At 49.1% G+C, this 135,359-nt stretch overlaps 2 protein-coding genes across 4 annotated transcripts; one reads left to right on the plus strand and one right to left on the minus strand.

The window, feature by feature from the left end:
• Positions 1-30,474: 30,474 nt before the first annotated feature.
• On the minus strand, positions 30,475-46,385 carry SPRING1 (SREBF pathway regulator in golgi 1). Of its 3 annotated transcripts, none has more exons than XM_047088326.1 (5): positions 46,192-46,385; positions 37,481-37,637; positions 33,571-33,722; positions 32,861-32,974; positions 30,475-30,965 (listed from the first exon to the last, which is right to left on the minus strand). In XM_047088326.1, exons 1-5 carry the CDS (start codon positions 46,303-46,305, stop codon positions 30,882-30,884), a joined length of 621 nt encoding a protein of 206 aa, XP_046944282.1. In that variant the 5' UTR covers positions 46,306-46,385; the 3' UTR covers positions 30,475-30,881. The 3 variants fall into 3 exon arrangements, with proteins under 3 accessions (XP_046944282.1, XP_046944283.1, XP_046944284.1); XM_047088327.1 differs by having other exon boundaries at positions 46,128-46,323; XM_047088328.1 differs by lacking the exon at positions 37,481-37,637 and having other exon boundaries at positions 46,128-46,385.
• Positions 46,386-48,432: 2,047 nt separating this feature from the next.
• RNFT2 (ring finger protein, transmembrane 2) lies at positions 48,433-117,303 on the plus strand. Its single transcript, XM_047088281.1, has 10 exons — positions 48,433-48,535; positions 49,076-49,134; positions 54,075-54,553; positions 54,948-55,024; positions 58,840-58,940; positions 62,534-62,687; positions 102,134-102,283; positions 103,588-103,653; positions 103,782-103,883; positions 114,861-117,303. Exons 1-10 carry the CDS (start codon positions 48,512-48,514, stop codon positions 114,993-114,995), a joined length of 1,347 nt encoding a protein of 448 aa, XP_046944237.1. The 5' UTR covers positions 48,433-48,511; the 3' UTR covers positions 114,996-117,303.
• The last annotated feature ends 18,056 nt before the right edge of the window (positions 117,304-135,359 follow it).

Below are 135,359 nucleotides of genomic sequence, written 5' to 3' on the forward strand. Positions count from 1 at the left end.
GACTTTATTCCAAACGAACCAGCAGCGAATCCCCCCGTCCGTTTTGTGTAGGTACCTGCTTCAACTTGACAGAGACCTTCCCATTCCAAGCCCATCATTATTTTCCCAAATGTTGGAGATTTGGGGATGGCAATGAATAATAATTGGGGGGATACAAGAACCCCACTCAGAAAAAAATGTTTAGAAAGCTTCCTTTCGTCATACTACAAGTTAAAAAAAAAAGAGAGAGAGATGCCTTGGTGGTTCAGTCGGTTTAAGAGTCCAACTTCAGCTCTGGTCATGATCTCATGATTCGTGAGTTCGAGCCCCACGTTGGGGTCTGTGCTGACAGCTCCGAGCCTGGAGCCTGCTTCGGATTCTGTGTCTCCCTCTCTCTCTGCCCCTCCCCTGTTCGCATGCTCTCTCTCTCTCTCTCTCTCTCAAAAGCAAATATTTAAAAATTAAAACAACAACAACAACTGTGTCCCACAAGGAGATACACTGTAATTCTTTTTTTTTCAATAATTTTTAAAGTTTTTACTTATTTCTTTTGAGAGAGACAGAGTGTAAGCTGGGGGGGGGTGGGGAGAGAAGGCGAGAGAGAATCCCAAGCAGTCTCTGCAGAATGCACGGTGCCCGACGCAGGGTTCAAACTCATGGAACCACGAGATCATGGCCTGAGCCGAGATCCAAGAGTCAGATGTTTAACTGACTGAGCCAGCCAGGTGCCCCTATAGACTGTAATTCTTACAACCTAAATTACAGAAGTTACAGGCTGGACACGTCTGAGACACAGCAACAGTATCAAGAGGCGGCTGATAGCTTCAACTTTCCACCCATAGCACTTTTCGGGGTTTGTCAAGTGCAATAACATCCACTTTTCCCTTTACTCTAGAAACCTCTTGAAACAGCGCACGGAGGTAGGTATTGTGGTCACAGACAGGGACAGTGTGGCTCAGAAAGGTGAAGGAGTGAGCTGAAGGTCCCAAAGTCACACGCGCCCAATCAGCAGCATAGCAGGGGTCAGAATTAGTTCGTTGCGTACAGCAGGACAATTAGCAAATATGTGCTGGGGCCTGGGAGAGGCACTAGCAACGTGGAGACAAATCAGATATGCTTCTCTGCCTGTGGGGACAGGGGCTCTGTGCTTGGCTCACCCCCCTGCCTCCAGGTGCCCCCAGCTGGCTGCTCTGGGTCCAGCCGGCTGTGGGAGTGGCCCTCCCTTCGAGAACTGTCCCTACCAGGGCCCTCCCTCCTGCTAGTGGCTGCCCCAGCACAGTGAAGCCTGGGCACCAAGGAGTCTAAACAGGTTTCCCTGAAAGCCAAAAAATTAAGCTGGACCCCTCTATCACTCCTTATACAAAAATAAATTCTAAATGGATTAATGTTCAGTTTAAAAATTAAAGCCATAAAAAGGCCAGGGAGGAAAAAAAAATGGTCATTAAAAATATATATAATCATGGAGAGGAAAAGGCAAACACAAAACCCAAAAGCCATAAAGAAAAGATTAATACATCCAACTACACAGAAATTAAAATCTCCTGTATGGTGAAAAACCGTACAAATGCAAACAATAAACTGGAAGAATATCTGTAACACATTTCTTTAGTGTTCAAAGGGCTCTTATACATCTCTAGAAAAAAGACCAAGCCAAAATACAACATGTACAAAGGACGCGAAAAACCAGTTCATAAAAGAAATATAAGCGGCCAATAAACACATGAGAAAAGAAAAATGTGCTCATGATGTATGTGAATTAAAGCGAGCCAATTTTTCAGCCGTCAGACTGGCCAAAATGAAACAGGTTGACGATGTCCGAAACGGGTGAGCGTGTGGGGTCGGCACTTTCACGCACTCTTGGGGAGAGCAAACTGGTCAGCAACAGCCAGTGAGATCTCAAGGATGCACACCCGGGGACTGGCAAGGCCACTTCCAGCCATTTATTCTACAGAGACGTCTTGCCCTAGCACACTCCACAACGTGCATGCAAGGATGCTGCAGCTACAGCAGCATTTGTAGGAGATCAGACACGACCAAATATTTACCAGCAGGCAAAGGACGAAGTAACTGAAATTACGTATTCTCCAGCCACGTAAAAGAAGTAAGAAGTCTGCAGGTGCTCATCTGAAGAGACCTCCAGCGTATGCAAAAAACAAACAAACAAACAACGAAAAACAAGCAATACCCAGAACATCGTCTGACTAGACCTGAACGCCGCGGCACCTCCCTCTCCTGCCTTATTCCAGCTCTGGTCCCAGGTCAGGGATAACTCACTCACTCAATGACCTTGGGTAAGTCACTCAGTCTCTCTGTGCCTCAGTTTCCTCCCCAGAGAATGGAGACCATAACAGCGCCCCTAGCATAAGATGCAATGGGATAATGCACGGAAAGCACTTAAAAGAACTCACGGTACCTGGTAAACACTATCTAAATATTGGGCTTTTAAAAAATATTATCACAAAAGAAAAGAGCAAGAAGGAGAACAGTGTTAGATAGCATGCTATATAGCTGCTGTCCTTCAGGGAAAGAAAAGTAACATATGTAAGTTTTAGTGTGCATGTGCATAAAATATCTGTGCCTGAACGCAAGAAAACGGTGACTTTAGAAGGTAGCAGAGAGGCTGGGGGCAGGAGTGGGAGAGAGAAAAGCCCTTCTGAACGTTGAACCATTTTACATATATACATATATAGCACAAAATCTCAGGAAAGCTGTACAAGAAATTGTTACCAGTGGTTACACCTGGGAGTGAGGAGTTAGAAGACTTTTGCTCTCATTTCTGCCTTCATACCACTTAATTTTTTTTTAATGTTTATTTTTGAGAGAGAGAGTGTGTGAGCAGGCGAGGGGCACAGAGAGAGAGAGAGAGAGAGAGAGAGAGACAGAGACAGAGACAGAGACAGAGACAGAGAGAGAATGAATCCGAAGCTGGCTCCAGGCTCCGAGCTGTCAGCACAGAGCCCAAACCGGGGCTCGAACTCACAAACCACGAGATCATGACCTGGGATGAAGTCAAGACACGTAACCGACTGAGCCACCCAGGAGCCCTTCATGCCATTTAATTTTTTTACACTTAGATGCCTGTGTGAGCTTTATAGCAAAACAACAGGAAGCATACCCTAGCTAAAAAAGATAAAGAAAAGAAAAAGGCTTCCTGTCCACCTCCCGTGTGAGGCTCATCTTCCCCAATAATCTGTTCTTTTTCCAGCCGTACTGGAAGCTGGGCCAGAAGCGGGGTGGGCGGCCCTTGAATCCGACGGGCAGTCGTGGTTCCGGGTTGCAGTCCGGCACTGGGTGTTCCTCCAATCCATCTCCCATGGGTAATGGAATCAATGTCCACTTAAAAAACCTCTGCCTACAGGAGAGAGTCCAAACTCTGTAGCACAGCACGCAAAGTCCTTTGCGGTCCCCACACCTCTGCAGCTTCATCCTGTACGCCAGAGTCATACCAAGCAGTGCGCTGCCGGGGGAAAGTGGGCAGGTGGGGGTGGGGAGGAGACAGGCGGACCTGAGGGGAAATCTCAGTTCGCCACTCGTTAGTTGGCCTTGACCTTGGCCAAGCAATGCAGCATCTCCCAGCATCATCTGAGAAGCAGGGATAATACCAAGCTAGCACTTGCAGGATGTTGGAGAATTCAATGAGCTGATGGGCTTTAGAGCAGTCAGCATACAGGCATATAGAATTATCCAACGATGCTGTTTGATGGCTCCAGCAACTTGTCACGTCTTGTGGTCTAGGCAGAAGCTCTTCCTTCTGCCCCATAAGCTCCTTCCTCCTCTTCTGCCTGGCAAATGTCTCGTGAAGCCTTTCCTGACTCCCTCTTTGCATTCCCGTAATGTTAATTCACTTGCCCGTGGGGACACCACTTTGCGCTATAATCATGTTACAAGAGGGCACGCGTGGTGTCTTATTTATCACTTGCTACAGATCCAGGCAGACTAGGTGCTCAGTAAATGGTTTTTGAACAAATACACTTGCTCGCCGACCCTCAGTGAACCTCTGGGCACAAACTTTATCGTGTTCATTTACAGAAGGGGGTTAACTGAGAAAAAAGAAAATATGCTTCCAATTCAAGGAAGCAGAAGAGGGCTGCAGTCAGCAACCAGAGGCTGGTCTTTTGTCTACAAGAAAGTCACACAGACCTTTGCCACTGGCTTCATAATGCTTTGCCATTTCTCACTGAGGAGACTTGCCTTTAATGCGTACCTGTTTGCATACAATGTAACCCCTGGGCACAATAATGCTGCCTTCTCTTTCAAATGAAATGTTTATGATGAAATGGAGAGGCAACAGGAACCATTTTGCTTTCCAATTACCGATGCACTAAGGCACCAGCACCTGAGAAATATCAACCTTGTTCTCTTCCTGTCTGCGACCCCGGAAAATGTCAGAACAGATGTTTCCAAATTGTGTATGAAAAAAACCCACAAACCATCGATAAAGGGCTCACTGCCCAGCCCCCGTGTGCCTGGCGTCAGCCTGGAGTGCGATTTGATGGCGGTGGAGGGAAGCCCTTCAACGAGGGGTCCACGTGGGAACAGCACTTCACTGTGTCCGGAACAGCCCAAAGGGCAGAAAGGGGAGGGAGGGGGACGCAGGGCCCTGAGCCTGCCTCGGAGGGAGGGAGGGAGGCTGGCATGGCTGGATCTGGGCCCACGCCTGTCAAACAGTGGGAGAATGGAGGAGCGTGGGGAGGAAGGAAGAAAGGGAAGGCACAGGACAAGAAGGAAGCTGCGTTTACTTAGCAGCTCCCATGTGCCTAGTGCTGTGCTGAGGGCTTTTGTGTATATGATGTCGTTTCATCCCGACATCCACTGTGGGAGGTGGGTGTTCCCATTTTGCAGATGAAACTGAGTCCAGAGAGGGACACACGTGCAGATGCGCAGCAAGTGGCAGTCGGAATTCCACCCAGCTCTGTGGGGGCCTCAAACCCAGCCGTTTCGACATCAACCCCAGCAGCAGACAAGGTGAAGCAGGACTTCACCCTAGGCAAGGAGGGGGCACTCTTCGGCTGTTCATGCATGCCTCTGCCCAGCAGCGCTAGCCTTCCTGCAGGCCCAAGAAAAGCCATATCTGAAGGCAGGAGGAGGCGGTGCTGCCCCCTAGTGTCGGGCGGAACACACACACACACACACACACACACACACACACACACACCCTCCCTGTCTCAGGGCAGCTCTTCCCCTTGCAAGCTGCCTTAGATATCCATGCGGCATTAATCAGCATTTCAACTTCCTAATAACAGAGAGGCACTCTGTCATTCACCCTGTCTCAAAATGCTGGGGGTGGCCCTGGCCCAGCGGTGCACATAAAGAGGCCAAGTGTGGATGTGCCCAGGGAAGTCCTTATATGTCCTGGGTTCTCAGAATTAGTGCAACTAGATTCCAGAGCCCTCTTTTTCTTTTTTAAAAAAATATGATGATCAACTTTATTAGAGCAGAAGCTCTGATCCCAAGCACATCTGTGCAGCAACACAGCATGCTGGGAAGGCCAACACTGCCCCCACCCCATCTTTAAAGACAGAATGACTCACCCACATAGCAGGGCAGGAGCTCCGTGTTTGCTTGGGGCAGGGGTGGGGGGGGGGGCGGCTTTCTCTGGTGGGGAAAAACCAAAGTTTATGTATAATTGATGCAAGATGTCATTTTTTGGATCAGATAAAAGATTTTCTGGTCTTCATCCTGCTAAAGAGACTTTCTATAAATTTCTTTTTATAGAATAAGTGCACAGTAATCAGAAAAGAATCCCACTCCAGATAAGCCCATGCTTTACCACAGAATCTTGGGCTTCCTCCTCTCCCTCAACAAGGGATGGATCCCACCTTCAGGACACTCTGAACGCTCTGCAACTTTCTGGAAATTTCCCTGACCCTTGTTTGCCGCGGTTCCTCCTACCTGTAAAATGGAGCCATCATGCTAGGTACCACTCCTGAAGAGATTTCCAGGAAGTTTTAGGCTCTTAAGGGAAGCTTCCAAATATCCTGGACTTGGGATTCTCATTACAATAGCCTGTCTCACCTTCAAAGCACACCAGCATTAACTAGATCTGCCTAATTACACTGCAGAGCAATGGCTTGCATTTATGCTGCCTGCACGTGACGGAAATTGGGGTGGTCATTTGTCAAAAACGTTCCTGCGCCCGAGAGATAGATACATAAACTTGCAGTCTTTTCTGATTATCGGTGAAGGTTTTGTGTGTGTGATGTGTGTTTCAAAGGTCTAAATACCGGGTGCGTGACAAAAGAATGGTTCCTCTTTGCAATATGCCAGCTGTCATGGGTTTCTAGGCAAGATATTATCTCTGATAAATAGATATGGACAATAGATAATGTCTATATTAATATCACTAAAACGTGGTCCTCTCCTGCAGCTCACCCGAGACGAGGACAACAGTGTATAAAGAGGCAGATGCCAGACAAGAGACTTTTTTCTCGTGACAGTCTGAGCTCCCCTGCCGCAATTAACTTTTTCTCCCCTCCTTCTCCTCCTTCATCTCATGCAATGTGGTTCAGAAAAAGGGGGCCTGCATTTTCCTCCTGCTGATGGAAGTTGATTAGCAGTCAGGTGGAGTGATGCTCAGGGGACAACACAGCGGATTAATTAAATCACTTCTACTGGCTAAGTGGTGACACTTTGATTTATAGCAGAACTCACTCAACCAGACAGCAGCTTTTCTTGCGTGCCGAAGGAAGGGGGCCAAAGTGGCCACTGGTTGGAGGCCGAGGGGGCTTTGCAAACTTTAAAGACAAGCATCCTAGTCATTAAAGCAGAGGCCCCCCGCTGGGCTCCTCTCTCTGGGGTGGGAAGGCCCGCAGGCTCGGGAGAGGAACCCGAGAGAAGGGAGCAGCTGAGACAGGCCCCTACGCTGACAAGGAGCCAGAGGACCCGGTTCAGAACACACAGAACTCTATTACACCCCTGCACAAAAGCGGCCTTGAAATGGGTTGGCCCGATTTTCCAATTTTCTCCGGGCCTGTTGGTTTTGTTGTTTTTTGTTTTTTAAGTCACCTCTACGCCCAACGCCCAGCGTGGGGCTTGAACTCACGCTCCTGAGATCAAGAGTCTCACACTCCACTGACTGGGCCAGCCAGGCACCCCCACCCCGACCCGAGTCGGTTTTCACTGAACTGTTCCTTGGTATCACACCCTGGCTCACCCTCAAGAAACAGCCCCGTGACGGTCCTGTCAAACGGACTCGGGTGTTTGTGACTCTTTTCCATTACTGCACGGCGTCTTCTCAATGAGGAGCCCGCAGACCAAAATGCACGCAAGAGCTGCGCTTCTGGTGGCACGTTTTATGTGATGAGGTGGCTACACCTGTGGCGAATCCTATTTCGCTCTTTGCTTTGGCTGCTGAGCAGCTCAGAGCTGACCGTGCAGCCCAAACCGCATGCTCTCACACACGCCCCGGGTATGAACTCCTTATGGACATCTCTCCCAACTCTGCTTCATCTGGACAACTCCCGTTTCTCTGATCCTGAAATGTTTTGGTGGGGGTGGGGAGGTGGGGAGAGCGGTCTCCAATTCCCTTAGGGACGAGGATAAACAGGATGGCGGTCAAAACCCTGGATCGTAGAACATATTGAGCAAGTTCTGGTTCTCTGATAGCCTGTTCAGAGTAGGGTGCTTGTTAAGATACAAGTTCCCGAATCCCACTCCAGACCTTCTGAACCAAAAGAGCTCAAGACCGGGCCCGGCAATTTGCATTTTTAATAGATTCGCCTGAGCAATCCCAGAGCTCACCAACATTTGACAACCATCGTTTGTAGAGTCAGACAGCCCCAAAACCCAACCTCGGTTCCACTAATTAATAGCACATTAGGAGACGCGACGTTCCTCACCTCCCCAGGCTTCCTTTCTCTCAACTCGAAGACGGCGCTGGTGAGAAGGAAGCTAGATGTCGGTCCGTAGGTAAACACCTGACATGGCTAACTGGCAACCTGTAAGATTTAATACGTGGCAGACAGCCCGGATGTCCGCGTAAACGTGGTGTGGTGTAGACGTACGATGGGGTGCCGTTCGGCCTTACAGGGGAAGGACGTTCTGACGCAAGCTACAGCACGGATGAACCTTGAGGACAGCATGCCGGGTGAAAGAGACCAGACGCTGAAGGACAAAGACCGGATGATTCCAACTGCGTGAGGTACCCAGAGTCATCAAATCCACAGAGACGGGAAGTGAAACGGTACGTGCCCAGGGCTGCAGGACACGGGGAGTCATGTTTCATGGGGACACAGTTTGGGAAGATGACAAGTTCTGGAGATGGATGATGGTGACGACTGCGCAACACTGTGAGTGTGCTTAGTGCCGCTGCTCGTCTAAAAATGGCTAAGATGGTCAATTTTATGTTGAGCGTATTCTACCGCAATAAAACATAAAAATTAAATGAAAATAAAAACCACCGCCACCTCTCACTTGCTCTCTCTCTCTCTCTCAAAAATAAATATGGTATTAAAAAATTAAAAATAAAATAGTTTTGGGGTGCCTGGGTGACTCAGTCGGTTGAGTGCCTGGCTCTTGATTTTGGCTCAGGTCATGATCTCGCGGTTCATGGGTTCGAGCCCTGGGTCAGGCTCTGTGCGGATGGTGCAGAGCCTGCTTGGGATTCTCTCTCTCTCTTCCTCCCTCCCTCTCTGTTCTTCCCCTGCTTGTGCTCGCGCGTGCTCTCTCAAAACAAATAAATAAACTTAAAAAAAAAACACACAAAAAACACCACCACCACCAAATGGAATTAACGTGGGACACCCCAGCCCCTTTCCCACTCGGCCCTCAACGTCCTCCAGAGTCCATTTAGAACAGAGTGTGTGCCAAGGGAGGAGGGAGACAGAAATGACAGGAACTGGCCCTCTCCCGGTTCCTTCCTAACTCAGGAGTCCGAAAACTCCCCGTGGCGCCACAGAACGCTTATCCCAACTGTGAAGGAAGCTGACGGAACATCAAATATTAAAAGGGTAGAGCAACCGGCATAGTTTTCCATATAAATGACTCTATGAACATATATGAAGATTGCTTTTAAAATTCAAATATAATTATTTTTTAAAAGGCATCCTGTGCGCACCGTCTCTCTCCCCACGCTGACACTTCTGGGCTGTTGTCATGCTCCAGTGAGGTGCCTGCTGGCAGCCAGCCCAAAGCACTTTGTAACATGCCCTCCAGATCCTAAGTGAAAACTGATCAAAGAATTGGCAGCAGCAAAGACATGACTGAAATCAGCTCTCAAAGGGGTGGGGCTGGGCTATTGTCCCTCTTTGTGGGAACAGCTGCTTAACGGGGAATTGGAGCGGCGTGATTATAATATGCATACGGACTGCTCTGTTAACAGAAGCCGGCTTAAAGTACTCCAGGGGCCTCCACCTTGCGTTTTGGCAAAGGGCTCTGCGAGGATGCTGTGTCAAACCTTTTTGAAAATGTCTCCTTGACACGCAGGGTGAGTAAGGGCGCCTGTGAATCTCATTACAGCCCCACACCTCCCTCTGCCGTTCTGCTCCCTTTTCTTGGCTGCCGAGAGGGAGCTCCACGAGGGTCATCCTGCCCCCAGATCAATCAGGACAGAGGCAACGCATGCAAGGTGAGCGGCCGGCTACCTGCGTGGACCCGGGAGCCGGCCCCTGAGCCCTTCGGGGAAGGACCATCTGATCGTCTGCAGGTGTGCAGACCCCCCAGGGGTGAGTGCAGTGTTCCCCCAAGTCCTGATGAATGATACCACACCCCTGAGCAATCAGTCCTCACTGTGCCTGCATGGCACTGGCAGTCCCCGAGTGGAAAAGGAAACCGAAACAGGCTGTCCCGGCGCTGGGGGCCAGGAGGAGCCCCGTGGACACACCTGACCTCTGGCTCCCTAGCCCAGGGCAGGAGAGTGAACCGCCCCGGCCTCAGAGGCAGCGCCGGGCCCTGGCCCGTTCCTTATCAGGCATGATCCTTCACCAGTGGAGGAAACTGCTCATCAGGAAGATTAAAGCAATTTCACAGAGGTCTCCTAGCCAGAAGGTGGCGAGCCTGGGACCCGCCAGTCTGCCTCACTCCCCGGCCTTTTGTTTTGTGGGTGGGTTTTGTGTTTAACTGTACCCACCCACAGGAAACGGATGTGTTCCTTTTTCTAGGGGGAGAAGCTGGCTGCTCCCTAAGCCCAGCCCTGCCCCAGTTCAGGACGATTTCGCTGCCTCCTCTGTCGGCTGGCAGCTAAAAGGCCCCCTGGCCTCCATCTCTAGTGACTGTGAGTAGACACGCAGGGAGAGGGGGAGGAGGGAACAGTTTTAAAAATGAATATATGCATGTGTCTCTCCTGCTAATCACCGGAATGCATTTTCAGGAGAGGTGAGCAGAGGGGATTAGCTGCAGGACTCCCATTAATGCTAACTTTATTTCAGTAATGAGGTGCCAAGGCATGGAACAATCACGGGGGCTAATACGGTGTAATCACAGTGATGAGATGCGCGTGCTGGGAAGGGAGGGAGAGGGGGTGAGAGTCAGGACGCCTGACACGGTGGAGGCAGCAGGAGCCAAAGGCAGGAGGCAGGTGAGTCAGGCCAGGGGCTGAGCCGGCGAAATGGGAACCCAGATAACGGGGGAATAACTACTCCTCGTGATCACGGACCGCGGCCAGGCCAGGAGCGCTGTTCATTTCATTTCAATCCTCACAACGAAACAGAGAGGTAGGTATTACCCCCACTGGACAGATCAGCAAACTGAGTTTTAGGAAAGGTAACTTGCCCAAAGTCGTGCAGCTAGGGGAGGGACCTGTCTGAAGTCAGATTTCTCCTCATCACTGCGCTTGACCGTGAGTGCTCCACCTCCACCGGGGACAGAGGGCGGGGAGGGGGGGTAATGTGCAAACACCAGGGGCTATATAGGCAGCACGGGAGAGAAACAGCTGTGCGCATGCGCCCAGCCCATCGCACTGTGTGCGCCTGCGTTCCTGGGGCTCTGCACGCTACGTCACGGCTGCCCCTTCGGAGGTCTGAGTAACACGGGAGAGGGGAATGAACTTGACCATCTTCATCGACCAGGTTCTAGATACCACTTGCAGCCACAAACGAAAGCTAGAGTGTTCTCTGAATCTCCAGACCTCCCCACCCTTCAGTTGGCAAATGCTTACAGGTCCGGGGTGACTCGCTCTTAACAGAGCTTTGTGTCTCTGCAACTGTGCTTTGCAAGCTCATGTGGGCACCTGCGGAAAACAGGTAAGCACGGAACTCGGGAGGGCCCTGGGGCTGCCCTTTACCAAGACCCCTGGCCGAGGTTTCCAGAAGGTCTCTCTGTGCTTTAAAGATGCTTTTGCAGGCATCCAAGGCACAGAATTTCCATGTCTATGGCCAGCAAAACACACTCTGTAGGTCCAGTCTTGCCCAAAATCCATGAGGCCATTTGCCCCACTGGTTGTTTAGAAGGAGAAAGTTCAGAACATTCAACACATTTATTAAGTACCCACTGTGCACCAAGCTCTATTCTAGGCCCTGGAAATACAGCAGGGGACAAATCAAAATCTCAGCTTTCATAAAGCTTGCCTTCCAGTGAAGAAGACAAATAGACTGGATGTCTTACCAGAGAGTGTGGTGAAGAAAAATAAAGCAGGAGGAGGAGAGCGGTGGTTCTCAACCAGGACGATGTTGCCCCTCAGAGGACACTGGCAATGTCTGGAGACATTTTACATTGTCGCAGTTGGGTGGGTGGGGTCTGTGCCACTGTGATCTGGGGCGGGGGGGGGGGGGATGCTGCTGCACATCCCCCAACGCCCAGGACAGGCCCCACCACAGTTGTCCCGCCCCAAATGTCAGTAATGCCGAGGCTGAGGACCCCTGACCCAGAGAGGACAGGTGTGCTCTTCAAGGTTGGGTCGGGGAAGGCCTCTAGAGAGGGACATCTGAGCAGAGAGCTGGGACGGCGAAGGACGTCTGTGGGCAGAGGGGACAGGTGCAGAGGCGAGGCAGGCACTCAGCGCACACCTAAGGTCGAGCAGGAGTTCCACCTAAGTGCCACGGTGCCGGGGGGTTCCCAGCAGGACCATGAGATCTCCCACTGACACTTCCGATGACTCCCTCTGGCCGCTGGGTGGAGAACAGTCTGTGGGGCGCCAAGGGGAGCAGGGCACCAGAGGGAGGCTAGTCACACAAGCGTGTCTATTCAAGACGCAGGGGCTTGAACGAGAGTAGGAGGGGCTGGACGGCAAGAAGTGGTCAGTTCACAACATGCGGTCAAGGTAGGGCTGCCTTTGGGATCTGCTAATGGTTGACATGAGGGTGTGAGACACAGGGAAGAGGCAGGAGTGGCTTGTGGAGCCACTTTCCATTAGGGCCCTGCTCCAAGCGTCTCCCTGAAAAACAGGACTCCTAGCCCTCCCCTTAACCCAGGGCTTCTCCATGAGGGGCAATTATCCCCTCAGGGGACATTAGGCCGTGTCTGGAGACAGTTTTTGGTCATCACCATGGGGAATGACGGCTGCTACCAGCATCTAGTGGGTAGAGGCCAGGGATGCTGGTCAGCATCCTACAAGGCACCGGACGGCCCTCTCCCCCCACAACACACGTACACAGAACCATCTGATCCCAAAAGTCAACAGTGCAGAGGCTGGGGACCCCTGCCCTAAGCCCCACCCCCCCCCGGCTGCCTCCTCTTGCACGGGTGGCCCCCCCCCCCCAGTTTGGCAAGGACTTCATCAGAGCCTGGAGCTTCCAAATCCATGCACGTCGGAGGCTAAGGTCCATAGTACCTACATCTCACTTGCTTCTGACGGTGACACAGGTCGGGTGCTGCTGCTGTGGCCGCTGCCACACGTGAAACAGGAATGTTGGAGAGCACATTCATTACCCAGCTGTTAAGAGCATGCACACGTCTCTCCTGGACTGGGGTACCTGAGAGCCAGCCCTGCTCTGTGATTGAGTGACTGCCAGCCGCCTCCTCTCTGTAACCTTGACGCACCAGGGCAGGGCCTCTGGGGCACAAGCCAAAAAATCCAAAAGGCAACGTCGGCCGCAACACATGGATGGGTTAATTTGTTTCAAGTCCCCGTCGCCACTGAGCTCTCTTAGGGAAAAAAGAAAAAAAAAAACAACAAAAAAACCCAAAATCTCCATTTACGGGGTTTAATATCCCAGCTGCTAGGAACCAGATTAGGCAGAAGGAAGAAAATGTGACGTCGATGCAGAGATCCATTTATACTCAGTTATGTTTGCCGAAAAACCAGTTTTTGATCTGCAGGTTATTCTTGCTGGCTTGGACCTCGAGCAACAAAATATCACACTTCCAGGTGGGATCTTTAAGGAAAGCTAATTAGGATTCTTGGCACCTTGTAGCACGAAACATTTTACAATTTTCTTCAAAGCAATTTGCCAACATTAGCTAATTAAAACGCCCAGCCTTCCGTTGAGGGACAATGGGAAGACAGCAGAATCTTCATTTCTCAGCATCTGCTGTAGGTTTAAAACTCCAAATTCCTGTTGCTTCCACTCGGTTGAGGTCCTTCTCTCTGAAGGTGGCCTTTCATGGTATTTAGCAACATTTCCGGGAGCACGGAGGAAAACATTCCAGCTTTTCTAGCACTTCATCTCTAAAATAAGAGACAACACTCAGAAAGGAGTTGGAGCAATGAAGGTGGTTCGGTGAGCCAGAGGTCAGCAACCTAAGGCCCGCAGGCTGAATCCGGCCCTCTACCTGTGTCTTTAAATAAAGTTTTATTGTAACACAGCCATGCACACTGGTGTATATACTGTCTATTGCAACAACAGAGTTTAAGCAGTTGCAACAGAGATCATACAACCTCCAAGGCTGAAAATACTTACTCTCTGGTCCTTTATGGAAGAAGCCACCTCTTCACATCTGCCAAACCACGCTCATCCACCATGATGGTGCCTCTGTCCGTCCCCAGGTGTCTACACCATCAGTGGGACTTCCGTTGAAGTCCTCGACTCAGCACTCTCGGCCAAAACACAAGAACTAGCAAACCCACATAGGGAAGAAAACCTTGCGCACACTTCCACAGCAGACTCAGGGGCAGGGTTCAGCAGTGCCGTGCACATGTTGTCAGTAAAAGGTGGCTGAGGGCCCGAGAAAAAGCAGACTACCTTCATTTTAAGCCACTTCAGGCCTAACACCACTGCATCACGGTTTGAGGGGCCGTGTGGAAGAAGAGACCACGCAGGGGCTGGGGCTGGATTCCACTCCTCCCGTAACCTCATTACAGTTACGAGCATCAGCCCCCAGATGAAGGCCTTTGAGTAAGTTTGACAGTAGAAAAATTGTTAGGTTTGTTTGCTTATTTTGAGAGAGAAAGAGAAAGCATGAGAGGGGCAGGAGCAGAGACAGGGAGAGAGAGAGTCGCAAGCAGGCTCTGCAGTGTCGGCACACGGAGCCTGACGTGGGGCTCGAGCCGGTGAGATCATGACCTGAGCCGAAATCAAGAGCCGGATGCTTAACAGCCAGAGCCACCCAGGCGTCCCGAGCAAAGTTATCTTTTAAAAAGGGAACCTGAATTTACTTCTCAGTGTAAAAGTGAGAATCTGGAAATGTCAAAACCCAACAGAGTCCTTCTCCCTCTTTTTTTCATTTTCCTAAGAACGGCAGGATGAGTCCTCCCCCTGCAATTTATCCCAAACATTTCTCTCTCCCCAGTCCCTGCGACCCAGTGTGAAAATTCCGTGCTCCGAATTCATTCCCCTCTGCTGGGGACCCCCCTGGGGGAGGCCTCTCTCAAATGCAGGTGTTTGAGGAGGCGCAGGTGTGCGGGGCTCTCCAGCTCACCCAGAGGCCTAGCAAAGGGGGAGCACAGCAGTCACCAGCAGGGTCAATTTCATCTGGGTCCTGAGGTGTCTGAGGGCAGGACCACTGTGACTTGTTGGTCTGGGGATGGCAGAGATGCTTCTAGAAGCCCCCTGACAGTCCCCCCTCCGGCCTCGCTGGCACATTTGCCTTTATCCAACATATTGCCTATGTGGAGTAGCTTGAAGGGTCCTTATTCATCAGGACAGAGTTGTTTTAACAGGGCGTGCGGGAAAAGCTCTGATGCTCGCCACACTCCCAGCACTGCCCTTGTTCTAAGGCCACTCTGCAAATCGGTCCCTTGAGGAATGAGCCGGTGACGGTGGAGCTGGGGGCAGCCAGCAGCGAACACAAGTGCCCCTGCACCACCATTTCGGAATAAGGTAGAAGACGATGCACGTGGCCCACAAACCCATAAATTGCCATTTTTTTAGGATCGGGAACTTGCAGGGTAGGATGGAGGCGACTCTAACGGACATCTAAGGTAGAAAGGGCACCGACGTGAGGAAACCACAGACTCCACGCTTTTAGCTCAGTCCAAAACCCTCATTTCACATTCTGAGTCCATTCGGCCACACTGCCCGCTAGAAGCTTCTGAAGGCAAAAGGACTTCGTTGAAAGCCCTTTCACTAGCCTGAAAGCCACAGAATCCTAACAGCTCAGGGCTGGGAGATGGAAAAGATTATTTGTTGAACATAGCGTGTGCAAGAAAGTTTACATACATGGTCAATATAATCCACCCCCCCCCCAAAAAAAAAAAAAAACCTATACGGAGAGCATTATGTCTCTTTTGCAGGGAAGGAAATCAAGCTTCAGAGTGACTAAATATTCATGTAAAATGATGCTACTAGACAGGGGCAGAACTGGGGTTTAAGCCCGGGTCCACCTGGTGAGCCCAGCTCTCCAGACTGGATTTTACTTCCTCTGTGAGGATCCCAAGTACAATCCCCTAACCTCCTCACACACCAGCCCTTTGCTAATCTTTATTGTGCATATTTTAAAAAGTTATATTGAGATATTATTAATATGTTATAAAATGCAACCCGATTTCAAATGGTATTTTTTTTTTTTTTTTTTTAGTTTCTTTTATTTTTGAGACAGAGAGAGAGAGTGAGTGAGTGTACAAGTAGGGGTAGGAGCAGAAAGGAGGAGACCAAGGACCCAAAGAAGGCTCCACGTTGCCAGTGTTGATCCCAACATGGGGCTTGAACGCACAAACTGAGATCACGATCTGAGCTGAAGTCGGACACTTAACCGACGGAGCCACCTAGGCGCCCCTCGAGCGGTATTCTTAGTGTGTTCCGAGTTGTGCCAACATCCCCAAAATCCACTTGAGAGTATCGTCATCACCCCAAAAGAAACCCCCTACCCCTTAGCAGTCCCTCCTCATCTTTCCCCTTCCCCTCAGCCCCTGGCAACCATGAAGAATCTGCCTTTGATCTCTACAGGTTTGCTTACTCTGGACATCTCATATAAACGGAGGTGTACAACATGTGGCCTTTTTGTGGCTGGCTACTTTCCCTTAGCATCATCCATATTTTTCCAGGTTCATCCACATTGTAGCAGATGTCAGTGCTTTGTTCCTTTTGGGGGCTGACTAATATTCCGTTGTAGGATGTACCACATTTTGTTTATCCATTTATTACTGATGGGCACTCGGGCGGCTTCCACTTCCTGGCTGTTGTGAGTGGTGTTGATGTGAATATTCGTGTACAAACTTTTCTGCACATTTTTTGACAAGTCACATTTTTATACTCCTTTTATTGAAGGGTGAAATGAATTAGAAACACATGCTCTTGGGGTGCCTGGGTGGCTCGATTGGTGAAGCACCCGACTCTTGGGTTTCAGCTCAGCTCACAATCTCATGGTGAGTCTGAGACCCACGTTGGGCTCCATGCTGACAGTGCAGAGCCTGCCTGAGATTCTCTCTCTCTCCCTCTCTCTGCCCCTCCCCTGCTGCTCTCTCTCTCAAAATAAATAAATAAACAAAAAACACGTATTCTCTCATTGAACAACATCATAAATACTTATTGAAATAACTGCAGCATTTAGGACAGAAGCAGCAGCTAGGTGTGGTGAAAAGAAGGTGGCTCACAAGTTGGGATGCAGACGTTGTTTTTTTTTTCATTCGTTCAATAAATACTTATTAAAATAGAGTATAAGACATTATGCTAGGTACTGATGATTTCACATCCTGGCTGTTCTATCATTCATTAAAAAAATAAAATCAGGTTGTTGCCCATGCTGTTCTAGAAAACATACAAAGGTCAGTTCTTTTTTTATTTTTTTTTTAATTTTTTTTAACGTTTATTTTTATTCTTTGAGAGACAGAGAGAGACAGAGAGAGACAGAGAAAGAGGGAGACACAGAATCTGAAGCAGGCTCCAGGCTCTGAGCTGTCAGCACACAGCCCTCAAAGGTCAGTTCTTTATTTTCACAGGGCCTCATTGTTCTCATCAGCAAAGTGGGCACAGTCTACCCTGGAAGAGCTGGCAGCAAGTAGCAGGTATAATGACACACCTGGATGGATTCTGGAGCATTAGAGACCCGGCAAACACAATGATAACGTTACCCTTCGGGCACAACAAATGCCTCCTACTCATCTCCCTTCCCTCACCTGTGGTACAGTACTTCCTAGTTGATGACGTTTTTCACGCCCCAGGTAGCGCCCATGGAACAAGAACCACCCAGGCTTCCTTGTCTTGTAGAAAACAGATTTTGTTTAGTAAAGGATTTCATATTTAAACACTACCCCCAAAGGTGGGAAGAGCTTCAAAGCAACAGGAGTAGGCCCGAATGGAAAGAGTTGGCAGGTAGTCCTTGACAATGTGCTCTAAGTGCTATCTTCCTGTTCCTGGCGCCGCACTTTCCCACCTCTGCCAGCAGATGGCGACATGTCCTGCAAGGTTGTGTTAGTTGTGACTTTTGGCCATGAAATGACAGGGCAGAGGACACGCTTAGGTATGCTGCCTGGAGATTTGAGCACCTCCCCAGCCACTATGCAGAGGTCTGAGCACAGCCGAACACATTGGTGGGGGAGAAAAAGCATGTGGAACAATGAAGTGTTTATAAAGGCTACAGGAGGGGCACCTGAGTGGCTCAGGTGGTTAAGTGCCGACTTTGGCTGAGGCCACGATCTCACAGTTCGTGAGTTCAAGCCCCTTGTATGGCTCTGTGCTGACAGCTCAGAGCTGAAGCCTGCTTCAGATTCTGTGTCTCCCTCTCTCTCTCTCTCTGCCCCTACCATGCTCATGCTCTGTCTCTCTCTCAAAAATAAAAAATAAACGTTAAAAAAAATTTTTTTTAAAAAAAGGTTATAAGATGGGACAAAATGACTATGGTCTAACTGCAGCTATCCACCAGTGGGGGAGGGGGAATCATTTAAAACAAATGCCTTAATGCAAGTTAGAATCAAATAATTATCCCCTTATGTGACCCATTCCAAGGAGTATGATCACACATTAAAAAGCAAGTGGTGGGGCGCCTGGGTGGCGCAGTCGGTTAAGCGTCCGACTTCAGCCAGGTCACGATCTCGCGGTCCGTGAGTTCGAGCCCCGCGTCGGGCTCTGGGCTGATGGCTTGGAGCCTGGAGCCTGTTTCCGATTCTGTGTCTCCCTCTCTCTCTGCCCCTCCCCCGTTCATGCTCTGTCTCTCTCTGTCCCCCAAAAAATAAATAAACGTTGAAAAAGAAAAAAAAAAAAAAAAAAAAATTTTAAAAAGCAAGTGGTATTAGACAGGACACCAAAAACAAAGTACAAAAGTAACAAAGTAACAAACAAAGTAACAAAAGTTAAATTGAACTGCATCAAAATCAAACCTTTATGCTTCCAAGAACACCATCAAGAAAGTGAAATGACAAGCCACAGAATGAGAAAAATATTTGCAAATCATGTATCTGATAAGGGACTGACATCAAAACTGTATGTAAAGAACTCCATCAACTCAACACTAAAAAGACAACCCAACTTAAAAATGGGAGGATGAGGACAGGCCTCTCTCCAAAGAGGACATACAAATGTACAACATCATTGGCCACCAGGGATACGCAAGTCAAAACCACAGCGGGATTCCACGTTACAAACACAGGATGGCCATAATCAGTAAGATGGACAATACCGAATGCTGGAGAGGATGTGGAGACACGGAAATCCTCGTACACTGCAAGTGGGAACGCAAAATGGTACAACTCTCTTGGAAAACAATCTGGCAGTTTCTCAAAAGGTGAAACGCAGAGCTCCCAAATGACCCGGAAATTCCAGTCCTTGGGATACACCCAAGGGAACTGAAGACATATGTCCACACGAAGCTTACACATGAATGTTCATAGCAGCATTACTCCTGAGGGCCAAAAAGTGGAGACCACCCACGTGTCCATCAACTGAAGAGTGCACAAACAAATGTGCATTTGTTTTCTACACAAAAGAACATTATCTAGCAACAGTAAAGAAGTTGATGCATGCTACAACGTGGGTAAACTGAAAATATGCTGAGTGAGAGAAGCTAGTTACAAAAGACCACATATTGCATGATTCTATTTATATGGAACCTCTAAAATGGGTCAATGCATAGAGGCAGAAACTAGATGAATTGTTGCCAGACACTGGGGGGAGAAAGAATGGGGAGTGACTACTAATAGGCATGGGGTTTCTTTTGGGGGGGGGTCACAAAAGTGTCTAAAATGAACTGTGATGGGTGCATAACTGCGAATATAATAAAATCATTGAACTGTATATACACTTTAAAGGGGTGGATTGTATGGTGAGTATACCCTGATAACATTGTTACAAAAAAAATAATGACATAGTAGACTCACATAGAAAACCACTTCCATTATGTTGATAAATGAAAAAACAAAAATAGTCACAGGGCTGCTGGGTTGTACAGCCCAGGGGTGGGGGTGGGGCGCAACATTCTCTTTGTTACCATGGGAATGGTGCCCCCCCCCCCCCGCCAGGAGTTGTGAAATGAAACGTGGGGCCCCACCCATCTTCACGGATCCTGGCTATCTATTCCACAGCCAGCCCGGCACACACACCACTTCCTGTGCTTGGTGATCTCCCAACTCCTACTTCAAAGCCCCATTCGAGGGCCTTCATTTGGTTACAAAATGATAAAACAGGATCCAAATTTTCTTTTTTGTGAAATATATTAATATATAAGTGTGTGTATATGAAAATAGACACATACCCAGAGTGGTGATCTATAGATAAAAGAATCATGAGAGCTTTTAATCTTTTTCACACCTCCCTAATTTTCTATAATGCAGTGTATTACTTTGTAATTAGAAAAAATTACAAATATTAGGAAAAAAAAGTATGTATGTATAAACATGTCATTTTACTAAGTCTGCCCTCTCAGCCTCACCCACACAGCAATACTTCCTCTATCCTCACATTTATGATCCCATATGGCAGGTAGTGACATAACTGCCTATCTCTCACAACACACCATATTTCCTGGAAGCAGAGACCATTTCTAATTCATCGTTCTGTCCAACATCCAAATATGCCTGGTTTTGGTATGCTCACTACACACAGTATAGATCTAAGTATCAGTCAGTATCCTCTGTCAAAAGCCTGTACAAAAATTTCATTTTAGACTTTGCATTGAGGAAATGCTTTGTGTTTATGTCATTAATACTTTGCATTAACATGAGGGAGTATTTCTCTTTTTGCTCTTGCTGCCAGGAAACTCAATTGCATCACCTGTATTGTTCAACTGCATGTCTGCATTCTATTTTAAAGTTGTTCTAGGGGCGCCTGGGTGGCTCAGTCGGTTGAGCATCTGACTTCGGCTCAGGTCATGATCTCGTGGTCTGTGAGTTCGAGCCCCGCATCGAGCTCTGTGCTGACGGCTCAGAGCCTGGAGCCTGCTTCGGATTCTGTGTCTCCCTCTCTCTCTGACCCTCCCCCACTCATGCTCTGTCTCTCTCTCTCTGTCAAAAATAAATAAAACATTAAAAAAAAAATTAAAAGTAAATAAATAAATAAAGTTGTTCTTGGGGTGCCTGGGTGGCTCAGTCGGTTGGGCGTCCGACTTCGGCTCGGGTCATGGTCTCGCGGTCTGTGAGTTCGAGCCCCACGTTGGGCTCTGGGCTGACAGCTCGGAGCCTGGAGCCTGCTTCATATTCTGGGTCTCCCTCTCTCTGCCCTCTCCCGCTCATGCTGTCTCTCTCTGTCTCTCAAAAATAAACACTAAAAAAAAAAAAAAAAAAGTTGTTCTAATTTTATTTCTATTTTACTAATCAGTATTATATATAAACATGTATTTTCTCAAATCCTTTTAGAAAGTAATCAAGCTATGCAAGTGTAGGTCTATGAATGAAGTAGGAATAAACATGTGGTGCCTGTGCCATTCAAGCATAAAAATGCAAGTGACACTTTGTCTTAAGGGTAAATCAATACCTAACAATGCTCAGATACCACATTCCCCAAACCAGAGGCTCGGGATCCACTCAATTTTGCATTTCAGAAGGTCATCTTCCACTCCTGTGTGCTCCCCAGCATCTAGCCCAGAGCTAGGCACACAGCAGGCGTCGTTAAATACCTGCAGAATGAATGGCTGGGGCTGGTAGTGTGGTGCCAGTCCCATTCAAGGGGTGACAGGTTTAACCCAGGCCTTCTCCGCTCGGCACCAGAGGATCCGGGGGCCAGCTAACCGTCTGTGGAGGGGGGCTGTCCTGTGCGCCGTAGGACGTCGAACAGCCTTCCTGGCCTCTAGGAGATGCCGGTAGTGACTCCACATACACACTGGTGACCATCGAAAACGTCCGCAGACACTGGCAATGTCTCCTAGGGCGTAAAATCCCCTTCTGGTTAGACACTGCTGGTTTCAACCAACCTCTGCAGGTCCTGGCAACCAGCGCCTACAATCCTAGAGGGCTGGGGCCAGAAGGCTCCTTGTGCATGACCGTGTGCCCCACTCACAGATGGGCCAACAGGCCCAGAAGGGAGGAGACACGCGGAGCCAGAACGACTCCAGCGGTGCAGCCGTGTCTTCCCCTGCCCGTGCTGTCCTTTGGCTCAGGCTGCTGTCGGCAGGCTTGGCTTCTCCTGTGGTCCTTCACCTTGGCTCGCAGACGGCCGCCTGCTTGCACCACTGGTGTCTCTCTCTTCTTGTAAGGACACCAGTGCTGTCAGATTACAACCACCCTAACGGCCTCATTTTCACTCAGTCACCTCTTTGAAGGCCTCATCTCCTCCCAGGTACAAGGGCTTCGGACTTAGGCATATGAATTTGGTGGGGAGATACAATGCAGCCCATTACAAGGACTCTGCCTGGTGGATAGTAAGACACAGCCCTCTCACTAGTACGGAAAGGGTTAAGTTCCCCTTCTAGTACAGTCTTCAAAAGCCCTTTCCGGCAGGGACCAGCAGCGAAAAGGTGAAACATTTTGCTTAAATCAAGGATGATCCAATCCTGGGGCCAGAGTGCAAATGTGAGAGCGAATGCCAACCGGTCCTCCTCCGGCACCTGCCCCCTGCCTTTCGTGCTCAGAGCCCCGTGCGGCGTTTACTCCATCACAGGGGCTAAAACAAGAAAGGTCTGGGTTCGGTCTTGGTCGTTTAAAACAAGACAGTGTGTCCCTATGCAAAGTATTTAATCTTCGGGCCCGTTTCCTTAAAACGGGAATGAAAAGACCGACCTCCCTCCCTCATAGGAGTGGTTGTTAGGATTAAATAGGCCTCTAGCACCAGAAATGATTAGAAGAGGGTTGCTGTTATCACCGTCTGCCAAGGTCGTGTGCTGCCCACTCAGCCTGCACGCACCTTTTGGAGATCTCAAGCGTGCATGTGGCTGCAGCGTCCCACGGCATGGCCTGAGGAAGCTCACCTGTGCATCCAAGACTTCCTCTACAGAACGGGGAGAAAGAGCACCTGCCTCAGAAGACGGATGCAGAACGGGGCACTGGGAGCGTTTCCAAGGCGCTGTCCTCTCCTGGGTAAGGACGGTTAAGAGACCTCTCTCCTTCTCCTCTCGGTGAACGGGGAGGAAAAAGAAAGTGGGCAGCATGGGCACCAGAGGCAGATCAGAGGCTGCTCTCCCGGGTGTCCGTGCACAAAATCAACAGCCCCGATGTGTCCTCAGCAGCAGCGGGCTCCCCGTCGATAGAAACCACTTCATTGTTTCAAGGAGAGGGAGACCACGCGGGCTCCAGGCCCTCGGTCGCTTGACTAGCGGTGTGCTGGGACAGAAAACCTATGGAATTGGTGCCACCAAGTGGCACAGAGAGCAATTGTTGGTGTCTGTGCCACCAGCACCTCGTTCTCTCCTCTCCATCCCTCTTCCTTCCACCTCTCCATCCTCTCTCCCCCTCTGCCCTTGAAATGGCGCCCACGAGCACCGTTTAACCAGGCAGCTGTCCTTGGGGGTCTGCGAAGGCTGCAGACGAGAGACAGGGCTTTGAGATCTCATCTGACTTAACTCCACAGTTCCTCCCTGCGCTAAATCAGGTCAATGAGCTTATTTGTGTCGAATAAATGAGCCCAGCCGACTGCTGAGCTGCTGCAAGACTATTTATCTCGGGCTTCCAAGCTGGCACTTAGCAGGCCACAGGCAAAGCAAGGACAGGCACACGTGTCAGGGACTGAGCTCCGAGGGCATCCCCGAATTCTGCCCGGTGCAGACCTCCCAGGAGAAATGGAGTCCAGCACACGAGGAGAGCGAGCACGGCAGATCCCAGCTTCAAACAGTGCCCGCCGGAAGGCTCCATGGAGCACATGGGAGTATCTTTAAAAGCAGAGGTCCCCCGTGCCCTCAGAAACCATCACACTGCCGGACACTTGTCAAAGCAGAGCTGGAGCTTCGGGGGACACTTGGGCTGCCCTGAGCTCAGATCATCCTTCCTCCACACCAGATGTCCAGTAAGACGATCCACACATCTTTACCCAAACTTTTCGCATAGCTTCCCCTTCCTTTCTGCATCTGAATGGCCTGCGTATGAGGAGATCTGGCGGGCTCGTCCCCGTCCTTCTCTCAGCTCGCAAGGGGAAGCCTGGGCCAGGATCCGTCCCCGGCAGGCTTCGTGCAGGTCCGCTCTGGACAAGCTGAACCGCCTACCACTTACTTGCACACAACAAAAAGCCACCCCATGGAAAGAGCCATCCCCGTGTGCAACTCTGAAAGGGCTTTCGAAGCCTCTAACCTGGCTTTATTTCAGAGGCCGGATCATAGAAGCAAAAACATGCACTTTCCTACTCTACAATTAGCTATAATTGCGTTACATCAATCTAACAGGGACTGTTTATTTTTAAATATTATCTACAGGATTCTACTTGATTGGCATACTAACATAAAATAACATGTTTATGTACAAAATACAGGCAAAACTTACATCGAAAATGACATGGTTATCTTTGGGGCCTAGGAGTCTAGTTTGGCACAGTTTAATTTCAGTGTAGTTTCCTATACTGTAAGGTTTCTACTTTGTAATCACAAAAAGAAATGAAAGGAAAACCTTTTACCGAGGAACGACTACACAAGCCCTTCTTCGGAATTCCAAGATGCTCTGGGTAACTCAGGTTAAGCACACCTGAATAACTTAGCACCATACTCAGGCACAGCCGCGTATACAGCTCTGTGATTCCCTGCCAAAAGGCAGCTGTTTCTTATGATGGAAAACACAACAGCTGTTTTCACAGGTGCAGAGCAGCAATCCATGAGAAGCTGGTCCCAGCAGAGAAGAATACAGTGTCTATTTAACATTCGAGGAGGAAGAGGCAGAAAGCGGTGAGCCCCGGTTGACATCTTCGCGAGAGAAGGGGGAAGGAAGCCCTGCTTTCAGGAAAACGGGTCTCCGATGGCTGGTCCGCTTGCCCTGTGAGGATCAGAGCCCAGGAACCAGAGGCTGGGAGGCACGAGTTCCGGTCTTGCTTTCACACACGGCGGCATCTCTGGCTGGTCCCAAACAGAATTTCCCATCTGCGCGATACCTTAGCCATGACCCTCATTTCACCAATGAGGAAAGCAACGCCGGAAAACATTACTTTACTCCCAGTCTTTAATGCCTGCACGTTTGTCAATAAAATTAGGCGGCCACCCACGCACCTCATACCGCTGGTGTTCTACTTACACACCCCAGCGCCCTTAGTAACAGTGGGGTGTGGCCGACATAGTCTGAAACCCCAAATTTCACTGAGAGCCAATGCAACCGTTTCTTACTCAAACTTTTGATGTCGTGACAACCCGGACGGCAAGCCAGAGCTTGCCTGCTCCACCTTGCGTAAAAAGTCAACAAACTGGGGCACCTGGGTGGCTCAGTCGGTTGAGCATCTGACTTCGGCTCAGGTCACGATCCCACGGTTCATGAGTTCGAGCCCCACATCGGGCTTGCTGCTGTCAGCCTGTCCGCGTACTGCCTGCTTCGGATCCTCTGTCCTCCTCTCTCCACCCTTCCCCGACCTGCGCTCTCCCAAAAATAAATATTAAAAAACAAAAAAACAAAGTCAACAAATTAGAAAAGTCCAAAGCCGAAGGAACTATTCTCCGTCTCAAAAACGTTTGTTTCTTTATTATAATATTAAAGGCTGGCCTTTCATTTTTAGAAAGTCCAGCAGCTCAGCTCTATCACTGGATAGGAATCAAGCCGCAGGCACAAAATAACGGACAGTTGTCCCCACTCAGCATACCGCCAGCCCCGATCCCTCCTGGTGCCTGTGAACGTGGACTGACCGAGGAACTTCGCAGATGCGTGACTGCGCAGGAACAGGGAGACCAGCACCCACGACCGCTCCGGCACCCTGATAACAAACCACGCGGGACAAATCCAAGCAGAAGGGCCTCGAAGGCAATGTGCCCACAAGCCACGCGGTCGGGAAAGCACTCGTGTAGGAAAGAACCCTCATGATCCACTGGCAAAAAAAGCGTTACTATATCCTTGTGCGGCACCTTCTTATAGCAGAGCAAACGGAATCTGCAGCGGCATCTCCCAACTCCCTCCACCCCCCCCCCAGTCACCCCTCACAAGGAGCTGCTGGGGGCGGGGGGACCTGGAGAACAAAGCTGTCATGTTGGGGAGGGGACTGTTTGTGAACCTGCAGGCCATCCCACAGCGGAGCGTCTGCTCTGGGATCACACTAGTGTGCTAAGGACATCATGGCAGAGTAATAATGCTGTTCGTGGAGGCAGCACTGGGCTGGGAGAGACCAGGGAGGGAAGTAGCAGGTCCCCTGGGATTCCAGGGTAATTTAATCAGCGGCGCTTTAGCACGGCTGAAAGCAAGGGCAGGGAAATAATAAAGTCAGCTCCAAGCTCCTGGTAGCTTCTCTGTTCCACCTAAGGGGGAAAAGTGACCTGAGGGTAGGGCCTCCACCTACGCCCCGCTGACATCTGGAGCCAGGTAACCGTGTCACGGGGCCCACCTGGGCGCGGCAGGATGTTTAGCAGCGTCCTGGCCTCCACCCACGAGAGGCACCATCCTCCCCCAGGTGTGACAAAAATGTCTCCAGACCTTGCCAAAGGTCCTTTTGGGGACAGAAGTGCCCCCGCCATTGCTGTCCTAGGTCAACTGGAAAAGTTAGCCCTCACTTAAAAATGCTAAGAAAAAGAAAGAAAAGTTGGGGCACCTGGGTGGCTCAGTTACGCATCTGACTTCGGCTCAGGTCACAATCTAGCGGTTTGTGAGTTCGAGCCCCACATCAAGCTCTGTGCTGACAGCTTCAAGCCTGGAGCCTGCTTCAGATCCTGTGTCTCCCTCTCTCACTGCCCCTCTCCCATTCGCGCTCTGTCTCTCTCTCAAAAATAAACATTAAAAACAAATTTTTTAAAAGCTAAGAAAGAAAAGTTGGCCAAGGTCAGGGACAGTTCACTACATTTGAAGAATGGCCAATTAGTACATGGAAGAGTTAAGGTCAGTAGCAATTAAATAAATACAAATTAGAACACTGACATCCATCAGCAGAGTTAAATGATAACGTGAGGGTCTCAGGGGCATGGCAAAAAAAAAAAAAAAAAGACACTCCCACAATTTTTAGGTCACAGTAAAAACTGGTGAAAATAGTTATCAGATGAATATACAAACACGCATTTAAAAGTGCTATTATCGGGGCGCCTGGGTGGCGCAGTCGGTTAAGCATCCGACTTCAGCCAGGTCACGATCTCGCGGTCCGTGAGTTCGAGCCCCGCGTCGGGCTCTGGGCTGATGGCTCAGAGCCTGGAGCCTGTTTCCGATTCTGTGTCTCCCTCTCTCTCTGCCCCTCCCCCGTTCATGCTCTGTCTCTCTCTGTCCCAAAAATAAATAAACGTTGAAAAAAAAAATAAAAAAAAAATAAAAGTGCTATTATCAATGCATTGTTTGTAGCAGCCAAAAAACAAATGTTAATAAGCTAAGTGTCCTCAGCAGGGGGTTAATAACATTATTGTAATCCACAAAATTGACACCATGTGGTCATTACAATTATTACAGGCCTGTATGTTCACATAGGAGGATGTCCATTACAGGACTGTCTTCAAGAGGAAAACGGGCGCCTGTTTCTGCCTGAAAAGTCATGGGAGAAGAGAAAAAAGACTGGGGCTGATCTCTGGGTCATGGGATTTTCGGTGACTGTTAATTTCATCTTTACATATTTCTGAGTTATCTGAAGTTCTTCATCGTGAGCATGAGTTCTTTTAAAACTAGTAATAAAAATAATGCCAGGAATTCTGTAATCGCCACCCTTCCACCTGAGGGGCCCACGGCCCCCCTGCGTTGTGACTACCTGACACTGTTCCCCTGCTGGGCTGCAGACGGCGGACTTTGTGCTGAGCACTAGGCTTCACTCGCGCGGATACCTCACACGGGTGACCCCACTTTCCAGATGAAGGGCCTGGGACTCGGGAGAGGAGACCACCCAGAGCTACCAATCAGCAAGCAGTCACTAACCAAGAGACAGAGTTCTCTCCCGCCCGCGAGGGAGCCGCCAGCACCACAGTAAGCAACATCTCGGCACGTGTACAATTTATCTGCAAATCCCAACGCCAGGAAAAGCCTTGCTGGGGATCCTGCAGGTGGCGCCGCCCGAGCCCACAGTCCTCTGCAGCCACACCAACCGAGGCACTTCCCGGAGGCCCACAGTCCGCCTTCGGGAGCATATGGACAGCTGACGTCCAGGCTCTAAAACCCCATCCCCCGCTTTCCAAGAGGTGCCGAGCTCCCGCCGCGATGCGATGCCAGCCCCACGTTGCCAGGTCTAGGGCTGCCCGGAGGCCCCGGCCTCGTGGAGGCAGCTCACCGCTCCTTCGTATCTGCCTGCCTCGGCACCTGACACACTCTGCTGTTTGTTTCCCTGTTGGGACAGATCTTTGCACTCCAGCAACAAACAGCACAATTAAGATTCAGAACTGGGGGAAATGCTTTAAATTGTCCTCCTACCTTTAGCCCCAAACACTCATCATTTAGAAACTTTTAATTTTTGAATTTTTTTTAATGTTTATTTTTGAGAGAGAGGGAGAGAGAGAGAGTGGGGGGGAGGGGCAGAGAGACAGAGACAGAATCCGAAGCAGGCTCCAGGCTCTGAGCTGTCAGCACGGAGCCCAATGCGGGGCTCAAACCCACAAGCAGTGAGATCGTGACTTGAGCCGAAGTCGGATGCTCAACCAACTGAGCCACCCAGGCACCCCGTAACTTTTTTTTTTAACTAAAGGTATTTTTGTCCCTTCTTTCAGGTTTCCCTAAAATCCCAGCATGTGTCATGTGCTTTGCTAAACTCTAGGCATGCAGAACTAAGGTGAGGTCCCTGATTCTAGAAACCCTCAGTCAAGGAAAAACAAACCACAGCGTGCAGAGCAGGGAGAGGTTCTGGGCTGGAAGGCTGGGGAGGCCGAACAATGTCCCAAGTCCTTCAACGACTTCATTATGTAGTCTGCAGTGTTGTGAGTTTCCAAACCAGTGAACTTAAGTTAAACAAACAAACAAACAAAACATATTCCAGGGCCAAATGGAAATGACCTTCAAATTACTGACCCAATTTGGCTACTGAGGCCCCCCTCTCCTCTCTTTTGACCTGGACAATGGAAATCTACACTCTCAAGGGGGGGACCGGTGGGGGGATGATCATGGCAGAGCTGGCGGTGGAGCTGGCGAGAGGCGATAGCGGACCTGAAGCCAGAGATGAAGTCCTTGTTCTCGTTCTGTGGTTAAATCTCAGTAGGGACTCTGGGAAGTCGCTTCGCTTCTTTTTCCTCGTCTGTGGGGTGGGAATACACGCGAGCTTAACTCTCTCACACAGCTGTAGGTACTGTTTGTGAAAGCACTGAAAACACAGAACGTGCTCCTCGGTATTTCAAGCACGAAGTAAAGAGGCGTGGGTTGGTCCTCGGTACGCGCTGTTTTCACATTAAGTCTACGTTACCCTGCTCAGAAGTTCAAATAAGCTCCAAGGAGAGACTGACACCAGTGACAACCACGTAAGACAGACTCCCACACCAGACTGAGTCACCAAAAAGAATGAGATGGTAAAACACCCAGACATGCACCTTTCTCTCACAGACGAAGTTTGATTTAGCACCGTGAATACACACAGAATCCAGAAAGTCCAATGCAAATTAAATAGATTTTCTGGGGAAAAAAAACATTAAAAACCAATTGCCAGACAGTTCGCCCCCTGAGAAAGCTTATTTAGGGGGACAAACCACTTTGGGAAGATAAATATAAGATGTAACAGGAAGTTAAGGGAAATTTTAACTGCTACATACTGCAGAAACACACTGGAAGGCAAACATGGTCCAAAGAAAAAGCCATGCTTGGGAAAAAAAAAAAAAAAAATATATATATATATATATATATATATATATGTACATATACCTATGTACATATATATATATATATATATATATATATACACACATATATCTCAAAAGTGGATTGTAGAACTAATGCCCTGCTCCAAGGTCAACAACTTGAACAACCAAAAAATGAAAAATACCTTGCCCAAGTGAGGGGCTCCAGGAAAGATCTGTGCGTTAATGTCTCCTGAGAGCAAAGAGCCATACTATTTGAGGGGCAGGATGTCTTTGAGGACCAAAGATCTGAGACCTTGAGCTTGAGAGAATCAGTGTCACATGAGAAATCCTGGGGGGTGCCTCGAGCATGTGGACGCACAGCCGCATGTCCAGCATTCACGGACTCGTCCCACTGAGGACAGGAGTAAGTCTCTTACAGAACCTTGACAGAAACCTGGGCTTTCTTCTTCCTTGCAAATCAGAAGGAAAGTGAAGGTCTGAACCTGTTATGTGTCCCGAAGCTGACAGCAATGAGGATGACTCTCACAGCCAGTTGCTAGATGTGTCTCCACGTAGCAATCACCTTGAGACCGGGCTTCCACGACAGGAGAGGAGAGGAGAGGAGGCCGCGGTGACGTCCTGAGGCTCCCAGCGTGCCACGGCTGAGCAGAGTATAATCATTTCAACGGCAGCATGGGAAACGAGAACAAAATCCTCCAGAACAACAAGCCCGAACTTCTGGTCGTAACAGTGCTCACAGAGAGGTAAATGAGCATATTCAAATACCACTACGAGAAAACCTGAGGGCACCCGATGCCCCCTGCTAGGAACATGGTACGGAGCGGGAATGGAATAGTATCTTTTGAGTTATTGGCAATTTTACATGTCAGGATACGGTGTTCAGAGCCCACACCCGAAGATGCTGTGAAAACAAAACCAAAAATAACTACCTTGAGAGATCACGCGCTTTCAGGGGGGCGAAACACTTCATGTGGGTGAAGGGATGACTTAGCTCATGAAACTCAAGAACACAAGAAAACGACAACAACAACAATTTCCTTGAATATATTCAACTATCAAGGCAAGGCATCCTCCCCTATCAAACATCATCACCTTCCCACTACTCCAAAGAAATGCAATAAATAACTTTACAGTGAAGGGTTCCATGAGTCTACCATGGCAGAGGTGTCCCCGAGTGCCCACGCCTCCACGAGCTCGCCCGTAGTCTGCTCCTGAACGTGACTTGCTGGCGTTTCCAAGCTGCTTTACAGAACAGTTTCACGGGTTAAAGCCCAGTGGAGAGTGAGGCCAAAAGTACAACACAAGAAGTGGTCAAAGCCAAGGTCAAAGCATGAAGACCCTCTTCTTCCAAGCGGACTAGAGAACACTGGAGTGTGGCTTCGGGCCACAAGTTCTTCGGCGGTGCCTGGTCGCCCATGGGTCGTCTTCCGTGCCCGTCACGCAGGGAAGAGCTCAGGAGGGCTCTCTCCGTAGCAATACTTGGCTATGGGGTCCCTATAGGTGTTCTCGTGTTGCACGCTCTGTTGGCAAAAGGGAAGATAAGAGCGCCATGAGAGAGAGCAGAGTTTCACATTTCTCCCTCGCGGAACAGTGGAGATCAGAGCAGGACTGCGGGCAGTCACCCCCTGCAGGAGCCTGGACGAGGCCATCTCCAAATGCCACCAAAAGGCTCCAAGGCACTTGTCTGAAACAAAGGTGGAAGCTCAACACAGAATGCCAACGAAGAGCATGAAAATGGGCAGAACATCACTATGTGACTGTTTCTTTTTACGTCAACAGTGAGGGGTTTTTTTTTTGCTGTTTTGGTTTTTTTCTTTTTAAACAGCCTAGCTATGACCTGGGCAATTCAAGGCAATCATTTTTTTTGCAAATGATTTTAAGTTAGATTAAGATCCAGTGGGTGCTTTGCTCCTGACTTCTGTGCTCCAAAGAAATGCAGTTCCTGGTCCTGAGCCCTGCAGAGACGAAGGAGATACCACCTCACGTGGCTCTCATGAAGGTTTATGTACCTCGAGGTCTGGCACATGAGCCCAGCCCCACAATACCACATAAGCCTCATCTGGCTAAGCAAACGGAGAGTGTGACTTAAGAGACCATCATCCCCGATGGCTAATTTTCCAGCAATTTGTTTTCATACAAGCAACTTGAGTTGTTGGCTAGTCTGGAGTTCACTAATTAGCCCAAAACCAATGTTTAGCAGCTAAATTGTAAGTATTAATCCAATTTATAGACATGCAGCAAATCTCTTTTTTGGGATACTGCAATCAACCAGCAACCAGGATCTCTCTCTTTGCAATAAAAAGATAGTTAGAAAAGTCAGCATCTTCCCTTAAGACTGGAAATAGCGTCTGGGTTTTATCGGTTAAGGAAAGAAAATATTCCGCCTTTTCTACCACTTCTCAGAATGAGAGAGAATCTGAATCAAAATGAGTCATGTGTTCAGCCTTCCTCCACATTTCCTTCAAAGCCCATTCAAGTGGAAAGCTCTTCCAGCAAAACAAGACCATCAGGAATTTCTTCATGTTTTCCAATGCTCGTTATAATCCCTGAAATATTTACCCGGTGATTCTGAGTGCTCTGAGAGCAGACCAGAGACGGACAAAGTGGCATAAAATCAAAAGGTGGTCTACAGAAATCTGCCAAGGGTACGAGAGTCGCAGAGAATGACAAGTCTATCTCAGACGAAGCCAGCAGTCTTGGAGACGCCAAGGACACAAACCAGAAGAAGCGTGCTTGCAATACACGTCTGCTGATCTTACGACCCGAGCCCCGACAACACCCGACCACACAAGCTGACAGCCAAGGCTGCAGAGCGATGCAAAGGCACAGACGTGCAGACACTTGCCGCGGCAGGTGCAGCGCCGAGTGGCCAAAGAGCAAAGCATTTACTGACAGCATGCTAGTAAGTACCGAGAGCTCGACAACCCGCAGATTGATTCGTGTATTTTTAAGTGCCCACCTGCCCTGCCCCTCAAATCCTAAGATAAACCACAACTCTGTCCCAGAACAAATTACTACTTCCTCTGAACAAGTGGTTGCTGGAAAGCCTTAGTCACATTTCAGTCAAAGACGCGGGGAGAGAACTGCTCTCAGGAACCGGACTGCGAGGACTCTACCCAGACTTAAAAATAATTTTAAGCTCCCACTTGAAGTGCAGACATGCCAATCAGATAGGGGAGATGCAAGCTGATTAGACCTTGATTTAATATAAGTATTTTACTTCCCTAATGTGTGCAACCTCCTGTTGACATTCTAAATACTATCACTGCTCCAAACAAAGCTCGACGCCGCTTCGCTTAAATCTCTTCTCCATTATTACTCTGCCAAGAGGCCTCCGCTGCGTATTCTCGAGTTTTCTTCTAAACCCTGACTCCCACTCGCCCATCCCCCAGCTAGAGGCATCACAGCTTCTGACCTGGGATGAGGTTCTGCACTTGGCCAAACACAATTCAAAGTGATCTTCGACGGCCATGAAGAGGTTCTGGAATGCCACAGCTGCCCGGTTGAGGAAGCGCTCCAGGAGAAGTTGCTATGGAAACAAAAGTTAGTACCTGTAATAAATTCCAGACTCAGCAGCACAAGGTAACCTTGGATATTTCTCCTGAACTAAGAGACTGCTGATATGGAAGGGGGGTGGGGAGGGAGACAGCAAGCTCAAACGCACACGCGCCCCATACCCTATGCGTCAGGTATCTGATGAGCAATACAGCAGCCCATCCTGCAAAACTAACTGGGAACCTCCTTTCACTGTCAACCTTCCTTCACAGCAGCAATTTCTGACATGTCAAAGTTCCCTCCTCAGTGCTTTTTTGTTTTTTTAATGCTTATTTATTTTGAGAGCGAGCCCACAAGGGCGGGGCAGAGAGAGAGAGAGAAAGAGAAAGAGACATCCCAAGCAGGCTCCGCGCTGTCAGCACGGAGCCCAGTGCGGGGCTCCATCCCACAAACCGCGAGATGGCGACTTGAGCTGAAATCAAGAGTCGGATGCTTAACCGACTGAGATCCCCAGGTGCCCCTCTCAGTTCTACCTTCAGAACAGCTTCACGTGGAGACGTCAGTGCTGATCATGAAGTCTCATCCTAAACAGAGAGAGGAGGGGACGTGGAGGGGAGCGGCTCCGCGTACCTTGCTGGGCTGCAGGCAGCAGGACACGCAGTACTCGTAAGCGCTGCAGCAGCCGTTGGGCAGGCAGCCGTCACAGCGGTACTGCTTCGCGCCGGGGACGTTGACGTTACAGCAGCCGTTCACCAGCAAATCCTTCCTTTCACAAATGTACCCTGGAAGTCAGAGACTCACCTGAGTATAAAGCCGGCAGTTCTCGCACCTCGCTACCGGGGTGACCACAATGAGGGTACTGCGCGCAGAGAACGCAGAGACAGAACGTGGAGTCTGGAGCGTCCCAGGCACCAAAGGGCCAGGAGTCAGACACAAGGGGACCAGAGCTTTCTACGTGCGGCGTTTACAGGCAGCATGGACTCCCACGTTGTAAGCAGGCTATACATTCTAACACACCTAAAGCGACCTTTCGGTCTGCTGTCATGTGTTTGATTTAATCACCACATCAAGTCACACCTAACCAACGTAAGCTACTCTCTCACCTGTGATTGAAGAAAAATGGCATTGTTTTTAGAAAAGGAAAAAAAAAAAGAAAATAGAAAAAAACCAAGGCATTCATTCCTGAAAGTCGGAGCCGTCTGGATTAAAAAACCAACCAACTAACCCTCCCCCTTTACAAATATATTTTATTTTATTTTTTTTAATTTTTTTTTTTCAACGTTTATTCATTTTTGGGACAGAGAGAGACAGAGCATGAACGGGGGAGGGGCAGAGAGAGAGGGAGACACAGCATCGGAAACAGGCTCCAGGCTCCGAGCCATCAGCCCAGAGCCCGCCGCGGGGCTCGAACTCACGGACCGCGAGATCGTGACCTGGCTGAAGTCGGACGCTTAACCGACTGCACCACCCAGGCGCCCCTACAAATATATTTTAAATGCCTGGCATTTATTTACTTAGTAGTTTGGAAGATTTTTTTTAAAACGTAGTCCTACCTAATCTTCATAAATTGATTCAGGCTGTTTGTAAGTATACAGGCCTGGGACTCAACTAGCCCTCAACATTAGGGAATACAAGTTCTCTACCACCCAAGGGAGAAAAATCCTAATTCCCTCCACTCCTCATAAATCCCATCATCTGTACACTCCCTCCACCCCAATCAAACCCATCCTCAACTTGAAGGAAAGAATCTCCTTACAAAAACCAATTTATTGTTCAGAGCTGCTAAACAGACATTTCTCTACAACCTTCTGGGAGTGGGACAGAAAAATGTAAGAATAAGTGCACGAGGGACACCACATGGCCCTTGGGAAACTCCCAGGTGTGTGCAACCAGCCCACAGGTCTCCACCCGGGCCCACAGGTGCCCACAGGTGTGGAGCAGCTGTCGCTAGCGTCATTCCATTCCAAATGCCCCAGCTTCTTAATCCTCAGACAATGAGACTCGGTGAAGCACAAGGTCGTTTTCTGAAACTACTCTGGAAAACACAGTCTGCGCGGGAGCAGGAGGCACCAGCAAAATAACAATGGAAGAGACTCAGAGGACCCGCACTTAACACCTGGAAAACTGGAGCCTGGAAAGAACCAGACCCCAGTTACCTGAGAACTAGGAACTTTGCGTTGCTGTTTCTGACTATGCCATTCTGTCTTCCATGTTGAAAGAAGACTTGAACGCCATAGGAAATGTTTCTGGGATTCCCAACTATTCTTACTCATTTTCTCCACTGGGATTATAAACAAACACAAGTCCAAACAGGCCAGCGTGTTTCTCAAAATTCTGCCCCAAATAACTACCCTCCAACCTTATTACCTCTGTGTCAGGAAGACGTAAAATATAATGTAACCTAAACTCCACTTGTGAAAACTATCTTTCTGCCCTTTTCTCTCTCCTGTATTGTGTCAGCACCACTGCGTGCCTTTTGCGCCCCAGTGCCAGCTGCAGGTAGTTAGCCTTGAAACCACAGGTCCTCCTGACGGCTGGTAAAATAAAGCTAATCAAGATTTCTCCTTTTGCATCGTAAATCTATTCATGCAAATGTTGTTTCCAACAAAGAGTCCAGTAAGATCACAACCTCAGAGTGTGTTGCTATTGACTGAGAAATTAACTCCTAACCCTGGCAAAGCTTGCCATTCTAATTGGTTGTCTTATTTAATAACTGTTACCCTGGAAATATTTGCGGTGGCACCTGCTTGCTGAAAGACATAAATTCCTCCAAGTTTTCTTTGTACTGTTTATTGCTTCTCACAGTCGTAAAGGTACAATAAAAACTATGGCTCCTGGATTTTTATTGATTGATTCTTGGAACTTTTTACTTTAAGAAATCTGAGAGTCTTTGTCTCCCACGAATTAATCAGAGGGAAATTATTCGTTTGTTAGCTACAACAAAAAACGGCTGTCACTCACAACCTAATGTTAACTAGGAGACCCAGGGGGTTAAGACTTCATGTTTTCTCACTGGGTGTCATACAAACAAAACAGTCTCCAAGCAAAAAAGGACTGGACTCTAAGTTCAGTCCTGGCCCGGGGTCTGCCCACTGACTGGCTCTATCACCTTACGGAAGTAAATTGCCTTTGCCAAATTTTAAGAAACAAAACAGAACACAAAAAGAAGCTATCTGCGGTATTATTTGCCTTCTCAGTGTGATCTTAGAGGTGGAGGCTGACACTGGCCATCACTGCTGGAGCATCAGTGCATTTTTGTGCAAAACTGTCCAGCTCTTCCACCGTAGGTGGGTGGTTTGCCTCTGATCCCTTCCTTCAATTCCAAATAACCTCATCTGGTCTGATACCTTTGAGATCTTTTCGTCAAGGTTTTATTTATGTATTTTCTATTTTGCTGGGAACACAAACTTTTTTGAAGAAACAATAAATGCACGGCCATTGTCATGTTAAAGACTGCGCATCTGCATTTTGGTCGGTCAGTGTGTATAGAGGAGTTTTCTAATTCAAGGTCGCCTGGGTCAATTTCGCTACTGCCAGAGTCACAACCCACTTGTGCTCAGGTTCTTTGAAATAAGAGCACAAGTTACTCTTGCAAACAAACCAACCGCATAATCTCCAAACCACCAACTGAAAAGAGAAAAAAGAAATCTGTAGAACTAGCAGGGAACTCTGAAAAGCTGTTTGTGAATAGTTGACATTAAGGAAAAATGTTACTTTTTTGATGTAATCATGGTATCCTGATCATGGTTTACAAGAGTCCTTGCCCTTGTAGGCAAGTTCCTTAGCCCCTTGGTGCCTGTGTCTTCACCTATTAAGTAACAAGAACAATGCCCACACCTCACAGGACTGCTGCAAAAATCAGATGAAATATTCAAAGAGAGGTTTTAGCCCAGTGCCCGACATGCAGTTAAGAGCTCACTTAATGCAGGTTGCACATTCATGAGAGACCCTCTTTGGGAAGACTGGGCCAGCCTTCGTGTAGTGAGCCCTCGAGCAGTGGTCTAATCCAACTACCTCGACGGCACAGGAATCGCCTTTCTTATAGACTAAAAGGAGGCAAGAAAACTGTGGGAGGAAACCCCCAGACAGACAGGCAGCCATTTTCACTGTAAGAGTAACACATTTGGAATATGTTTATAATTCACGTGAGATCACCCAGTTAGTCAATGAGCACATTTCCGAAGTGCCAGAACCATGGGGATAGTATGTAGGTCACCAAGGAGGAATGCTGGTTACCCTGTAGAGTTCACCATTCAGAGAAGAGAACACTGGCAAGATCTGAATACCCTGGGGCCAGGACGAGACCGGCAGGAAGCAGCCTAGGGACTGGTGCAGGGTCCAATGCTTCAGAGACAGAATTATCAGGACCAAACTTCTCTGACAGTGAGGGGGATTATGAATGATGAGTAAGGTATGAGACACAGAGATGTGAGAAATGCTGGAAATGAGCAGGAAGGGACAAGGCTCTGTATAAAACCCAAGCGATGGACTCCCACTGGAATCCATCGCTGGCTGCAGAGAGGACGGGAGCCAGCCCTACCTAGCTCGTCCGTGATGAGGTGCTTCCCTTGAATGGAGTTCCGGCACTGGTTGCCAGGCCGACTGCTGTTGCCCAGGTGAAACTGCACTTTCCACGGAATGGGCTGGTCGTGGTCTTGAACCTGGAGGAGATTCCGATCTCTCACTGCCCTCTCCTCCTACAGAGACGACAAACAGAAAGGTTAAAGTACCGTTTCTTGCATTTCTGCCAATTTTTCATACAAACTACAATAACAAGACAGAAACAATATAAAAAAGCTTGCCCAACAGGAACCGTCACCCCCACCCCCATATGAGCAAAGTCTGAGCCAAAGTCATAATATAAAAAGCAAAATAAACCTGTAGGAAAAGTAGTAAAATAAGGCTATGCTTCAAAACTGGCATAATTACATTAACGGCCCCTGGATTACATGCACATTGTAAACATGTACGAAAGTGTTAATTCCATGCAAAACTTTGGAGGGAAAAAGTCTTAAACCTTAAATGATTTGCCATCGATAAAATAATTTATTTTTATATCAAAACACATTGTGGAATAAAAGGTAAAATGTGAATACACTTTTAAAATAGAAGAGGAGACTTCACAAAATTTTGCAATGGTCATTTCAGACAATACCTGGACTCATCTGGAGCACAAGGTCACTTCCATTACGAGTACTTCAGTGGTAAACTCAGGGGATACTGAATTGGGAGGTTGGTTTTAGGGGCAAGAAGAAGCATGTCAACTCGCAAATTTCTCCTATGAAAAAACAGTGAGTATGCAACCCTTACAACATACCTTTCTTTACATGAGACATCCTTGCCAGCCAGCCCTTTACCTACATGTGCAAAGGGACTTGCTGCTCTACAGGCAAGCCCCTGCACCTTCTCTCCTAGCCTCCAAGCTGCAGCCGAGCTTTCAAAACTGCTTTTCCTATACTATTACAGAAACTAAGGGGAAGGCACCTGAGTACCAGAAGACAAGCCAAGCATGAGATAGCCATCTTCTGAATCCTTTAACCTGCTGTTGGAAAACAAAACAATTATATAAGACTCTCTCCCAAAGGCTTTTTATATACTTTAAACATTCTACCATTTTAATAGAATTCTGTGGCTTTTACCATTAATGATCTATCACGTGTCACCAGCAAAAGGGACTAACCTTGAAAGTTTGATGGCAAATGATACATACTTTAAAACAATGGAACAGATTTTTATAGTTACTGAGATTTCTTTAGGAAAGCAATCTGGAAAAAGCTATTAATATTTAAAATAAACACATCCACAGGGGCACCTTGGTGGCTCAGTCGATTAAGTGTCTAACTTCAGCTCAGATCATGGTCTCACAGCTTGTGAGTTCCAGCCCCACGTTGGGCTCTATGCTGACAGCTCAGAGCCTGGAACCTGCTTCGGAGTCTGTGTCTCCCTCTCTCTCTGCCCCTCCACAACTTGTGCATGTGCTCTCTCTTTCTCTCTCAAAAATAAACATTAAAAAAAATTTTTAAAAAGGGGTGCCTGGGTGGCTCAGTCAGTTAAGCGTCTGACTTCGGCTCAGGTCATCATCTCACAGCTTGTGGGTTCGAGCCCCACATTGGGCTCTATGCTGACAGCTCAGAGCCTGGAGCCTGTCTTGGAGTCTGTGTCTCCCTCTCTCTCTCTCTCTCTCTGCCCCTCCCCTGCTCACACTGTCTCTCTCTCTCAAAAAATAAACATTAAAAAATTTTTTTAATTAAAAAAAATAATACACATCCACACACACTCCTTTGGCACAGCAAGCACATTTAAAAAAAATTTTTTTTAACGTTTATTTTTGAGACAGAGAGACAGAGCATGAACGGGGGAGGGTCAGAGAGAGAGAGGGAGACACAGAATCCGAAACAAGCTCCAGGCTCTGAGCTGTCAGCAGAGAGCCCGACACGGGGCTCGAACTCACAGACCGTGAGATCATGGCCTGAGCTGAAGTCGGACACTTAACTGACTGGGCCACCCAGGCGCCCCATAAACACATTTTTGAGCTTCTCCTATAGAAAGTACCACCGTGTAAGGATGCACCAGGATGTTTACTACAGCATCGTTTACATGGTAGGAAAAACCTAGAAACCCAACAGAGAAATGACTGAAAAACACTGGCATAGCTATGGCCACTACAAACAACCCAGATGTGAATGATATATATTTATCTAGAGTAAGTTCTTAAATCTGAACTTGCACATTAAATTATACAGGGTCTTTAAAACAGATTCTGATTCCTGAGCCCAACTTCAGACTGAGTAAAAATCTCTGTGACCGGGACCTAGGAATCAGTATTGTTAAACCACCCAGCTGATTTTAATACAGAGACCACTGTGTGTAGACCACTGGATGCCCACAATATATTATTAAGTGATACCAGCAAGTTACAAAAGAACATGCATATTATCACACACTATAACAATTATAACAACATACACATACAAGTTTGTAAGAGCTGAGATAACAGTATGGAAAGATATGCTACAGACGTGGAAGGGACAGAGGTGATTGTTAACACCTTTGGTCATCTTTGGGATATCTTCACTTTAAAATAAAATGATAGAAGCATAATTACCATTAATATGAGAAGACACTGAGGGATCTACACGAACTCTGTATTATCCTTGAAACTTTTCTCTATATCTGTAATTGCTCCAAAATAAAAATTTTACTTTAAAAAAGCGTGATTACCAACATTAAAGACAAAAACTGCCCACAATCCCACTGCTTAAACAAAGCTGTATCAATATGTATACATTGACTTCTAGCCTGTGACCCTGGCGTTTATACTACAAAGTAGGAGGCTTTGCACTCAACTCTTCTTGACACTAACTGGATGGTAAGCCATCCAAGTACCTACATTATCTTGACAAGAACATCTTCAAGGCTATATAATAACCTATCATGTTCCCATGCCATAATTCAGTAAACACATCTTCTACAGAATAACACCTTTGTTATCAGAGGTAGCATTGCAATAAAGTTTGTTTATTCTCTTCAATAACTTGTAGTAATGATTATCAAAACCAGTTAATGCTATATGCGCCAAATAACTTCCCCAAAGCTATATATACCATTTGTAACATCACCAGCATTTACATAACAGTGTTTGCAGTTTTACCACCACTGCACCAGTACTGGATTTTGTTCTTTAATTTACTAAGTGTACAACAGTCACACTTAGTGGCTTTAATTTCTATTCTGCCTCTCCCTTTTGTTTCATTTATAGGCAAAAACTGGCACTGGCAGGAACAGGATGGGTTATATATAAACAACATCTATACTCCTTGGTTGGTGCAAGAAGAGGGGCTAAGTGCAGAAGCCTTGGGAATATGGGGCAAATTACTTAGCTACATACAGTTTAACTACCTGGACATTTATATTCCTCTGCTCTGCTGGGACCCTATCAGTTAACTGCATAGTCAAGCTAGGTCCAATCGAAACTGAGCTTCGAATGCTGCCCTAGATAAATTAATAGCCATTTAGACTAGTAAGCAGCTGGTCAAAGTACACTGGATCTCACAAGATTAAAAGTACTCCTAACATTACTCTCAAACTATCCTGTTAGTCTTCCCGAAAGAAAACAAGTATTCACAGCCAAGTGCATCCCAGAAGGACCTCTTCCACATAACTACACTCCTGGTAAACAGGAAGGCAATTCTTCCAGCACTTGAACTTGTTTTCAAACATGAATATTTAAGACCTTGCCAAAAAGACTGGGTAAGAGTTGTATGATCAAAAAAAAAAAAAAAAAAAAAAAGGCTGTACAAGAGATAGCGTAACACATGGTGACTTATGTAATGAATTAACACATTCATTTTTCTGAGGGTCCAGTCTCAGCAAGCATGGGGGGGGAGGGGCACTGAAGGGATCCCTTCCATGGTTTTAAGCCCCTACCAAACTGATCTACCCTACTAGGTTGTCTCAATTCCAGGGCCTGTATATATACACACACGTGCATGCACCTGTGTGTGTGTGTGTGTGTTCCCCCCGCAAAGGTAACAAGTCCTTACAATGCATTAAGGATATACAGACAAAGGCAGTCAGGCTCTCTACTCTCAAGGAGTCCCCAGAGCAGTCGATAAAGAAGCATGCACAGAAATCAGTGCAATTAACCACAATGGATGTCCACACAAGGGTACGCTAGGGTACAAAGAAAAGAGCAGGAACAAAAAAGAGCAAAACAAAATAACATCTGAACTTTCTTCATAAATTATAAGGAGTTACTGTAATGCTTTTATTACTAACATATGTTACTTAGCCTGACTTGAAAAGGAGTACTTCAATAACTGTCCTATTTTTCAGAGGTTATCATAATGGTCAAATGAGATAAATGTCCCATGGTTGATGAAATTACAGGTCACTGTTTTCCTCCTCTACCCTGGGCAGTACTTGACAAACTTTCTGGAAAATATTTATATCTTGATAATCAGTGAACAACAAAACAAAAACAGATTAGCAGCTCTTAGGATGTATGACACTTCAGAAGTATCGAACTTACACTCTTAGTCTACCGCAACTTACATACTTAATTACGTTAAAGCTAAAGATGTTAACATATTTTCAAAGAGTTATGCACACAGCCCGGGACTTTCAGGAACTGCTCTACTGGAACATTAGGAGAACATTTATTTACATAAGAGGACCTCTAAGGATCCTTCCATCTCAGCTCAAATGCCCCACAGGGTTAGGCCCACCTTGTTGCTCTACCACAACATCTTGTCTTTTTTCTCTTCCTATCATAAGCCTGCAACATTTCTGGTCATTTGCCATTTCTGCTCCCTTATTCCCTGGCAGAATACAGGCTCTCGGAGAATAAGACCTTGTCTGCTTTGTGCCTTACCACCCCGCCCTCCATCTTCATCACCTAGCAGACAGCACCTAGAGCACAGCTGGGGTTCACTGAACATTTGTTAAACACACCCAAGTCACTCGGCACCCAATCCTCTCCCCCAATGGCATTCCCACCATTGTCACTAATTTCTCCTGAGCTCCCATCTCTATCGCTACAATTTAAACTATCCCCCAAAGCATTAATTAACGTGAAAACCACAGAAAAGAGGAATTCAAAGCAATAGAGGATAATCAGCTATTCTCTAGGCAAAACAGCAGCTGCATTTGCTCCACGAGTTCAGGATCTCACTCGAGGCAGAGCTTGGGACCATACTGAGCTTTACAATTTTTCATGGCCTCTTCTCAATTCAGACCCAACACACACGCCCCCGCCCCATATATTCTATACCGCATCTCCGTTCCACAAGTGACGAACCTGAGGCCAGGCAAAACGAAGCACATTCGCCTCGTGTCGCACAGGAGTGCCAGCGACCAGAACTGCAGGGAGCAGAGAGCAAGAGAAGCAAACTCAAGTGCATATAGGTGGGCTCCGAGGTGGGTCCCGAGAACCCTTTATATTCTTTACACGGAGAATCTCGATATGGTGGTTCATGAGGATCATGGCTATTGATATTTATCATATCGGAAATTAAAAACATAAATTCTTGGGGCGCCTGGGTGGCGCAGTCGGTTAAGCGTCCGACTTCAGCCAGGTCACAATCTCGCGGTCCGTGAGTTCGAGCCCCGCGTCAGGCTCTGGGCTGATGGCTCGGAGCCTGGAGCCTGTTTCCGATTCTGTGTCTCCCTCTCTCTCTGCCCCTCCCCCGTTCATGCTCTGTCTCTCTCAGTCCCAAAAATAAATAAAAAGGTTGAAAAAAAATTTAAAAAAAAAAAAAACATAAATTCTTAAATTACTTTAAATTATCTATTCATTTAAAAATAACAATGAACCTATTACATGTCAACAGGTTTTTGTTTGTTTGTTTTTGGTCTATGAAAAAAATCTTCAAAACAAAAAAGAAATTTGGTGAGAAGATGCTTTTACGTTTCTGCAAACCCTTTTAACGTCTGGCAGAATGGAAGACACCTGGGTTCTCACATCACCCTCTGCAGTCAATCTGTTGCAATATGTTGTTTGGGTTGAAGCATATGAAGAAAATCTACCTCCCGCAGATGTGTCTTTGGAAATGGGAGGGATAGTTTAATGGTGTTGTCAAATAATTACAGATAATCTTCTTTAGTACTACGTCAAAACTTGACAGGTGTAGTTTCTTTTTTTTGGGGGGGGGGACAAGTGTGGTTTCTTAAAAGGTCATTGCAAATGATGCAGCCACTTTGGAAAACAGTCTAGCAGTTCCTCAAAAAGTTAAGGATGGAGTTACCGTGTGGCCCATCAAGTCCACTCCGGGGACCATACCTAAGAGAACTGAAAACATATTTCCAAATAAGATGGATATCTAAACTGTGAATAATGTTCTGTTGTATTTGGAACAGAATATTATTCACACATAAAAATGAAGTACTAATGTATCCTACAACATGGATAAACCTTAAAGTCACTGGCTTCGAACTGAAAGAAGCCAGACATAGAAGAATACACGTTGTATGATTCCATCTACATGACACGTCCAGAACAGCAAATCTGTAGAGATAGAAAGCTGACTAGTGGTTGCCAGGAGTTGATGGGCAGGGATAGAGAGAGGCGACCGTGAAAGTGTTTCTTCGTGTTCGATAGGCTGCAGGGGGGTTGTAGGGAAGATCGCAGAGCAGACGGCATCTGAGTCAAGACATGAAAAATTAGTTCGAGAAGGAAGGAAAAGTCATCCCAATTAAAAAGACGCACGACTCACTCATTTGTTCAACCCATATCTGAGTGGCCGTTAAGTGCCTGGCAATATTCTCAGGGGTGAGATTCTATGAGCAACACAGACAAGGTCCCTGTTCTCAAGAAAATTACCTTCTAGAAGGAAGAGAGAGGGAAGACAGATAAGTAAATGAACAAGAAATGTCCAGTTAGTGATTCCTACTACAAAGAAAATAAAGCAAAATCTATGGGCAAGGAACCTTAATTTAAATTGTGTCACCTGGTGTGGCCTGAGACAGCAACAGTCTGGCCTGAAGTGCTTAAGTGACAAAAAAACAAAAACAAAAACAAAAACACAACTCACCATGCAGTGACCCTGGAATGGAGTCTAGAGTTTTATCTGAGTGCAACAGAAATTCAAAGGAGGATTATACCCAGGGGAGTGCTGTGATTTCCCCCCCCCCCCCCCAGATTATCAAGCCTGTCACTGCTGGGTAGAGAAACAGACTGCCAGACAAGAAAGGAAGCAGATACCTGCTGGTGAGCTACTGCAGAAGTCCAGATAAGAGACGAAGGTAGTCCCACCTAGGGTGACAGCAGTGACAATCATGAGAAAGGAACAGAATCAGGATACACTGTGGAGGTAGACGCAGTATTTTAGATGTGGGGAGTGAGGAAAAAAAGGAAGTATTTGTGGCTTGACTACCTGGTGAAGAGTAATGCCACTAATTGAGCCTGGGAAGACTGGAGAGGAAGTGTCGGTGGTGGAGAATCAAAAGTTCTGTTCTGGCCAAGGATGAGAAGCCTACGACATATTCAAGAAGACGTCAAGTAGGCAGGTGCATAGAAGAACTGAGGGTTTCTGTATAGGTCTAGGCTAAAGTTATAAATTGGGATATCAAGAGCATACAACTGGTATTTAAGCACTGGGTCAGAGAGAAAGGCAGAGATCTGAGTCCAAGATTACTATAACACTCAGTGGTCCACCAGACAGAGAAAGAACAACATGTGACCACAAGAAAATATCTGTGAGGCTGCAGAAAACACAAGTCCCTGAAGCACTTAGTTCATGCATGTCACCAACACATCCCAGTCAATATAAGAGGCTCACAACTCTCAGCCTCTCTGTTTGCCTAAGGTAAGAGGTGGGGTACCGTTCTCTAATCTTCACTTAGCTCTCCCACCAATCCCATTTAACTAGGGTGACCACACAGTTCATTTATTTGCTATTCGTTAATATATTTTATTTACGAACATGACCCTTGGGAGTCAAAAAAGGAGCTTTTATTAATAACTACATCAGAGCAACAGCATAAACCGGATCGTCCCTGATTACGCTGTGAGGTATGCGCACCCCTTCTAAAAACCCAAACGCTCAAACCGGACGTCCGAACAAACTTTCAATTGCTTTGGCCGCATTTCTCGCCAAAGCATCCTGCCTTTTCTCCCAGAAATTCTCACATGGGAAGAAAAACTAACGGGATGGGGAGGTAAAAAGAAAATTCCATCCAACCAAGTTATGCACAGAAGGTTACCTCGTGGGTCCTGCTGGGTCTCCCGGATGAACTGCTGAGCCCTCAAAGTAAATGCAGGCGAGGCACGCAAGCTCAGGTCTCGCAATTCGGCTTCTTACCATCCCTGCCTCTCTGAGCCTCAGTTTCCCCCGCTGCAATCTGGAGACACCCATCCCCCAGGTCTGCCAGGAGAATGAAACAAGAAATGCACGCCCCCTCTAAGCCCTGTACCCCGCAGGTAGAAGGCACGCTGATGGCAGTAAGGGTAATAACCACAGCTAAGGGCCGACACACCTGGGTTCGAGTCCCACCTGCACCCCTAGCCTAGCAGCTCCTTCTCTCCCGGGCACCAACGAAATGGGCAGGTCCCTTCGTCCATCCTCAGTCCCAGCGCACCGGACTCTCGGACACACTGGCAGCGCGGCTGCACAGGGGGTTCCCCCCAAGCCGGGGGAAACCAGGCGGCCGGGAGAGCAAAGGTGGGAGGGCGGCGGGCAGCCACTGACCTGCTTGAAGGTGCTGCTGAGGAAGTAGACGAGCGAGAGCCCGAAGACCAGGGCGAGCACCCACCTCTTCCGGAGGAGCCGGCGCCACACCATAGCCGCCAGGTTCACCATGCCGGCGCGGACGCGGGGCGCGGCGGCCGGGGCGCACAGCGGGGAAGGCCCGGGGCCCGGGCGGCATGGCCCCTATACGGCCGGCGGACACATTAACCGCGGCGGACGCCGGCCCCTCGGCGTTCGGTGCAGCCAGCTCCCGGCAGCCACCCCGCGTCGCCCCACGTGACCCCTCCCCACGCCCCGCCTCCGCTCCGCTCGGAGGGGCCAGGCAGCCTCGCTCGGCTCCTCGCTATTGGTCCCTGAGGAGCGACGGGGTCCTATTGGCTGAATCCCGAAAAGGGGGCGGGCAACCGCGTGCGCACAGCAAGAGGAGCCGCGCCGCGCCGCGGTCTTAGCGCCTGGCTAAGGCTACCTGACAGAGAACCCTACAAGGGGCCGGAAGCACTCGGAAGTCACGTGCTACCCGGGGCGCGCGCGTGATTGGCTTGGGAGGACGTGAATGATGCCGCTGTGATTGCCGAATTGTCTGGGCAGGTAAAAAGAACGCGGTTTTTTTCTCCGGGGATGGTTCGTATAGCCTCCTGCCCTTGCAGTCCTAGGGCGTTTTGTGCTGAACGTTGGTTGCAGAAATGAGAGACGCTAGCGGCTTTTTTCCCAAAGTGCACCTGCCTCTTTCCAGTGCATGTAACGCAGGAGATGCTCTCGCGTGCATTTCGGTGCATGTAACGGCCCCGGGGGCGCAACTGAAAACGAAGCATATATTGAAAAATCTCAGGGCAATTCTTCATGGGGATGTAGAACAATGAATGGAACAGAAGGTTAAGAGACGTTTCATTCAATCATTCAGATGCATCCCACGTGCAGAATTTTGTTCTGGAATTCGGTATAGGAATAATTACGTGTGGCCTGCTTCCAACAGAGAACCTGAAGCCCCTCAAAATTGAGCGAGCATCTCAAAGTAGACTCTTGCACATGTGATTTTGGAAGCTGTGTCAAATTCGTGGATGGAAACTTTGGGAGCTGTATTTTTTCCCCCAAGGATTTGCAAGTGATGGGGGGGGGCGTCTTTGGGAGGGGGCGTTAAGGTGACATTGCAAGTTCTTGAAAAATATTTACACAATGAACATTCCTTCATATGTGCAGATGGTGATACTGACCCACTTCTTAGCTGAGTTTTCAAAAGAGAAGAGAGGCTTAGCCACTGAATTGTCTCCCTAATCAGCTGCCCTAGTAACACCAATACTGCCCCCTGAAGAAGGTGGTCATGATTAGGAAATCATGCAAAACCAATTATGATGTACTCAACCTACCATCTTTGATCCTGAAAAAAAAAATATATATATATATATGTATATATATATATATGTATATATATACATACTTTTTTCGAGACTAAACCTATTCATGGAAAGTCTATGGCTTTTATTTCTCTAGGGAGGGAAAAGGGGGTGTACAAAAAAAGTAACTGAGACCCATAGATAAATGTTGAATAAATATTCGAGTATTTGTTGAGTGCAACTCTGTGCTAGGCAGTGTTCCGGATGCTGAGGTACAGGCGTGAACCAGACATAGGGTGCCTGCTTTTGTGGAATTTACATTCTAATGGAGGACAGATGATAAATAGGCATATATGTAAGTAAATGGTAAGTTCTATGAAGAAGATGAGACAGGGCACATGGTGGGTCAGGAGGGTGAGAGGAGAAGGCCTCTGGGAGAATGTGACATTTGACCTGAGGAACTAGACAGAAGGAAAAGCATTGGAGGAAGAGAGAACAGCAAGAACAGAGGCCCTGAGGCAGGGACAAGCCAGCAAGTATGAGAAACAAAAAGGCCAGTATGGCTGGAGGAAAGCGGTTAAAGGAAGAGTGGAGGGAAATGAGATTGGAAACAGGTGAGGCTGCATCAGGCCGAACTTGTAGGCCATAAAGAGTTTGGATTTTATTTGGGTTGCCGCGTGATGCCATTGGAGGGCCTAAAACATATTTTCTGTGTTCCCCAATCAGGACTCATAGTCTGACAATAGAGCAAAATACATTGAGATAACATTCCCAGGAGTCCTAAAGAGGGATCAGTGAGAGGCTAACCAGAGATACGCTTAGAGCTACCGTGATGCCCTAAGACATTGTCAGGTTCAAGCCATTGCATGGACTGTTCCCTGAAGTGTTCTGTTCCGTTCAAGGTTTGGAACCTGATGAGCTCTGGTGACCTGTGCATCCCTCTGCAGAGAAAGAGGAGGGAGAGGCTTGCTTTCTCTGGACTCTAGCGGTCACATCCCATCAGGAGCCCTGAAGGCCCACCTCAAGCATCGTCAACATGGAGTTCTGAAGTCCATGTGGCTCCTCACCGTGAACCAGGTGACATGTCTCTGGGAGAATTCACATCCTTATTACCACTTTATTAAACAGGAGGACTGGAAGGAAGCTTTGGGTTTTGGCAACTCCACACCCGCTCCCCACCCCCCTGCCCCCCATTCCCCATCCTCAGATGGGGAATCTGAGGCCACAGAGAGGTTGCTGATTTGCCCAAGGTCACACAGCAAGTTAGGAGCAGCATCGGTCCAGAAGCCATGTCTTGTACTGCTAGTCCGCTGCTTACCTCCTGTCATCCGACACCTCTTTGCCGCACGGTCCACTGCTTCCTCTCACGTGAAGACTCCCTCCACCCCTGGGTCTCAACATCCTCATCTGCAGAATGGGGTGATAACACTTTCCTCACTGGGATCGAATGTTGAATGGAGGGTTGAATGACGTAACAGATGCAAACAGGGTTTGCAGAATGTGAGAGAGGCCTGGGGATGTGAGATAGGAGTCATATTTGTTTACAGCTGCCTCGGCAATCTGACCGGCAATGGGAACGTTGAGAGACGCCAGCTCATTCCATGTGTTGACTTTCAGGTCTTAAGGAAAATGCAGAGACGCCACAGCAGCAACACGGATAACGGTCCACCTGAAAGGTAGGTAGACCTCCCCCGGGTTCATTCCAGCCGGAGGCTCCGGGCTCGGGTCGTCAGGGGCAACTCCAAATCTGGATTGAGTGACACGTGCCTCTCGGGTTATTTGTTAGATGAGCAAAGGAGATCCGGTGGGAGACTGCTTTGCCCGGTGATGGCATACGTTTCTCAATGCATCACAGCTTGCTCTTGCTTTGATGGTCATTCCCTAAGCCTGTGTGACAGGTGATTCACTTGACTCACTGCATCAAAGATTGTTCCCATAGGTTTTAACTTCTAGAGGTGGAAGAAGATTTCTGTTGCTTACATTTCCTGGGAGAGAGGGACCCGCCTTAGCAGGCAGGGCCACGTGGGGAAGCACCAGTCAGGAGGCAGAAAGAAGCAAAGAGTGAACAGAGGCCACAGCTTTTATTGTGCGTCAGGGGGAAACGGCTTAGGATTGGGTAGCTTGAATAATGTCACCAGGCTCTGGGCTAGAGCGGTGTTCTCTAGTTTTCTGGTACCTGGCCCTGGGGATTTAGAGCAGGGGAAATATTGGCTGGGTGTGCCAGACGCACATAAGGAAGCGGTTGGGGATACAAACAACTTTGGCTGTTACTTTGGCCCTCTAACAGAGGCCACATAGACCAAGAAAATCTAAGAAAACACGGTTAAAACCCTCACGAGCTAGAATTACCGTCTGGTGAAATCCAAGAGAGTACACACCATGGGGACCTGTTCTTAGATTGTGATGCTCTCCCCCTGTGCTGGCCCATACGTCCGAGGAGCCGGCAACTGAGCTTTTCCTCCTTCGCCTCCCATTCTGGGTCCCCCACAACCCCAAGGTTGACTACAGAATCCCAAAGAGTATTAACTGGTCCCATTAAGACTGAGTTTTGCATCAAGCCTGCCTGTTCTGCCAGGAAGAGCTGTGACCTGAAGTCAGATGACCCTTAGCCAAAACCCCAGCTTAGCCATTTTGCACCTACAGTGCCTTTGGCAAGCAACTTCACCCCCCAAGCCTCGGTTTCCCCATCCATAAAGTCTGCATAATAAAACTCAGGGTTGTTTCTGAATGAGTGAATGAGCATGAGAATGCAGGAACACGGTATCCAGCACGTAACAAGCGTGCCTCTTGGAGCTGCCCTAGCCTCTGAAGACACAATTGCCATCTGCTGTCAAGTGAACCATGAGGTCTTTGGGGGCAGAGACCACAGCAGAAAAACAATGGCCACGGTGTGTTGTGTGCCTACCCTGTGCCACCCTCACATTAGCCTGACGAGGTCAGGACTATTTTTATCACTGTTCTTACAGATAAGAAACTGAGGCTCAGAGAGGGGAAGTAAATTACCCGAAGTCACACAGCCAGGAAGCAGCAGGCTGAGATTCAGGCCCTAGTCCATTGCCTGCCATAGTCTATGCTTTCAGTCACCGCATTACGACAGCCTCCTATCTGGGTGGACCTACTTCTCCTGGGCCGCCTCACATTCTGGCCCCTAAGTGGTTAAGTTGGAAGCCTCTGCCCTCCAAGGAATATTCTTTCCCATTTAGGCTGAAATCTCGGCTGGATACCCGGGAGAGGCCCAGGGAATGGAGGCCAGCTATAAAAAGCTCCTTGGTGGGTTGAGTCTTCCCTGATTGTACTGCAGGCCCCCTGAGCCCAGTGAACTCCAGGCTGGTGAGCTCACAGGGGGCCAGGAAGGCTTTCCATGGCCCGATGGGGGAGAAAGCTTGGCCCCTATGTGGGTCAGCATGGGCACCTGCCAGGACTCCTGCTTTCTGAGCTCAGTTTCTTGAAGTGCAGAAAAAGCTCACGGCCCCTTGAGGGTCATAGCCATGGTGTCTGTTGTTGTTGTTGTTATTAATATTACTTTAATGTTATCCCGAGCCCAGGTAGTAAGACCATACATCTCCTGGGTTTTGGAGCCAGCAGGGATGGGCCGTGGGGTGGGGTTACAACTTTCCCCCCAGGTCAAGTTTGTGGAGCCAGAGAAGCCAACCCTGAGATTTCTCCAGGTCAGCATTTCCCCTGCTGGGTTTCACAAGTGTCCTATAAGATGTGAATAGTTTAAAGAATCCGAAATCAAGTAAGTTTGGGAAACACGAAGTTTCAACAAAATGAAAAATTTTAATGCAGTTGCAGGCCTTCTCAGAGCCTTTAGTATGTTCATTCGGTCATTACTTCAAACAGTATTTTTTGAGCGTGCTCTGTGTGCCAGGTGCATTTGTGCTGGGCAGGAGAGAGACAGTAGGAACAAACAATCATGATGTTTGGCCTCTTGGAGCAGGGTCCTGTCTAAAGTGCTATTCCCAGTGCTGAGTGACCATTAGAATCACCTGGAGGGCTGTCAGGAACTAGTGATGTCAGGGCCCACCTCCAAAGGTTTTGATTCAGTTGGTTAACACAGGGTCTCAGGCACCTGTATTTTTCGGAAGCTCTGAGTCTGTTTCTTTATCTGTAAAAGAGGAATGACATTAGTCCCTATCCGTAGAGGGTGTTTATCTGTGCCTGCAGGAAGTTTAGAATGGGAAGCTCTTTTAGTGGGAAATAATCATCTATGTGTTTTTTAAAAAGCATCCTGGTCTCTTGAGTGGACAGTAGATTATACAGAGTCTAGTGTGATGTGCCTGGATGATAGCTTGCACACATTTATTAGGTGCCTACTGTGTGCCCTGGGTTGTGGGGTGCAGAGAATGAATGAGACTCAGCTCTCACATACAGGAAGGTCATGGTGTATTTTAAGTACCATAGGGGTCTGGGAGGTGCCTTGGGGGCCCTACTGCAGGGTGAGAGAAGGGAGGGAAGGGGAGGGAGGCTCTTCACTCCTCCCCCCGACACATGCACATATAGCAAATCAGCTCCACTTATATCTGTGGTGTAGACTGAATTTCAAATGGTCCCATTTGAAAAGAAGACAAGCCCAAGACAGAAGACATCCAGAACTCCAGGTCCTCGTGTTCATGGAAAGTGTACCCAGTTCGAGGGTCTCTCCATTCTTATGGAGTAATTATTCTGGGCTCTCTGCTCCTCCAGTGATGACTTTGAAAAAACCACAGAATCCTTTCCTGGATTCCAATACAGCAAGCTTTGTTTGGAACTAGAGAGGGCAGTTGGCCCTGGGGGTCTTTCCTTAGGGATTAGAGGTCATCATCCCCATGTATTGAGCACCTACTATGTGCTAGGTACATTGAAAAGGATGTTCTAAATTTGATCCCACAGGAGTTGTATGGATGGATGATGTTTATGCCATTTTTCAGGTGAGAAAACAGTGCAGGGTTGGTAAGACCTCTAGGAAGGGTGAGGGGCACCTGGGTGGCTCAGTCGGTGAAGCGTCCAACTTCAGCTCAGGTCATGATCTCACGGTTTGTGAGTTCCAGCCCCATGTTGGGCTCTCTGCTCTCAGCACAGAGCCTGCTTAGGATCTTCTGTCTCCCTCTCCCTCTGCCCCTCCCTCGCTCACTCTCCCTTTCTCAAAAATAAACAAACGTTAAAAAAAAAAAAAAAAAAAGATCTTTAGGAAGGGTGGAGCTGGAGTTTGAACGGGGGCTTCTCTCTTGATTCTTCTTTACTTTACTTCTAATACTGTGTGTTGCTCTCCAAATACCAGCCAGTGACCAAGAGGCTGGGCCCTCTTGGAAACTGGGAGTCATTGAAGATTATAGGTCCAGGGGTCTCTGAGTTCCTGAGGTTCATAGATTCTGGAATCTGGATTCTGGGATCATAGATTCTGTGCTAGCTTTTCTGTAAAGTATAGAGGTTGAGAAAGCAGGCTCTGGAGTTAGCTAGTTGAATCTCTCTTGTTCTGTCTCTTACCAACTATGTGGCTCAGGACATGTAACTTTCTCTGTGCCTTGGTTTCTTGATCTGTCAGATGGGGGTATTATTAGTACCTAATTCATGGGGTTGGTTGGAAGGTTTAATGATATAATCAATGAGGAGCCCTTAGAAAAGTGGCACACAGTACATTTTCAATAAATGTTATGCCCCTATTGCTATTATTATTTGTGTTAGTTTTACACGGCTTCTGTGACAAGGTACCACATGCTGGGTGGCTTAAACATTAGGGATTCACTTGGGTGCCTGAGTGGCTTAGTCATTTGAGCATCAGACTCTTGATTTCGGCGCAGGTCATGATCTCACGGGTCTGTGAGTTCAAGCCCCAAGTTGGGTCTTGGGATTCTCTGTTTCCCTTCTCTGTCTCTGCCCCATCCCTCTCATTCTCATTCTCATTCTCTCTCTCTCTCTCCTCTCTCTCTTCCCCCCCCCCCCCGTCTCTCTGTCTCTCTGTCTGAAAATAAATAAATAAACTTAAAAAAAATTAGCAATTTATTGTCTCACAGTTCTGGAAGCTAGAAGTCCAAGATCAAGGTGTGGACAGGGTCAGTTTCTTCTGAAACTCTGTCTTTGGCTTGTGGATGGCCTCCTCCCCACTTTGTCCTCACGGGGTCTTCCCTGTGTGTCTGTGTCCTAATCTCCTCATGTAAAGACACTAGTCATGGGGCGCCTGCTTGGCTCAGTCGGTTGGGTGTCCGACTTTGGTCAGGTCATGATCTCACAGCTCATGAGTTCGAGCCCCACGTTGGGCTCTGTGCTGACAGTTTGGAGCCTGGAGCCTGCTTCGGATTCTGTGTCTCCCTCTCTCTCTGCCCCTTCCTGCTCATGCTCTGTCTCTCTCTCTCTCCTTCAAAAATAAATAAACGTTAAAAAAAATAATGATAAAGACACTAGTCCTATTGGATCAGGACCCACCCTAATGACGTCATTTTAACTTAATCACCCCTACAAAGACCATGTCTTCAAGTACAGCCACTTTCTGAGGTCCCGGAGGTTAGGGCTTCAACACAGGACACGATTCAGCCTGTAGCAATATTGGTACTGTTATTTGTACCCCCCGCCCATCCTCCACTGGGGTGCTTATCTCTCCATCTGACTTGGTGGGGCTCTGTCTTCCCTCCTGGCCCAGAAATCGCAGCCAAGCGCTCAGCTCCGAGGCGAGCGTGGATGAAGGCGGCGTCTTTGAGAGTCTGAAGGCAGAGGCAGCCTCCCCACCTGCACTCTTCTCCGGCCTCCCCGGCCTCCCTGCCAGCAGCCTCCCCACCGCCCCATTCCCATCCAGCCTGGTGCTGGGGGCATCGGCCGGAGGCGGGGACGTGTTCATCCAGATGCCAGCGTCCAGGGAGGAGGGCGGGGGCCGGGGCGAGGGGGGCACCTACCACCACCGCCAGCCCCTCCATCACTTCCATCACGGCGGCCACCGCGGGAGCTCGCTGCTGCAGCACGTGGGTGGGGACCACCGCACTCACTCCGACGAGGGGGGCGACGAGCAGCCAGGGACGCCCGCCCCTGCCCTGTCCGAGCTGAAGGCCGTGGTCTGCTGGCTCCAGAAAGGCCTGCCCTTCATCCTGATCCTCCTGGCCAAGGTGTGCTTCCAGCACAAGCTCGGTGAGTCCAGCGGGTCCCGGGTGTGTCAACCGGGGGCTTCACCTGCCGGGTCGGGGGCAGGAGGGGTTCACCCCGAGTGCCAGGGCAAGGCAGCAGAGGTCTCCATGGTGCACGGTGCTTACGGTGCTTAGGATTATGGGATTCTGAGTGAGGCCTGGGTTCCAGTCCTGGTTGACCAGCTCTGTCGACCTGGGACAAGTCAGTCACCTTCTCTGAGCCTGTTTCTTCCTCTGTGCTGGGGAGCTTGGCATGTGTCCAGCAGAAAATTTGCTGCTTGGTGGGTGTGAAGCAATAGAGGGTAGTGACCTTTTAATGTTGCTCACGGTCCCCAGTAAGCTAGAGCCAGGCCCGATGCGTCTAAGTGGGTGGAGTCAGACCCTCCTCTGTCCCGCAGGCATTGCCGTGTGCATCGGGATGGCCAGCACCTTTGCCTATGCCAACTCCACGCTGCGAGAACAGGTCTCTCTGAAGGTGAGTCACCTGGCGAGTTAGTCTCTGAGGTTGCTGTAACGCGTGACTACAAACCCAGCGGCTTAACACGATAGATTCACCCCCTTATAGTTCTGCGGATCGCAAGTCTGAAGTGGGTCTCTCCAGGTGAGGGTCACGTGTCAACACAACTGTTCTTTCCAGAGGGTTCAGAGGTGATCCCCTTGCCTTGCCTTTCCCAGGTGCTAGGGGTGGCTTATGGCCCCTTTCTTCCTCCTTTGAGCCAGCAACCAGTGTTCCACCTCTGTGCCCACCTGCCCCTAGTCCCTTCTCCTTCTGTCTCCTCTTCCACTTTTAGGGACTCTTGTGATTACATCAGCCCCAGCTGGACAGTCCTGGAGTCTCCCCGTCTCGGGGCTAGCTGGTTGGCAACCTAAATTCCCTTTGCCATGTAAGCGGACATATCCACAGGTTACAGGGATGAGGACGGGGACACCTACGGGAGGCCTATGAGAGGCTGTTCTTCCGCCTGTCCCCCCGGGACACATCGCCTGCCATCTTTCTCCCAACCTTTCCGACAGCAGCGTCTCCCCCCCACGCCTGCCCACGGCACCCTCATCTGCCTGGCTTCTCTCACGGTTAAGGCCGTCCCGCCGGCGTTCCAGCTTCACACCAGCATCATCCAGAATTGCCATCTAATATCCGCTTGGCGCTAACCTCGCCCAGCGCAGAGCTGGGCAGACGGCACAGCTCATCTTGCAGATTTGTCCCGGCAGCCCAGGAGGGAGGCAGAATCGTTCTTACCTCATTTTCCCAGTGAGGAAACGGTGGCTCAGGGACACTACGTGCCTTGCGTACGAGGTCACACGGTCCGTGAAAGTGGTGGCGTCAGGCTGTGAACCCAGCCTTGGGCCCACAGGCTGTGCTCACCCCAGGCTGGTATCCCAGCTTCTCCAGCCACCTGCACACAGGCCCTTGGATAGGTTACCTTGGTGATCTCAGTCCCAGGTGCCGCCCTAGAAGATGAACCATTCAAATGAGATAGTGCCTAGGCATTTAGCACAGGGCCTTCCGTAGAGGCAACGTTTAACTGAGCTGCTTGTCGGGGCGCCTGGGTGGCGCAGTCGGTTAAGCGCCCGACTTCAGCCAGGTCACGATCTCGCAGTCCGTGAGTTCGAGCCCCGCGTCAGGCTCTGGGCTGATGGCTCGGAGCCTGGAGCCTGTTTCCGATTCTGTGTCTCCCTCTCTCTCTGCCCCTCCCCCGTTCATGCTCTGTCTCTCTCTGTCCCCAAAATAAATAAACATTGAAAAAAAAAAAATTTAACTGAGCTGCTTGTAACCAGCATGCCCCTTCTGCAGTGCAGGTGATCCCAGAACAGCCACCATCCTCCCTGACCCTTCTCTGGGTCTTTCTCAGAAGCATCTGGGCCTCTATGAGGGCAGCCTGGTCTCCATTTGACACATGAGCACGTTGAGGCCCAGGGTTGGGCATGGGGCCATAGCTTCCTCATGACCCTTGGTCTCCTCTTCCTCATGCACACCCCTTTCTGCTGCTGTTAGAACAGCAGGTTGGTCAACGCCACAGTGGGCCACTTTTAGGACTGGCTCTCTCTGTTGATGCAGTAACATCCAAGTGGTGCCTTGGCTTACATTTTAGGGGGCAAAAGAGTGCCTGTATCCATCGATAGGCATTCCAGGCAGGGATCCTTGAGCCCTATGAAGACACAGGTGATGTTTTGCCCATCTGTACATATTTTCTGCAAAACAGATTCTGCATGACCCTCAGTAGGTTTAGAAATATCAACTTACTGCTAGAGAACTCTCCCCTTTGTCCTTCAGAGTTTGGCTTCCCAGGGCATTGCTAATTCTCTCTTTGTATTCCTCCTTTGGTTTGGATTTACAGGGGGATTAGGCTGGAATCCATTATTTATTGGAGTAAGAAGGGCTGCTGAGTAGATTATTCACATTGATAAGAGCCGTGGGTTGGTTGGAGGTGGTTTCTAGGGTCATTAACCTTGACCACGCCTGGAATAATGGGTGGATGGAGATGCATTTATTTTGTCTACTCTATGGAAATGTGCTTTGTAACCGTGCACGGAGCACTGATCTGTGTCTGGAGACAGTGGAGCATTTACCAAAACCGCAGGGAAGGTTACACTGAGAGAGTTATGACCTCATCTGATTCCAGCAACGCAGCCACCCTGATCCAGGAAAAGATGAGCTTTTGAGAGTCAGCAGCACAGGGGTCTGTGTGCATGTCTCCCCAGAATGCATGCACCCTACTCTGTGCCTTCTCCACAAATTCCTTGGGATCGCTCTCAGCTGGAGAAGCTGCTGGGAAATAGGAAACCAAGTAGGTTTTCCTTCTCGTCTTCCTGGGGACTCATCAGAAATGCGGCTGGAGAGGGGCATCTGTGTGGCTCAGTTGGTTGAGCATCTGACTTCGGCTCAGGTCATGATCTCATGTATCCTGAGTTCGAGCCCCGTGTTGGGCTCTATGCCGACAGCTCAGAGCCTGGAGCCTGCTTCGGATTCTGTGTCTCCCTCTCTCTCTCTCCCCCAAAATAAAAAAACATTTAAAAAAAAAAAAAGGGGGCACCCGGATGGCTCAGTCAGTTAAACGTCCGACTTCATAGTTCATATGATGTCATAGTTCATGAGTTCAAGGCCCGCATCAGACTCTGGGCTGACAGCTTGGAGCCTGAAGCCTGCTTTGGATTCTGTGCCTCCCTCTCTCTCTGCCCCTCCTCCGCTAATGCTCTGTCTCTCTCTCAAAAATGAATAAGCATTAAAAAAAAATTTTTTTTTTTCTGAAAAAAGAAATGAGGTTGGAGAGAGAAGCGGGAATGACTTGGGCAGAGACTTTGATGGCCTCGTGTACAAACTTGAATCTAACCCTATAACTGTGGCCCTGTATTGAATGGCCAGGCCAGGATAGTAGCCCAGAAGTCCTAGAAAAAGTGGGAGCGGAACTTGCCAACCTGTAGATCTGAATCTATTGCTGGGTTGTAAAGTCTGAATAATAGTCCTACCATTCACTGAGCCTGAAACATGAATCCATGGTAGACTGAATGTTTACCTTTAAAACTTTACTTAATCCTTAGCAAAACTCCCATCCTCAAATGAGGGCACAGAGACCTCAAACAAGTGCCCTTGAGCAACAGCTCTTTACCTTCTCTGTGCCCCAGTTCTTTACAGTAAATGTGAACTAACATTTACTGCGTACAGCACTGTTCTGAGCGTTTTGTGCTCGTCAGTTCTCACAACTCCGTTGTGGAGACACAGTATATACCCATTTTCCAGATGAGGAGAGGGAAATGCAGAGAGTTTCAGTAACTTGCCCAGCCCTCCGATTACAGACAAAGGGTTTGAACCCAGGCCGTCCATCTCCAGAATCTTCTGCTAACTGTAGTGCCTTCCTGCCTTTTCACATAGCAGGTTTCTACATTTTGTGTGTGGGGGGGGGGGGGACTGGGGTGGAGATATATATAGAGAGAGAATCATAGAGAGAGAGAAAATCTTAAGCAGGCTCTATGCCCAGCACAGAGCCCGATGCAGGGTTCAGTCTCACGACCATGAGATCATGACTTAAGCCAAAATCAAGAGTCAGATGCTTAACCGACTGAGCCACCCAGGCACCCCATGTTTCCACATTTCTGTCACCTTCTCTGTGACCACCCCTTGGGTTCCAGTGGGATGGGAAGATTCCAGCACCCTTCCCTTCACCATCAGCCCTGCTTCTTCCAAACCTTTGAGAAAGGGGGAAATTGGCACTTGTCAGAGAACATTCTGGAATGTTTTGCCATGTGCACCTTTGGCATTGCAGCATCCCTACAAATCTCTTGTTTTGTCTCCAGGAGAAGAGATCGGTGCTGGTCATCTTGTGGATCTTGGCCTTTCTGGCAGGAAACACCCTGTACGTGCTCTATACATTCAGTTCCCAACAGCTGTACAACAGGTGAGCAGGGGAGGGGTTCTGACCCCTAGTGGGAAAGTGGGGGGCACTTTGCTTGGGACACACAACTCCTTCACTTGGGAACAGTGCAGTGGCTCTGTGTCACGTAACCTTTAAATTCCACCCTCTTGTATACACGCATGCCAGAGCAGAGCTCTCTAGTAGAAATACACCGCAAGCTATGTGTGTGATTTTACGTTTTCTAGTAACCACACAGTGGGGAGGTGGGGAAGGGTCGGCCAGTAAAGACCTGTAGGACTGGGTTGAAACTCCAGCCAAGCTTTCAAATCATGTACATCTGTTTTAAAAATGGACTTTGAGGAATGGGAAGTTTCCCCACTTTCTGGGGCCACCCCATAAAGGCTATTTGGAGAGTTCGTTTTAAGGCATCAACACTCATCACACACAATGCGTTATTGTCTGGCTCAGAATATCAAGGTCCCGATGGGTGGAGGGTGGAGGAGGTGGAGTTTCCCAGAATCTTGGATGAATTTCCAGCTCATGCCATTCTCTGGGCATGATCACATTCACAGGCTCAGACCTCCATGCTCCCATCAAACCAGAGCTGAGTCAAACTGGCAGCACAGAAAGAGAGAGGGAGAGAGCAGCTTAGGAGAAAAGCAACAAAGCTGAACCCCTTCCGTAATGATGTCACTGGTCTATGTGTTTGATACCCACAGGCATCACCTAATTTTACCCTCTCAGTGACCCAGCAGGGTATTGATGGCCCCATTTCACGGGTGAGGAAACTGAGGCGTAATGAAGTCTTTCCTAATGAGTCTTAGTCCTGGTAGGCGGCCCTTACCAGCAAGACTGAATCTTCCTAGGATTTGCAATCTGATGACCAGCGTCCTTCCACTTCACCACCTTTGGCAAATAATGGAACCTCCTTAGGCTTCGCCCTGTTTCCTCATTGGTAGAACGAGGACCAGGTTATTCTTGCTTTTTCCACCTGACAGGCTAATTGTTAGGAAGGCCAAATGCTATAGTGCATGAAAAGCACTGGGTAAATGGAAACATTGATATATCATAATCCTATCCTGATTGATAGTATTCTTTTATAATAAATTACCTTTTATAATAAATGTAGCTGTTGGTGGTGGTGCCTAACGAGGAGTGAAACTGATAATAAAGTACATCAGTCCATGAAAGTTCATAGGGTAGTTAGAAATAAGTGGATTTAGTGATCAATCTACAAAAACACTTCGGTCCCGCCCCTCCTCCAAAAGCCAAAACAGGAAAAATCCCCTAAGATGGTGAACTAAAACCCAGACAGATGAATCTGAGACCAGCTGGTGTCTCTGAGACGAGTGGAAGGCAGATCTTAATGTATTGCCATCAAAGAAGCATAACAGAGAAGCAGAGTGTAGAAGTCAGCTAAGCAGCCCAAGATCCCAGGAGGGACAGGAGCAGAGGCAAAGGGCACCTGGGGCTGCCGGACTCTCCCTGGATCGTAACACAGAGGGCCACTCAAACCTGGACGCGAGGCGTCCTCTAGAGGCAAGGCTAGAACGTGAAAGGACACAGAGGGTATCGGGTAAGGTTGCCAAAATAGATTATTTTCATTTGTTTATTTATTTTTTAACGTTTATTTATTTTTGGGAGAGAGACAACATGTGAGTGGGGGTGGGGGGCAGAGAGAGAGGGGAAGACACAGAATCCAAAGCAGGCTCCAAGCTGTCAGCACAGAGCCCAACGCAGGGCTCAGATTCATGGACCTCGAGATCACGACCTGAGCCGAAGTCAGACACTTAACGACTGAGCCACCCAGGCGCCCCTGATTGTTTTTATTGATTTTGCCCTACTCTAGCTCTTTGAGACTCTTTATTATAAATAGAAATTGATTTTTTTTAAATAAAAGTAAAAACCAGACCAGTTTGGGGCAGCTGGGTGGCTCAGTCTGTTAAACATCTGACTCTTGATTTTGGCTCAGGTCATGATCTCATGGTTTGTGGGATCGAGCCCCGTTTCAGGCTCTGCACTGACAGCAGAGAGCCTGCTTGGGATTCTCTCTCTCTCTCTCTCTCTCTCTCTCTCTCTGCCCCTCCCTCCCCCCTCCTCTAATAAGTAAACTTAAAAAAAAACAAAAAACAGACCAGTTCATTCCTAGGAGGCTATAATAAGCAATCCCAGTTTGCACCACTTCCTACCAGCCCAGCAGAATATGTCAGAAGCATTCAGAAAGCATCCGTGCTGGGCTGTGTGCACCGGTCCTTACTTCATAGTGGACAGAGAAGACTTGGTGTAGCCTTTGCTCAGAGCCTGTAATCCAGCAGGAGGAAAAGTGAGTGGACAAGCACAGTTTGGCTGCTGGTTCCCGTTCTGGCTCCCGTTCTAGCCAAGAGCTGTGGGCAGGCGACTGTACCTCTTAGGGCTCCCCCTTCCCCAGCTCAGATTGGAATAATCACAGCGCCTACCTCCTAGAGGTAGGAAAATGAAATGAGTTAAGACATGTAAAGTGTATAGAAGAGGCCAGCATGATGTAAGCAGCCAAGATATTTTAGCTCTTACGTTGTTATTATAAATAACTTCATCATCCTCTGGGGGTAGAAAGCAGAGCTACTCAAAGTGTGGTCCGTGGACCGGTGGCAGTTTGAGAATGGCTTGATGTCTGTGTTTAACAAGGGAAGTACAGGAGCTGAGTGTAGAGTTAACTTACCTGGTCCCAAATGGGTAGAACGGGTTTACATACTCTTGAGTAGCGCCGCTGTGGAATAAAGATGGAAAAGCACGAACTATAGCCGGGATACCTGGGTCTGAATCTACCTCTGTCCCTTAGTATCTGTAGGACCTTGTGCATGTTACTTTATCTTTCTGTGCCTCTGTTTCCTCATGTGCAAAATGGGGCAGATTAAATAGTACCTACCTCGTGGGTTGCTGTTATCATCACTGCTGCACAGCCGGGTCTGTCGTACGTCTGTTCTCCTGAATCCCACCAATGACACTATGAAGGAGGGAATGAGTCCCATGTTGCACGTGAAAACACTGAGGCTTACAGAGATAACATTATTTGCCCAGGGTCCAATAAATAGAGAAAACCGGATTCAAACTCGGGTATGATATTAATGCCCGTATGTTTTTCATGCAACTTACTTCACCTCTCCAACCTTCTGTGCCTCATTTATAAATTGGGAATAAGCAGTGCCCACTGTGGAGGACAGTGGGGTACAGCGAGTAAGTAGCTTAGCACATCAACTAGTTTAGCACACTACTGCAATGTGAGTAGTGTCTGCACATCAATTTCTCTCCTCCGTATGTCGTGCTGGCCAGCCTACCTGCCTGCCTCCCCTTTGCTTCCTCTTATGAAGCCCGTTGTGGACTCATAAACCTGGAGGAAACCCTAACTAATGAGGCTCCTGGCCAATCTTCTTGCATAGCCCTCGGGGGGACTGAGGCTCAGAGAGGTTAAGATACCTACCTGAGGTCACACAGCAACTTAGCAGCAAATTCAGAAACAGGACACAGATATCTGACTCCCCGTTCAGTGCTCTTTCTACAGGTTATATTCACAAAGCCCCCAGAGTGAGTAGAAAGAGCTTCCAAGGGCCCGGGATCCTAAGTGAGCATCCTGACTCTCTCCCTCCAACCCCCACCAGCCTCATATTCCTGAAGCCCAACCTGGAGACACTGGACTTCTTCGACCTGCTGTGGATTGTGGGCATCGCAGACTTCGTGCTGAAGTACGTCACCATCGCCCTCAAGTGCCTGGTCGTGGCCTTGCCCAAGATCATCCTGGCTGTCAAGTCCAAGGTAGGCATCGGCTGCGGCCACGAGGTAGCCCCATTAACGCCCATCATGCAGGGGATTCGGGGCACCTTCTGGAGGAGGAAAGAATAGGCCTGGGCGGAGCGGATGCCAGCGTTTAAAATAAACAGAGCCCATCACCCACCTCTTACAATTCCCTGAGTCTGAGCCTGGCTTCTCGTAGTCACCACCGTCCTTTGCTCTCCAAGGGCACTGCCTAAGTTTGATTGTTCAAAACTGCCCTTGATGCAGTTTTCATCTAAATCTCACCCGAGAAAGGAAAAAAGTATGTTGACACGTCCTGCTTCTCCCAGGGAAGGGTGGCTTTCATAGGTTTCCACTGTTGTGACTTCAGGAGTGTTGTTTGTTTAACGGCAAGCGTTCTGAGGCTCAGAAGAAATGAGCTCCATGATCGATTAGTGATGTCTGCCGTGGACACAGGACCAGGCGTGGTGGCCGTGGTGCTTTGCCTGCAGGGAAAGGCGTGCCGACAGGTGTTGGGGTGGAGAGGTCTTGGGGGATAACTATTGTCATTCAGAGGACTGAGCGGAGCTAGGAAAAGGCAGCATCTTTAGGGTGTAATGAATGCCTGTGCCTCTGCGAGAACACCTGTAGCAGGGAATCTGGACAGAGGCAGACGCACCAAAGAATCTCTGGAGACTCCTCCTTTCCATTCTGTGAAAGCAGCCATCTTTTCAACTTCAGAAACCTCAGAATTTGGGGCACCCAGGTGGCTCAGTCGGTGACGCGTCATACTCTTGATTTCGGTTCAGGTCAGGATCTCATGATTCGTGTGGTTGAGCCCCGTGTCGGGCTCTGTGCTGACAGAGTGGAGCCTGCTTGGGATTCTCTCTCTCCCTCTCTCTTTGCCCCTCCCCTACTCACAAACTCTCTCTCTGTCTTTCTCTCAAGAATAAATAAACGTTAAAGAAAAGAAAAAAGAAAGCTCAGAATTAGTCCCAGGCATTGGTTGGCAGGAGAGCAGGTTGGAACGGGCCATCCATCTTGAGGGCGCCCAAAGCCCTGTGCCAGATGTCTAGGAAAAACACTGCTGTGTCCCGAAACAGGCTCCAGGCTCTGAGCCATCAGCCCAGAGCCCGACGCGGGGCTCGAACTCCCGGACCGCGAGATCGTGACCTGGCTGAAGTCAGACGCTTAACCGACTGCGCCACCCAGGCGCCCCATGCTGTGTCCCTTCTTCACTCACACACTCAGTACTTCTGACCCCACGTGTGTGGGTTTCCCACACATCAGGCAATTCTCCGACACCAGCTGGGTGTCCTACAGTTCAACTCAGTCCTGACACTGTCTACCTGAAGGTGGCATCACGTCCTACGGGTTAAGAGCTCAGTCCCACAAGATGTCCCCACCCCACTTCCGACACCCATTTCTAGTCCAGATCGTCACTTGTGCTTCTGACCGACTGGTTAGAAATCAGGGTTTCCACGACCCACTCCGTGGGTTCAGTCATTTGCTAGGATAGCTCACAGAACTCAGGCGTAACACTCGTTTACCTGCTTATTGTATAATTAAGGATATGGTAAAGGATGCTGATGAACGGCCAGGTGAAGAGGCGTGAAGGCGAGGTCTGGAAGGATCCTGAGCACAGGAGCTTCTGTCCCCATGCGTTGGGGTGCACCACCCTCCTGACCTGTAGACGTGTTCACCATCCCTAAAGTTCTCGGGATTTTTGTGGAGACTGTCACACAGGCAGGGTGGATCATAAGCTCCATTTCCAGCCCCTCTCCCCTCTCTGGAATAAGGGAGGTGGGGCTGAAAGTCCTAAGCTTCTAATCATGGCTTGGTTTTTCTGGTGACCAGCTCCCATCCAGGAGCCCACCAGGAGTCACCGTATTAGGCCCAAAGATACTCCAGGAAGTTCCAGGGGATTTAGGAGCTCATTGTCAGCAATCGGGGGCAAAGACCGATAGATATATTTCTTATTATTCACACCAGGGCAGTCTGAGTCCGGTTTTGTCCCTCCACATCGCACTCCCCTCCCCCACCATGTGGTTTATTCGGTTGACCCAAAACCCTCAGCTGTTGTGGTTTCCTTAGATAAAGCCACAGCTCTGGTGCCAGAGGCAGTGCCAGGAGGTCTAAAATGGCCTAAAGACAAAATGGGGAAGAAAGACAGAAGGGAAACAACAGACCTCAAGAAGTCCAGAGATGCCTCCCCACCTGCCCCTCGGAGACCACCGTCACCGTTACCATTTGCCCCCTGAGCTCACACCACGTATCAAATAGGGGGCGGGGACTTGACAGTGGGAAGCAGGATGGCCCATTGGTTCCACACGTGGACTTTGGCATTGAGCACGACTCCATTCAGGTCCCAGCTACCCCCTTCCGAGCTGTGTGACTTTGGGCAGATGACAAAACCTCTCTGAGCCTTAATTTCCTCCTCTGTCAACTGATAACAAGAATGCACCTTCCTTCTAAGTACATAGAACTAAGTACTAAGAACTAGTAGTACTAGTACTAGTTGCTGGTAGGAAACGGGAACTGCTTTTCCCCATGCCTGGCACATAGCAAGCACTCAGTGATTCACATCGCTTCTTGGTATTGTCTTTATGACCAGCTGTGTGACCTTGGATGAGTTACTCAACCTCTCCGTGCCTCGGTTTCCTCATCTGTAAAATGGGGAGAATAATTGTGCTGGGTGTCTTCCTCTTGCCCCTCCAGACACACTGTCCACGTTTCTTTCCCACCCTGCTGTCTGCCCTGGAGGCTGACCTGGGTGAACTGTACCAGCGGGCTCCCGCAGCCCCCAGCTTCCAGCGGGGTTCACCAGGGGAAAGCCTGAAAGGAGAGAGAGGCAGAGGTATTTATTCCTCTAGGGTATTAGTCTCCTATGGCAGCTGTAACAAACCGCCACTTGAATTTATTGTTCTTTGGTTCTGGCGGTCACGTTTCCAAAGTGCGTTTCCCTGAGCTCATCTTTCGGGTCGGCACTAAGTGTGTATACGCATTAGCTCGTTGAGTCCGCACCACCCCATGAAGTAGGTACTCTAATTACTACCATCCCCTTTCACAGTTGTGGGAGACAGTTCTGAACACACAGGTCCCATCGTGGGCAGCCCCCTGCAGACAGCCTTCCGTCAAGGTCTAACAGCTACACTCTCTGCTCACTGCTTCCAGGCGCGGTGGGGGATAACAGCTCCCCACCTGTGGAAGTTTCTCCACCCTGGTTACCTGCCCACACCTTTGTAAAGAGCAGATGTAGTCAACTCTTTCCCGATTAATAAATGGTTAAAAGACTTAAACACCCTTCACCAAAGCAGATCTCCTGGTGGCAGATATGCACGTGAAAAGATGCTCAGCTTCATTAGTCTTTAGGAAATGACAGTGAAAATCAGTGTGTGAGATGCCGCACTCATCCGTGGTGGTGGCCAACACGGAAAGGCCAGACCGCACAGCTGTTCGCACAGGCACAGCCGTGGGCAAGGACCGATAGATATATTTCTGGAACTCACACTTGCGGCGGGAATGTAAATGGCACCTCCGCTTTGGAAGCCAGCTTGGAGGTTTCTTGGAAGGTTAAGCATAACACCTGTCATACAGTCCAGCCCTCCCACCCGTAGGTGCTCACCCAAGAGGAATGAAACCATGTGTCCGTGAAAAGGCTTCTGCATGGGGCGCCTGGGTGGCTCAGTCGGTTGAGCATCCGATTTCGGCTGAGGGCATGGTCTCACGGTTCGTGAGTTCGAGCCCCGCGTCGGGCTCTGTGCTGACAGCTCAGGGCCTGGAGCCTGCTTCGGATTCTGTGTCTCCCTCTCTCTCTGTTGCTCCCTGGCTTGCACTCTGTCTGTCTGTCTGTCTCTCTCTCTCTCAAAAATAAAGACTAAAAAAAATAGGCAGACAGATCAACAAATTTTGGTGTATCCATGCAACAAAATACAACTCAGCAATGTAAAGGATGAACTACAGTTGACCTTTGAACCACATGAACAACATGAATTGAACCACTCATACACGATTTTTTTCTGATAAATACAGCACAGTATTATCAATGTATTTTTCTCTTCTTTGTGATTTTCTTTTTTTTTTTTTTTTTAATGTTTATTTTTGAGAGAGAGAGCGCAAGCAAGGGAGGGGCAGAGAGAGAGGGAGACACAGAATTCAAAGCAGGCTCCAGGCTCTGAGCTGTCAGCCCAGAGCCCGACGCGGGGCTCAAACCCACAAACCACGAGATCATGACCTGAGCCGAAGTCAGTGCTTAACCAACTAAGGCACCCAGGCGCCCCTAGTTAGGATTTTCTTAATATTATTTTTCTCTAGCATACTTTACTGTAAGAATACATACAACATACAAAACAGATGTTAATTGGCTTTATGTTGTCAGTAAGCCTCCCAGTCAACAACAACTGTAGGCTGTTAGTAAAGTTCTTGGGGAGTCAAAAATTATATGCAGATTTTTGACCGCACAGAGGTCAGTGCCCCTAAACCCCTGCATTGTGCAAGGGTCAACTGTATTGATACAACATAAATGAATCTTAAAATACTTAACAGTTATGCTAAGTGAAGGAAACTGTAGCAACCAAGAGTGTACCTTATGATTCCACTTCTATCAACTCTAGAAAATGTAAACTGGCCTATAGTGACAGAAAACAGATCAGTGGTTGACTGAAGGGACCTCCCAGAGGGAAGGGATTACCAAGGGGCACAGGGAAACTTCTGGGGGTAACAGATACATTCACTGTCTTGACTGTGGTGATGGTTTCACAGGTGTGTACATACAACAAACTTACCAAATCGCACACTTTAAGAGAAGGAGCCACTGCCGCATCTATACTGCTTCTGTCCGAGCTCCTCCCTGGCGTGGGCTGCTGTGGTCAGAGGCTTATCCTTGGGGCCTCCACTAAAAGTCCCCTTCTAGGGGCACCTACATGGCTCAGTCAGTAGAGCATACAACTCTTTTTTTTTTTTTTGAAACCCAAGTTCCTTTTTTTTTTTTTAACATTTATTTATTTTTGAGACAGAGACAGAGCATGAACAGGGGAGGGGCAGAGACAGAGGGAGACACAGAATCGGAGGCAGGCTCCAGTGTCTGAGCCATCAGCCCAGAGCCCGACGCGGGGCTCGAACTCACGGACCGCGAGATCGTGACCTGGCTGAAGTCGGACGCTTAACCGACTGAGCCACCCAGGCGCCCCGAGCATACAACTCTTGATCTTGGGGTTGTGAGTTCAAGCCCCACACTGGGTGTAGAGATTACTTAAAAATAAAATCGCAAGGGACACCTGGGTGGTTCAGTCAGTTGAGTGTCTGAGTCTTGATTTTGGCTCAGTTCGTGATCCCAGGGTCGTGGGATTGAGCCCCACATTGGACTCTGTGCTGGGCATGAAGCCTGCTTGAGATTTTCTCTCCCCCACTTGCACTCTCTCTGTCTAAAATGAAAATGAAAAATAAATAGGGGCACCTGGGTGGCTCAGTCAGTTGAGCGTCCAACTTCGGCCCAGGTCACGATCTCACGGTTCATGGATTCAAGCCCCACATCGGGCTCTGTGCTGACAGCTCAGAGCAGCCTGGACCCTGCTTCAGATTCTCCCTCTCTCTCTTCCCCTCCCCACTCGTGCTCTATCTCTATGTCGTAAATAAACATTAACAAAAATAATAAAGGGGCACCTGGGTGGAGCAGTTGGTTAAGTGTCTGACTTTGGCTCAGGTCATGATCTCATGAATCACAGGTTCGAGGCCCACATTGGGCTCTATGCTGACAGCTCAAAGCCTGGAGCCTGCTTCAGATTCTGTCTCCCTCTCTCTCTGCCCCACCCCTGCTCACACTCTGTCTGTCTCTCTCTCTCTCTCTCAAAAATAAACATTAAAAAATTTGTTTAATTATATAAAAATAATAAAAATAAATAGATTAATTAAATCTTATTTTAAAAAGTCACTTCTAGATCCCTGAACCTTTTCCTTCATAGCACTGTGACACTTTGGGATTATCTGTGGTTCACTTCCACCTCCCCATATCCCAGAAGCCTGTTCTGTCCTTCCACTCTGTCTGCAGGACCCGGCATGGCACTGGGCAGAGCAGGGCTCTATAAGCAGGTGGGTGAGGGACATGGTGGAGAAACTGGAGTTTCACTCCGTCCCCGCCCCTGTGCCTCCTGGTTGATTATCTCTGGGCAGAAATAAGATGGAAAATCGTTTCGATGTCCATTGAGGGCAAGGGACGTGAACCCAGCCAAGTGGGGAAGCTCGCTCAGCACTGACCGCCTGGAGTCATAAGAGCTCGCAATTATTGAGCACCGACCGTGTGCCTGAAAGTTTGCTGAGAGCCCTTCGTGTACGAATTACCTTACGTAGCCCCTTGCTGTTCATCTCAGGTGGGTACCATTACTCTCATTGATGGATAGGCGATGGGAGGTTGAGGGGGCAGGTGGCTTCTCAGTCCCACAGCTGTGACCATTTCACACTAGAGCTGGGGTTCCCGCCCAGAACTTCACATCCTCAAGGGCCCCAGCTCTGCCTCAAAGTGGGTGTGGGAGAAGGATAAGGAAAACAGGCAGCTAACGGTTACTCAGCACCTAGCACACTCTGGCTCTTGCTGGATTCTTTCCCGTGTCCTGACTCACTTCAGGCTCTCATCACCCCCGTGAGAGGGAATTCATTAGCACCTCTTTCTAGATGAAAACCTCAGTTTGAGTATCCTGTCGGTGCTGTGCCCAGTGCGTTGAAACCACAGAAACTTGATTTCTCGTAGTTCCAGAAGCCAGAAGTCCAAAGTCAGTGTCACTGGGCCGAAATCAGGGTGTCGGCAAGGCAGCTCTCCCTCCAGGTGTGACGAGAGGATCCGTTCCTTGCCTCTTCCGGCTTCTGGTGGCTGCTGGTCTTCCTTAGCCATGTCATTCCCATCTCTGCCTCCGTGGCCTTCTGTGTGTGAAGTATCCCTTTCTTTGTCTTTTATAAGGATGCAGGTGATTGCATTTAGGGCCCTGGATAATTCAGGATGTTCTCCTCATGCCAAGAGCCTTAATTTGATTGTGTCTTCAAAGACCCCTTTTCCAGGTAAGGTCACCTTCGCTGGTTCTAGGGATTAGGACCTGGTGTCTTTGAGGAGCCATTCTTTCACTTACTCTACGGAGGCTGAACGAAGTTTGAGACACCCAACCAGTCAGTTAAAGAATCAGAATGGGGGGGGCGCCTGGGTGGCGCAGTCGGTTAAGCGTCCGACTTCAGCCAGGTCACGATCTCGCGGTCCGTGAGTTCGAGCCCCGCGTCGGGCTCTGGGCTGATGGCTCGGAGCCTGGAGCCTGTTTCCGATTCTGTGTCTCCCTCTCTCTCTGCCCCTCCCCCGTTCATGCTCTGTCTCTCTCTGTCCCAAAAATAAATAAAAACGTTGAAAAAAAAAAAAAAGAATCAGAATAGGGGGGCGCGCCAGGTCATGATCTCGCGGTCTGTGAGTTCGAGCCCCACGTCGGGCTCTGGGCTGATGGCTCGGAGCCTGGAGCCTGTTTCCGATTCTGTGTCTCCCTCTCTCTCTGCCCCTCCCCCGTTCATGCTCTGTCTCTCTCTGTCCCAAAAATAAAAAAAAAAAAAAAAAAAAAAAAAGAATCAGAATAGGAATCCACGTCTTCCAGCTCCCACGGCCGTGGCCGCTTCAGGAGATCAGCTGCCAGGCACCGAGTGGACCACATGCCGGAGCTCCTGGGCCCCTCCTGACCCTGCCACTTTCTAGCCACGGGGCCTTCCGGGAGTCATTTTGTGCCCCTGAACATGTTTCTAACGGTGGGAAGTTGAGATGTTAACAGAATTCTTTTTAAGATGCTGCAAAGATCGAAAGACTTAACGGATGTGGATGGAATGAGGGGCAGGTTGGTCACTGCCTGGAGAGGAGGCAGGCAAGGCTTTCTGCAGCCCTCTGCCGCTGGTCCCGCCCACCCGTCCTCCTGCTTCCTCATTGCTTTTTCCTCCCCGCCTGCCCCTCCCTCTATTCTTTGTGCTTCAGCCAGATGCTACTTCTTTCATTTCTTTACACATAGCAACTAGCACCATTCCGACATGTGGTAAATGCTCCCCTCAACCCAATTGCTAGATGAGAAACCTGAGGCACTGAGATACTGCATAACTAACGTGCACAGTCTCCGGAGTGGGTTATGTGCTATCCTGTCTCCTACCCACTGCACCTGCTGATCTGCCTTCCTCAAAGGCCCTTCCTCTGCTTCATGTCGTAACTAACTCCTGCTCCTTGGATCACAGCCTCTTAGAAACCTTCCCTGCCCCCTTCAGGCTAGGGATGGTGCCCCTGATGAGGACTCTATACTCTCCCTATTCTAGCACTCACCATCCTGACTGTAATTGCTTGCTTAATTGTCTGCCTTCTCCGCTTGATTGTCACCTCTGTGATAGCAGAAATGAATGCATCTAGCTTGTTTGTTGATGGGACACCAACATCTGATATGCGCTCAGAAGCGTTTGTTGTAAGTATGTATGGGTAGATGTGTGGATGAATGTATGAGTGAATAGATATATAGGTAGGTGGATGAATTTGATGGCTGGATGGGAAAGTTGGTGGATATGTGGATAGATGGGTAGGCAAGTGAGTGGTGGGTGGACGCATGGATGGATGGATAGATATTTGGATGGATGGATGGGTGGATAGATTGATGGGCAGGTGGATGGATGGATGGATGAGTGGATGGGTGGGTGGAAGGATTGATGGACAGGTGGATGGACAGATAGGTGGATGGATGAATGGATGGTAGGTGGATGGGTGATTGAATGAGTTGATAGTCTAGCCAGCTGCACTAACTCTCATCACCTCCTCTTATAGCAGCAGTGAGAACTTAAATTCCTTTCCCAGCTCTGCTCAAACCTGTTGTATTTGGTAGCTGTCCAAACACCTCTGTCATGAAGACACAGAAGTCCACCAGACAGAGTAGTACTCACTTCTGTGTGCTGGAAAGGACCATACAGGGAGCCTTAAAGCTACCTAGAAGCCAAACCAATAATAATAAATATGGCCAAGCATCGCTGAGCACTTACCAGGAGCTAGGCAGTAGGTTAAGTCTGCCACTTGTTCGGGATGTATTGACTGAATGCCAACTACGTGTCAGGCACTATTGTAGGCACTGAGGATATATCCATGAACAAAGTAGACAAAAATCCCCGCACCCGTGGCGTTTTATAGTCAACTGAAGACATTGTCTCATTCGGTCTTAATCCTGGAATGGTAGATGTTGCTATCTCTTGTCACAGAGCGGAAACTGGCTGAAATCACATGCCAAAGACTGCAAACCTCATAGTTAACACCTAGCAGTAGGAGCCGCGCGCGTGTGGAGTCCGCACTCTGTATGGGCCAGGTGTTCATTTCTTTCTGACATCTGTCTCCCAAGGCAAGTGCTGTTGGTTTTTTTGTGTGTCTTGTATTGAAGTCCTGTTCACATGCTGTAAAATTAACCAGCAACCATTTTAAAGTATACCAAAGCCGTCTGCGTTCAGCATAGTCACAGTTTGTGCAACCGTCACCACCTGTCTCCAGTTCCAGGACGTTTTCATCGGCCCTGTTGGAACCCTCCCCGTTTGCAGCCACTGCCCCCCTCACACTCCCAGCCTCTGGCAACTGCTCATCTGCTTCCGGTCGCATGGATTTTTCTGGTGCGGGCATTTCGTAGAAGTGGAATCACACGTTCTGTGGCCCAGTGCCTGGCTTCTTTCCCTCTCCTGTCCGTGGTGTTTTCAAGGTTCCTGGATGTTGGAACAGGTACACTTCATCCCTTTTTATGGCGGAATACCGTTCCGTTGTATGGTAGACCACCGTTTGCTCTCTCGTTCGTCTGTTGATACACATTTGGGTTTGATGGACGCTTTTTGGCTCTGTGACTAGTGCTGTGCCAACCCTTTGTGTACAGGTATCTGTTTGAACACAGTCTTCCTGGGCACATACCTAGGAGTGGAATTGCTGGGTCATGTGTTAATTCTTTGACTTCTTGAGGAACTTCAACACTGTTTCCCACAACGGCTGTGCCGTTATACACTCCTGACAGGTGCTGTTTTTATCCCTGTTTACCAGAGGAGAAAACAAACGCAGGGAGAGGTTAAGGAAGTAACCCAAGGCCACACAGCTTGAAAGTGGTTGAGCAGGGATTTGAACTCGGGGAATCCGACTCCAGAACCCCCTGCTCTGAGCTTCTAGGCCATATTCCCTCCTATGTAAGTTCCCTGGATTTGTTTGGGAAGTTGCTCAGACTTGATTAAGGAGAGGGGCCCTCGTATCTATATAAAATTCCCCCAAGTTCAGACCGTGGCTCCCTCACTTCCTTCTACTTCAGACGGGCATTTCTGGGGGCGAGAGGGTGGGGATGTGACCTGGCACCCCTCCCCTGTGCCGCTGAGGTGTGGGCGACAGTTATTAATGCCTCGCTGGCAACTGTCCAGCTCCCTTTTTCTGATTATTATTATTTTATTCGGCGAGATTAATGTGCCAGGTCACAGCATAATCCAGCCTGTAAAAAGTGATGTGAATAGTCTCCTCAAGATAAATTGCAGGCTTGGAAAAGGTTCACAGCCTTTCCTTGCCTGTCTGAGCGCTCTTCCGAATCCTCATCAATCCTTGTCTGGGCAGAAGAAAAGGACGGGTCTTCATTTGCAGCTGGGGGAGGGAGGGGGGAAAGAGCACATCTGTCAGGGACCCCTAATGGCTCACAGCACAGATGCCGTGTCCCGCGCCTCCGTGCCATCCACTGAGAGGGTGGGCCGGTTTTTAATATGATAATCGTCGTACCGGAAGGGCTTTTGGCATTTGGATTTGCTTGATGGCTCTGCGGTCCCTGACGTGTGAGACCGGGTGAGCCACCAATTGCAAGATACCTCGGGACCCCGGAGGGTCTGTCAGGGATCTTCTCTCGCCTGGGCCTCCCAGGCGAGCCGGGCTCATTGGCCAGCCAAGATGAGGATGGGATTAAGGGTGACAACCACAGGTTGGCGATCTCAACCCCAAACCATCACGCCGGCTGGGTGTCTAGAGCACCCACTTGTATTATGAATCCAGATGACTTCTACAACCCGTGTGTCTTAGCTTTGCCCCACCTGGCTGCTACCCACCTGCCTGACCTCATCACTGGTGACCATCTCCCTTGCTCGCTCTGGACCAGCCACAAGTGGCCTTCCCTCTCAGGCCCTTTGCACCTGCTGTTCTCTCCGCCTGGGGCAGTTTTCTCCCCCTATGTCCCCATGACTGTCTCCCTCCCGTCATTCAAGTTTTGCTCCAGTGTCACTTGCTCTGAGACCACGTCACCTCCCTAACCACCCTGTTGAAAGTGGTTGTCCTCAAACTGCATTACCACACCCCCATTTTATTTCCTTCCGCAAGAACATAGAGTTCTTGGTGACTTCTTCCCCCGCCCCCTGCAATGCCCCCTGACATTATTTAGGACCTGTCGGCTGACAAGGGCAATCCTAGACCCTGAGAATATAAAAATAAGTATGAAACCTGTTTTTATATTAACCTAATCCAGACCTAGTTAAAAGGGTAAAAAATCTTGTCCCAGAAACATGTATCTCACACACTTGAACTCCTATTAAGTAGTAGTAATAACTAAAAATCTGGCTTGTATGCGTTGCTCCTTCCCTTTATTAAAGTGAAATAGTCTTGGTCCAGAATTCTAGTGCTGCACTGTCCAATATGGCAGACAACCAAGCCACACGTGGCTATTTTCCTTTTTAAATAAAGATTTTATTTTTTTTTTTAAGTACTGTCTACACCCAACGTGGGGCTCGAACTTACAACCCCGAGATCAAGAATCGCATGCTCTGCAGACTGAGCCAGCCAGACACCCCCACGTGTGACTATTTAAATGTAAATCAGTTAAATTTAAAGCTTGATTCCCCGGTTGCCCTGGCCATATTTCCAGTTCTCAGTAGTACATTCATTGGACAGCACTGTTGTAGAACATTCTGAGCTCAGGATTTATTCAACCCCCCAATGGTCTGGGTAGCAGGAAGCTGCCATTCTGCCCATTTTTTCAGATGGGAAAAGATAAAAGCAGGCGCTTGTCTAAGAACTCTGGCTCTAGTAAGTGGGGCAGCTCCACAGATCAGAAAACACCAGCCTTGAACAAAACAGGGTTCAAATCCTGGCTCCGTGATGTATTCCCTATGCAGCGTTGAGAAAGTGACTTCACTCTTCGGAGCCCTCAGCTTCCTCATCCCCAAAGTGGTCATTTTTAGCCTCTTCAGGTTCTCAGAAAGTAGAAGACCAACATAGCTGCTCGGTAGTTCCTAGGGCCAGCTGCGTCTAAAGCAAGGAAAGCCTTTGCTGAACTCTTTTCTCCAAGGAACCCAGCATTTGACCAACTTTCTGCCTTTTCCATAAGAGGAAAGAAGCCCTTCCTGAGTCCAAAATCCTCTTAAGCTGAACTTCCTGTTTGGCCTGCATAGCCACACCCCTGGGACAAGAGTTTTCAGTAGGGTGAGACTCCATGAGATATCAGCCTCATTGGCTCACCTCCAAGTGCAGGGGAGGAAAAGGGAGAGAGGGAGGGTGGACGAAAGTTAAGAAAGGTGGTTTTCTCTGACGTGAGAGCCAAGACGATTCATGAGGCTTTTTGTGCCGTTAAAATCTCTCTCTGTTCTGGGCCCTGAACCCAGCACTTTTGCTCTCAGAGAGGTTCCCCACCAGCTGAGTCTCCCCCCACCCCACCCCGCCCCTTCTGGAGGTCAAGCGTCCGCTCTCTGCCCTGCCCTCCCCTCCCCAGCAGACATCTGTCTACTCCAGGGCAGGTCTGGGTGTCCCAGGCCTGGGCTCTAGTTTTCGCAGCACATCATCCTGTGTACGAAAGTGCAAACTTCTGGAAGGGCCAGCTGCATTTGCCCCAGATTCTTGCACAGGGGGTGCTAGAAGGGGTTAAACCAGTGGTTAGCAACTAGGTGGGGGGGGGGGGGAGCAGGGGACATCTGGCAATTTCTGGAGACATTGGGTTGTCACAATGGGTTTGGGGGGGCTTGCTATTGGCTTTTAGTGGGGAGAGACCAGGGATTCTGGTAGACGTACCGCAGGGCACACGACAGCCCCTCAGCACACAACCGAGAATGGTCCCGTCCAAAGTGCCAGCCGTGCCGGGGTTGAGAAACACCAGGTTGAATGTTTGTTTTATGGCCCTGAGTCAGCTCCCCTGCTGTTCTAGGCTGAATTGTGTCCCCTGCAACCAAAATTCAGATGTTGAAATCCTAACCCCTGGTACCTGAGAACATGACTGCGTTTGGAGAAAGATCTTTTAATCAGGCAATTACGTGGAAATGAAGTCATTAGGTTGGGCCCTGCCTGATCTGACTGGTGTCCTTACAGAAGGGGAAATTTGTACACAAACACAGGCACACACACAGGAAAGACCCCGTGAGGACACGGGGAGAAAACAGGCACCCGCAAACCAAGGAGAGAGGCCTCAGAAGGAATCAACCCTGCAGACATCTCGGTTTCAGACTTCGGGCCTCCAGAACTGGGAGAAAATTCATCTGTTGGTTGAACCACCCAGTCTGTGACACTTGGTCAGGGCAGCCCCTGAGAAAACTAACACACCCACGCACCCGTGTCCCTGCGGTTCTGTCCTCTCTCGAGAGTGCTTTTGCATTCACTCAGATGTGTCCCACCTTTCTGCCATCCCTCTAATTACTGGGGATCTTTATTTTTTTGGTAGGTTACACGGTCACGGGATTCGGAAATGAAAACACCAAAAAACAGCCTCTGGTGAAAAATCCCCTTTGCTCTCTTGCCCCCAGGCACCCGTTTTACCTCCTAGGAGGTAATAATCACCCCTGGATCTTTCCATGGCTGTCATATGCATAGTCAAGCAAATGCATGTATACCTTCCTCCTACCTGTCTTTATAGAATCAAACAGTAATGTTCTGCATGCAGCTTCGACCTCCACGTTAGAGATCATTTCAGGCAGATACATAGACAGGACACAGCATGCTGGTTAAAAGCTAGACCGCCTGTGTTCAAATCTGGTTTGGGAAACCCTCTAGCATTGACCCTCTGTGTGACCCTGAAACTTCACCTCTGCTTGCTCTCGTTTCCTCATCTGTAAAATGAGATAGTAATAGTGCCTCCCCCTATTAGTTTTCTTTCTTTCCTTTTTTAAGTTTATTTATTTTTGAGAGAGAGTGAGAACAAGAGTGCAAGGGGAAGAGAGGGAGGGAGGGAGAATCCAAAGCAGGTGCCACACTGTCCGTGTAGAGCCCGACATGGGGCTTGAACCCACAAACTGTGAGATCATGAACCGAGCTGAAGCCAGATGCTTAACGGACTGAGCCATCCAGGTGCCCCCGCTATTTTCAATCACTGCCTAACAAATTACCAACTTAGAAGCTTCAAACAGCACTCGTATATTAGTTCACAGTTTTGTAGGTCTGAAGCCAGGCAGACTTGACCGTGTTCTCTTTGCAGGGTCTCACAAGGTCATAATCAAAGTATTGGTCGTATCTGGAGGTTCTGGAGGACAATCTGTTTCCAGGCTCATTTAGGTTGTTGGCAGAATTCAGTTCTGTGTGGGTGTAGGACTAAAGTCCCCGTTCGGCTGGGTGTTGGCTGGGGGTCACTCTGAGCTCCCAGAGACCACTCTGGTCTTTTCCTGTAACCTCCTCCACCTCCAAGCTAGAAATGGCGGGTAGAATACTTCTGCTTCTTATCTTCCTGACTTCTTCCCCTTCGGGGGTGAAAGGTTTCATGAGATTAGATTAGACCCCGCCCAGATAGTCTCCCTTCGGATGAACCCAGAATCAACTGATGGGTGACGTTAATTACATCTGCAAAATCCCTTCCCTCCTGTAATATAACAGACTCCCCGGTGAGCTAGCCCATCTTAGTACAGTCCTGAGGATCACAGTGAGAAATCTGGGGGACGCATAACACACCGCCTCAAAGGGTGTTGTGAGAACTCGACTGCATATCTCATGGCATATGCAGTATTTAAAAGTTAGCTTTTTGGGGGTGGGCGTCACCTGGACTTTGTATTGTGGAAACGGCTTAGATTTACTAAGGATTTTCAAAGAGATTCCTCTAAGGACACCTTGAACGGTTGTGAATCGCTTTGTCCTCTTTGACCCATTGATTCTGTGATTCTCCAGGACTCAAGTTAAATATCAGTTTCCCCCACCCCCTTAAGACAGTGGTAACTGCCCTCGTTCATTTTCCTCATCCCCTCAGCCCAGGACATACTGCGATGCTTAGTAATCATCTGGGCCATTGGGGCGCCTGGGTGGCTCGGTCGGTTAAGCATCTGGCTCTCAATCTCGGGTCAGGTCATGATCTCACAGTTCATGAGATCTTCAAGGGGATCTGTGCTGACGGCGTGCAGCCTGCTTGGGATTCCATCTCCCTCTCCTCTGCCCCCTCCCCCGCTTGCTCTTTATCTCTCTCTCAAAATAAATAAAAGGAAACTTTAAAAAAATTACTTAAAAAAAAAAGAACAGCTAAGGCATATTCAGGATGCATGCACTGTGCTAAACACTTTACATGGGCTACTCCATTTAATCCACCAGCAGCCCTGGCAGATAGGCACCCTCATTGCGCCCATTTCACAGATGGGAAACTGAAATAGTGGGGAAGCTGAACAGATATTACCTGCCCCAAACCACTGGGCTAGAAAGTGGCAGAGTCGAGATTTGAACCCACGCAGTAGGGTCCTCTCCTCACTCACTCTGACCCACCCTGATGGCAGATCAGGCTCACCAGGGTATCCAGAAGGTCAGGAAAAATCTTTCAATTCAGCCACCACGCTAAGACGCTCCCTGAATCCAGTCCTGGGGCCTTAGGGAGACGTTAATGGGTGTTTTATAAAAAGGTGTTCCGTGATCAGATAACTTTGGGAGATGCTCTGAGCATGATCTACACTCCCACCCCCTACCCTTCTTGCTTGCTAACATAGTAAAGGCTCTCAGAAGTCCTGCAATCAAGAAATTCATTTCACTTTATTTGACATTTCCCCAACTTGTTAACCACCGAACCTTTTTACTGAGCACAGTATGCTGTAAAATCTAGTTCAGGGGTTGGCAAACCCCAACCTGTGGACCCAGTGCTTATTTTCATGAAATTTTATTAGAACACAGCCATGCTCATGCATTTAAGCATTGTCTGTGGCTTGTTTCATGCTGCAAAGACAGAGTTGAGCAGTAGAGACAGTCTGTATGACCCACAAAACCTAAAATATTTAATATCTGGACCTTTAAGAAAAAGTTAGCTAACCCTGATCAGGAGTTTGAATCTTTATGTTCCTAATTCCTTCTCATTTGGTCTTCGCAAGAAAGCTATGTGTAAGGGGGAATTTCCGTTGTCTACAGCAGACAGACACTTTGGGAAATAGAAGACCCCAAGGGGTGAAACATGTCCAGAGACTGGGCTGGAAACCAACAGAAGTGAGTTTGACTAAATGTCATTATTAAGGACTTGACTTTTTGAAATTGCCAGGCTAATGTTTTTATAAAGTTTATTCATGTTTTCTGTTGAGAGAGACAGAGCACTAGAGCGTGCATGCGTGCATGCAAGTGGGGGAGGGGCAGAGAGAGAGAGAGAGAGAGAGAGAGAGAGAATCCCAAGCAGACTCTGCACTGTTAGCACAGAGCCAGATGCGGGGGTGGGCTCGGACTCACAAACCAAGAGATATGGCCTGAGCTGAAGTCCGAGGCTTAACCAAGTGAGCCACTCTCGGGTGCCCCTGCCAGGCTAATTTTTAGATTCACCCTAAGGCAACAAGTGGTCTGCAAGACTTCTTGGGCTCACACTCATCTTTAGGATTTGTTCTTTATTTGCTCTGCTTGAAGTTTGTAGCTCAGGTACCCACTGATCCCCGGAGAAGCGCTGAAGCCCTGAGATAACAGCCTGAAAGCTCCCATTTACCAGCCTGTGTCAGGCATCGCTAATCCATCATGGCCCTGCTTCACCCAGGTTCTTCTCTCTCAGTGCAACAGTGCCGACAGCCTCCACCAATCAGTGTCAGAACAGGAGCTGAAGCCTAGGTCTTAAACTTCAGTTGTTCCTTGAAAAGAAAATGGAACATTGTGGCATCTGCAGACCTCTGTGGCCTCTCAGCTAATTGGATAAGGCCCACCCAGATTATTGAGGATAATCTCCTTTACTTAAAGTCAACTGATTGTAGATGCTAATCACATTTACACAATACCTCTGAAACAGCCTCTGGATCAGCTTCTGACTGCATAACCCGATGCTAGAGCCTAAACTGAAGCATGAAACTGTCCTTGCAATCCCCCATTAAACAAGATGCCCATTTAGGGGCTGAGGCCAGCGTTTTATCACGTCAAGGAAGTAGCCATCTAGTCCAATGTATTGATTACAAACATTTTTTTACTGTTTATTTATTCTTGAGAGAGAGAGAGAGAGAGAGAGAGAGAGAGCATGCGCATGAGTGGGGGAGGGGGCAGGGAGGGAGACACAGAATCCGAAGCAGACCCCAGGCCCTGAGCTGTCAGCACAGAGCCCCATGTGGGGCTCAAACTCACAAACTGTAAGATCATGACCTGGGCCAAAGTTGGACCCTCAACCGACTGAGCCACCCAGGTGCTGCTATTGAAATTTTTTTAAACCAGGTGTTGAACTTGGTAAATATCATTTGATTTTCCTCATTGATCTGTTAGAGCGAAGAAGAACTGTATTATCAGGTTTCCTGTTAAGCCTTGCATTGTTGGAGTGAACTGCATTTGATCAAGGTGTGTTCACTTATGCAGGGTCACACAGCAAGTCTGTGGCAGAGTTGTGACCTAAGGGGAGGTCTTCCGGATCCCAAGAGAGATGCCCCAAGGACCAACAATCATACTAAAATATTATAGAATAGAATAGAATAGAATAGAATGTAACCAATTCGCCTAGTACTATTTTAGGAGCCTCATAAACATAAACTGATCCTCATAACAATCCTCTGAGGTTAATTCTCCTCTAATCCCCAATGTGCAGATGAGGAAACCGAGGCACAGAGAGGGTAACTAACTTGCCAAGAATCACACAGCTGGTAAATGGCAGGGCTGGGATTTGAACTTGGCAGTCTCCTTCCAGAACCCCCACTTCCAAGCATCGCACAGTCCCCTCTGCCCATCTTTCACCACCCCCACCCTCCTGACTCAACTCCCCTAACACAAATGATACAGCAAATATTCTGTGAGGCTGCAGACGGGTCGGAATCATTCCCCAGCAGTCCAGGCCCCACACACCCTGTCTCCAGCCACAGCCAGCGGCCGGTCCATTACCTCCTCCCTCTGCCACCCTGCCCTGCTGTGTCCCCAGGGCCTGCACATCACTTTCTGTTGTTGTTCTTGTTTTGCTTTGTTTTTTTCCTTCACCGTGATCCCTGGGAGACTCTCAAAGGCTACATTCTGCCACCAGGGGACCCAGGAGGGACAGGGCAGGCACCTGAGATTTCCCAAACCCCTCCTGCCGTGCCGTAAGGTGGGGGAAAGTGGGGGGGGGGTGCATTATTTATTTATTTTTCTGGTCCCACTCTGCTCCACACCCCCCAAGCTGTTGTTCTTCACCGGGGAAGATGAAAAACTGCTTCAGACAATGGAGGACAAGGCTTGCCACATGGCCCCCGCAGTTTAATTTCCTTTAATTCATTTTACATTGAACCAAATGATACTGTTTGTTTTTAATGGCCAACACTCAGCACGGAGGAGGGGCGGCCAGGCCTCCTCCTGGGGAAATTAGGAACACAGCTGCTGTTTAAACTCTCCTGCCACTCCGCTCCCCCCCCCCCACCACCACCACCCTGCACTGGGCCTCTGGAAATCACTTTCCAGGTTGAAAGATGATACCCTTCACCAGCTCAGATGGTCACTGTGGAGAGAGCTGGCCCAGCTCTGCCCCAGCTGCAGTCAACCCCCCCTTAGGGTGGCCACCCCATCCCAAGGTCCATCTTTCTCTGGGAAGACGTGGGTACACAGGAATGGGGACCAAGGCCATGGCTGTTGAGTGCCCCTACCCCACTGCCCATCGCTGAAAATCCTGCACAGGCACCTGGCCCAAGCAGGGCCGATCCAGCGCCCTATCCCAGGATATGAACAGTATAGAAGTTGGGTGTGTTCATTCAGGACCTGGGTCAGTCTGCCTTCTAACCAGGTCCCCAGGCGATCCGTGTATATGTGAAAGTTGCAAGAGGAGAGATCCTTCCACTTGGGCTGATGGCCTGGTGGTCCAGTGCTCCTCTGAAGCCTGAGATAAGCCACAATCCCTCCAAAGTCCCTTTTTTTGTGTAGGTGGGCCAGAGCCAGCCTTAGCTCCTTGCAGGCACAGAGACCTTGATGGATACACCAGCCCCTTGGCAGATGCCGGAGGGATTCACAAGGCTTTGGCCTGCTTGTGACATTAGTAGGGGTCGATGATGATGATTAATGCCCAATTTGGACATTCCAAAGGCCCCTCCGGTCCTTCAGAGATTGAATTACGCCTCTGCCCTGTTGGTCACAGACTGTTAGATGCAGAAAGACCTTATCGTACAGATGGGGAAACCAAGGCCCCAAAGTTAGTTTCAGGTCATGTGATTGATCTTCTCGTACATTCATTGTACAAATACTTACCGGGCATCAACAGAGCGCTAGGTGTGGGGGCTACCCAGACCCCGGACTTTGAAGCTCAAACCTCACAGTCTGATGGGGCAGCAGGCCAGGGAAGCAGTGACTTCAGGGCCCTCTTAGAAAACAGGGGGAGCAACCAAACCAGCCCCCAGCAAAGTCCTATAGAGTGACCTCAGAACTGAGGATTAAAGAGGGGTAGGAGTTGGCCAGGCAAAGCCAAGCCACAAGGACACGCCAGAGAGAAGGGACAGCCAGAGCCATGGCACGGCAGCAGGAAACAGTTTGGCGTGTGCATGTTTCCCGGTAACTGCTGCGCATCCCCTCCCCACTGGACTCTCAGCTCCAGGAGGGCAAGGGTGACACCTGCCATGCTCACGCTTAGACACAGGGACACACGGCAGGTGTGCAGTGACTCTTGAACGAACAGATGGGTGCGTGTACATGGTCGGTGTGAAGGTGCACTCAGGGCAAGGCAGGGAGGCCCGAGGCCCTGCCCTGCCTTTCCAAGCGACATTATGGGTATGCGTGCAGCGGCAAACCCCTGCTCTGGGGTGCTGCGGGGATTAATTAGCCTGCTAAGTGGTGATTATTGTGCTCTTCTCCGGCTAAATGATTAGGGAGGCAGCCAGGCTCCCTGAGGTGGCCTTGGAGGCATCCCCTTCCATCCTCCCTCCAGGTGGGGGCCTGGAGGTTTTCTGTGTTGGCTTCCTGGGCTGGGGGGGAGGGGGGGTGCTGTCCTGCCCTTCCGCTTCCCCCAGATGTTCCTCCTTCCCTGGGGTGAAAGAAGGGGCCTGGAACTGAGATTTAGCCCAGGAGAGCCCACCACTTGCTTAACGTTTCTCCACGCCATCGGCTCGTCCAGAAAGGTCCCAGAGTCCATGGCGAAGTGCTTAGCTCTGGAGGCAGGCGGATCCAAATTCAAACCCTGGCCCGGCCGTTCCCATGGGTAGCGCCTCAGGCCAGTCACCTCTCTGCTCTGTGCCTCAGTTTCCTCGCCTGTGAAAAAGGAGATAATGCTGTTTACCTACCTCTCTGGGTCTTAGGGGAGAATTAAGGTGAGCTAGAAAATAAATTTTAAGTAAATAAAACACAGGTGGAGGTCCCTTCAATTTCTGGTGGGTATTAGATGCTCGATGTGTGTATACATTTTTTCTTTTTGTACGTTCTGTCACGGCCGCCATGGGTCAGGACTCTGCTGGAGGTTGGAGTTTGGAGGTAAAAACCAGGTTCATTGCTCAGAGGCTGAGAGCCCACTAAAATTTGGTTCTTCTCCTCAAGGCCCAGAAGTGCCAAGGTCAGACCTTGAATGGCCCAAAGAAGGAAAGAAGTGTTACATTTCCCAGTTACCTATTTGCGCCCAGCCCTGGACAGCATCTTGGAGCCGTCTGGGTTTGAATTTGGCTTTGCCACTGGGTGTGTATCCTCAGGTGAGCAAGGTCACAGTTTAGAGCTTCCATAGCCCCATCTGTGTATAGAACTGGTCGATAGTATTACCCGCCTCAAGGAGGAACCTTGAGCTCAAGTGAGGAGCACACAAGGTCACGTATTAAGAAGGCTTAGCAGAGAGTTTTCAGAGAGGAGCCCCTTTCCTGCCTTCAAGAGGCTGACAGAGAGGTAGGGGGAGACACACACACACACAAACAAGAATAAGGGGCTCCTGGGTGTCTCAGTCGTTTGAGCGCCCAACTCCGGCTTAGATCATGATCTCACGGTTCGTGGGTTCGAGCTCTGCATCAGGCTTGCTGCTGTCAGCGAAACGTCTGCTTCAGATCTTCTGTCCCCATGTCTCTCTGCCTCTCTCCTGCTTGCGTCCTCTCTCCCAAAAGTAAATAAAAACGTTTAAAAATAATAATAATAATTAAAAAAAAGAATAAGACAGGGAGATAGTACCCGTCTCTTATTCCCTGCTGTGCACACATTTGGGGTCCCTTGCACATCGCAGCCTTTCATGAACACATGCTGAGTGATGGCAGCACAGGTGCACGGGGGCCACAAGGTGGTGGAGGAGAGCAGGGGCATGCTGTCTGTTACCTTGTGGGCTTGGCCTTGACTGGCTTGCTGTAAGGCCCGTGGGGCCTGGCATTACTGAGAACACACTTGTCCCTTTACTAGGTGAGGCAGGGGCTCCCTGCAGCCAGGCCTCCTATTTTAAGAGGAGGAAACCATCATCCCTAGGGTTTCTGCGCTTTGTCCGTAATCTTGAAGCCGCTCAGAGGCAAGGGAGTCTGTTTGACGCCCACCGGGCCCTTGCCTCTTTCCGGCCTGACATCCATCCATCACTTGCCAGTTTTGAAGTTCTCTTGGTTCCTCCTACATTCAGTTACACTCTTGTTATGTCACCTCGTTCCCTCTTCCGGGAACACTGTCCCCTGACCCCAGCCGCATCTGGCTGACCTCAAATCGCTCACACATCTGTGTTTACATCTCACTTCCCCTGGGAATCCGGGACTTAACCTGGCCCTAGGTGGGCTTGGTGACTCACCTGTGTGCCCCCCATGGTGCCTGGGTTATTTCTGTTCTGTGTGCAGCAGATGAGGCTCTGATCGCTGGTTTGTCTCCCCCCGCGACACACACACAAACACCTGAAGCCTGGTGAGAGCAGAAGCCGGGTCTCTCCTATGTTTCATTTTATCCCTAGCCTGGTGCATGGTACACTCAAAACAGAGGTTGAGTTACTAATAAGTAACTGGGAATGTGACAAAGGCACGTTTGCCCTCAAGCAGGCTGCATGCAGGCAATGGAGAGGGTCTATTAGGAGTCAGACAAGCAGGTTCCATCCCGGACCCTCCACTCACTAGCCATGGGGCCTTGGGCGAGCAGGCTCTCTAAGCCTCAGTTTCCTCATCTGTAAAAGGGGGATAGTAATCATACCAGTATGAAGATTAAACAAGATCATGCCTGTGAATGAAGCATTCTAGTCACTGCAGCTCAGTAAATATTCTTATTTAAGGAAGAAATAAAGTAAGCAGAGGAGGGGGGCCCTGGAAGGCATGATACCACCCCTCCCCCACACCCCCAGGAGTAAATGTTAATGTTACTGCAACATTGCAGAAGCTAATTACAGTGTGCGTGCTCCATGCCAAGCACGGGTCCTACTCTGTTTACATCCATCCATTCATTCATTCCAATGGTATTTTTTTTCACTACTTACTCTGTGCCAGGCCTTGTACTATATAGGTCCTAGGGATTCAGCAGTGAAACAGGCACAATATCCACTTTCAACGTACTTATGTAAACAAGATGCTGAAATAAAGCAGTATGTGAGGTGGAAAAAAAGAAAATGGAATGCTATGACAGGCACTGCTCTTTTAAATAGGGTGGTCAGGGAAGGCCTCAACTGAGAAGTTGACATTCATGCAAAGACTTGAAAGAAGCAGGGGAGTGTGCCATGCATACATCTGGAGAAGAGTATTCCAGGCAAGGGAAATAGCATGTGCAAAGGCCCTGGGGTTGAAGCATGCTTGGCAAGCTCAAGGAGCAGCAAGGCAGGATGGCCAGAGCAGTGTGCGGGGCAGGGCCAGCTTCCCGGGTGTGCAGCCTGTGCAAAAGGGCCCCATGCTTGGTTTAATGCTCTGCTGCTACTGTCTTGAAATTCCTAGTGATTTTTTAACAAGAGGCACCACATTTTCACTTCCCACTGGGCATTACAACTTATGTAGCCAGTCCTGGTGGTAGGAGATACAGTCAGAGAGGCCTCTCCTCTCTGTCCCAGCCCCAGGCCTACATTCTGGCCTCCTCCCATCCTGACTCAGAGCCAGGAGAGAGACCTTAAAATAAGGTTATCTGCACATTTCATCCTGACACTGTCCTTGTGACGGTGGGAACGATTTCTTCCCTGTATTAATTTCCGATTGCTACTGTAACAAATGTAAGCCAATTGAGTGGCTTAAAACAAATTATCTTACGGTTCTGGAGATTACAAACCCAAAATCAGCCTCATGGGGCTAAACTGAAGTCCAAGTGTCCACAGGGCAGCTCCTTCTGGAGGCTCCAATGGAGAATGTTTCCTTGCTTTTTCCAGCTTGTAGAGGCTGCCTGCATTCCTTGGCTTTGACTCCCTTCCTCTACTTTCAAAGCACATCTGTCCAACCTCTGCTCCCTTCACTCTGACCCTCCCACCTCCCTCTGACAAGGACTTTTGTGATTACATTGTCCCCCATAATCCAGAATAATCTCTCCATCTCAGAATCCTTCACTTGGTCACATCTACTCAGACATAATCCAGAATAATTTCCCCAGCTGTGAATCCTTCACTTAATCACATCTACACAGTTATTTTGCCTTGCAAGTTAACATGGGTTCCAGGGATTGAGATGTGGACATCTTTGGGGGAGCAGTATTCAGCCTCTTCCCCCCCCCCCCCCCCACACACAAACATACTTTGCAGATGAGAAAACCAAGTCTCAGAGAGGTGATGTCGCCTTTGGGCAAAGACACCTCCCAGCAAAAGGACAGACCTGCCATTGGGGCCCATGTCCATCTAGTTCTAAGTCATGGGCTCCAGACCACCAGGAAGGAGGCACCTTCTGCTTATCTCTGCTTGTCTCTCTTCCTTCCACCTGACCCCCAGGAGGGAGACAGGCTTGGGCAGTTGTAACCCAGAGCGTTTGCACCTAAGACTGTAGCTGACATGAGGACAGATAAGGACATCCATCCACCTGGGACCGGGACAGAAGGAAGAATCCGCCTTTCTGCAGCTAACAGGGTCCCAGGCCACTTCAGGCTTAATCATCAACACCTTATAATTGGGCCTCTCTTGGGTCCCAGGGAGCAGGGCCCTGTTTGTAAGGAAGCTCCTGATGTGCACGTTGCTGGGACACGTAGCCTGAGCCCTTTCCTGTTCATGGGGCCAAAGCTCTTAAATCAGGGGAACCACAGCCAATGAAATTGGGTGCCTGCCTGTTGCTGTTGAGGGGCAGAGTTCTCCTCCCAGGCTAGTGACTCCTGTGGGGCCACAGCCAGGCCCTAAGGACTCTGTGTGCTGGCCCCTGGGGCAACAGCACCAGAGACCTATCCCAGCCCTTGGCATGCTTTCTGGCCTCCTCCTCATCCTGGGCATAGAAGCCAGAAGAGGAGAGGGGACCTTTGTAGGAAATCGGGGGTGTGAGGGAGAAGATGACACATTTTAACCAGCTCTGGTCCTTAATATCGAGTGTCCAGTTATCAGAAGGCAGGATGTGGTGGTGGATAAGGGCATCCGTGCTGACATCAGACGGACTTGGATTCAGATCCCACATCTGCCACTTATTAGATCTGTGATCTTAGGCAAAATGGTGAACTTCTTTGAAACTGAGCCTTGGTTTCCCTGTCTACAAATTGAGGGTACTAATTTGCCCCCCTGGCTCATGAGATTGTTACAGGCAGTTTAAAATTGTGGGCAAATTTTCTGCTTGTGACTTTCTTTAAATAACCCATACAAGGTATAAAAAATAATAACAAATAACCATGTTTAAAACGTAGAAAATGGATAGCACCTTAGAAACTCCCTGTGCATACGTCCTGGCTTCCATCCATCTCCCTCGCTCCCTTTACTCACAAGAAACAAGTGAGTTTTGCTGTTACCCCTCCCTCATTGTCCTTCCATCTGCTTTTTTGTCTCCTTTCTTGCTGAGCTATTAAAGAGCAGAGCAGGCATAAGCGTGTATAACCCTATTGCCTTCCATACCTAACTTCCTACCAATTCCTCCTCTGCTCTCTCTTGTTACCAAGCAAGGACGCTGCTGCTTGGGAGACCTGAACATCAAGTTTGTCGACGCCGTAATAAACTTAGAATTAAAAGGCTCTGATGAGCACCAGAGGAACAGTGCAGAAAGTACTTGTAACCAAGAACCTTGGACTTCCTAGAAAGAACGCAGGAAGACCAAACTTTATACTCAGACAGACCTGGGTTTGAATATCAGCACTGCCCACCAGCTTGAGCCACCAATTCTTTGAGTTCAGTCCAGGAATATGAAGTATCTACTGTATGACAGTCCGTGAACCAAACAGACAGGATCCCTGCTTTTATTTAGTTGGGAGATCACCATTAAACAAGCATGCAGCCATAACACTGCAAATTGTGGTAAGCACTAGGCAGAGAATAAAACAATTCATGGAGGACCCATTTAGGGAAATGGGAAGGGCATTCTCTGCGCAAATCGTACTGGAACTGAAACTTGTACTTCCTAGTAATCGGACTTTGGTTAAAATAAATTCAGTTTTCCCATCTGCAAAACGGAGCTGGAAATTGCCCCCTCACAGCGCTGCCCTTGGTAATAGGCTCTGAGTCCATCCATGTCAGGCTCAGTACAGGCGCTCAGGGTCATTTGCCTTTCTCCCTGTCTGCCATGGCATTGTATGTTGCCGAGGTCTGTTAGTGAGCAGTTTGTGATGGAGAATCTACTGCTGGGAAGTGAACTGTGAAGCTTTCTAAGGGTCTCGTCGGCCCCTCCGTGTTTGATGGCTGGCCCTGGGGGTGGGAGAGAGGAGAGAAGGTATATTGTCCACTGTCAACAGGAAGTCTTCGTCTTTTTTCTGGAGAAAGTGGTGTGGTGGAGTAATACAAAGGCAGCGCTGCTGAATCACATCCCAGCTCTGCAGCCTGCCATTCCACCTCTCTGAGCCCCCTCTACTCATCTAACGAGTCCTATAACACTTCTCCAGTGGGTTTGTCACGTGGAATAGTGAGCTTTAATATAAAGTGTCCAAGTACTTCGTGGGGTACCCAGCAAGCGTGGCCTTTACCATTCATTGTTCCCACCCGACCAGAGCGGGAACTAGGACAAAGGTGCAGAGAAGGAGAGGCAAAACACCATCCTGGTTCAGGTCCTTGCTCCGCCCTTTCCTAGCTGGGGAACCTTGGGACAGGTCCCTTAGCCGACTGAGCCTCAATTCCCGGGTAAGACCGAGCTAAGAACAGCACTTCCCTCCCTGGGCGCTGTGAAATGACTCAGGCAGGTTGCCTGGCACCGCTCTTGACCCCAAGTCCAGGGGAGCTGGTGCGGTCACTCCCTGCTGGTACTCGGGGGTTGCGAAGACGCGCGAAAGAATGGAAAAGGCGGCTTTGTCCTTCGCAAATAGCGACGTCCTTTGTCCACAGAGGTCGGAGAGCGGCCGGTTCTGGAGTCGGTACCCGCGCGGGGCGCGCGGAGGCCCCGGCCCGGAGCCGGCGGCGCGCAGACCCGGGCGGCCGGGGGCGCGGGGCTGTGACCTCATCGGCCGGCGCCGTCCCGCGGGGCCATGAGATCATGAGATGCCGGCGCTCGCCGAGGAGTCGATTTGTTGGGAGCGCGGGGACAGCCGGTCGCCCGCCGCGGTGATCTCATCCGGGCCCCGGGGAGGAGGAGGTAGGCGGCCAGGCCAGCCCGCTCCGCCCGGAGGGGGATTAATGGCTGCCGCCGGCCGGTGACGTCACCGGCAGCGCCCGTTGCCGGGTAACTCGCGGCCTCTGGCCCCGCCCCCCACCTGCCGCGCTCTCAGCCTCAATCCGTCCTGGCTCGCTCCTCTCTTTGCTTTTTTCTTTCTTTCTTCTTCTTCTTTTTTTTTTTTTTTGTATTGAGGCACAACTTACATACTGTAAAGTGATCTAATTATAAGTTTACAGCCTCGATGAATTTTTACATATTTATGTATCTATATGTAAAATATGTATATGTATGTCCATATGTTTCCAGATCTCAGCGCTCCTAAATAGAAATGTAATGCAAGCCACATAGATAGCTTCACATTTCTTGGTAGTCACAATAAACAAGTAAAAAGGGAGCAGGTGACATTACTTCTAATAATATATTTTATTTATCCCAGTATCTCCAAAGAATTAGTATTTCAACAGGGAGTCGGTGCAAAAACTTTAATGAGCTGTTTTATTTACCTTTTTGCTGTTTTTTTCCTAAGACTTTGAAAATCTGTGTATATTATACTTGCAGTACATCTCCATTCGGATCTAGCCACATTTAAAAATGCTCAGTAGCCACATGTGACGACTGGCTACTATATTGGGCAGCACAGGTATAAAACATTGCCAGCACCCAGAAGCCTCTTTCATTCCTCCTTTTCTGGTCAGTACCCCTACCAAGGTACCCATCATTCTGACTTATCATCCCTGTTCGGTTCTCTTCCCCCACACAGACCTCCTATCTTTTCTTTCTCTCTCCCCACACTTCATTTTAACTCCTAGGGTCAGAGCGCTATCTAATGGATAGTGGGACTGGATTGGGGCCCCAGCTCTCCCGTGTCTATAGCACTTGGACAACCTGCTGTCTTTTTGAGCCCGTGTTTCCTCACCTCTTAACCGTGGCTCATCATAGCGGGGTCCTTCTCCGAGTTTGAGGGCAGCACGCAGGTACCAAGTGTTCCACAGAGAGATTTTTATCACCCCACTGTGAGCCAGCCCTAGTTCTCTTTCTGCTGGTTTCTTTTCTCTTCCCTCTTGTCATTCTTCCTGTAGCTTAGTCTTCCACAGTCTGTTCCTCCCTCCCATGCCTCTGTTGAGCTTTCTCATCCGAGAAATGGGAATGGATCATAACTAGCCACCAGGGGAGCAGTGGATGTGCAATTCCTGGCCCATGGCAAGTGCTTGATAATAAGATTACTTTCTTCTCCTTGCCCCTCCTCCTCGCCTCCTTGCCTCCTCGCCTCCTCGCCTCCTCGCCTCCTCGCTCCTCGCGTGGTCTCTGGGGCCTGGGTGTCCTTTTTCTTCTGTCTCTCCTCTTTTCTTCTGCCCTCGTTCCCTCTTCCCTGCCTGCACTCGCCTCTATCCTTCCTTCTGCCCCCAGTCCTGTCAACACTTCTTTCTCCCACCACTCACGGCCACGCTGTTAGAAGTCAGTTTCCAAGCTCTTCCCCACCCGCAGCCTTCTCAAGATGGAGAAGACTGGGCGCGCCCACCCCTCGGCTGATGGCACCGCACTTCAGAGGTCGCTGTTCCTCTGTTTTGCCCTGAAGGGCTCCGCGGTCCCCGAGCAGCCTGCCATCATAACAGACCGCAGGCCTCCTTCCCAGGAAAACAAGCCTTTGTTTTCAGCCCCTCGCGCCGGCCCAGCCCGCCCGTTTCGGCGCAGGGAGTGCGACCCGTCCAGGTGGCGATCAGATGCTAACCAGCAGTGCAGGCGAGCAAAGCAATGCGGGAAAACCGCAGGGGAGGCTGAGGGGACCTTTTGCTGTTGCCCGGGCCCCTATGGCCCTGGAGGCTGGTTGCAGTTCCCGCTTATTTCCCCCCCACGGGAAAGGAGGGCTTTGCAAGGAGGACCCCGTGTGGTTCTGTGCTAGTTTGGGGGAAGCTCTCTGGCCTCTTTTTCCCGAGGCCCTTTTCCTGTTTGGGGAGTCTCCTAGCCCTCTCCCTGCGGTTCAGAGGGGGCCTTGGGTCCCGGCGCCCCGCCCACCCTTGACCATGTGACCGGTCCCGGCCAATCATAGAAACCTGTGGCCTCCTTTGGGCTCTGAACTTGGTTCCAAGGATGGAGGCTTCCCTTTCATTTTGGTGAATGGGCCCAGGGAGAAACAGGTCTCTCTTCATGTTGGAGTTGAAGCTGTAAGCATGTTGTCTTGGGGCTGCCCCTGGTCATCTCTCCTACCAGATATAGTTGAATCCAGCACTTTCTACCCGTGTCACCTGGGGCTGGTTACCTATCCTCTCTAGGCCTCAGTTGGCTCATCTGTAAAGTGGGAGCATTAATAGCACCTCCCTCAAAGTGTTGCGTACAGAGTGATGCCTAGTACATAGTAAGAACTAAGAAATAGTAATAATTACAATCATTGTCATCACCACCTGGAGAGGGCCCGTCCTTGGCAGGAATGCATGAAGCTTACACACAAGAGCAGCAGAGACAAGCCGAGAGATTTGGGAAAGAGGAGGAGAGATGGAAAGAACCATAGAAATAGAGATCTTACACCACTCTGTTGGCACTCCTGGACCCAGCTGTACTGGCACCAGAAGCACCCCTGCCTTCGCAATTTTGTGACCCAGTACATCACGATCTTTCTACAACCTGCTTCAAGTTAGCTTTCTGTCACTTATGGCCGAAAGTGACACTATAATAGAGACTCTTATACCAGTAGTTCTTGTAACAGTGTTTAGCAGTGTGGATGTTAGAGGTGGGTTAACACCCCCATCACACAAAACAACACTGATGCCCAGAGAAGGAGAATAATTTGCCCAAAGCCACACAGCTTACAAAGGACGCACCCCCAGCCATCTGACTTCACACTTGGCCCTTTTAACACCATTTTACATTACAAATGGTTACATATGAAGATCGGTTCTCTTCCATCCTGCCTGCCTCACTTACTGTCATCCTATTTAATCAGGCTTAGTTAACTCATTTTATCTGAAAGATGTTTTACACCCGCCACACTGCTAGCAGGGGCAGTGGTGCACCCATGGGCCAGGGACTGGACTCAATGCTTTGCTTGCATTAGCTCGTTTATCCTCCCACAACCCTCGGAGGTATGTATTACCTTTAGCCCCATTTTACCACGAGAAGACTAAGGCATAGAAGGCTGAAGTGACTTCCTAAGTCAGTCGGTAAGAGACAGTCAGAATTCAAACCAGGTCATCGGACTCTAACATCTTCACCACTGTACTCGCTCAGACTCCAGGGCCTTACAAGCTTGGAGGAGGCAGAGCTGGGACCCCCCACCTGTTACCATAGTCCTCCTTTCCTTCTTTCTGCGCTGCGCGTCTTTCCCACGTGTGCTCAGTCCAGCGGTCACTGGACAGCCCCCCTTCCTCCTAGCCTCATCATCTTGTAAACCCCTCCATGTACGCAGAACCTCAGTTCCTAGCACCTTCAGCATTAGGGTTCTCTATGAGCTGAGCCACCCCTGTGAAAAACCTAGCTATTTGGACCACAGACATTTAGCCCACCCATTCACTTGTTCGTTCGTTCATTCATTCATTCATTCATTCATGCATTCAACAAACATTCGTTGATCACCTCCTAGATGCCAAGGCCTTTGTATTAGTTAGAATTGGAATAAGCTAATAACAGCAAAGAACTCAAAATAACAGTGGCTTAAATGTAAAAAGAGTGTACTTCTTTCTCATGTGAAGCCCAAAAGCAAGCAACCCGAACTGGGTAATGTGACACCTTCCAGCTCACTGCTTCACTAATCCTAGGGTGCAGGACTTCTCATGGTCCAAAATGGCAGCTAGAACACGAGCCATCACGTCCAAGTTCCAGACAGCAGGATGGAGGAAAGGGGGAAGAATACAGTGAAAGGTTCTCTGAAGTCACATGACACGTATACTGTATCTTAGCGACCAAAGTGGCATCTAGATGCAAAGGAAGCTGGGAGGTACAGTCTTTGTTCAAGGTAGTTGTGCCTCCAGTTACAAATTTGAGGACTCTAGGACTAAGGAAGTAGGTGAGAAAGGATAGGGTGACAGCCAGACACTAGAGACCCACCCTGACGAGGCGTAGGGGAAAGATGCTAAACAAGCTAGGGTTCTCTACACTCACGAAGCTCACAGCCTACTCCAAGAAACACGTAATAGTCAGTGACTGAACACTCACTCTGTGCCAGGTGCTTCTCAGGGGTTTTCAAATGTTTTAGACTCGGGTCCTCTTGACACTTTTTTAAAAAAGTATTAAGGACCCTAAGCAACTTCTGTTTGCATGAGTTACAGCTATCCACATTCACTGTCCTAGAAATTAAAACTGTGACCTTTTGGGGGGCATCTGGCTTGCTCAGTCAGAGGAGCATGTGACTCTCGATCTCGGGGTGGTGAGTTCGAGCCCCCCACGGGGTGTAGAGATTACTTAAACTTTTTTTTTTAATGTTTATTCATTTTTGAAAGACAGAGACAGAGCACAAGCAGGGGTGGAGAGGAGAGAGAGGGGGACACAGAATCTGAAGCAGGCTCCAGGCTCTGAGCTGTCGGCACAGAGCCTGACGTGGGGCTCGAACTCACCGACTGTGAGATCATGACCTGAGCCAAAGTCAGACGCTTAACCGACTGAACCACCCAGGTGCCCCCCCCCCCTTTTTTTTTTAAGAGAGAGAGAGTGTGTGTATGTTTGTGTGCAAGCAGAGGAGGGGGCAGAGGAAGAGAGAGAATCTCAAGCAGGCTCCACGCCCAGTGCGGAGCCCGACTTAGGCTCGATCCCACAACCCTGGGATCATGACCTGAGCCAAAACCAAAGAGTCGGATGCTTAACTGACTGAGCCACCCAGGTACCCGGCTCCTGGCATTTTCTTATTTGTTGTAAATCACGTGTCATGAGCCTTAGGAAAAACCCCATTGCACACCTGGTAGAGAGCCACAAAAGTGTCAAATAATGTGTCAGTACTATTATGAAGATGGTTTTGACTTCACAGATCACCCCCGCCGGACCCAAAGCAGAAAAGATTCTGCGTCAGGAGTTCTGTCAGGGCTCGCCAGGGACAGCTGGTCTCCGGCTGGTGTCTGCTGGGGCCAGACCATCCAAGATGGCTTCTTCACTCCCAGGTGTGTTGCCTCAGCTGCAGTGGCTGGAATGATCCGCCCAGGGTCCTGCACCCAAGACCTGAGTTCTCACTGTTAGCTGGGTTCCTTGCTTCTTGCTCCTACCTGTAGTCTCAGAGCCTCTCCCTCTTTGTAGGACCTCTTCACATAAATCTCTCCTTGTAGCTTGGGTGTCTCACAACACTTGACTGCAAGAGGAAGGCCACGAAGCAGTGGCCTTATCTACCTCTTATCTCCATAAGATCCAGACAGCACTTCACCTCATTCGAGCGTCCCTTAGTTCTTTTGAACCTGACATTTCTCCTCTCCAAAAGAAGTTGGCGTTAATAATGCCCCTAGCCTCAGATGATCATGAAATTCGTTAGTAGCTCTGACCACACACGGAGCCCTTCCTGGGAACCTGTATGTTAGGATTATTTGCTGGTGTAATTCTCACGATCACCTTGGTGTGTTGGAGCCAGGTTGCACTGGCTTCTGAGAGCCAATGGTTAAATTTTCAGGAAACTTGCGAGCAGTTGTTAAACCCTTGGTAGCTTGAATTGGCCTTGTGGGAGTATTTACACCACAGAAATTGACAAACACACAAATCAGGGCCTTATTTTGTTGTTTATAGAGACCTGGTTTGCCCGCACACCACTGCATGTATGCGTATGTGTGTGTGTGTGTGTGTGTGTGTGTGTGTGTGTGTGTGTGTGTGTTTATTCAACCCCATTTACAGATGAAGAAACTGAGGCTCAGAGAGGTTAAATTACTGTCTAAAATCAATTTAGTAGGTGGCAGACCTGACCTTGGAGCCCCAGATCCCGTTCCCTTAACTGCTGTGCTGTCCTTGCTCCTGCAGATGAGACAAGGGTGAATGAAACACAGTCATAAACAGGCAAAGCTGTGGAAATCAATATTCGTTATGAATTTTGATGCAGAAAAAAAAACCTTTCATCCCTGTCTACCCCTTCTTTATACGTTAACGCTGCTAACGACTATCTGATTATGTCTCCCCTCCCTCCTCACCCCCAAAGTTCTTCAAATCCTCTCCCCCACCCAGGTGCTTTCTCAAAAATCCTTTTCTCTGTTCATTTCTTATGCTTCTCAGCAGCCGGCTCTCCTGCATTTACCAGCTCCCCCTCCAGAGTCAGCCTCTGTTGTTTCCTTGTTTCCCATTTCACTTTGTGTCCCCCCCAACCCCCACCCATCCTAGCAGTAACGAAGCCAGCACAGAATCCGCCTTCCCGTCTCCACCGCTCCCGCCCCCCTTTATCAGAATCCCAGCAGAGAAGTCTGCTCCCATTCTCGCTCGTTCTCCCTCATGGGTGGCAGGGGGGCCAGACGGCTCACAATCTGATCGCGTTCCTCGTTCCCTGACACCCCAGAGAAACCACACATTCCATTTGGTGGTCGTCAGAAATAACATGCTTAAGAAACCTGGAATTACAAAGCTGCTTAATTAGAGAGAGATGGTTTCACTGGGATATGCCCGGTTTTCCCCGGTGGTTGTATCTCCTTCTCCAAGTGGCCCGCCCCCCAGCAGCTAATTGCTACCTTGGGCATGGGTGCCACACAGGCACTCAGTCTCTTTATTTTCTTTTCTGTGACATCGGTGCTCGCCTCTAAACAGAAGTTCTGTCTTCCATCTCTCCTTCTCCATCAGTAAACCCAAGAAGCTGACGTGAGTAATAAGGGTGGAATCTCGAGCTTCAGAAAGGTCCCCAGCTATTAAGCAAGCATCTACTATGTGTTAGATGCCAGGAACACGACCTCCGGGAGCCAAATCATCTCTGTGCTTAGAGACAGACACCAACTTAGTTTCTTAGATATCGTGAGAAGTGCTCAGAAAGGAGTGATTTGGTGGGTGTAACAGGAGTACCTGATTTAACGGAGGACTCAGGGAAGTCTTTCCATAGCACGTGACAGCTGACCTGGAAGATGAACAGGTGTTAGCTCACTCCCTAAAGAGTAGAGGACAGCACTCCATCTGCAGGGGAAGAGCATGGTCTACATCGTAAAGGAACGGAAGGAAGGGCCAAGAAGCTGGTGTCTGAGAATGCTGTGAAATTCCGGGGACGTGTTAGAGTCCCTGCCATGGTTTGACTTATCTGGCTTCTGACAATTTATTATTTTTATTTTCTTAAGTTTATTTATTTCTTTTGGAGGATAGGGAAGAGCAGAGGGAGAGAGAGAGAGAGAGAGAGAGAGAGAGAGAGAGAGATTGAATCTCAAGCAGGCTCTGTGCTGTCAGCAGCGGAGCCCAACACGGGGCTCGATCTCCCGAATCGAGAAATCATGACCTGAGCTGAAATCAAGAGTGGGATGCTTCACTGACTGAGCCGCCCAGGTGCCCCCTGGGTTCTGACAGTTTTAGACCGGGGTCGGCAAGCCACAGGCCACCGGTCACATGTACCCTGACACCTGTTTTCATTAATAAAAGTGTTCTTGGAACACACTCATGCCTGTGTGTTCACCTATTGTCTATAGCTGATTTTGTGCTACAAAAGCAGAGGGGAATAGTTGTGACAGAGACCGTATGACCTGCAAAGCCAAAGTATTCACAGTCTGGGCCTTTGCGGAAAAATGTTGTCAACCTCTGATCCAGACCCACTCGTGGGCAAGTGGGAAGCTTGGGGATCTGGACCAGGGAACCCGCCCGTGGCTAACAGAGCCTGAGAATTGGAGACCCAAAGACGATGACCAAAGCTGAATAAAAGCAGTAGTAAGAAGGTGGTGGGTGACCGGGCCTGACCCCAGGCTGTCTGGCTTCCAACGCAGCATTCTTAACCACCGAGCCAGGCTGGTTGTGCAAGATTTGCCAGAGAGGAGACAGCAGAGCCTGTCCCCAGAGTCAGCCCGATGCCGTCCTGCGGGGTTTTCCAGAGACACAGGGACACAGGACCTTTCATGAGGTGGCTCTGTCCTCACCCACTGTGAGGCCAGGCCAACAGAGCAGGAGGCTGCCCACAGAGATGGCACAGGGTGGGGGGGGGCACTGACTGTCCTTTCTGTCACCTTGGGGCTTCTGGAACACCTGTCTTCCCTCATCCTCCTCACATTTCCTTCATCATCCTGCTTCTTATTCAATAAACCGTGCTTTTCAAACTTTATGTGCACAGAAATCACCTGGGAAACTGAAAACGGAGATTGTGTCCCAGCAGGTCTGGGGTGAGGTCTGCGATTCTGCATTTCTAACAAGCTCCCAGATGGTGGTGACGCTGTCCGTTGAGGGACTACAAGCCTTGGGTAGCAAGGCTTTCAAGATCAGCTTAAGTGAACTTTTTTTTTTAATGTTTATTTATTTTTGAGAGAGAGAGAGCAGGGGAGGAGCAGAGAGAGAGAGAGAAAGGGAGACACAGAATCTGAAGCAGGCTCCAGGCTCTGAGCTGTCAGCACAGAGCCCAACGCGGGGCTCAAACCCACAATGGTGAGATCATGACCTGAGCTGAAGTCAGACACTTAACCAGCTGAGCCACCCAGGCGCCCCATGATCAGCTTAAATGATAGCTTCTCTTAGAAGACTTGCCTAATCACATCTCTACACCCACTCCCACCCCCATACCTCGATTCTGGGGCACCCTCATGGTCAGCTCTAGCAAACTTGTACCACACTATATTATAATAATTTGCCTAGTGTCTGTCTTACTCATTAGGTAGTGAGCTCCCTGAGGACAGGGACAAGGTCTTAGTCATCTTAATATCACCAGAGTCTAGTGCTGTGTCTAGTACATAGTGGGTGTCCAGTAATGGAAGGTGGGGGGAAGGAATTGGTGGATGGAAGGGAAAGAAGGAGGGAAGGAAGGGAGAAAGGAAAGATAGGTGGATACATCAATGGATGCATGGATTGGAGAGAAGGAGGAGAGGGCGAAAGGAAAGGACAATTCTCTGCAGGTTCACTGAATTCGAGGAGGAGTGACAAGAGCAAATTAAGGTTAGATGTTGGCAGAGACTGGAGTGTTGACCCAGAATGAGATGGAACATGGAGTAGTTGAGAGACCCTGGGTGAGAGCAGTTAGATGCAATGAGGGAAGCATAGGGCAGCTGAGGTTGAGGTGGTGCAGGAAAACAAAGCTCAGACATGCATGGGTATTCAGCAGAGCCTGGGGGCTGCTGTCAGGACATGGGCAGAGCCTGAGTAGCCCTAGCCATCCACCGAGCTGTCCCATTGTTCCCTCTTCCACCATGCCATTGGCATGTAAAACAAACATGGTGGCCATCCCCCACATCTCTGCTCCCCAGTCACCTCTGCCTTCCTAAAGGCTACAGAGGGAACCGGCATTCTCCAGAAGGGAATATATCCATGGGTCAGGGGCTGGTGGGAGTCTAGAGGGGGTAGAGGACCCTCACAACAAGGACTCAGCCAAACAGTCACAAAGGTCAGGCATTGGGATGAATGGACAATTGGATGCCCTTCCTTGGTCCTTAGCAGATGTGGGCACATCTGCTTCAAGAGGTCCCCTTCCTAGGCCCAACAAGATGGAATTTAGCAAGATAGATATAAAGTTTCTGCCCTCATCTCAGACATCATCCATTTGATGGGTACGCAACATCTTTTTGTAACCTTTTTACCCCTCCAATGTAAACATATCATATGCTCAATATGAAAAAAAAAAATGGAAAAAACAGGAAAACACAAAGGAAACAAGTGTTTCTTCATTCTGTATCCTTTCCACTCGGGACTATAATGTGAACATTTCCTTGAGTGAATAGATAGTCTTCACCAGGATGACTTTTTACCTTTTAATTTTGAAAGTTTAGACTTACCAGTTGTACTTACAAAATAGTACTGAGAGTTCCCACATACCCTTCACCCAGCTCCCCCTAATGTTAACATCTAGTGCAACCACAGTACAATTAGCAAAGCCAAGAAATTAACATCATTGCCATCACTATTAACTGAACTACAAATCTTATCAGATTTTGCCAGTTTGTCTCACTAGTAACATTTTCGCTGTCTAGGATTAGTGAATCCAAGATCCCACTTTGCATCCATCTGTCATATCTCCTTAATCCTCTCCAATCTGACAATGCCTTGATCTTATCTTTGTCTTTTGTGACCTTGGGGCTTTTGAAGAGTGCTGGACATTTCTTTTTATAGAATGCCACTTGATTTGGAGCACCAGGGTGGCTTAGTCGGTTAAGCATCCAACTGTTGACTTTGGCTCAGGTCATGTTCTCACAGTTGATGAGACTGAGCCCCCACCCCCAGCCCCCACCCCTCCTGTCAGGCTCTGCGCTGACAGTGTGGAGCCTGCTTGGGATTCTCTCATCTCTCTCTCTCTGTCTCTCTCTCTCTGTCTCTCTCTCTCTCTCTGACCCTCCCCTGCTCATGCTCGCTCACTCTTGCTCTCTCTTTCTCAAAAATAAATTAATTAATTTAAAACAATAATAATTAGGGGCGCCTGGGTGGCCCAGTCGGTGAAGCGTCCAACTTCGGCTCAGATCATGATCTCACGGTCCGTGAGTTCGAGCCCCACGTCAGGCTCTGTGCTGACAGCTCAGAGCCTGGAGCCTGCTTTGGATTCTGTGTCTCCCTGTCTCTCTCTCTCTGCCCCGCCCCCTGTTCATGCTCTGTCTCTCTGCCTCAAAAATAAATAAACATTTTTAAAAATTTTTAAACAATAATAATTAGAAGAAAAAAAAGAATGCCCCTCAATTTGGATGTGTTGCTTGTAAGTTCATGACTCCATTGAGGTTTTATAAATTGTTGCAGAATAAACACAAAAGCGATACTATGTTCTTCTCAGTGCCTCACAGCTGGGGTCCAGCCTGTCCATATAACTAACTTACTGCTGCTGGAGTAAACCTTGATCACTTGGGGTATTATGTGCTGGGTTTCTTCATGGTAAAGTCGCTCCTTTTCAGGATAATGTTTGAAAGGCGGTTCAGCTTTCCATTATAGATCTCTCTCATAACCAGACTCTCTCACGGTGCATTTAGTTTGTTACTTGTCTCTGTTTGTACTGTTACAAAGAACCAAAGACAGCTGCAGCACCTGTTCCTGCTGGCACATCTCAACACACATCCCTGATTATTTTGTTACAATAAATTCCTAAAACTAGGATCACTGGAGCAAATACTATTCACCTTTTTAAGGCTATGCATGCCTGGGGCAGGGTTGGTTGCTTCTTTCTATGTTTATTTGTTTTAATCAGCTTTACTGAGGTGTAATTTAAATACAAAACATGCAGATTTGAAGCATATATTTCAGTGAGTTTTGGCAAGCACATACACTTGTGTAATCACCCTCCCAATTGCAATGCAAAATAGCTCTATCTGCTCCCCCAAATTCCTAGATGCCCCTTGCAGTCCCCTCCTCCTCACCCCAGGCAGCCCCTGATCTGATTTCTGTCATTGCAGGTTAGTGTTAACCTGTTCCAGGATTTCATAGAAATGAGAATTGGACAGTATATTTTCTCTTATCAACAGTCTCTTTCTACTGGACCTAATGCACGTGGGATTCATCTACACTGTTGTGTATATCAGTCATTTAGTCATGTTTATTGCTGAGTGGCGTTCTATCGTACAGATATACCACAATTTGTTTATCCATTCTTCCACTGATGGGCATTTGGGCTGTTTCCAGTTTGGGGGTATTATGAATAGAGCTGCTGTATGAACATTTGCGTACAAGCAGATGCATATTTTCATTTCTCTCGTGTACATACCTGGAAGCGGAGTTGCTGGGTCATAAGTAGGTGTGTGTTTAACTTTATTATCCCCAGCAGGGTGGGGTTATTTTCATCTCATTTCATAGTACAGGCCACAGAAAGCTTGAGGGACTTGTCCAAGGGCAGAGGGAAGAAGGGAAATAGAATTTGAGGAGTACTGCTCTGTGCCAGGCACAGTGCTAGGCGCTTTTCCCATTTCTCTCCGGGAACCTTCAGAGCCACCCTGTAAGATAGGAGTTGTGGTTCCCGTTCTGTTGATAAGGAAACTGGGGCTCCCGAACTGGCAGTGACGTAAACTTCAAACCCAGCCCCGTCTGAATCCCAAGTGTCTCTTCTTTGCCCAGAAGCCATCCTGCCTCCCTGAGGACGGTATGTGGTGGAGCTGGAATGAGAACACCCATCCTTCTCCACCTCTAGACCCGCCCTTACCTGCCTCCTGTGGTCCATCCTGCCCGTGCCCCTGAGGGCAGGCACCCGAGATGCCCGAGTCCGCCCTCGAGACAAGGGCGATCTGTGTGCAGGGCCAGGGACTGTGCCCCCAAAGCCACAGCAGGCACAAGGGAGTGACCCACACTGCAACCCCCAAGAGGAGTGTCCAGTTTCTCCCTCCATGAAATGCAGTCCTCAGAGCTTTGGTCCTCCGGGCTGGTGGGCAGTGGGTGAGGCCGGCGGGCAGGGGCCACGTCTCCCCGGCCATATCGCAAACCCATTAGGAGCCGGTCTGAGTGCTTTCCAAAGCTGATTAATGGCCTGCTTGTGACCTGGAACGTCATTACTGCCCAGGCTGGGGGACCCCCGGCTGCCTCCTTTGGGTCTTTACAGCTAATAATAATTGATGCTTTCTGTGCGGTTGCAGGGAAAGTTCTATCTGGTCATCGAGGAGTTGAGCCAGCTGTTCCGATCACTTGTCCCCATCCAGCTGTGGTACAAATACATCATGGGGGATGACTCTTCCAACAGCTACTTCCTAGGAGGGGTCCTGATTGTTCTCTACAGCCTCTGCAAGGTGAGGTGGGCCCGAGGGGCTGGAGGGCTGGCCCGAAGAGGATCCATGCATTTGCTGGGTTTTGGGGGGGGGGGCGGCAAGTGGGGAGCTTGGCATCTTTTTTTTCTTTTAATGGAGGTGAAATTCACACAACACAAAATTAACCACTAACCATCTTACGGGTTGCAGTGACACTGAGCCGCTTCACAGGGCTATGCCCCCTCCACGTCTAGTTCTAAGACATTCTCATCACCCCCAAAAGAAACCCTATACCCATTAAGCCGCCCCTCCCGTTCCTGCCTGCTACCCTCCCCCAGCCGCTGGCAACCGGCAGTCTGCTCTCTGTCTCTGTGGACTCTCCTATTGTGGACACTTCATATAAATGGAATCCTACACTGTGTGGTCTTTCCGTGTCTGGCTCCTTTCACTTTAGCATCATGTGTCTGAGGTCCATCCACGTCGTAGCATATATCAATACTTCATTCCTTTTTGCGGTTAAATCCACCCTCATTTCTTGCCCATAAAGCTCACCATGTGCTCTCCATTCACACATTTCCATTATGACTCCCGTGTTACGGGCGAGGAGATGGGGACTCAGAGAGCAGCAACTTGCTCGGCGTCCCTCAGCTACAGATCACGGAGTGAGGGTCGAAGCCAGGCAGTCGGCTTCCAAAGCCTGGACCTCTTACCCCAGATGCGCCCCCCAGACTTGTTTCCATTCTTCTTCAATCGCACACCCTCATGCCTACAGTCAGGATACAGGGCTTCTCTTCCCATCACGGGTACAAATCAGGTTTCCCTCCCCACCCCAGGCATAAAGACATCCTCCTCTTTCTTCTTCCTTCTCTGTTTCTGGCTCTAGAAAATCCTGGGGGAATCCACATGTTCTCCCCTCCCCTCCCCTCCCCTCCCCTCCCCTTCCCCCCAGCAGGACTAGCCAGGCAGTCCGTGCCCCATCAGCCACCGGGGACTTCTGTTGCCTGCCGATCCTGATCGACTGGCAGTGGCTGACTGGAGTGCTGGCTCAGAAGAAGAGTGCTGTGATCAATTAGCAATGCCTGTGCTGGGCTTGGCAGGGGGAAAAGGCAGTATGCCTGCCATGTATTCACTCTCCTGGTCCAGGAAGCAAGGGAAACTGTTGACGTAAGGCAGCAAGACGAATGCCAAGCAAAACTGGTAGAAATGAGGAGCTCCAAGTGGGACGGAGTGCCCTGGAAACGTCCACAGTCAAAGATGAGGGGTCAGTGGGGATGGTTCAGGAGTGGTGAGAGAGGTCCTGAACAACCCTTGGAGGCTTTTCAGCCATCACTCTGCTCTCTTTTCAGTCTTTCGACATCTGTGGCCGTGTGGGCGGAGTCAGGAAAGCCCTGAAGCTTCTCTGCACCTCTCAGGTGAGTTGACTTCAAATGGCCCCAACTGAAGACAAAGGAGCCACGAGCTGGAAACAGTTCACAGTGCTTCTGCGGGTGTCCGGTGAGGGTCCGCAGCTGAGTTTACCTCTGTCTCCTCCTTTAAACAGAATTACGGAGTCCGGGCCACTGGGCAGCAATGCACAGAAGCCGGCGATATCTGCGCCATCTGCCAGGCTGAGTTCCGGGAGCCTCTGGTCCTCATGTGCCAGGTAAGCAGGGCTGGGCAGAGCCATCGGGGACTGAGGCTGGGGGACCTCTGGGGCCCTGTCCCACGCAGAAGTCCCATGTGCCTCTCCCATGACCAAACCTCAGGGCTCTGAGATGGGTCTTTGGGAACAGTGTGGTCAAGGCTGGAGTCGGTCAGACCTGGGTTCAGACCTCAGGTCTGCCTCTTACGAGGTGGGTGGCCCTGGGCAGGTTACGTCACCTGTCCGAGCCTTGGTCTTATCAGCGAGTGTCAAAAATGAAAAATTCAGTATGGTGTAGCATCACAATGTCCTGAGTGAGAATCCCAGCTGCACTGCGGACCCTGTAGGGGGGATCACTCCGTCTCCCCCTGAGCCTTGGTTTTTCTCATTTATACAATGGGCATCATAATACCTACTTCATAGAGCTATTGTTAGGAATTAACGAGATCATCTGAGAAAGAGCTAAATTTGGATTGTTCGCCCATAAAAAAATCCTCTGGTTGTAATTACTATCATCGTTGCAATTACCATTACTGTTTGTTCTCATTTTGAATTGTGGGTCACCAACCCATAGCAACCCATGTTGAACTCCCTAAACATACCCCTGCTCCTCCTCCTGACATCAAGGGGCTAAGATGTCAATTCGGCAAGCGCATAGGAGTCAAAGTATCCTGTCAGGTACCAGAGAGGGGAGACAGAGGGCACACAGACCCTGTTCCCTCCTCTGGAAGCTCACGGTCCCCGTGGGGAGACAGACACATACATAAATAACTATGAAACAAGGCAGGCAGTGATAAGTGCTGTGTAAGAGAGATTCATGCAGCTTCCCGGGGGACCAGGACAGAGAGCAATGAGTTCTACCTCAGGAAAGCTTTTTGTGGGAGGCACAGCCTGCCCACTGGAAGAAATGGGAGCGTGGATGAACCCCCCCTCCCTTCCCCCACTTCTGCAGCCACCAGGACCTTCCGGGGGTGAGAGGGTGGGAGGTGAAGGTTTTGGCATCAGCAGAATTCCTGATTATTTTGCTGTTTGGGGATGTTAGGAGGTTTTGTTTGTTTTTTTTTTTTCCTTTCATTTTATTTATTTTTAAATGGAGAATATATTTGCATGATTCAAAATTCAAACCGAGGAATGCATGAGTAGGAAGTCGCAGGAACTTAATGCAGCAGGTTGGATCCTGGAACAGACAAAGAGCATGAGTAGGGAAACTGGTTTGATGAGATCCAGATCTGTCCAGAGTTCTGTGATTGGTAATATATCCATGGGGGGCTTCTTGGCTTTGACAAATGTACCACACAGTAAAGCAAGATGATGATATGGGGGAACTGAAACTTGGAGGAGCTGTATGAGGAGTCTCTACACCATCTTTGCAACTTTTATGCGAGTCTAAAATACCAAGGTTAAAAGTTAATTTTTTTAAAGTTTATTCTGAGAGAGAGGGGGAGAAAGAGAACAAGCGGGGGGGGGGGCAGAGGGCGGGGGACAGAGGATCCCAAGTGGGGTTTGTGCTAACCAGAAGAGAATCTTAAATACAGAGAACAATCTGAGGGTTAATGGGGGGGTTGGGGGAGAGAGGAAAATGGGCGATGGGCATTGAGGAGGGCACTTGTTGGGATGAGCACTGGGTGTTGTATGTAAGCGATGAACCACGGGAATCTACCCCAAAAACCAAGAGCATACACACTGTATGTTAGCCTATTTAACAATAAGTTGTATTTTTTTAGAAAGTGGGATTTGTGCTGACAGCAGACAGCGCTATGTGGCACTCAGACTCCTGAACCGCAAGATCATGACCTGAGCCAAAGTTGGCCACTTAACCGACTGAGCCACCCAGGCGCCGCAAAAGTTTATTTTTTTTAATACTTTAAAGATACAAGGGGCCCCTGGGTGGCTCAGTTGGTTAAGTGTCCAGCTTCGGCTCAGGTTATGATCTCCGGGTCTGTGAGTTCAAGCCCTGCATCAGGCTCTGTGCTCATAGCTCAGAGCCTGGAGCCTGCTTCGGATTCTCTCTCTGCCCCTCCCCTGCTCGCGCTATTTCTCTCTCTCTCTCTCTCTCTCTCTCTCTCACTCTCTCAAAAATAAACATTAAAAAATTTAACAAAGAAAAAAATTTTTAAATAAAGATACAAGAAGGGAAATAGTGACCAGCCCCCTACCCTTCCCCAGCTCCCCTTTATATCTTTGTAGAGATGCTTTATAGAATTTAAACACACACACACACACACACACACACACACACACACACGTCGTTTTCAAAAAGACCTACATTGGAACACCAGGGTGGTTCAGTCGGTTAAGCATCCGACTCTTGATCTCAGTTCAGGTCTTGATCTCAGGATCGTGAATTCAAGCCCCGTGTTGAGCTCTGCACTGGGCGTGAAGCCTACTTAAAAAAAGAAAAAAAGGAAAAAAAAAAAACCCTACATTGTAGCATATTCTACCCAAGCTGTGTTCTGCATCTTTCCTCTTTGACTTGAAACTCTTAAGAGATCGGTCCTTCTTTGCAGATCGTCCCATTTCATGGATGGACCACCCTTTGTTTTGTCTTTCTCCTATGGAAGGGCATTTCATAGCTTAGAAGCTTCTGTTATTACAATGATGTTATTACAATGGCTGTCATGAGAGGTCAGAAATGGGGAGATCTGTAGTACCCACCTGGGCCCATCGTGTTGATTGAATGAGTTAATTCAAGCTTCTAGGACTACGTCCTGGCACGTGGTCAGGCTTCAATGAACTCTCTGCTCTTATTGGCACACATTCCACTTCCCACATGTGCGAGCCCTTGGTAGGATAAATTCCTACTGGTGGAATGACTAGGTCAAAGGGTATCCAGTTTTGACAGATATTGTTAAATTGCCCTTCATAAAGAGTGTATCCATTTACGCTCCCAGGGCAGAGCAAGACATGACCTCTGGCTCCCCTCACTTACCAACACAAGCCTTTTCTGAGCCTTGCCAATCCAGCAGGTGACAAACACTATCTCGGTGAAATTTCAGTCTGCATCTCCCTAATTACGAGCACCTTTCTCCTGTGGTTCAGAGCCCATCTGTAGAACCTTTTCAGTGGCAGTGATAACTTGAACTTGATGTCAACGGGAAAGTCTTGCTTCTTTCTGGCAATCTCTCCCAGCCTTGGTGTGTTTATTTCTCTCCCATTCTTCTCCTTGTGCCATGACATCTTCCCAAAACTTGATTCACATTCTTGTGAGGGCTGTCCCAGATCTGGGAGCACCAGCCATAGCCAGTGGCAGTTGGAGCCCACAGTCCTGGCCAAACCAGTCTCTGCTGCCGTGAGCTGGGCCTGGGGGATGATTTCCACAGGCAAAAGGGCCTCCCTTGTTCATTCCTAAGTGCTTTGAATGAATGAATGAGTCTAAGTGCTTCTTCCTCAGTCAGAGTCTTCCCTGATTCTGCTTCCTCAGACTAGCTGGTGCTCCCAGTGGTATGTTCCCAGAGATCCTTGTGTTTTTCCTTCACAGCAGTTATCCCAGTTGTCAGCTAGTTAACTGGGCAACTGTTTGTGTAAGGTCTGTCTCCTCTTCACTAAAGCATAGGCCACTTGAGAGTGGTGACCATGTCTGTCTTGTTAGCAGCAGAATCACAGTACTGACTCAGTAAATACTGGATGGATGGATGGATGGATGGTTGGGATGGAGATGGATGGATAGATGGATAGATGGATGGATGGATGGATGGTTGGGATGGAGATGGATGGATAGATGGATGGATGGATGGATGGATGTTTGTTGGGATGGGGATGGATGGATGGATGGAGGGATGGATGGATGGATGGATGGAAGAACAGATGGATGGATGGACAGATGGATGGATGGATGGATGGATGGATGGATGGGATGGAGATGGATGAATGGATGGATAGATGGATGGATGGATGGATGGATAGATGGATAGGTGGGATGGATGGTTGGGATGGAGATGGATGGATGGGATGGAGATGGATAAATGGATAGATGGATGGATGGATGGATGGATGGATGGTTGGGATGGATAGATGGATGGGTGGGATGGAGATGGATGGATGGATAGATGGATGGTTGGGATGGAGATGGATGGATGGATAGATGGATGGATGGATGGATGGATGGATAGATGGATGGATAGATGAATGGATAAATGGATGGTTGGGATGGAGATGGATTGTAGCCAGGTGGAGGAGTGGATAGATGAATACAAAGGTGAGTGGATAGAGGTATAAGTGTGTGGGTGACTGAATGGATGGACAAATGGGTAGGTAAGTAGGTGGGTAGCTGAGGCAATGAATGGGTAGACGAATGGATGGATAGATGGATGGATAGATGGATCAATGGATAGATGAACCGAAGGACAGATGAATGAGTGGGTGGATGAAGAGACTGCTAGACTAAAGGAACATCCTATCTCCCCTTCAAAGAGGCATCAAATTAAGCAGTGTGTCACTCAAACACGTGCCCCGCCTACTGCTCCCCGCCAGCCAATCAGAGCCTGGGAAGCAGATCGTCAGTCTAAGCTAGTCAGGCAGACACTGAGCATGCCCAGAAGTTAGAACTCTCTGCTCACACAGAATGTACCTGTCCGGTTAGTCACTCCACAAGTATTGTGGCATTCCTCCTGCCAGGCTAGCAGGGGGATCAAGGGAAGGGCATTTTGGACACAAAGTCAGACACTCGGCTTATTTAAAGGATTTCTTGCCAAAGAGAAAAGTCGGAGTGTAGTTAGTTCTTGGTCACTACTTGATTTGGTTTTGTTTTTGAGTATTGATAGTGTAAAGGAAAGAGGGCAAGAGAACAGCGACTCCTATTGATTGAGGGCTTACAGCTGCTGCACACTTAACGCTTTATCCTAGGCCTTACCCGTTTCCATCCTTACAGACACCTTGTGGGGGAAACAGTGACCCTATTTTACAGAGAAGGGGGTGGGCTCAGCAAGGTGAAAGCAAGGCCCCCCTGCTCCTCGGCAGCAGAACCAGATTCCAGCCCAGGGCCCCTGATTCCAGAGGCCAGGACCTTTCCACCAGATGCGGCCTCTTGCTTTGAGATGGCCTCAGGGCCACATTAGAAGACTAGAGACCTTTTCCCAGAAATTCGTAGCTGCGTGCTGTCCCCTGTGCCACTAAGTCCAGGGAAATGACTGAGCAGCTGAGCTGGGATTGGACTTAGCACCTGTGCGGACTCCTCCCTCCACGCATTTCCGCAGCAGGTACTTTCCGAGCACCGACAGCGTCTCGGCACTAACTTTGCAACCCTGAGCCACACATGTCATGGCAGCACTGGCCCTCCATGTCCTCTGTCACCCAGGAATGAAAATCCCTGCCCAGGGCGGCTTGCAGGCTTTTCAGTACAGTCAAGTAAGGTGACATGGATATCTGTGTGTGGGTTTTGAAAAGCACAGCGTCTCATGCTGATATTCGGTGTAAGTGTTCAATTCTCAATCTGGACAAAGCCGGCTGGGTTTGTGTGATTAAGGGAGATCTGGGGGGTGGGGCGCCTGGGGGGCTCAGTGGGTTCAGCGTCCGACTCTTGGTTTTGGCTCAGGTCATGATCTCACCGTTCGTGAGTCCGAAACTCCACATCAGGCTCTGCCCTGACAGCATGGAGCCTGTGTGAGATTTTCTTTCTCCTTCTCTCTCTGCCCCTCCCCAACCTCTCAAAAAAAAAAAAAAAAATTAAAAAAAGAGGATCTGTGATTAGGGGTGTGTGTGTGTGTGTGTGTGTGTGTGTGTGTCCCTGGTCTGGTAGTAACACCACTTTTGTAATGTCATTTTTCACAAGTACTACAAACACCCCTTCCCACATTCTCCATGTGTGACCAGTATCTGTCCTAGAACGGAATGGGCATGAGTGTTTACTGTGGAGTCAGACATCTCTTGTATCAGTTATCCTTTGCTGCGTAACAAATTACCCCAAAACTTCACAGCTTAAAGCAATAAGCATGTATCATCTTGTGGTCTCCACGAGTCAGGAATCCAGGCACAGCACAACTGGGTCCTCTGCTTCAGAGTCTCTCCCAGGCTGCAGTCAAGATACCAGCCAGGGTCACTGTCATCCTGTGGCTCCCCTGGGGAAGAGTCGACTTCCAGGCTTAGAGTCATGCAGTGGTGGCTCGATTCCGTTCCTCCTGGGCTGTAGGGCCAAGGGCCTCAGTTGCTCTATGGCTCTCGTGGCCAGAAGCCACCCTGGCTTCCTTGTCTCACTGGCTTCATCAGAGTGAGCATGTGAAAAGCACGAGATAGAGTGCAAGCGAGATGGAAGGCACAGTCTTCTGTAGCCTAATCTCAGAAGTGACATCCCATCATCTTTACAATATTCTGTTGGTCTGAAGGAAATCACTAAGTACAGCCGCCCCCGAGGGGAGGGAACTGACTACACAGGTGTGAATCCCAGGAGGAGACGATCACTGGGAGTCATGATAGAAGTCAGCCTGCCGCATCCCTGAAGTTGAATTCCAGCCTCCCTGCTTAGCCGCCGTGTGCCCTTGGGCTGGTGGCTCTCCCTCTCTGAGTCTCATGGTCTGTGAGCTGTCAGGAGACAGTGTGTAAAGGACATTAGCAGTGCCCGGCAGGGCGTTTGTGCTCAGTGAGGGACAGGGCCTGTGGTCGTTACCTGTACCCCTCGCCTGACTACATCCACCTGGACGCGGCCTGGCAAGTGCTGGGCTAAGAGATGCCCGTCTCCCGTCCAGAGCCTCCTCTGTCACATGGAGGTTAGCTGCTGTGGTTGCTGGAGCTCTTGACCCACGCCCTCACTTTACCCACCTGCTCCGAGCCTTGGAGCAGGACTTGGGAAGTCTGGATGGAACTCAGGGGAAGGGGAGGGTGGCCCATCCGACCCCACGGGCTCCAACAGCTAATGACCCAGCACCACCTGCCTTCCCCACTGACCGTAAACCCACCCAATCCCACACTCCCCAGCCCAGAAGGAGCCCCTCCTTCCCCTCCCTCTGCAGGGGCTCATCCTTCTCTCCAGATGCTGGAAGTGGGTCCAGGATTGTGACCTCCTCCAGCCAGCTCCCTGGATTAATGTGTGTTCTCTGCACCTCTTTATTTGGCAGTAGATTCCATCCTGCCTAATTCTTTGATGGAGAGACTGTGGGCTCCTGGAGGACAGGGACCAGGTCTTCACCATCCTGGTATCTCCAGAATCTCCCACCTGACCTACCTGGGAAGGCATTCCTTTGTCAGCTGCACGTACAGAGTCCCTACTCTGTGTAGGCTTTAGGGCCGGGCAGTGGGAACACAACAAGAGTTGCCTCATGAAGTTTACCACCCAGAGGGCAGGGAAATTGGTAAATAAGCAGTTAGAAGAGTGGTTCTCAAAGTGTGACCCTGGTGTTCCCTTTCATCTTCTTGTGTTTTCAGTAGATCTTGGTTTCAGTGTCTGCTACCCTGAATACAGCCAGATTTGACCCACAATGTACAGATCTCTTCGAGATCATCAGTGATTTTTAAGGCTGTAAAGGGGTCCTGAGACCAAAATGTTTGAGAATTACTGAATGACACGTGTGAGAGCCTCAGTGAACGTTTTTCTGAATGAAGGAATGAAAAGCTGCTCATTTCCTGTTCACCTGACCCGAGTCTTGAGCATCATGCGAACAGGGATCGTATCGCTTTGTTCTGTGTAAGTGCCTCCTTTTCCTGGGGGACACAGAGAAGTCTCGTTCATTCGTGGAGCAGACCCGTACGAAGCATCTGCCACGCGCTCAGAACCGTGTTGGAATCGTGGCCCCCTGCCCCTCCAGAAGCCCCTTAACCCAGTGAACAAGACAGAGGAGTTTGCAGATCCTCCCGGCAGCGTGAGTGTGATGCTGTGAGAGAGGTCTTCCCCAGGAGGGCTCTGGAAGGGGAGGGCACAACAGCACTTAGATGTGTGCAGGAGATACAGCGAAGGGATGGGGGGACGGGGAACGGCACACAGGGGAGGTGTGACTGCTTGGGCTGAGTCTTCTGAAAGAAGTAAGCGTCCACCAGCCGATAAGGATGGAGAAGGGGCCCCCCAGACAGACATCACAGCTTGCCCAGAGGCTTAGCAGTACGGGTGAACTCTGCATTGCTCGTCATCTGGTGTGTCCGTGACATTGGCTCCCTGGGGCTGGGGGTGATGAGGACAAAGGAGGGAAGGCACCGTTATGGGGGGCCTTGACTGCCCTGGGTGGGAGTCTAGAGAAGCTGCTGGACCTGCTGACCCCTAGGCCCCGCCCTTCTGACCATGTTGAGAGTCCAGGCACAGCCTTCAAGGCTCTGTGTGGCCTGCTCACCTCCTGTCACCCACTCCCCTACACTCTTCTGCCGTAGCCACATTGGCTGTCCTTGAGGGCCTTCAGTGCCTTCCCATCCCAGGAGCTCCGTGAGGCTGTTTCCTTCACCAGGAATGTTCTATCCCCACCCCCCCTCTCTTCACCCAGTCAACTCCTAAACATCCTTCAGGTCTTAACACAAGTGTGCCCACCTCCAGGAAGCCTTCCTGGGCTACCCCCTGGATCAGACCGGTCCCCATTGTATAGAGCATCGTAGAGCTCTTCTTTAGAGCACAGTTTACAATTAAGCACCCAAGAATGCTAGGTGCTAGGAATGGGTTTACAAGAAGCTTAAGTCTGGTGTGGAGAGACAGATAATAAATAATAAACAGTTATAATGTAAGAATAACTATTACTATGTAATAGCCAACGTTTATAGAACACTTACCATTTGTTAGGCATTGTTCTAAGTGCCTTTTTTTTTTTTTTAAGTTTATTTGTTTTGAGAGAGAGAGCAAGCGGGGAGAGGGCAGAGAGAGAGAGAGAGAGAGAGTGAGAATCCCAAGCAGAGCCCCGACGCAGGGCTCGAAGCAGAGCCCAAACTCACAAACCATGAGATCATGACCTGAGCTGAGATCAAGAGTCAGATGCTTGGGGCACCTGGGTGGCTCAGGTGGTTAAGCATCTGGTTTCTGCTCAGGCCACCCACGATCTCGCAGTTTGTGAGTTCGAGCCCCGCGTCGGGCTCTGTGCTGACCGCTCGGAGCCTGGAGCCTGCTTTGGATTCTGTGTCTCCTCTCTCTGTCCCTCCCATGCTCATGCTCTGTCTCTCTCTGTCTCTTGATAATAAATAAACGTTAAAAAAAAGAGAGAGAGAGTCAGATGCTCAAACAACTGAGCTACCCAGGCACCCCTCTAAGTGCCTTTTTAATTTAAAGTTTTTTAAATGTTTGTTTATTTTTGAGAGAGAGAGCAAGCACGTGGGTGAGTTGGGGAAGAGGCAGAGAGAGAGAGGGACAGAGGATCTGAAGAGAGCTCTGCATTGATAGAAGAGAGCCTGATGTGGGGCTTGAACTCATGAACCATGAGATCATGATCTGAGCCGAAGTCAGATGCTTAACCGACTGAGTCACTCAGGCGCCCCTCATTTAAATGTTTTAACTTTTTAAATTTTTTTTTTAACATTTATTTATTTTTGAGACAGAGAGAGACAGAGCATGAACGGGGGAGGGGCAGAGAGAGAGGGAGACACAGAATCAGAAGCAGGCTCCAGGCTCTGAGCCATCAGCCCAGAGCCCGACGCGGGGCTCGAACTCACGGACCGCGAGATCGTGACCTGAGCCGAAGTCGGACGCTCAACCGACTGAGCCACCCAGGCGCCCCTAAATGTTTTAACTTTTTAAGAAGCACTGTATCTGGATTTTCATATTATCATTTTAAATTATCAATTTTATTTTGAAACATTTCAAACTATGGAGCTGAAGGATATAATGGACAGCCGCCTTTTTAGCCTTCCTCTAGATTCACCAATCATTAACATTTTACCACATTTGCCTTGATGTAAATTTTTTTCCCCTTAACCAGTCGAGAATAATTTGGTGACATTTTGATTCTTCCTCCCCAAATATTTCAGTGTTCATCTTTGAAAAACAAGAACATTCTTTCTCATAACAGTAATTCCACCATCACACCCAGGAGATTTAAAATTGATGTAAAATATTATCTAATATATAGCATATATTCAGATTTCTCCAGTTGTCTTCAGACTCTCCTGCATAGCCATGATTTACCCCTCATCCAAGCTCCAATTGAGATATGTAGACTGCCTACAATTGTTATGTCTGAGCATTTTTAATGTTAATCAGTCTTCCTCTGAGTGGACTACTATTAGGCCCATTTTACAGATGAGGAAACTGAGGCAGAGGGAGGTTAAGTCATTTGTCCAAGTTATATGGCCAGAAAGTGATGGAACTCATTGATATTTCCAGTCTCCCTGCCTTTCTACTAACCCCTGAACTCTGTTCTCAACCCAGTGCCTAAAGGGATCTTCTAAAAATGCAAATCCTGGGGGCATCTGACAGGCTCAGTCAGTGGAGCGTGCGACTCTTGATCTCAGGGTTGTGGGTTTGAACCCCACGTTGGGTAGAGGTTACTTAAAAATAAAATCTTACAAAAAAAAAAAAAAAAGATAAATCCTGCTCGGGTCACTCTTCTGCTCAAAGCCCTACCATGGCTCCCTATTTCTCTCTGAATGAAAGCAAAAGGCCTCATGATGCCCACAGAGCCCTGTGCATTTTGCATACCTCCCCCATAGCCTCTCTGACCTCATCTCTCCCTCCCACCCTCCACTCCCAGGCTCAGCAGCACAGCAGGCACTCCTGCCTCAGGATCTTTGCACGTGCCATTTTCTCTGCCAATAGCACTCTTTTCCTAGAGATCCTCGGGGCTCAGTCTTCACCTTCCTTCAGGTTTTACCCAAGCGTGGGTATTCAGTGAAGTTGTCTTGGGCCCGCCACGCTGAACGCAGCAGCCCTCCCGCGCGTTCTCTATCTCCTCCCCCTGGCCTTTTCATCTCAGCCCTTACCGCTGCCGTCCGCTACATTTTGGGGTTTCCTTTGGCCAGTTGTCTCCCTGACTAGAGTGCAAGCTCCATGGGGGCAGGAGTTGTCTGTCTTGTTCACTGCTGTGTCTCCAGCTCCTAGGACCGAGGCGGGCACACCGTGGACGCTCAGTGAAGTGTCCCCAGTTGTACTGATTGCTGTCCCCGCAGCACGTGTTCTGTGAGGAGTGCCTCTGCCTCTGGCTGGACCGGGAGCGCACCTGCCCGCTCTGCCGCTCGGTTGCCGTGGATACCCTGCGCTGCTGGAAGGACGGGGCCACTGCAGCACACTTCCAAGTGTATTAGGGCGGAAGACTGAGGCACCCTGGGAGCTGACGGATGGCCAGCGTGATCGGGTCCGGCTCTGGGGACTTCCTGGAAAACAGGCCTAAGCACTGACTATCCTGCCTCCTGCCTTTCTCCCCCTCTTCCCCCAGAGCCAGGCCCCTATCCTCCCGACCTCCACCTTCCTCTTCTGTTCTGCGGCTTAGCGCGGGCGTTCTTTCCTTCAACCCTCCTCGCTCAGACTTGGCCTCCTCCCGGGAGGGTCTCCTGCCCCCTCCAAGTGAAGGAACCGGGGATAGACAGGTCCTGCCTGTTGTGATTTTAACTCACGGTGGCCTAACACCCGATGCTGCAAGCTGGAAGGGGCCTGGAGATCACTGCTTCCCCCCAGCACGGCTCAGGTCTGCAGATGGGCGTCACTGTGGAGCGTTTCCCAAATGCGAACGCTGGGCCCCTTATACCTGCAATAGCTTAGTGTCCCAAGCACTTCGTGCGAGCTGAGCATCTGCTTGGACGACCTCTGGGAATCGTCACAACAGCCCTGGGGTGGAGGTACTGTCGTTTCCTCTGTTTTACAGACGGGGAAACTGAGGCACAGAGCTCCACGTGGTAGCTTTCCCAGGGTCACCCAGCTAGCAATGGTGGACGGAGTTTCCAAACAGGCCTGTCTGGCTTCAGAGCCCACACTCTCAACCACCATATGCTCACCCGCTCAGACATGGCAGGCGTGGGGCCCAGCAGGCTTGGTGTGTGTTTGTTGGTTGGTTGGTTGGTTGGTTGGTTGGTTGGTTGGTTTTTTAAGCACCAGAGGTGATTTTGATTCCCATCAGTGACCCAGGTGCATAGCACAGTGATCTGGGCCCCGCTGAGGATGCCAACGATGAGCAGTGGCCCTGGAAATCTAGCTGTGGCCAAGTTCATGGAAAGAGTTGGTCTTTAAAATTGCTCATTTGCCGGGCTCCGGCTGGAATGCTCAGTCACATTTGGGTATCAAGAATGGCCAGCTTTGGTCCCCATGCAGGTATCACGGGGTCTCCACACCTGTCTTCATGTCTCTCCTCCTCCTCCTGTTCTTGTCCTGCCCCTCACTTAAGTCTCCGCTTGTCAACAGCGCCCGTGGCCATTGTCTTCTCCCCCGGTAGCCTTGAGAACAAAATGAATGATCCATGTTACGGATTTGTCCACAAGCCAGGGTGGTGGCGTGGAGCGCTGCAGCCCTCGGCGCTTCTGGAACGTCTATACCAGAGCCACTAGTCTCTGTAAGAGAACAGTTTCGCCACCTGCGAGACCCTCCCTGCTTTGAATCTGGAAGGAGGTAGCACAGGTGATCACTTAGAAGCTACTGGAATCTCGCCTGCCCTACCCCTCTCCCCATTCTGTTCACTCGCCGTCAACCTCAGCACAATGGGCTGGTGCCAGTGGCGTTACAGAGAAATCAATCTTGTGGCTCGTGAGCAGATGAGCGACAAAGCCCCAAGCAGAAATGGTGGGAGACTTTGCTGCCACCTCGCTCTCGGCCAGTAATAACAAGCCCACCCCATCCCTGATAGTTGCAGGACATTTGCCCCCGCGTGCTATCAAGCCAGGACCTTTTCCTGTGCCTGGCATCCCTGGCTCTTCCCCGGGACCCAGCAAGACGTCCCTTCCAGGGCAGCGTGGCATCTTTCAAGCTCTGTTACTATGGCGATGGCGGAGGCGTTACACTCCCACTTGCCTGGCTAATCAAGTCCGAAGGGGAAGCGGAGGGAAGTAGGGCCGGGGGGATGCGGCTGCTCTGCTCCCCCTACCTTCAGCAAGAGCCAGAGGGAACGGCCGGTTTTTATCAGAAAGATCACCCTGCCTGCAGATGCCATCAAAGAGACACAAGAGATTGGAGCTGGAGATTTATTAACAGGCCAGCTTGTGACAGAGCAGGCAGAGCAGAATTCTGATTCCAAACTCTGCGTGACTTTGGGAAGTCACTTCGCCCCCCAGTAGCCGTCTCCAGGATAAAGAAACCTCGTGCACTTTCTGCCGCAGCCGGGGAAACTAACAATGTAGAACACGGGTGGAGGGGCCAATGGTTTTGTCCGTTATACTCATGCCACCAAAAAAAAAGAAAAAAAAGAAAAGAAAGCCCCCCACGTCTCTAAATATTATTCTCCAAATAATGAGCCATGCTTCTGACATTATAAACAGTGTCACTTGGGGATACCAGGGACAGGTGGGATGATTTCGTTTAGGATTTTACTTCTTCATTCCCTACCCTCTGGGGAAAAGTTCTGTTCTGGAGGTTTTCTTTTTTTAATTTTCTTTCTTAACGTTTATTCATTTTTGAGAGACAGAGAGCAAGCGGGGGCGGGGCAGAGAGAGAGAGGGAGAGGGAGAGGGAGAGGGAGAGGGAGAGGGAGAGGGAGACATTGAATCCGAAGCAGGCTCCAGGCTCTGAGCTGTCCGCACAGAGCCCGACATGGGGCTCGGACTCACAAACGGCGAGATCATGACCTGAGCCGGAGCCGAAGTCGGACGCTTAACTGACTGAGCCACCCAGGCGCCCTGGAGGTTTTCTTTTGGATGGGAGGATCTAACTTCTACCCTAAGGAGAAACAGCAGCCAATGAGGAGTTGTCCAAACATCAGGCTGCCTGTTTTCCCCACTATGGGGTAAAAGCAGCCAAAAGTCGTTGTTGGGAAAGAACGGCTCCATTCTCCATGGCCCATCCTGGCTCTGCACTCATTGGTTAGAAGCAGGATTAATCGAGTAGCAGGTTGGGGTATCCTGCTTTTAATATTTTGTGACCCACTGACTGAGGTTTCTGACACTCTTGGAAATGGCCGTCTTAATGTAAAAGATCTTGAGCATAATGAATGTGAGAATAGGAAGGCGAGCTTTGGACCTGGATGTGAGAGGCTCATTCCCTTCATAACGGGAGAATGGGAGACATGCTTGGAGACACCGGGCAGCTAAGACTTGGGGTTGGAAAGAAGAAATGTAAAGCGAGTCCCAGAATCTCTTAGTAATTTTGCTCTGGGCTGAACAGAGCCACCTTCGGTGTTTTTAATGTCCCCTTAAGTTCCCTTCCGCCAATAAATATCATCTGTCGATGAAACTCAGGTTCGTGGTCTTGAGTCTCCAGTTGCCTCTTGAACCCAGGTGGACTGTTTTGAGGAGAAATGGGGAGAAGCAATTCATGCAGTGGGTGTCGTCTGGATCTGTCCAAAGCAGATGCGTTGAGTTGCACGTGATTTATTAAGGACGCACTCTCAGGAGAAACCAGTAAGGGAGGGGGAAGAAACCAAACAAGAGGGTGGCTGTCAGAGAAGTCCCAGCTCAGGGTGGTCCCACAGAGTTCTGGAGAATTCAGCTACATTTCAGAGATTGTCCCACCCTGAGGTTTTTTCTGGCACACTGTCAATTCTTGGCTATGGGTTGTTGGCGGGGGTGGGGGTGGGGGGTGCTTCTCAGCTACTTAAGCTCTCCATTGAGGAGGCCCCAAGCCCCTGAAGGTGTCAGGTGTCACAGAACACACAAAATTGCAGGACAGGACACAGAACGGGGAGATCGGGTCAGGAGGGATCTGAACAGGGCACCTACAGGGCCCACCACAGTGGTTAACCAGAGGATAGACCCAGAACGCATGAGCTGATGATTCAAGAAGAGTTTGCCTGGATGCCAGCTTATGATGGATATTTAAAATGCAAATTAATAGCTTAGCCGACTGAACTGCCCAGGCACCCTGTAAATTAATAGCATTAGGTGACAATTCATGCCTCTCAGGACAACATTATGAAACCAGTCACAAAAACATCATCAGGCAGACCTTTTTGGTTGCCATCATTTGAAAACCAGCTCAAATATGGCTTAAATAAGAGAAAGGCTTTCTTTGGCTCATGTAGCCATATGCGCCTTGGGTATCACTGGATTCAATGGCTCCAGTGATATTAGAACCCTGTCTTTCCATCCCTCCATTCTGTTTTCCTCTGAGACAGTTTGATTTCCAGACAGATCCCATGTAGCAGTAAGATGGCCTCCAGAAGCTATGTATGTATGTATGTGCATATGTATACGTATATGCCTATGTTCTACCAGCTTAACAACCCCAGCAAAGAGCTTCTGATTCCCCAAAGCTCTAGCAGGAGTCCTGAGGTTGACTTGTTAATTTGTCCCCACACCAATCCCTTTTAGCCTTTGGGACCTGGAACACTGCTGGCCAGGCGTGCATCAGGTGTAGAGCCCTAACTGTGGGGACACAGGTGGGTGGGAGGATAGGGTCAACTCCTCTGAGTCGCATGGCCTGAGAGTGGGGAAGGGGTGGGTCCCCCAGGGAAAATGAAGGCGCCTGTTATCTAGAAAGGCAACCTGTCCTCAACCCACCATTCTTAGGAAGAAACCACAACCTGATCGCTCAGAGCATCTTAGACCAGGTAAATATAGGTCAAAGTAACCCAGAGAGGCCCATGTGCCCATAGTAGGAGACCTCAGTCTGCACATCCATCAGCTTGTCTGCATGGTGCCATTGATCTTGAACCATCAGGCAAGTTCCCTCAACCTCTCACCCAACCCAAGGGTACTGTTTGGGCCAATCCTCCCCTTGGGGAGTTCTCAGAAATACAGCAGAGAAGGGAGATGTGTGGCCTTCTGCCCCAAGGAAGGTTGGGGTGCACAGCCAGATCCTCCCATAATCTTTGGGGACCAACCTTTCAAAAGGAAATGAAAACGCAAAGGACTTTGGCTGGAAGTGCACAAACAGTTTTTTAATAAAGTCATTACAAATATGTACAAAGCGTCTCCAAGGTATGAAATTCCTCTTACAAAAGAGCACAACAAACCAGCAAGGTTAGAGCCCAGAACGGAATGCTCCCAAACTTATTGCCTCTCTGGCTGAGCCAGAGGCCTCACTGAGGTTCCAGACACCCCCATGACCATCCCTGCCACATACACACACAGGCTCCTGGGCACTTACAGTGCAAAGAACTTGGGGGGAGGAACTTAAGGGTTCAGGTAGGGGAGGTAAGAAAAGCTTCCCATGTCCTAGGAAGTCAGCTGAACAGGCCCTGTTTGCCAATTAGATGCTTCTCCCAGGGACCTATAGATATTAAGGACACAAAAGGCAGGGAACAAATACATAAAACCCCCACCTAAACCATCCAGCCTGTCCCGGAGCATCTCCCAAATGCAACACTCCTTACAGTGGACCTAAGTCAGGCTCCCTTGCTCCTTGCTGGACCCCAGGCTGTGCTTGTCCTTGAAGCAGTAAGGCCAGCTCAGGAGGGAATCCAGTGTGGCAGGGCAGTTAGCTCATGGGCTTGGGGGGGGGGGGGGGGGTCACACACACCTGAGTCCAAATCTTGGCTCAGCCACCTCACTCTCTGTGTGTGGCCTTAGGCTAAGTTGCGAAACTTCCCTGAGTCTCAGCTTCCTCAACTGTAAAATGGGAATCATAACTACTGTCTTCCAGAGTGGGTGTGAGGAATAACTGAGGGGAAACACGTAAAACACTCAGCACAGTGCTCAGGGGTGGTGAGCACACCGTAGACGGTGGCTTTCATTACTCTGTGAAGCAGCAAGAACCAGTCTTTGCGTGCTGGGAGTGAGTTAAGATCACAGGCTTTTTAATTGCCTTCATGATAGTATGATGCTCAGTAAATATAAATACTATAGAACAATCTGCCAGCAAGGCTTGGGATCACGGGTATGACCTGACAGACCTGACTGTGAACCAGACTGGAAAGGGACAGTTAACATTGTCTGGTGCCAAGCTGAGCTGTCCCTCCACGCTGCGTACCTGAGTTTCTTCCCAGACCGGATTCTACAACTGGGCACGCTGCAGGTGCTCGATAAGTAGGTATTAGTGTTTTAAAAAGAACCTTTTGGTTTGAGCTTTAAAATGGTGCCTTTGACATCCATATCCTCCATCAGCTCCTATGGGACTAGGCCAGGGTGTCTAGCCTGTCCCCCCCACCCCCCGCACCTCCCAGGCAGCTTCTGACTCTGCAGTTGGCCCAGGCTGACTTAAGGGAAGATCCAGAAAAAGAAATGGAATCAACACAGAAGAGCAAAACCTGTGTTCTGGTCACTGCAGCTTCTGATACCAGGCGGACACTCAAAACGCCCACAGTGGCAAACCAGTGTCCCCAAAAGATACCTGTGTGGGATCAGAAGAAGACTCCTCCAATTTCCCAGCTAGGGGAAGTGATATTTTATCACTGTCAGAAACCGTGATAATAGTACATGAGATCAGCTACATAAATTATGAAACCAAAGTCACAGCTCCATCGTTCTGTGACAGTATTGTTTAAATCACCATCTTCTTATTAAAAGAGGAAAGAATTTCTTAAATGAGACACTGGAAGAAGTGGAAAAGAAGTCTCCAGTATCCCAATGAAAGGTGGCGGGAAGGGGGAGACTGGGTTCCAGGAGATGCTCGTGGCCTAGGACCATGGACAGCAGCTAGAGAGGCAAATGGGCTTCCCCCCCCCCCCCAGAAACCTGCTACTCAGGTATGTCTGTGCCAGAAGGAAAGTGAAGTGGAACCCTAAATTTGAAATGGGGATAAGAGATCTTATTTGCTAATGGGGGCTGGGGTAGGGGAGAGAAGCTTCCAGGAGGGAATGGATCTAATTTGGAGTGGGAATGTTGAAGCCCCAGGAGGCTCCAATCCCTGTGGCTCCTGGACCCCCCACCCTCTGAGAGCAAACGAGCACCATCAGGAAGGAGGCCCTTCTGTTTGCTCCTCACCTCATTATGCAGCAACCTACCTAAACGATGATCTCAGAGGCCTCCCTCTGCTTTGCACTGACACACATGCGCGCACACACACACACACACACACACACACACACACTCTGCTGTCTGCTGAAACCCGATATGAGGTCTTTTTTAAAATTTATTTCAAAGCCTCCCTCCCTCTCCCTCTCTTCACAGACGCTCTGCAGTGAAGCTAATCAAAATCAATGACTCCTTGGCAGCCGGAGAAAAGCGGGGGAGAGAGGGAGGGATGGTGCCAGCACTTTGCACACTGTGGAAATATTTAAAAAAAAAAATACACCACCCCACTATCTCATGCAATCCAAGTAATGCAGCCTCAGAGACGGTGGAGACAATATAGACATATATATCATGCTTCAATTTCCTAATACAAATGTCCATCAAGAAGTCAAATCTCATATAAAAACAAGCATTAAAAACAACCCCTTGTCAAAAATCGGGGCAGTCGAGAAGTGCACTCAAATTAATGATGTGCAAGAAAAAAGCCGGGATTAGGTAAATACACAGTTTCTATTAATACAAGAGACTATGTACAAGGGACTTGGCTGTAAAGCTCCATCAGGAGGGTCATGGGTGCCCAGGTCTCTCAGCAGTGCGGCTTCATTGAAATCAAAATTGCCCCAGATACCAACCCCGGCATTTGGAGTTTAGATCCTCCAGTGGAAATGTCATGAGCTAGTAGGCAAGTCAGGGTTGAAAAAGGGATTCTCTGACCTTCCCCCTTTCCCCTGTGTCTAGATGGGCAGCATGGCCCCATTGCCATGTGGAAGGTACAGGCTTACAGCAGCAGAGAGCCGTGACCACATATCATTATAGGAATGGAAACCCCCTCCCCAGAAAATGGGGTGAGCTGGAAAGACTCTAGTGTCCGGCTTGGAAAGTGATGATACAGAAGCAGAAACTGTATTTCGTATCATTCTCATTAATTTGCCTTCTCTAAGTTCGCGGCTTGGTGGGGATGTCGCGTGCTGCTCTGGGCAGACGCTGCCTGCACACCCATCCCCTGGAAACATAACTGTGGGGAGGGCTCCCTCGAGGAAAGGAAGCAAGTTCTCTATCAACAAGCTTTCCTTCTCAACAAGCTGTCTGGGGGTGGGGGTGGGGGGACCGCCCTCACCTGCAGCAGCTTTGGGTTACATTTTTCTTTAAAGGGCCATTTAGGAAAACATAAGGCATGGATAAAAGAAAGAAAGAAAGACAGCTCCCAGCTTGCAACAGCACTAAAAGGTCCTACATTCTAAAGGACCTGGTAATTTTCAACAAAGCCTGTGGGGAATAATTCAGCCCCATGTCAACCTTAACAACGGCTGATCCCCCTGCTGGCCTCTTAGAACTGCAAGGGTGTCTGCTAACCAGCCCAGCGGACCCCCTGTCCATAGGGACTGGGTTGTGACCTGCATCCTGGTGCCCCACCATCTCAGCTTTGCACATGGCAGTGTGGGAGACACAGCACAGAGGAATAATACCTGGGTTTGGTTTTTGTTTTTTTTTTTTAATGAAAGCAAAAAAATAATCATTGCTCCCTGAAGAGTCTTTGCAGCCAAGTCTCAGTCCAGCACACATCTTTTTTTAGCCCTTCTAGAAACTTCTGAAAATAGGAGCTTATCCTGGAAAACAAAATCAGATCCTCTGTCAGTCACTGAGATGCTGGTGCATTTCGGTTAAACGACCCGCTCCCTCCCCCAGTGCCTCTTGCTTATAAATCACCCTTGACCAGAACGTAGCCATTTCTTGGCTCTTTAATCCATAAAACCTAAGCCCTGAAATCCCCTTGGGGAGTGGGGGAGGCTGTGGGCTGAACTCCCAGGACACTTCTGCGGGGGTAGAGGACAGAGCAGACAAGTCACATATGAGGTCAGCTTTCCACCTCAGTAGAAAGGCCTCCACCAGGGAGCCACTCAATAGCATCCCTTCCCTTCCTCCCTCCCAGGCCCCAAGGTTTGCTCCAAAACACCTCTGGGTTTTCATCCCCACAGAGAAAGAGAAGAGACTCTCAAGTGGCACTTTTGCGACTTGTCCCTTTAAAAAAAAATGAATCTGAAACAGCAAAATAGACATCTCTCTTGTCCCCTGGCCTTGCAGTCTGGCCGCAGAACCCCATAGCAGTGCCAGTAAGAACACACTTAGCACCAGCAAAATCTAAGTGAAGGACCAGACACCAGATTGGTAGGGAAATAAATCCCATCTGTCTTGATGTGCTAGCGGGACAGGCTATCTACCTGGGTAGGTACAGAGAGGCGGGGACTTGTCAAGACTTACAAACGGAGGAATCCCAGACTGCCTCTAACAGAGCTGCCCCCCCCCCCCATCCTCCTTACTTTCCTCTTTTCTTTCTATTTTGCCTTTTGCAATTTCCCCCTCGCTCCGCCAGCATCCCTCCCCAGGTGGTTGGTCGACTCTGGGGCTGATTCCCACCAGTCTTTGCAGATTTTCCAGGTACACAGTACGCACCTCACTTCTGGTGCCCCAGACACGGAAGCATCAAAGTTCACACGGGAAGGTGCAGAAAAGGGAGGGGACCGTGTCCTCGACAAGACATGCACTGAGTAGTAATATTCATATTTTCTTTTTTTATATATAGAGCTGTATGTAAATAGCATTGGGGTGTCTGTTTCTGCAGCTGGATATGCAAAGGGCTTCCCCAGTCCCTTTCCGCCGTTGCTACTATGGCTCCAGACGCCTCTCCACTTCCTTCTCGAAGCGCCAACTGCGGCCTTTCAAGCTCTGGGCTCCCCCTCAGGAAAATGGGAACCAGCTTTCTCCAAGGACACAGGGTTTTCACCAACCTGCAGAAATAAAGATTTGTATTTCGGTCAGTAGGCACGTGCAGACAGCTGCTGGGGATGACGTCAGTGCCTTGGGCCTCTGCACAGCCAGCCCTGGATGTTGGAAGGTGGAGGGGGATGGGAGAGAGCTGCGAGAGACAGAGCTTTGATTTGGAGGAAAGGTTCCCCCAGAAGCTAGATTTAGTGGCCATCCCCGCCCCCACCCCAGCCAAAGCCCCATCCATCCAGCCGCATTCCCGCAACAAACATTTGAAAACACACACACACACACACACACACACACACACATTTCTGTTTTCAGACATAAGCATCTTCTGTGATTAAAAAAGAGAATATAGGGGCTCCTGGGTGGCTCAGTCAGTTAAGCATCTGACTTTGGCTTAGGTCATGATCTCACGGTTCACGAGTTCGAGCCCCGCATCAGGTTCTGTGCTGAGAGCTCAGAGGCTGGAGCCTGCTTCTGATTCTGTGTCTCCCTCTCTCTCTCTGCCTCTTCCCCGCTCATGCTCCATCTCTCTCTCTGTCTCAAAAAAATAAATAAACATTTAAAAAAGAGAGAGAATACAGAACCATGCTGCCTCTTTTGCTCCTTCATCTATTCATTTCATAGACTCATATTCAAGGCAGACTTGTAGGACAGTCTCTATTCTCATTGATTCCTTTGTTCATTGCCAAACATACCAAGAACTATGCTAGGTGTTATAAATCCAGCGACATAGTTCTTGCCCTTCAGGGGCTCTGAAGCCAACAGAAAGAGATGAGAAGAAATCGGTATCAATGGCAGTGTCATGTGAAGCATAATCTGGATAAACACGAGCTAGGGGAGCCCAGAAGCGAAAGGGGGAGTCAGAGACCCTTGCTGAGCACTGAAGGATGCTAGGGAATTAGCCAGGATGAGACGAGGCATTCCAGGAAGGGCCACGCAAATAGCACATACCCCAGAGAATCAAAAAACATTTTCATCCAAAAACTTGGGCATCAGTGTTCACCGCAGCATTATTCTTGATAGGCAAAAAGTGGAAACAACCCATGTGTCCATCAACCGATAAATACGGTGGGGTATTTCCATACAACAGAGTATTTTTCAGCCATAAAAAGGACTCACACGAGACCTGGATGAACCTTGAGGTCATTATGCTGAATGAAAGAAGCCGGGCACAAAAGATCACAGATTGTATGATGCCACGTATAGGACATGTCCACAAGGGACAAGTCTTTAGAGACAGAAGTAGGTTAGTGGGTGTCCAGGGCTGCGAGGAGGAGGAGGGAATTAGGACATCACTACTAATGGGGACAGGGTTTGCGTTGGGGAAACGAAAACGTTCTAAGATCAACGGTGGGATTGGTTGCACAACTCTGGAAGTATAAACTAAAATAAAACCCACTGAGTTGTGCACTTCAAAAGGATGGATTTTTCTGGCAGGGGAATTACGTCAGAAGAAGGAGGAAGAGGGAGCAGAGGAAGGGGACGGAGAGGTGGCCGGGAAGAAGGGAAGAAGCAGGACAAGGGAGAGAACACAGCAGCGAAATGCCCTGATGAGGTCAAGGTGCCTGATGAGGTTTCAGCACAGCCTGGGCGACAGGGCCGGGGAGGGGTGAGGCTGGAGAGTTAGCAGGGGCTGTAAGTTCACAGACGACAGCACCTTACTCAGTGCAAATCCAGCGGCGTAGGAGACAAGGTGGGCGAGAGATCACTTTCTACGTTGGCAAGAACCCGGCATATTGACCTGTACGAACTGCACCCATAGGTTTTCCCGCTGGGTCTACTCAACAGAAGGCCCTAATGGGGTACAAGACCTGGGTATGTATTCCCCTGGCTCCTACCCTGTCGGGCCACAGCGCCCGCTGGGCTCGGCTCCCCGGCTGGACTCCAAGTCCTAGTGCCTCACCTCAGCCCTTCAGGCCGGGAAGGACGGCTCTCCTCTGTGGCCAGCCCTGTAGTACTGCGTTACTCCTCCTCAGTTTCCTAAACCCTGTCTACACTCTGTCACCGAACCTTCACTAACTTCTTCTCTGGTTACCAGCCTGGGGGTACTCTCTGCCTCTTACTTGGACCCTTACCCAATATATATGTCTGCACGAACGAAGGGAGTCCTAATCCCATGGACCCGACAGTCTACATTAGCAGACGGTCATCCAAATCAGTGACCTCCGTGCTTTTTGCCCCGACCTACTCAGGTGGAGGCAGAGGACCTCTGTCACCACGAACGCCGTTTCCCCTTTCATCCCATGAGGGCAGAGCACAGCAGGACTTCTGTATTACCGTGTTGCCACCCTATGCGTTCAGGGGATGCCGAATCAATCAGTCGTCCACCAACTCAGTTGATAAACACGCTCAATTCACAAAAGCTCGCTTTGTTGGCTCCTACTCACACCGATCTTCAAAAAATCAGTGGAACCTTGCAGCATTAGCTTAAGAGGATGACGCTGCCTTCAGCACGCACAAAAAGGAAGGACGGAGGGAGAGAGAGGAACCACATCTACGTGCTACTGAGCATGTTGACTTTCTGCTAAGCATCGTTCTGGGCACTAGATGAGGCCAGTACCTGTCCTCGATTTGCCTCCAGTCTTTTTCTGGGAGACAGGATATGTCAGAGGCCAGAACTGTGGAAGACCATTGTCTACCACTATCAGAAGTCAGGAAGTGGCTGTGCTCACCGGGAAAGCTTCAGAGCGGAAGCAAGATTTGAACTGGACCTTTAAGATATGCATTCATATTTTCTCAATAATTGGAAGAAGGAGGGCGCCCGGGTGGCTCTGTCGGTTAAGCGTCTGACTCTTGATTTTGGCTCAGGTCATGATCTCACGGTCGTGAGATCAAGCCCCATGTTGGGCTCCGTGCTGGGCATGAAGCCTGCCTGAGATTCTCTCTCCCTCTTCCTCTGCCCCTCCTCTGCTCGAGCTCTCTCAAAAATAATACTAATTGGAAGAAGGAAGGATCATTTATGTGGGGAAAGGGCCAGAGCAGAGCATGAGGTCAAGACACATATGGCTCAATCCGGGGACCATGATGAGCAGGGACCTGCACCCCAAAGCTGTGCAGAGTGAGGCTGCATAGATATGTCCACTGAAAGCGACGAAGGGAAAATAACAATGGCATCAGGAGAGGTAAGGAACTTCTGTTTTTACAGCACTAATCTGCTCCATCCACAGAAGGAATGGCATCTTCTTGCAAGACTAGGTAGGACCAGCAAAGGATTTTCGATTTTCCTACCTGTAAATCATTAAGCCTACAATGTGTCTTCCTAAGGGCCTCCCGGCGCACTTAAATGGACAAATTGCCACACCTGTTTATGTCCTGGTTGCAGGTTGGTGTCGGTAGTGACAGATGGACATCAGGAGGACGCCTCTGCGTGGCCAGTGGTGCCGTGTAACCACGTCCTACACCCAGAGAGGGGGCCTGTGCCTACACTTCTGGGGATCTTAAAGGGAACACGGTAGCCTAGGGACCTAGCGCACAGAAGTAGTCACCTAAATATGGTCAAGGGTGTTCCCTCCAGCTTGTCGCTAAGAGCAGCAGTTTGGAAACAACCCATATGTCCATCAGCAGGAGACTGGATGAATACATTAAGCTACATGCAAATGAGAAGGAGGTGGATCGATTCTTTTTTTTTTTTTAATTTGTTTTAAGTTTATTTTTGAGAGAGACAGAGACAGTATGAGCAGGGAAGGGCCAGAGACAGAGGGAGAGAGAGAGAGAGAGAGAGAAAGAGAATCCCAGGCACATGGGGCTCAAACTCACAAAACCGCGAGATCATGACCCAAGCCAAAACTTAGAGTCAGACATTTAACTGACTGAGCCACCCAGGGGCGCCAAAGTATGTTACGATTCTTTTTTTTTTGTTTTCTGTTTTTTAAATTTACATCCAAGTTAGTTAGCATATAGTGCAACAATGGAGTAGATTCCTTAATGCCCCTTGCCCATTAAGCCCATCCCCCCCACCACCACCCCTCCAGTAACCCTGTTTGTTCTCCATATTTAAGAGTCTCTTCTGTTTTGTCCCCCTCCCTGTTTTTATGTTATTTTTGCTTCCCTTCCCTTGTGTTCATCTGTGTCTTCAAGTCCTCCTATGAGTGAAGTCATATGATATTTGTCTTTCTCTGACTAATTTCCCTTAGCATAATACCCTCCAGTTCCATCCACGTAGTTGCAAATGGCAAGATTTCATTCTTTTTGATTGCTATATACTCCATTGTATATATATACCACAAATTTTTTATCCACTCATCAATCAATGGACGTTTGGGCTCTTTCCATACTTTGGCTATGGTTGAAAGTGCTGCTCTAAACATGGGGGTGCATGTGTCCCTTTGAAACAGCACACCTGTATCCCTTGGATAGATACCTAGCAGTGCAATTGCTGGGTCATAGAGCAGTTCTATTTTTAATTTTTTGAGAAACCTCCGTACTGTTTTCCAGAGCGGCTGCACCAGTTTGCATTCCCATGTTCTGATTCTTAATTGAAAAGAGCAAATGGCCAAATAGTATGATCTCAGATCTTTTTCCCTTTAATGAATATGTATACGTGTATGTGTCTATACATATGTACAGATATCTATATATCTCTATATATCCATATAAAAAACAGTGCACAGATATGCAAAATAGCATAATGATTAAGAGCACAGACTCTGGAGCCCAACACCTGAGTGGGAATCCTGTTTCAGACACTTAAAAGCTGTGTGACCTTGGGCCAGTTATTAACCTCTCTGGTTAGGTGCCCTATATGGAAGTAGGGGGAGAAACAGTGAATTTCACCGTGTCAATGTGAGGACTAAAAGTTATTAACATATGTGAGGCACTTAGAAGTTCAGCGCATAGTAAGGTCTGCTATTACGATTGTTGCGATGTACTCCAGACTGAAAGTTACACAGGAGAGTGACTTTGGGGACAGAGTGAAAGAGCACTTTATACACTTCTGTATCATTTGTCATTTTTCTTTCTTTCTTTTTTGTTTCCTCTCAAGGAACGAGTAGTAATTATATAATTTAAAACTACAGGGGCGCTGGGTGGCTCAGTCGGTTGGGTAGCCGACTTTGGCTCAGGTCATGATCTCACAGTCCATGAGTTCAAGTCTGTGCTGACAGCTCAGAGCCTGGAGCCTGCTTTGGATTCTGTGTCCCCCCACCCCCAACCCTCCCCCATTCGTGCTCTGTCTCACTCCGTCTCTCAAAAATAAATGTTAGAAAAAATTTAAAAAATAAGTAAAAATTAAAAAATTAAAATAAAATAAAATAAAACTACAGTTGACCCTTGCACAATGCAGGGGTGAGGGGCGCTGACCCCACCCCACCCCCCGCCCCACGTAGTTGAAAATCCCCATATAACTTTTGACTCCCCTAAAACTTAACTACTCATATGTTGACTGGAAGCCTTGTTCATAACATAAACAGTCAATTAGCACCTATTTTGTGTGTTATATGTGTCATATTTGCTACATCCTTAGAATAAAGCAATCCAGAGGAAAGAAAATATATTAAGAACATCGTAAGGAAGAGAAAATACATTGACAGTACTAGACTGAATTTATCCCCAAAAATCTGCATATAACTGGGCCTGTGCAGTTCAAACCCATGTTATTCAAGAGTCAGCTGTATTTTTATTTTATTTTTTTAAACGTTTATTTATTTTGAGAGAGAGAGAGAGTGTGAATGGGGGAGGGGCAGAGAGAGAGAGAATCCCAAGCAGGCTCCCTGCTGTCAGCGCAGAATCCGACCTGGGGCTCGATCTCACGACCGGTGAGATCACGACCTGAGCCAAAATGAAGAGTTGAACGTTCAACCAGCTGAGCCACCCAGGTGCCCCTCAGCTGTATTTGTAAAAAACAAAGTCTGTCATCCCCTGTGACCCACTGTCCTACTCCCTGAGATGTTTTTCCTCAAACTTGGCTCATAAAACACCTTCTCAAATGCTGACTCAGAACCAAAGCTCACAGCTGAAGAGATACATGAAACTTTGCCTTTAAAAAAATGTCCCTGTTTCCCCTTTGCACCCACCGAATGGAGGGGGCAGGCGGGGAGAGGGGAGAAGATGGCCCCTCAGGGTCCTGCCTCCCTGGGCCATGGTCCTGTCACCCTGTTGTGGGCGTGAAGGGGGGAAGCGGTGAAAGGCCAGCTCCACTGACGCAGGAGAGCACGCGGGAGGCTCACCCCCTTCTTCCTATATCGGAGATGAAGACTCTTGGCTTCCTTCCTAGGAGGTCCCAATATTTCATTTTTAAAAACATCTTTTTTTGCTCTTGCTGTTTGCACACATGTTAAGTTACAAATTCAAACCGCAGAGAAGGATAAAGAAATGAAAGGAAAGCCCCCTTCGCTCCACGGCTACACCTCCCAGAATATTCTCTGTGCGTTAACAGACACCGTGTCTCTTGGATCCCCAGAGCCCAGCACGATGTCCTACACAGAATAGGGGCCCATTTCAACCTGCCGGGGGACCGTGGGTACGTGAACGAGGGAATAGGGGTGGCAACTTCCCCACTCTCCGCCTTTGGTTTCAGGGAGCTTTATTTTGACTGCGGAGTTCAGATGGTCCCCGCGGTCAGTCCCAGCGCCTAAGAGTCATGGGGACAAAGGTCTCTGTGCAGAATTCTCCTGGAGGGACGCCTGCTCTGGTCTGTGTCTTCACTTCAGCCTCCATCCCTGTAGTTCATGCTGCCCACTTAGGGCGGTGGGTGCCAAGGAGATGGGAGGGTGAAGGGATCAAAAAGGCAGGAGGCTGGCTCTGAGGCAGGACGTGAGAGAGGAAGAGGCCATCCGGCAGCCTCTGGAGGCCGCTGGCACCCTGGTCTCAGGGACTAGTTATCAGGGGTACCAGTGAATACCACGGCTATCACCGGGCAGTTATCAGTGCTTCGGTGAGTCGTTATTGATTACGTAAAGCCTGTGAGGAGAGAGCAGAGAACTGGGAGCTTCTGTCCACTATGAGTGACAGCAGGTGGACTGTATGCACGCTAAGCAGACATCCGGGACGGGTAGCCCTGAGGGTGGGGAGGTAGCGACGCAGCAGAGAAATGACACCAAATGGGCAGACCCTCCTTAGAGTGTCTCCCCAGATGAGTCACCTGTTATAACACGCACATTCCTTGACCCAAAAATTTCACCCCTAGGAACTCCCCCCCCCTTTTTTTTTTTTTTTTGCAAAATTGTCCAAACCAGAATATACCTTGTTCATGCTATCAGACAATGAGAAACGGCAGCCATGTCCTGGGGGGCGGGGGGTGGGGGTTGACCAAGTAAGTGAGTCATGGCTCATCCAACAATGGAACATCATACAGCCATTCAAAAGGGTGATGAAACCTTTCTTGGTTGACACAGGAAGAGCTCGGCAGTCTATTTTTAGTGGGGGGGGGGGAAGCGGATTACAGAGCAACATGAACAGATGATCTCACTTATTTAAAATAGGGTATGTGGGTGGGTGTGTGTATGCATCCTGGGATGTCTGACAAGGTGGTCCCCTAAAGCAGGCCTTGCAAATTTAAATGCTTGCCTGGGACCGGCGAAGTGTGCCCGGGAGGGGTCGGGGTATCCCGAGAGTCTGTATCCCATCTAAAGGGGCTTCTGATATTCATCCAGGCTTTTGCTGCCACGTGGGAATACAGACTCAGTCTTGTCAGACCTTTCCATTTTTTTTTTCCAGAAAAACTGTAAGTACAGACTTCTGTAAGAAAGTGCCTGATTTTTCAGTGCCCGGCGGGGGTGGGGGAAGACACGGTAGTCAAAAAAAAAAAAAAAAAAAAAAGAAAAGAAAGAAAGAAAAAGCAACTGCAGGTCAGATTCAGCTGGGAGACCACCAGGTGTGAAAACTTGTTCAAACTCTTAGAGTCAGCTGGCATTGAAGGCCACCTCATCTTAACCCTCAGCAGCCATCTTTGTGCCTCAGTGTCCCTGTCTGGAAAGTGAGGGAGTTGGGCCAGGTGGTCTCTAAAGTCCTGTCTAGCTCTGGCTACATTTCTAGAATGGTGACCTTTTATGGTCATAGATCTTAGGAGAATTGGATCAAAGCCTTGGTTTCCCTCTCAACTAGGGAGAAACAGAGGAGTATGAAGTCAGCCAATTCCATGTGGAATTTTGGAGGGTTCCCAAATTCCTTGAGGTGTCCCCCCAATTCATTCATTTATCCATCCACCCATCCATTCATCCATTTATCCATTCATTCATTCAGTAGTTACTGGATGCCTGCTCTGTGCTAGTCACCATGCTGGGGGCTGGAATACAATGGTGGGCAAAATAGACCTGATTGGTGCTCTCAGAAGACCTAGAAGCCAGTGTTGCCCAGGTTGGGAAGTCCTGTTCTGGAGGTTCTCCCAGCCCTGGCACAGTGGCTTAAGCAGGCTGCTGGTGAGCCACAGAGTGGGGGAGGCAAGACTGGCAATGGCTTTAAACAAAAGGCTTGCAAAAGTCCAGTGTGAGTTCCCCACCATACTCTGAATACGGACCCAAGGACTGAATTTTATCCCAAAAAAGAACGACACATATCCCGCACTACCATTGACCATTCTCTACCATTTTCTCAACATAGTGACATGCCTCATACTGCTCAGAAGGTAAAGGGACGTTTGGTAAATGGCAGATTCGGACCTGATCCAAAAGTCAGCCTGACTCCAAAGTCCGTGTCACTTTCCACCAAGCTGTCCCGCCTCCGCATAAAATCTGGGTCAACAGGATGAACAGTTACCAGTGGTTAAAATATCAGAATCAAGACTTGGAGCCCGTGGTGTGCCAACTAAAACATTTCAAATCTGGGCGGTCTTTGAAAGTGACTTCTTCTTAAATCCATCCCATTGCCCCTGACACATTCCCACTCTCTGAAGACCTCCCCCTACCAAAAGCTAAGTTTCCCCATCATCAGTATGTATTAGCATCCTTCAGTATTTATTAAGCACCATGTGCTAGATCCAAGAATATCCGATGTACATGGTACATGGCTGTACCATGGTGCTAGGTAGAGCCCGGCAGGCAGGGAAGCTCTCCAAACCCTTAGTAACATTGCTCAGACTTGGAGCTCTTTCCCAGCGTCGGGATGGACATGTAAGGAGTCATCCCTACTCTTGGGCACTCCAACAATAGCTAGAGGTGTGGTCCACGAAGAACATTCCACAAAAAAACAACATAGATTTAGCTGAGCATGGTAACAGCCAACTCAAGAGCCAAGCTCAAACCCATCTTGTATAGAGAAGCCAGTGACATGAATGACATATGGGAACAAATGGCAGTGTTTGTCTAGAAAACCCTCTGGACCTTAACCACAAGATTCCCCCCCCCCCCCCCCCCCCCCGCCCAGGGCGCCTGTGTGGCTCTCAGCTTAGGTCTTGATCTCAGGGTTGTGAGTTCAAACCCTGAATTGGGCTCTATACTGAGCATGAAGCCTATTTTTAAAAAAGGGGGCGCCTGGGTGGCTCAGTTGGTTAAGTGTCTGACTTCGGCTCAGGTGATGATCTCGCAGTTCATGGGTTCGAGCCCTGTGTCTGGCTCTGTGCTGACAGCTTGGAGCCTGGAGCCCGCTTCGGATTCTGTGTCTCCCTCTCTCTCTCTCTCTACCCCTCCCCACTCGCACTCTCTATCTCTCTCAAAACTAAACATTAAAGAAAAAAAAAAAGGTTTTATACCCTTTAGACAACTGTTGTAAGGAAAGAATGTTTACATATGCTTTGATATCAAAGTTCCACTTGTAGGCATTTTTAAGAAAATCATCTGTGATGTGCCCTAAGAGTAATATACAAGGATGCTTCATCATCATGTTGGAAACAACCTAAATGCCCAACAATAGTGGATTGGGAACATAAATGGCAGGACAGCAGAATGATGAAACAGTAAGTGACCTCTAAGTGTGTCGTAGAAAATATTTCAAGGCATGGAGACATGTCTGTGCTATGATGGAAAAGTCAGATTACAGAGAATATATTTAGAGCAAGTGATTCCCTTTGTGAAAGTACCCATCGATGTCTTTTTGAAAATGGAAAGAAGTCTACTGAAAATATTAACAGTGGGGAGTGCCTGGGGGGCCTCAGTCGGTTAAGCGTCTGACTTCAGCTCAGGTCATGATCTTGCAGTTCATGTGTTAGAGCCCTGCGTGGGGCTCTGTGCTGACAGCTCAGAGCCTGGAGCCTGCTTTGGATTCTGTGTCTGTCTGTCTCTCTCTGCCCCTCCCACACGTGTGCTCTGTCTCTGTCTCTCAGAAATGAATAAACGTTAAAAAAAAAAATTTTTAAATAAAGAAAGAAGAAAATATGAACAGTGGGTAGTGAGATGGAAATAGTCAACAAAAACTGTCTTTTATTCAGCGTTTTCCAAATATTTGTTAATGAATTTGTAATATTTTTTGTAATCAAGAAAAAGCTATTTTTACGACTTTTTAAAAGTTTATTTATTTTGAGAGAGAGAGAGAGAATGCGGGGGAGGGGCAGAGAGAGAGGGAGGGACAGAGAGAGAGAATCCCAAGAAGGCTCCACAATGTTGGTGGTCGGTGAGGAGCCAGACACGGGGCTTGAACTCACAGACTGGGAGATCACGACCTGAGCCAAAATCAAGAGCGAGACGCTTAACCGATTGAGCCACCCAGGCACCCCAAGATATTTTTTAATGGGGATATTACATAAAGTTTCCCAAAGTAACTTCATTTCATGTTCCCCCACCCAATAGCAGGGACACCATTGTAGGGCAGGAAGGAGGCAGGGAGACGATCCTGAGTTGATTGGTGGCATTTCTTACGTAATGGAAATCCAGCCAGGATCCACAGCATTCTGAGGGCACCAAAGGTTGGGCATCAGTGAGCTGGTAGAGGAATCAGGACCTCTCAGACCCTGGCAGAAGGTGAACGAGCTCCTTTCCACCGAGAGGCTGCTGCGGTGAG

The sequence above is a fragment of the Lynx rufus genome, unplaced genomic scaffold (genome assembly GCF_022079265.1).
Source record: "Lynx rufus isolate CCGP_SWC_20201006 ecotype Redwood Valley unplaced genomic scaffold, mLynRuf1.p SCAF_24, whole genome shotgun sequence".
Lineage (NCBI taxonomy): Eukaryota > Metazoa > Chordata > Mammalia > Carnivora > Felidae > Lynx > Lynx rufus.

Excerpts from the sequence above, each read along its gene's own strand:
- SPRING1 (XM_047088326.1), bottom strand. The coding sequence starts at position 46,305 with ATGCCGCCCGGGCCCCGGGCCTTCCCCGCTGTGCGCCCCGGCCGCCGC. Across the intron at positions 37,638-46,191 it reads CGCCGGCTCCTCCGGAAGAG|GAGGAGAGGGCAGTGAGAGA; the intron begins GTGGGTGCTCGC and ends TCGTCTCTGTAG. Across the intron at positions 30,966-32,860 it reads AGTGCAGAACCTCATCCCAG|AGCGTGCAACACGAGAACAC; the intron begins GTCAGAAGCTGT and ends TTTTGCCAACAG.
- RNFT2 (XM_047088281.1), top strand. The coding sequence starts at position 48,512 with ATGTGGCTCCTCACCGTGAACCAG. Across the intron at positions 58,941-62,533 it reads TCCCAACAGCTGTACAACAG|CCTCATATTCCTGAAGCCCA; the intron begins GTGAGCAGGGGA and ends AACCCCCACCAG. Across the intron at positions 102,284-103,587 it reads TTCTCTACAGCCTCTGCAAG|TCTTTCGACATCTGTGGCCG; the intron begins GTGAGGTGGGCC and ends CTCTCTTTTCAG.